Here is a 136386-nt window from a genome sequence, read left to right as displayed (position 1 = left end):
GGGACTAGTCCGATTTCCATTTTGGAGTCAGGAAGAAATGTTTTCCCCCTCTGAGGCAAATTGAAGAGCCTTCAGATGGGGTTTTTTGTCAATTAGGTGTGAGCGCTGCGCTTAGTCCAATTGAGAAATCTTTTAGCTGCACCAAAGTGTTTTTATGCGGATCCACACAAGGTCCGCAAAATTGTAGAAATAAAGTAATTCGGTTTGGTGCGCTGAGTGGATATTATGTCCCAACTTATCTGAATAAAAATAAAGGATGTATATAGTGCATTACAGTTTGCTTTAAGATGGTATCTACTAATCGGATCTACTCACAAGGTTTCGATGTAAGGATTGCAACGAAAATCTCTGATTCTGGTCAGATAATGCAGTCAGTCCTCAGAGTGTACCTGTAACAAACAGCTGCACTAGTGTAATAAGGCCGGAATTCTCAGGAAGTGCTCCGAGAGCAATTGTACTCACCGAATGGCAGGTAGGGGAAAGCGTTTCTATGGAGGGAGAGAGCCTTCTTCTCCTACGGATGGTGTTCGTCAATTTAGACGATCGTTAGGCAGAACCGCTTCGCAGACTCGCGCTGGCAGTCCAGAGATCGTGCACTCCAAGGCCTTGCAGCGTGCGCTGGGACGCCGACGTTTATTTCGGTGTGCTGCTAACGGATCTCTCCACGGCTCTATTTGATCTTCCACTTAATATGCCGGTCTTTTAGTTTTTGGGTGTAAAGATCAATTCTACTAGGGATTGATTTATGAGATAATTTATTTATTTGTTTAGTAAAAGCCCAACGCGTTTCGTATAACATATACTTCCTCTGGGGCAGACGCCATGTTTTTTTCCATTACTTAAATAGCCTTGGTTGCTCATTCGTTTCGATATTTGCATAATTAATTGCACAAACTAATTAACATTAAATACATTTTAAAACGTTTTGAATAAATTATACACAATATTAATATTAGTAAAAATATTTATTTCTACTAATCTTTTAAAAAACTTTTTAGATCAATGTCTATATTAAGACCGTGTGGTGCTAGTGCTTTTAGTTTATGTATCCAGAGAGTCTCTTCTCTTGAAATTACATTAACTATGTCACTCCCGCGCCAATGTATTTTTTTCAAAATTATACCAGTAAATTGCAGTATAGAGGGATCGGAATTATGATATGTTTTAAAGTGTGCCGATACACTGTATGTCATTAGCCCTTTTTTAATATTATTCATATGTTCTCCTATTCGTGTTTTCAATTTTCTATTTGTTCTTCCAACATATTGCAAGTTACAGGGGCATTGTAACATATACTGTATATAACATTGTTGCTATTGCATGTTATTATGTCCTTAATGGCAAATTCTACATTAGTCACATTTGATTTAAAAGTAGTAACTTTTCTTTTATTAGTTTTGCTTGTTTTGCATCCTTTGCATGTTTTACAAGGAAAGAATCCATTTGTTATTCCGGTTTTGAAAGGGTCTAACGTTTGTTTCTGTTCTTTAAATGGTAAGCAACTGGGTACTAGCATTTGTTCGATTGTACGTGGTTTTTTATAAATTAGGCGAAGACGAAGTATGTGCCAGTGTTTTCGTATTATTGATTCCAGTTCCTTGTTGGAGTTATTGTATGTCGTGATAAATTGAATAAAATAAAATTGTTATCAGATGAGATTTGTTTTTTCTTTTGTTTGTTTTCCAACAGTTCATTTCTATTTTTCTTGTCACACCGTGCCTTAGCATTTTTTATTATGTTTTCTTGATACCCTTTTTCTTTGAATTGTTTGTTCAAAGTGAGGCTTTCTCTTTCATAGTCTATTGACTTACTGCAGTTCCTCTTTATCCTATTGAATTGACTTTATGGTATGTTGTCTAACCATTTTTTATGGTGACAACTAGTACGTAGAATAAAGCCATTGCAATCAGTTGGTTTTCGATATAGGCTTGTCTCTAATTTTCCATTTTCTACAAAAATTGTTAAATCTAAAAAATTGACATTCATGGTGCTATAATTACTGGTGAATTTAATATTTGAGTTATTAATATTTACATTTTCCAGAAATGAATGTAGATCGTTCTCCGTGCCTTTCCAAATGAACAAGCAGTCATCGATATAGCGTTTCCATGTGATTAATCCGTTGTTTTTATTTAATTGTGATGTGATATTATTTTTTTCCCACAACCCCATAAATAAATTAGCGTAACTAGGAGCGAAACACGTTCCCATCACTGTCCCTTTTATTTGAAGGTAATAGTTGTCCTCAAACTAGAAATAATTCTTTGTGAGTATAAATTCGATACTTTTTAATAAGAATTCTTTTTGGTCATTTTTCAAATATATATCTTCATTTAAATAGTATTTGACAGCTTGGATTCCTAATTGATGATCTATAATTGTATATAGTGAAGTCACATCACAAGTCCCCATGATATATTCTTTCTCCCAAGGGGTGTTATTTATGAATTGAATTGTATCGAAATTAATTAATGGTGTTAACGAAATTAAAAGACAACTCTCTGACCAAGAAACTTACAAGAAATTAAAGGGCAACCCGATTATCGAATATAAGAAGGAAATCGTGTGCCTTTTAGAAAAAGCAAACAAAGAAGGAATTTTATCAAAAAATGAATTTGAATATCTAAAAATAACTCACCCTAAAACTCCAGTGATCTATATCCTACCGAAAATACATAAAGATGAAGAAAACCCTCCTGGACGTCCAATTATATCAGGTTGTGGTTCACTGTCCTCAAATTTATCAGAGTACATAGACATATTCCTACAGAAATATGTAACACATTTACCCTCATATTTGAAAGACACTATCGATACAATTAAATTCATAAATAACACCCCTTGGGAGGAAGAATATATCATGGGGACTTGTGATGTGACTTCACTATATACAATTATAGATCATCAATTAGGAATCCAAGCTGTCAAATACTATTTAGATGAAGATATTTCTTTGAAAAATGACCAAAAAGAATTCTTAATAAAAAGTATCGAATTTATACTCACAAAGAATTATTTCTGGTTTGAGGACAACTATTACCTTCAAATAAAAGGGACAGCAATGGGAACGCGTTTCGCTCCTAGTTACACTAATTTATTTATGGGGTTGTGGGAAAAAAAATAATATCACACCACAATTAAATAAAAACAACAGATTAATCACATGGAAATGCTATATTGATGACTGCTTGTTCATTTGGAAAGGCACGGAGAACGATCTACATTCATTTCTGGAAAATGTAAATATTAATAACTCAAATAATAAATTCACCAGTAATTATAGCACCACGAATGTCAATTTTTTAGATTTAACCATTTTTGTAGAAAATGGAAAATTAGAGAAAAGCCTATATCGAAAACCAACTGATTGCAATGGCTTTATTCTACGTACTAGTTGTCACCATAAAAAATGGTTAGACAACATACCATACAATCAATTCAATAGGATAAAGAGGAACTGCAGTAAGTCAATAGACTACGAAAGAGAAAGCCTCACTTTGACCAAACAATTCAAAGAAAAAGGGTATCAAGAAAACATAATGAAAAATGCTAAGGCACGGTGTGACAAGAAAAATAGAAATGAACTGTTGGAAAACAAACAAAAGAAAAAAACAAATCTCATCTGATAACAATTTTATTCAATTTATCACGACATACAATAACTCCAACAAGGAACTGGAATCAATAATACGAAAACACTGGCACATACTTCGTAAGGATAAGGATCTTCTGGAACACCTATCTGTAAATCCACGCATAATTTATAAAAAACCACATACAATCAAACAAATGCTAGTACCCAGTTGCTTACCATTTAAAGAACAGAAACAAACGTTAGACCCTTTCAAAACTGGAATAACAGATGGATTCTTTCCTTGTAAAACATGCAAAGGATGCAAAACGAGCAAAACTAATAAAAGAAAAGTTACTAATTTTAAATCCAATGTGACTAATGTAGAATTTGCCATTAAGGACACAATAAGGTGCAATAGCAACAATGTTATATATATGTTACAATGCCCCTGTAACTTGCAATATGTAGGAAGAACAAATAGAAAATTGAAAACACGAATAGGAGAACATATGAATAGTATTAAAAAAGGGCTAATGACACACAGTGTATCGGCACACTTTAAAACATATCATAATTCCGATCCCTCTCTACAGCGATTTACTGGTATAATTTTGAAAAAAATACATTGGTGCGGGAGTGACATAGTTAATGTAATTTCAAGAGAAGAGACTCTCTGGATACATAAACTAAAAGCACTAGCACCACACGGTCTTAATATAGACATTGATCTAAAATGTTTTTTAAAAGATTAGTAGAAATAAATATTTTTACTAATATTAATATTGTGTATAATTTATTCAAAACGTTTTAAAATGTATTTAATGTTTATTAGTTTGTGCAATTAATTATGCAAATGTTGAAACGAATGAGCAACCAAGGCTATTTAAGTAATGGAAAAAAACATGGCGTCTGCCCCTGAGGAAGTATATGTTATACGAAATGCGTTGGGCTTTTACTAAACAAATAAGGAGAGATCCCATAGCAGCACACTGAAAGAAACTTTGGCGTCCCAGCGCACGCTGCAGGGCCTTGGAGCGCACGATCTTTGGACTGCCAGCGCGAGTCTGCGAATCGGTTCTGCCTAACGATCGCCGAAATTGACGAACACCATCCGTAGGAGAAGAAGGCTCTCTCCCTCCATAGAAACACTTTCCCCTACCTGCCATTCGGTGAGTACAATCGCTCTCGGAGCACTTCCTGAGAATTCTGGCCATATTACACTAGTGCAGCTGTTTGTTACAGGTACACTCTGAGGATTGACTGCATTATCTGACCAGAATCAGAGATTTTCGTTGCAATCCTTACATCGAAACCTTGTGAGTAGATCCAATTAGCAGATACCATCTTAAAGAAAACTGTAATGCACTATATACATCCTTTATTTTTATTCAGATAAGTTGGGACCTAATATCCACTCAGCGCACCAAACCGAATTACTTTAGATGGGGTTTTTTGCCTTCCTCTGGATCAACTGGCAGTTAGGCTTGTTAAAAAAAGTTAAAAGGTTGAACTTGATGGGCGTGTGTCTTTTTTCAACCTAACTTACTATGTTACTATGTAACTACCTGTCAGGAGCGCCGGGCGGCGTGTCCTTCCCCGGCGCTGAAGAATCCAAGATAACGGCGCCCATCAGTCCCATGTGGGTACCGGCACCAGCGTAGGGACGCCAGCATCAAAACGCAGGCGTTGACGAGGCTCGGCAATCCCATTTTGGACAAGTGTTGGAGGCGATCCTGGAGAAGTTGTCCATTCTTACGCCAGTAACACCAACGCCAGTTCCAGTCGCTGCAGTCGTGGCTCCACGTTATTCCACTGCTAGTCCACATATTCCGGCAACTCCTCTCTACAGTGGAGATACCCAAGCATGTCGTGGTTTTGTGAACCAGTGCCAGATCCAGTTTGTGCTGCAACCCACACAATTCGAGTCCATACAAGCCAAGGTGGGATTTGTAATTACTCGTCTGGCTGGGAAAGCGCTCGAATGGGCATCTCTGCACTGGTAGAAGGAGTCTCCTCTAATTGAAGATGCTAAAGCTTTCCTCCAGGAGTTCCGGACTGTGTTTGATGCTCCTGGTTGGGTGACGACCGCTTCATCTCGGCTGTTTCAGATTCTCCAGTGGAGTCTCAGAGTTGATGAATATGCTATTGAATTCCGTACGCTTGCTGCAGAGACTAGTTGGAACAACGAAACCTACCATGCTGCCTTCTACAATGGGCTCTCTCTCCGCCTTAAAGATGATCTGGTCTCCCGTGAATTGCCTACACTGCTGGAAGATCTCATTGCTTTGGCTGTCAAGGTGGACACTCGGCAAAGAGAGCATCAGGTGGATAAGGACTGTATCAAGAGATTCCAACCTACATTGGCTCCCCGCTTCCAAAGACCCCTGTTGCCTCCGTCACCCCAGCAGCCTTCTGTTATTCCTCCGGAGGAACCCATGCAGATCGGAAGGGCACATCTCTCCGAGCAGGAAAAACTCCGGAGGCGTTTGGCAGGACTATATCTGTATTGTGGTGGTCAGTCTCATAACTCCTGCCCTGTGAAGCCAAAGGGTCCTCTTCTTCAAGGTAAACCTGGGAAGACATATGTGGGGGGCATTACTCCAAAATCCCAAGAGGACTCTCACAGGTTTCTTCTACCGTTACAGATTCGTCTGGCCACTAAGACGATTGTTGACTCTGCTTTCCTTGATTCTGGGGCTGCTCTTTTTGCCAAGTATATGGATGTTCCTCTGTATCCATTGTCTACTCCCCTACGGCTTACAGCGATTGATGACAGGCCACTAACGGCAAAGATAATTTCCTTGACGACACGGGAATTGCCTGTGCAGGTCGGGACTTCTGTTCCTGTCGTCTTGGGTCTACCCTGGCTTCGCTTACATAACCCCTCCATTGATTGGTCATCCTGACAGATCTCTTGTTGGAGTCCATTCTGTCAAGAGCATTGTCTTCCCGCTAACCGGGTGACTGTCTCTTCGACAGGTCTGAAAGCCCTGCCATCCTTCTACAAGGAATTCTCCGATGTCTTCTGTAAAAAATCTGCAGAAATCCTTCCTCATCATCGTCATCATTGATCTCCTCCCTGGAACCATGCCTCCCAGGGGTCGCACCTATTCTCTCTGTCCTGCGGAAACCTCCGCCATGAAAGACTATATCCAGGAAAATCTCCAGCGGGGGTTTATTCATCCTTCTACCTCTCCGGCAGGGGCTGGCTTCTTCTTCATGGAGAAAAAGGACAGTGGTCTGCGCCCCTGCATAGATTACCGTGGACTTAACAAGATTACAGTTAAGAACCGATACTCTTTGCCTCTGATCACTGAACTATTTGACCAACTAAAAGGGGCTAAGATCTTCACTAAGTTGGATCCACGCAGGGCATACAACCCAATCTGCATTCGTGAAGGGGATGAAAGGAAGATGGCATTCAATACTCTGGATGGGCACTATGAAAACCTTGTGATGCCCTTTGGCCTTTGCAATGCCCCTTCCGTCTTCCAGGAATTTGTGAACGACATTTTTCGGGGATCTCTTAGGGAGATTTGTGGTTGTGTACCTTGATGACATCCTAATCTTCTCCAAGGACTTGGAAAGTCATCGCTCACAGGAAAAAGAGGTACTCTCTCGGTTGAGGAAGAACTCCCTCCCAAGTTTGAGAAATGTGTCTTTGAAGTGGCCAAGATCCCTTTCCTCGGTTATATCATTTCTCCAGAGGGTTTTGAGATGGATCCTGCCAAGGTCTCCGCGATCCAGGAGTGGCCTCTGCCTTTGAGCACCAAGGCAATCCAAAGATTCATTGGATTTGCGAACTACTACCAACAGTTCATCAAAGGGTTCTCCTCCCGCATAGCCCCCATCCTTTCTCTTATCCGAAAAGAGGGTAAACCTAACTCATGGCCTCGCTCTGCTATTGAAGCATTCCAGTCTCTGAAGGATGCTTTTACCTGACCCTGTGTTACCCTTCTTCATTGAGGTGGACGCTTCTGAGGTTGGAGCCGGTGCTATCCTTTCCCAAAGACATCCGGCTGATGGGAAATTACATCCATGTGCATATTTCTCCAAGAAATTCTCTCTGGCAGAGCAAAATTATGACGTTGGGAATCGTGAACTCTTGGCAGTAAAGCTAGCTCTCGAAGAGTGGCGCCATCTACTTGAAGGGTAATTGATTCTAGTCACTATCTACACCGACCACAAGAACCTAGAATTTATCCAAACCTTGAAAAGACTGAACCCTCGACAGGCAAGATGGGCCCTCTTCTTCTCTCGATTTAACTTTGTCTTGACCTATTGTCCGGGATCCAAGAATCGGAAAGCGATGCACTGTCCCGAAGTTTCACTGCAGTAGATCGTCTCCCTGAAAGGCAAGAACCAATTATTCCTCCTGCCAAGATTATTGCTTCCCTTTTTCCTCAGTTTGCCGAGCAAATCCTGTTGGTTCAGTCTTCTGCACCTTCCCATCCTACAACAGATTTATTGTTCCAAGCAAGCTGGACATCCTGGTCCTGAAAAGACTCTTGAGCTGTTTCGACGCCTAGTCTGGTGGCCGACTATCGTCAAAGACTTTGTTGCTGCCTGTACTATTTGTGCCACTTCCAAGGCTAGCCATACTCGCCCTAGCGGGTTATTACAACCTCTACCCATCCCCTCTCGTCCATGGACTCACTTAGCTTCATTGTAGAGCTTCCACCCTTGAGAGGGAACATGGTGATCTGGGTAGTCATTGACTGATTCAGCAAAATGGCACATTTCATCCCTTTACGAAAACTTCCCTGAGCGGTGGAACTATCCCAGCTCTTCATCCAATTTATTTTCCTGTTGCATGGCTTCCCAGCTGAGATAGTCTCTGACAGGGGATCTCAATTCACAGCTACGTTTTGGCATTCCATATGTAAAGACTTGGGTATCACTCTCCAGTTTTCTTCCGCCTACCATCCCCAGACCAATGGGGCAGCGGAGCGGGTGAACCAAGCATTTGAGCAATTTCCCTGTTTCCCTCTGTAAAGATGATTGGTCTGATCTCCTCCCGTGGGTGGAATTTGCTTATAACAATGCATGCCACACTTCCACACTTCCACTGGAAGGTCTCCGTTTATGACTGTGTAACATCCTCAAGCCTTCCCTCAAGACTTTGTCTTGTCTAACATTCCTGTTGCAGATGATCAGGCAGTCTGCTATTTGGGCTGCGACCAAATTGAGTGCTCTTGTGCATAAGACTTTTGCCGATCGGAGACGTAGATCCTCTCCTCCATACAAGGTTGGTGACAAGGTGTGGTTATCCACAAGGAACATTCGCTTAAGAGTGCCTACTCCCAAGTTGGGTCCAAAATTTGTTGGTCCATTCTCTATTGTGGAGATCTGTGGACAGCCAACAAGAGTATGAGGTGGAAAAGATCTTAGACTCCAGACTCTCCGGGGGTTCTCTCCAGTTCCTTATTAGTTGGAAGGGCTTTGGTCCTGAAGAATGCTCTTGGGAGAAACACTCTGATGTACATGCCCTTCAACTGGTAAGGGAATTCTACAATCGTTTTCTCCAGAAACCAAGGCTTGGTGGTCCATTGGCCCCCCGTGGGGGAGGGGGTACTGTCAGGAGTACGTCCTTCCCCGGCACCAAAGAATCTAAGATGGTGGTGCCCAACAGTCCCACATGGATAGCGGCGCTGTTGTACCTAACTGAGCAGTGTTGTGGAGTGAGGTAATGCGTAGGAATCTGGGCAGTTTAATGGGGAATATAACCGGAATCTTTGAAAAGCATGCAGCCCAACATGTGAAAAATGTAAAGAGGACAAAAATTGTCCCCATGGCTTCATTCTTTACTATTACCTCATCTCCTTGTTGCTGAATTAAACCCCATGTAACCAGGTCTGGACTGAGATTCAAACTAGGCCCTGGCACTTCAGGTACACAGAGTCCCAAACAGGCGCAACCCTAAAGCCACACAGCAGCCCAAACAGCCCCCAACCAGCCCAACATATAGTGATGAAACAGCACTAGAGGGAACAGGTAGAGCAGTTTCTTTTACAACAATAGTTATGTTGATTATGCAAAGTACATTACCTTAGAGCAGTGATCCCCAACCCATAGCACGCAAGCAACATGTTGCTCGTATTCCCTTTTGATGTTGCTCGCGAAGATGCTGCCGTCTCGCCATACAGGCAGCTGGGGGCTGTACATTGTGTGAGTCAGCCAATCATAAGTGTCTCCTGGGTCAACTCGCAGGAACTTAAACACTAGGAAGATGGTCTGGATGCATTAACAGCAGCTCGTTAGGAAAAGAGTTTTATGTCCGAAATTCTTCGCATCTTTCTGTAAGTATCTATGACCTTTTCTCCCCCTTACTATTGGCAGTCCCAGCCGATCCCTTCTCCTCAAGCCTAATCCGGCACTGTGCAAGCAATATGAGCACTCCCTTCTTTCCAGCCCCATACTGGAACTGTTTTACCCAGTAGATCCCTACTCACTAGCCCTGTGTAATAGCAAGCATTTTTAACAAGAGTGTGTACCAGCGAGATTCCTTCTTCCTGGCCCACCATAAGAAGCGTGTATCACATTTTCACTTTTAGTGCAATCCTTTCTCCCTAGCCCTCATAGTCTTACATAAAGTAAATTGCCAGCGTGTTCCCCCGATCAGTTCTTCTGGGAGCCTCCTGTCAAATCGATCAGTTAGTTATAACAGCGTTATCTTTTCTCTCTGTCTCGTTCCTGCGCCTCCTACTCACTGCCTGCTCACAGAAGGACTAATCGTGAACACGCTGATTACTTTGCACCAGTTTCAGTGCTGCCCAGTCTCCTTTGTGCCACCTACTCATCCACTTGAATCACTGTACCTGTAGAATTTATTTCCAAGAAGTTCAACATCTTACATTTCTTTTTTTCCCTTGTTCCATGATCCTCTGTTCCCATTTTTCATGTGCCACAATCTCCTCTACCTTTTTGCTCCTGCCAGTCTCTCTCCTCCATATACCCTTGGTGCTTCTGTGGCATTCTGTGTCTCGTCTGTAACCTCAATGTTCCAGTGTGCCATTTTGTTTCCCATCTGTACCTTCAATGCTCCAGTGTGCCATTCTTTCTTCCCTCAGGCTTCCATATGCCCTCTGTTTAGTTGTCACCTGTACAGGAGCTTTGATGACGCATAACATTAGGTAGTTTGTTGTGTTTGCTTGGACTGAAGTGTGTGAATATACTGTACTACTGTTAGGTGTTATTAGGTGTTGCTAGTAACTGTTGTGTATGTTATGTTGGCCCTGTTAGGTACGGTACACTATTAGTAATTTTGGGTATTTTCAGGTTTGCTATACTGGTAATTGCTGGGTATAATTTTATTCACATCACTGGATTTGCTATATTTCACACTGGTGTCACTAACAGGGGTTCTTGTCACTAACAGAGGTTGTTGTAAATTGGAACACTTTTACTTTAATAAAACCTTTTGTTTTAAATGTTTTATGCATTTTTTTCTAAGAAAATGGCTGCACCTCCTTTACACAAGAAAAGACGTAGAGTGTGGGAAGAGGAGTATGGTTATAACAAATGCAGAAAAGGCAAATGTGCTAAATCAGTTTTTTTCTTCAGTGTCAGAGTTCCCAGGCTCACTTCATTGCTGCACTGATAGCTCAGCTCTAGCTCTAGTCAGTGGCTGACTACGGATATGATTCATAAAGCTTTCATAAAAATGAATGTAAACAAGGCACCAGGCCCAGATAGTATACACCCCCTGGTTCTAAGAGAGCTTAGTCCTGTTTTAGACTAGCCCTAATTTCTGGTACCTACAGTATGTATTGGAAAAAAGCTGATGTCATTCCAATGTTTAAAAAGAGATTGTGATCTCAGCCTGGCAATTATAAGATAGTAAGTTTGACATCTGTGGTGGGCAAATTATTTGAAGGCTTATTAATGGTTCACATCCAAAATTCTGTTCTAGTGAATGGCATTATAGGCAGCAATCAGCATGGCTTTATGAAGAATAGGTCATGTCAAACAAATTTGATTGCTTTTTATGATGAGGTAAGTAAGATGTTGGACAGTAGGGGAGCAGGTGATCTTTTTGGATTTTGTCAAAGCGTTTAATACTGTGCCCCACAAACGACTGCTTTCTAAACTAAGGTATGTTGGCTTAATTAAGTCATTTGCACATGGATAGGAAACTGACTACAGGATCAGGTACAAAGGGGTGGTTGTTATTGGTACATTCTCTGATTGGATTAAGGTTCTTAGTGGGGTCTTCAAGGCTCTGTATTGGGTCCACTTTTATTTAACTTGTTCATTAATGACTATGGGGAGGGTATTGTAAGTAATGTATCAGTGTTTGCAGATGACACAAAAGTACCCAGCCCACTTAATTCAATTCAGGATGCGGCATCCTTGCAACAGGATCTTGACAAACTGGCAATCTGGGCAGTGGCAAATGAGATTGAATGTTGATAAATGTGCTAAATCAGTTATTTTCTTCAGTGTATACAGTAGAGGAGTTATGTACCTGGGATGTAAAAATATCCAAGCCACTTATACCCTTAATGGGACTGCACTAGGCAATTCCATAATGGAATAGGACTGGAATAGGACCTTGGAGTCCTTGTAGATAATACACTTGGCTGTAGCAAGCAATGCCAGTCAGCAGCATCAAGGGCAAATAAGGTCTTGAGCTGTATTAAAAGGGGCATTGATTCAAGGCAGGAAGGGTTCATTCTTCCACTGTATAGAGCACTGGTCTCCAATGGTCAATGTCATGCCAGGGCCACCTTGCACTGGCGTTTTAAAAGTTAATACTGTAATTACTCAGTCTCAGGCTCACACAGAGACCCTTTATTGTATATCTCACCAGGGGGCTGTGGAAAGGTGACATCCATATCTGTCATCTGAGACGGTCTGGAGCCACACCATTTGGGCAAGGAAGCTGGGCCAGTCTGTTCTTTGATCGGCTGATCAAAGAACAGAGCTGTGGACCTAGAGCAGCAGGGGGGGGGGTAGCTAGTAGAAAATTATGGATTATAGGAAAGTATCCATATCTCCTGTGTCATAGGATTCACAACCTCATAACTTACATATTGGTTATGAGGAGGTCCCATGCTTCCAAACAATACCAAACAGGGCTAGCCTATACCCACCTGTTAAGAGGGCTGGTTCCTGGGGGACTGGAAAGTGGGAACCTATTAGTGTTTGGTATTGTTCTTCTTGCCCACATATGGATCACAGCCTGCCCATGTTTTTATTATAGTATTGGGTACTGGCAAGTACCCATATTATATTAAGGGATATTGGGGAATATTGCCTGAGAGTAGCAAACCCCCTGCAGGGGGTCGTAAATGACATGTTCCTGGGCACTCCTACCTCATGCATAAGGTAATGAGGGGAGTGTCCCAGCAGGAAATAAAAAGGTGACATTCCCAATATCACATTGTCATACAAGGAGGCTCCATTTTTTCAGTGGATTGTATGTCCAGCTTCCAACTCGTGCCTCAGAGGAAATACACTGACAACTTCAAAACTTGGTAAAGTAAGGGTTTTCTTTGTGTTTTTACTCCCTTTTATTTTATTCACTGTATTTGCAAATATGTGTCATCTTTGTAATATCATTTTTATATATATATACATATGCACTGTTTCTTTTAAACATTAAATATCATTGAATACGTTAGTCCTTGTGCTCTAAACGAACTCATTGCCCCTATGAATGCTTGTGCCTACGTGTATGAACTCTTCGTATGTGTGGAAAGGGAAAGTTGCCTATTTGTATGTTGGATAACTAGTACGGTTAGCAGGGAAGTGTGTTTGAATGTAGATTAACCCTTTGGCTGCTGGAGTGCTTGTTAGACTAGTAGGATCTTACCCTGAGTAACTACCATACGAGAGAGTGTTTGATGTATTGTGTAGTGTGAGTTATTACCTGTTATAGAGGGCAGGGGAATAGTCACATTAGGTTTCTATCGCCTGTTAATGATAGATGGTGGCAGCGAATGAACTTTGTGGGTGTTGGTGTGTTTTTGGGGTGTCTGATGTTAGTCTAACCTGTGTGTAAGGTGATTGAGAGACTGATTGTAACCCATTGTAGCCAAACCCAAGAATTAAGTGTGGTTGAGTGAGGCGGTTTTGTGACAGTCAAACATTACATTATTGAATTAGAGAGGGTACAGAAAAGGGCAACTAAGCTGGCAAAAGTTATGGAAATCTTAGTTGGTCTATCCAGCTGACGCAAGGTCACCCATTCAGTTTAGAAGAAAGGAGGTTCCGCCTAAATATTCAAAAGGGGTTGATGAAAATTGTGCCCTGAATACGTGCTTGAGTAAAATATTTGTATAACGGAATGTGGTGGGGGGTATTTTTGAGCCAGTTCCTGATATGTGGGGAATTCTTAGTATATAATAAGGTCTCCAAGATATTTCCTATATGGGGCCAAAATATAATTCCTTGGAAGTGCCTAAAGTGAATTAGGTGGGAGTTGCCCCGTAAAGGAAGTTTGAGGGAGAGCAATGGAGGAGAGTTGCCCAGGAGTTTTAAGGTTGATTGCCACACTTTGTGTGGAGTGAGCAGAGCGGAGGGGACCAGTGTCATTGGTGTGGCGATATAAAAAGTTGTGGAACCTGGCTATTAATTTGAATATCAACCACTGTAAGAGCCAATCCATACAATTTTTGTTGTATGGATCTGGAAGGAAGAACCAGTTCAAGTAATTCAGCTGTGATGCTAAGTGAATCCATAGTCCTGAGAAGTGGGCAAAGTTATCCATGGTTTGAAGTAAGTTGATTAATGACTCATGAGGGGCTGCTAAGTATATCAATAGGTCGTCAGCGAAAAGTGATACTTTTTCTCTAGTAGTGCCAGAAGCTAAGCCTTTAAGTTGGTCAGCCTCTCTAATCAATATGGCTAGGGGTTCAATAGCCAAGAGGGATGGGGAAAGGGGACAATCATGTCTTGTACCTCTAGTCAGTGGGAAGGAAGGGAATGCAAATACATTAACCCTGACAAATGCCCTTGGGCTTTTGTACAATAGCTGGACCCAAGATATAGTAACATAATTACAGTACATAGTTAAATTGGGTTGAAAAAAGACAAAATCCATCAAGTCCAAACCCTCCAAATGAAAACCCAGCATCCATACACACACCCCTCCCTACTTTCACACAAATTATATATACCCATACCTATACTAACATTTTGCTTTAGTAGCCACAGAATGACACTGCCCAGAATTAGACAACTTATCTACAAAAACCCCTAGATCATTCTCATTTAAGGAAACTCCAAACACACTGCCATTTAGTGTATAACTTGCATTTATATTATTTTTGCCAAAGTGCATAACCTTGCATTTATCAACATTGAACCTCATTTTCCAGTTTGCTGCCCAGTTTTCCAACTTAGACAAATCACTCTGCAAAGTGGCAGCATCCTGCATGGAACCTATAGTTCTGCACAATTTAGTATCATCTGCAAAAATAGAAACAGTACTTTCAATGCCCACCTCCAGGTCATTAATAAGTTAAAAAAACGAGGGACCTAGTACAGAGCCCTGTGGTACTCCACTAACAACACTGGTCCAATTAGAAAATGTTCCATTTACCACCACACTTTGTAGTCTATCTTTTAGCCAGTTCTCTATCCAGGTACAATTACTATGTTCCAGGCCAACATTCCTTAATTTAACCAGTAACCTTTTGTGTGGCACTGTATCAAATGCTTTAGCAAAGTCTAAGTAAATCACATACACTCCCAGAATCGAGGTCCCTGCTTACCTTCTCATAAAAAGAAATTAAGTTAGTCTGGCAAGATCTATTATGCATAAAACCATGCTGGCATACACTCATAGTATTATGATTTGCTATAAAGTCCAGTATCTTATCCTTTAATAACCCTTCAAAAAGCTTTCATACTACAGACTAACTGGCCTATAATTTTGAGGCTGAGAACGGGATCCTTTTTTGAAAAGAGGCACCAAATTAGCAATTCACCAGTCTCTTAGTACTATGCCAGACTTAAATGAATCCTGAAAAATTAAGTAAAGAGGTTTGGCAATCACAGAGCTAAGCTTGCTAAGTACCCTGGGATGAATACCATCTGGCCCCGGACCTTTGTTTATCTTAACATGTTCTAGTCTCTTTTGAATTTCCTCATGTGTGAACCATGCATCATTAGTTGTATTACTAGAATTGGGACTATTAAGAAGGAAACCTTCAATAACTGGTTCCTCATTTGTGTAGACAGACGGAAAATATGAATTCAGAATATGCGCTTTTAATTTGTTTTCATCAACCAGCTGACCCCCCTGTTCTGTCCTCACTACGTGTTACCCTGGGGTAGTGTGTAGCTTGACATGCAGCTAAACTCCTTCCTTCATTAACCCACTGACACAGGTTATTGAGCTTCAGTTTATTAACAAAGGGCAAGGTATAAAACTAGAGAAAATAGAAAAAGACAGTGCTTAGTAAGCTGTACAATATAATATATTTAAATGCATAAACACTGTGTAGCATATGTTAACTAAAAGGGGAGAGAGGCATCTGCATATAATATAAGACCTAGATACCTAGAGAAACATATACTGTATAGCAGGGCCATGAGGTAGCTGCATATAAACAGAGATAAACTTGCATATAAATGCACAAAACAAGTAAATAGATAGGCTTGGGCTATAAACAATACCTACCAACGATGCTACCATGATGGATGGGGTAGGATTGCTGCGGATAGTGATGAGCTAGCTGTGTACACTATGAAGATGGCAGCTACAGTGATCATTTCCTGGTATTACACAGGATCACATGGTAGGAGTATGGTGGCCTAAGAAAGACATTTCTATAGAAAAGGCATAACCATACAAATGAATGACAAGTTGATGCAATTCAAACTATAAAACAATGCTGGGGGCATAACACTCCCCGTCTGATACTGTAAGATATTATCCATTGTCAAGTTCTCTGGAAGAGAGTGGTAACACCAGTCCAGAATTTGGTCTGAGGTAAAGTTCGGTCTCATGCTGCCTTGTGAACTTGGCAGCCACTTTTGAAAGTCTATTCGGACCAACAAGTGGACAAAGCTTCCACAGGACACTGTCTTTGGAGACAAGTTGTTTGCCTTGGATGTGCTCAAGCTCTTTAGAAGATGTTTCCTGCTGTACATTGAGAACAATGGCTGGTGCTTGCTTAAGCTCATTTGGTGTCTTTGGACAGTAGTGCCAACCTTTGTAGTTGTTGGAGGTTGGAAGGAAATGTTTCTTAAAGAACTTTGCTATGTGAAGCAGACTGTCTGTGAAGAATTCAGCCTCATGATGAGGTCAGCCATTTCCACTGCTAAAACAGCTGCACAAAGTTCTAGTCTGGGTATAGTGTGTTCTGGCTGTGGAGCTAGTCTTGCTTTGCCCATAACAAATCCTATATGGCACTGACCTTGGGCACAGTCTTAAGGTGGCCATACACGGGCCGATAAAAGCTGCCGACAGACCGAGTCGGCAGCTTATTGGCCCGTGTATGGGGGCCCCCGACGGGCTTCCCCGATCGAGATCTGGCCGAAAGTCGGCCAGATCTCGATCGGATGGGATTAAAAATCCCGTCGGATCGCGGCCGCATCTGTTCGTTGATGCGGTCCCGCGATCCGACCGCCCGTTTGGCGAACGCTAGGATCCGATCGTTGGGCCCTAGGGCCCACGATCGGATCAGCCCGATATTGCCCACCTCAAGGTGGGCATATCGGAGGGAGATCCGCTCGTTTGGCGACATCGCCAAACGAGCGGATCTATCCGTGTATGGCCACCTTTAAGGTAAGCCACAGCAGCTATTGCTTTGGTTGACGCATCACAGAATACACAGAGTTTCCTTTCTTTAATTCCTGCAGGAGGAGTAGAAGAGTATTGCCTTGGAATGTGTATGATAGACAGTGTCTCTAAAGAGTCTCTCGATTCTATCCACACTTGTTCTTTTTCTGATGGAAGCGGTGAATCCCAGTGACAAGATTCTGTTGTTAAGTCCTGGAGTAGAGCTTTGCCTTGAATGGTCACTGGAGCTGCAAACCCTAGAGGGCCATACAAACTATTTACTATAGAAAGTACTCCTCTGTGTGTGAAGGGTTTCTCATCCTTGTTCACTTGAAATGTAAACGTGTCAAATTTTAAGTCCTAGTTTAGGCCAAGGCTGCGTTGGACAGGTAAGGTGTCTGTTCCCAAATCTAAGTCTTTGAAGTCACTAGCATTATCTTGGAATGGGAAGGCTTTCATTACCTGTATGTTGTTAGATACTATTTTGTGAAGTCTGAGGTTGGAGCAGGCCAGCATGTCTTTTGTTCTCTTAAGTAAACTGATTGCTGTGTCCTCAGAGGGTGATAATTTGAGACCATCATCTACATAAAAGTCTCTCTCTACAAAATGTCTGACATCTTTGCCATAGTCTACTTCTCCTTCTTGGGCAGACAGTCTGAGTCCATATATTGCTACTGCAGGGGAAGGACTGTTTGCAAACACATGATCTTTCATGCGGTACTCTAAGGTACCTGTGGCTGGTTCATTGTCTTTGAACCAGAAGAATCTCAAGAAGTTCCTATGGTCTACTCTCACAAGAAAGCTATGGAACATTTTGCTGGATGTCTGCTATGAAAGCAACAGAGTCTCTACAAAAGCGTATGAGTACTCCCAAGAGTTTGTTGTTGAGTTCTGGACCTGTTAAAAGTACATTGTTTAGGGAGACTCCATTGTATTTGGAACTGGAGTCAAACACGACTCTGATCTGACCTGGCTTCTTTGGGTTGTATACCCCAAAGATTGGCAAGTACCAGCATTCTTCTTTCTTTTCAATACTGGGAGCTACGTCTGCATGTCCATTCTCAAATATCATTCTCATGAATGTAAAGAAGTGCTCTCTCATCTCTGGTTTCTTTTGGAGAGTGCGTGTGAGAGAAATGAAACGTTTGAGTGCCTCTTCCATATTATTAGGAAGAGAATGTCTTTGTGGTTTGAAGGGAAGAGGAGCTACCCAGCTGTTGACATTGTCTTTACACATACTTTGCTCCATGATCTCTAGGAAGGTTTTGTCTTCAATGGATAAAGCCAGCTGGTTGTCATCTTTGGATCTCTGTAAGACATTGCAGCCTAAGTGATCCTCATCCTCACTGCAAGGGTAGCTGTTACAACAAGGGTTTCCTAAGAAGTTGGTTAGCTGTGAGTTATTCTCAGTTTCTTTGACCAGAAAACGATTTGGACATGATTGGAAGAGAGAAGGGTGACCATTCTCTAGTGTGTTTGTATACAAAGTGTTGATGCTAGTTGGTCTGTGTACACCTCCCAGGCAAACTTCTCCTATGATGACCCATCCAAGGTCTAGCTTCTGTGCGTAGGGCGCATTGGGAGGCCCATTTATCTGGTCCCTTGCTTTGTGGACTTGTAGGATATCTCTTCCAAGAAGAAGCATTTTCTGGGCCTTGGGGTCGAGTTCTGGGATCAAATGCATTAAACGTTTCAGGTGCACATGATGCTTAGTCACATCTGGTGTAGGAATTTCGGATCTGTTATCAGGAATCCGATTGCATTTGGTTATAGTTGGCATGGGCAAGTGTATTTGTCCATCTATGGACTCTTACAGATGCTTTTCTCCCTGCTGTCTCAATAACTTCTGCACAAGTTTTGAGGGAGTATGGGGTGCTTGGGCCCTTGATATTGAATACATCAAAGAAGGCTGGACATGCTAGAGATCTGTTGCTCTGATCATCCATAATTGCATAAAGCTTGATGGCTTTATCCCTTTGGCCTGTCGGGTACGCTCTGACTAAGCAAATCTTGGAGCAGGATCTGCCACAGATTGCTCCTTTACAGATTTCTGTACATTGGGAAGTGACTTCTGGTATGGATGTAACAGTGTCAACTTGCTCCCCGCCATGCTCGCTAACACCCTTGGCATAAGATACAGTTCATGGGGCTGGCCCAGGGTGTAAAGCTGTGTTGTGGTGTGTGCTGTCACATTCTGTGCATTTTACACTGACCTTACAGTCCTTGGCAAGATGATCTGTAGATGAGCAGCACTTGTAGCAGATGTTGTTTTCTTTTAAGAAGGCTTTGCAGTCCACTATGGACTTTTCTCTGAAGCCTCTGCATTTCAGAAGGGGGTGAGGTTTCTGGTGTAGTGGACACTGCCTACCAGGGTCTTTGTTCTTTGTCTACCCATGGGAGATGTCAGCTGATCTGTAGGAAGAAGCTGGAGAGAAAACATTAGTTTTGTGAACTGTTACTGCAGTTTTGCGAGGGTTAGGTGCTGCAGGGGTGGAATGTGGCAGAGTGAAATCAAAACTGGGGTAATTTCTCATCTTAGCTTGTTGGTATACAAAGTCCATGAATACAGTGAAAGGCGGAAATGGGACATTGTGCACTTCTTTGAACTTTGACCCATGTGCCATCCACCGTTCTTGTAAATTGTAGGGCAACTTTTGCACTATAGGGTTAACACCTCTGGCTGTGTCAAGGAATGCAAGCCCTGGTAAGTCCCCTTCGGCTTTGGCTACCTGTAGTTCCATTAACAAGTCACTTAGTTCCCTAAGTTTTTGGTAACCTTTATTAGATATTTTAGGGAAGTCATCAATTCTTTTGAAAAGTGCATTTTCTACAACCTCTGCTGAGCCATAGCACTCGTTAAGTCTGTGCCAGATCATTCTGAGACCAGTCTCTGGGTGATTTATGTTGATTGAGGTGGTAAAATTGAAATATGCTTTACTAGTAAAAGAACAACATAACAGCTGCAGTGTGATTTGGCGATGTCTGCAAATGTCTCTAAAGGATTTAATTAGCCCCTGATGAAGTATCACTGGATACGAAACGCGTTGGGCCTGTAACTATTCCATGTGAATAAATTGAATTTCTAATAAGGCAAAAACGTGCCCTGAATTCTATTTTCTAAGTATTGCACTTGGACAAACAAATCCTTTAGAGACATTTGCAGACATCGCCAAATCACACTGCAACCGGATCGCCAAACCACGTGGGAGAGAACGCCGACTTTGGCATTTGGGAGAAAAGCCTGACCGCTACCAGAGAAAAACTAACCTTTCCTGTCAGCGTAGGAGCACCAACTTTAAAGCAGCCGGCTTGAAGGGATCTGCTACCAGCTGCATCCACACTGACATTAAATTACACGCTAATCTTACAGCGATACCAGGTAAGCGCATTATCGGCGAAATCTCCAAAACGTACTGTGAGGTATTACACTATTCTGCACTCTTAACCTAATAGGCACACAAACGACGGCAACAGATCCGTCGTACTTTTATTTTCTGCGATACGATCTCTTTCTAAATGTGAGTAGAACTGCCATTCAACAGCAGCCTTGCATACAAAGGATAATACACCATAGAGGCTTTGTCTATTCTTGTTCCTATAGGATTCCCCCGTGTATCTTCAGCGCACCTCCATCACCCCTATGAACTTTTTTTGAAACGTGGATAAGTGGATCCATTAACTGAATATTGGTGCAGCTCATCCCCCCTGTCACATTTGGACTAAGCGCAGTTTTTACCTCATTATTAATTGTATTACTGTCAAGGTACACAATCACCTCTAGAGCCTCTGCTTCTGCTATGGCCGCTGCAGCTTCCTTCTCTATGGTGAGCTTTTCTAGAAATGCTTCAAGGCGTGTGCTCTTTGTCCTTGCCTCAGCTTCAAGTCGTTCACTTTCTACTTTCTTTTCTGCTTCTGAGCATTCTCTCTCTGCTTTTAATAGTGCTCTCTTTACCTTTGTTTCTGCTTCTAGGCTTTCTCACTCTATTTTTGCCTCCATTTCCCTCTCTACAAAGGCGGCACGGGCCTTTGCTGCTTCTGCTTTTGCGTGGGTAATGGCGGCAGCATTAGTAACAGATGAGCGTTGAGAGGAGCCTGAAACCTAGGATCTGGTCACTAACGAGGGTGTCCGTTTCTGGGACATTATTACTGCTGGGTAATTGACTTGATAGCAGTGTCTGTATCCGGATCACTATGATATGCTATTGTCTGCACTTGCAGCGTAATTGGATTAATCACCTGTGTGGCAATGCTGTTTTACTGCGCATGCAGTGAGTTATAGTTCAATCTGCCTCTGAGGCAGCCGTTGTTTCACTGCTCATGCAGTAAACTGCAGATCCAGCTGCTGGATAGCCGTTGTTTTACTGCGGTGCAGTAAAGCTATAGATCCAGCTGTTTAATAGCCGTTGTTTTACTGCACATGCAGTAAAGCTGTAGATCCGCCTTTTGGATAGCCGTTCTTTTACTGTTCTGTCCTCACTATGTGTTACCCTGGGGTAGTGTGTAGCTTGACATGCAGCTAAACTCCTTCCTTCATTAACCCACTGACACAGGTTATTGAGCTTCAGTTTATTAACAAAGGGCAAGGTGTAAAACTACAGAAGATAGAAAATGACAGTGCTTAGTAAGCTGTACAATATAACATAATATATTTAAATGCATAAACACCGTGTAGCATATGTTAACTAAAAGGGGAGAGAGGCATCTGCATATAATATAAGACCTAGATACCTAGGGAGAAACATATACTGTATAGCAGGGCCATGAGGTACACAAAACAAGTAAATAACTGTCCGCCTTTATACATAGGCATGGGCTATAAACAATACCTACCAACGATGATACCACAATGCTGGATGAGGTAGGATTGCTGCGGATAGTGACGAGCTAGCTGTGTACACTTTGAAGATGGCAGCTACAGTGATCATTTCCTGGTATTACACAGGATCACATGGTAGGGGTATGGTGGCCTAAGAAAGACATCTCTATAGAAAAGGAATAACCATACAAATGAATGACAAGCTGATGCAATTCAAACTATAAAACAATGCTGGGGGCATAACACCTCCTCTGAAACTAAAGGTCCCACTCCTTCCTGCTTAATTCTTTTAATATTAACATTTTTAAAAAATAATTTTGGATTCTTTTTACTGCTTGCTGCAATATCATTTTCTATATCAATTTTAGCTTGCCTTATAGCTTCTTTGCATGATTTATTGGCCTCCTTGTACCTTATAAATGATTTGGCTGTCCCAGCTAACTTGAAAGCCTTAAAGCTTTGCAACGTCGTTCCTTGCTTACAAGGGGAATATACTGACATGTATATTTATTAAGCAGCATTTTAAAGACTTCCCATTTTTGTTCCATGTTTAACCCTGTGAAAAGCATTTCCCACTTAATATGTTGCAGAGATGCCCTTATACTGTCAAAGTTTGCACATCTGAAATTTAGTTTTTTAGTTACTCCCTTATAGAATTGCTTCTGCAACAAAATCTCAAAGGAGACCATGTTATGATCACTATTCCCCAAATGTTCACCCACATAAATGTTAGAGATGAGTTCAGTATTATTAGTTATTACATCTCTCTCCGAGGCCAAAGCATTTGAGGAACCCCCACAAGTAGTCTCATTCAATAGAGTCAAAGGCTTTTGCTAAATCTAGAGATGCTATAACCCTTTATAAATAGTCTTCTAAAATTTACATTTGTAGAACGTCCATGCATAAAGCCAGTTTGAAACATACAAAAAGGAAAAAAAATGATCAACACACATTCCCTGATCCCATTTCACAAATGAATTTAGTATCTAAGCTAATGCATGTATTTTGCAAAACAAGGGTTTTCAGTTACATAATTATGATCATAAAATTGTTAAGCCACCATACCACATCAAGGCAAACCCCATATGGTGGTCCTAACTGTTTCCTCCTGTGAAATTGGTTTATCAAGCTGTGCTTTCAGCTCTGGAGGTAGTTTGGGAATATGAATTGCATCAAGGTATTCCGCTAATTGTTAACCTTAGAAGCATAAAGCCTATTAAAATACCTAGCATATTCTTCTGCTATATCCTTTTGGTCAGTATATTCTATGCCTTCGTCTATAATGAGTCAGGCCACTGCTGTTGAAGTAGATTTGGCCTAGGTATGCAAGTAATTTACCATCTTTGTTTCCCTGCTCTAGCCATTTGGCTATTTCGTGATTTATCTGGAAAGTGGCGAACATGATGTTATTGGTCGCATGAAATTCAAATATTTAAAGGACTCTGTGTAGTTTTCATTGCCCAATGTAAAGGTCTATTCATTACTTCCTGGGTGCAATTATCTGTATTTCTGCTTGTGTATAACCCTGCCTGTTCTTGATCAAGTCCTGTCTGCTGCCTGTCTTTGACCCCTGCCGGTGTTTTGACTATTCTCTTGGGTCCTGTTAAGTCTCTGGTAGTTTGACCTGGCCTATGACCCGCTTCTGACTACTGTTTTGTACTGCGCTGCCTGTTTGGTATATTGACCCGGCTTGTGACCTTGATTATGCTACCGTCTCCTGTTATTGCACTGCTCTGCTCATCTGGTATATTAACCTGGCCTGTAACCCCGACTACGCTCCTTGTTCTCCATTTCTGTATAACATGTGGTTCCCTTGCCTGCCCAGAACTCTCCTTCTGGTCCTCTCATATTAAGAATAAATATAAGAAGAAAAATTTATGCACTTCCCGTAACAAAATATATGTATATCACCAAGTAGTTTGTTTAGTAACAGTCTCTCTTTTTAAGTTCTCACTTGTCTCACATGAACGGGGTTAAAGAAGAGATACGTCTCTCAGCTGAAGACGCGAACACCGTCCTCTCTATTCTGCCACTGATGTAGGTTAGAGAAAACCTCTGATTGGTTGTGAGTGATAATCCCTGTACAAGCAATGGTAGATAGCTGAACTCACTAAATATTTCCAGATAGGGTGCCAGTTGTATGTGAAAATCCAGTGAGAAAAATACAATGGTGATGCTTTGGTAATTTATTGATTTACCTAGAGCAAAACATATGCAGGAACTTAGGGTAATGCTGGAGAATATTAGAGGTCAAAATGAAATGCTCTCACCAGGTATGATGTCTGTAGCAGAAAGGAAGTACACAGGGCCTGGGACAGGATGTGATGTCACAAAGGGAGGAGAGCAAAGCAATGGAAATTAATATAATACATTCAGAGACACATAATAAGAATGACCACAGGGTGGCAGCATTAGATAACAGTAATAATAAGATAATGCAGTTACAGCCAATTACAATTAAATGAAAGAAATAAAAGCTGGAACAGCACACTCCCCATCTGAAATCCTAGGATTTCACTATATATGGAAACATAAATGTCCATGAAATGTTCAATCAAATACTGGAACCTGAAAGACAAAGCAAACAAAGAAAGCACTTAAACTGAAAATGATGGACAGGAACAGTCCAAATGTCTGGAGTTTTCTGGTTCCTAGGAATAGTCCGGAGATGGACGACTGAATGGAAGAAAAGTTCCTCAAGTAAATGAGTCATTACTCAATGGGTAAGAGAAGAACAATCTCGGATGCAGGCCTGATGAAGGACTTGGGATCGCCTTGTTTTGCGATGGTCACTTCCACCTTGCGAACCTTTCCGTCTTCACTGGTGAAGATTTTTGAGATGAGACCCATGGGCCAGGAATTTCTTTCCACCTTCTGGTCTTTCATGAGAACAAGATCTCCTATTTGTAAGTTTGGCTTGACCTGTTGCCACTTCCTACGTGCTTGAAGAAGAGTTAAGTACTCCTTTTTCCACCTGCTCCAGAAACAGTTGGTCAGATGTTGAATGTGTTTCCACTGTTTCAGATATAGGTTACCAGAAGAAGACTCTTCAGGTGGATTAGGAACAGATCCAAACTTCTGAGTGAGAAGAGTTGCTGGAGTGAGAATGGCAGGGGATTCTGGATTCTTTCATGATAATGTCGTACAAGAGGTCTTGAGTAGACAATAGCAGATACCTCAGCTAGGAAGGTAGTCAAAGTCTCATGGGTGAGCCTTGAGAAGTTTGAGTTCATAAGCATACAGTCCAATATTCTGTGGATGATGCCTATCATTCTTTCCCATGAACCGCCCATATGAGAGGCATGAGGGGGGTTTAAGATCCATGAACAACCATTATTGGCTAAGTAGTCTTGAACTGGATTAAAGTCAATTTGCAACTCTCTGCAGGCACCTATGAAGTTGGTTCTGCAGTCAGATCTTATTTGCTTTACTGGTCCTCTGATGGTGAGGAATCGTCTTAAAGCATTGATGAAGCTTGAAGCGTCCATGGATTCTATTACTTCAATATGTATAGCGCGTACACTTAAGCACGTAAACAACACTGTCCATCGTTTGCTTTCTGCATGACTTCCTCTGGTCCTATGTGCAGTGACTGTCCATGGCCCGAAGACATCCAGACCAACATAAGTAAACAGTGGTTCGGTGCTTGTCCTATCAACCGGCAAATCAGACATTTGTTGATGTAGCAGTTTCCCTCTTGCTTTACGACATTTAATGCAATGGTGAATTATATTCACCATTGCGATCTGTCTTTTTGCTCCCACTATCCAAAGACCTGCGGCTCTTAAAGCGCCCTCAGTGAAATGTCGGCCTTGATGCTGGATTCTTTCATGATAATGTCGTATCAGCAGTGTAGTAAAATGGTGATTGGCAGGAATTCATTTCTGAAATCTCTAACTTAGCCTTGTTTAGGCGACCACCAACTCTCAGCATGCCATGATCATCAATTACTGGTTTCAAGTTGACAATGGGGCTGCTTTTTGGTACATCTTGTATACATTTCAATTCCATTTTAAAGGCACTCTGCTGTACATTACGTATCACAAGCAATTCACTTAGAACAATATCTTCTGCTGTGAGAGGTTTATGGCACATGTGCCAGCTGCAACATCCAGTGTTATGTTTCTCCGCGAGAAAACAATGAACAATATGGACTAACCTTGCAATAGTGTGAACGAGTCTTGACCATCTGGAGAAGCGTTCAAAGCGATGACAGCCCAAGCCAGTCCTCTTTTCAGACTTGGTGACAAGGGTACTAACTTTAGGCTGAATTTCTGGATCTTCATGAGGGTCTTGGAGACTGAGGACGTATTGAGTAGGAGTTTCTTCATTCTGGTTCAGTGGAAACTCTGGACCTGTTAACCAAGAAGAATTTGCAGAGACTCTACCAGATGCCGGTCTGGTGGCGCAATCTGCGGGATTGAGATGAGATGGAACATAGTGCCACTGTTCAGGTTTAGAGGACCTTCTAATCCTTTCAATGCGGTTACTGACATAGACATAGAAGCGTTTTGACTGGTTGTATATGTAACCCAGGACAACCTTACTGTCTGTGTAAAATTGAATGTCATCCACATAAATATCCAGCTCACACTGTTTCAGGAATCATGATGGAATCAAACCCTGGTCTTTGGACAATCCTGCATTATACTGATGAGCCACTGGGGAATCCTAGTGCTTATACTGGACACTGCCCTGAACAGACTTACTATATTCTTGCAACACGCTTACCTTATCTTGCCTCATTAACAACATGTGTTGTCAGTCAAGCAATCAAGGCCCTTTATAAGCCTGTACCATCAAACTTCCTGTTGCTTGATCATCTGAGCTCCTGAGCCCATTCTACCTGTGTTTATTCTGATTCCTGATCCCTGGTTCCTGTGTTCCCTGCCTCGCTCCGTGTTCGCCTTCCTGTGTTCCTCGCTCCTACCTTCCTGTTCTCACCTGGTTCCCGACTCCTACTACTCTGGATTCCCTTGGTTCTGACCTCCGGCCTGTTTCTCAACCTTGCTCGTCTGCTGCCTGCCATTTGACCTCAGCCTGCCTTTTGGACTTCGCCTGCCTGCCGCCAGCCCTGACCATTTTGTTTGTTTCTGGACTTGCCTCTCTCCATTGCCAGCCTCATTCCAGGCCTGTATTTTTCAACTTCTGTGTGTTTGATTATTTTCTCATTTTGTTATTAAATAATTCCTTTTTGCCTTACTATGGCTTCTACTAATTATCCATCTATTCAGGGGTATTACTATGCAAATAGGCTCCAGCCCGGTGGTCACTCACCTATGGCCAGACCTGACAGTATGATCAAGCCTTACAATAAGGAGCCTGCTGTTAACCCCCCTAAGTCACCTGAACAGGATGAACTGCAACTCTCTGCTCACTGGCTCTCATCTGTTAAAAAGTATGAAGGGGAAGAGGGAACTTTTTCTGACTTTCTACTCACATGTAAGAAATTTGCCTCCGTTCCTTTTGTTAAGCAAACCCCCAATTCTATGAAGAGCAGACTAATTATATTATTCCTCTTAGGGGGTAAAGCTCAGGAGTGGGCAGAGGCTTGTATAGACAAAGAGGCTCACTTTTTGGAAGATGCCTGTACTTCTCTTTCCTTTTTAAAAACAACTTTCACAGGGGATTTATGGCCAGTCTCTTCTGACATTTTTTCCCTCCTCTTCAAGTTCTGCTGAAGTTCAAGGTTTTGTTAAACCATTTCAACTTACCCCTCCAGTACTAAGATATTCCCAACTTGTGGGCCCCAAAAGTACCATTCAGCCTGTTGCCATACCCTTGATGAGAGTGATGAAGAGGAAAGCTATTGGGAGGATATTTATGATGAGAGTGACTGTGCAGATAATGTCTGTGATGATAACGAGTGGGAAGATATGGATTCTGATGATGATGAAATTCCAACAGCATTTACCACTAAATTCAAGGGTCGATCGGTCTTCCAGTATCAGCCTGCCTTTCACTCTCTACCTATTTCCCAGTCTGTTCCTATGCCTGTTGCTCATCCTAAATCAGCCTCTCTGGATCTCAGGCCTGAACCTCAGTTTATTTATTTTTCTAATTTATCCGTGTCGGCTTCCCAGCCAGTCCTTGCTCCTGTACCGGCTTCCCAGCCAGTCCTTGCTCCTGTGCTGGCTTCCCAGCCAGTCCTTGCTCCTGTGCCGGCTCCCCGAAAGCTGCCTGTGCCGGTTACCATGCCAATGCTTCAGTTTCCAGCCGCCGTGCCAGCAGTCCAGCCGGACCCAGCTTCGGTGCCAGCAGTCCAGCCGGTTGCAGCTCCTGTGCCAGTGGTCCTGTCTGCAGCTCCTGTGGCAGTGGTCCCGTCTGCAGCTCCTGTGGCAGTGGTCCCGTCTGCAGCTCCTGTGCCAGTGGTCCTGTCTGCAGCTCCTGTGCCAGTGGTCCCATCTGCAGCTCCTGTGCCAGTGGTCCCGTCTGCAGCTCCTGTGCCAGTGGTCCCGTCTGCAGCTCCTGTGCCAGTGGTCCCGTCTGCAGCTCCTGTGCCAGCAGCCTTGCCGCTTCCAGCCTCTGTGCCAGCAGCCTTGCCGCTTCCAGCCTCTGTGCCAGCAGCCTTGCCGCTTCCAGCCTCTGTGCCAGCAGCCTTGCCGCTTCCAACCACTGGTCCGCCACCTGTAATGGGTGCCTCTGCTGGTCCACCACCTGTAATGGGTGCCTCTGCTGGTCCGCCACCTGCAATGGGTGCCTCTGCTGTTCCGCCACCTGCAATGGGTGCCTCTGCTGGTCCGCCACCTGTAATGGGTGCCAATGCTGGTCTGCCACCTGTAATGGGTGCCTTGGCTGGTTCTTCTGCTCTGCTGGCTGACTTTGGCGATCCACTTGATTTGGCTCCCGACCCTGGCGACTCCTCTGATCTGGCTCCTGACCCTGGCGACTCCTCTGATCTGGCTCCTGACCCTGGCGACTCCTCTGATCTGGCTCCTGACCCTGGCGACTCCGTTTTTGCACCTGACCCTGGAGATTCCTCATTTCTAGCTCCTACTTTACTTGGGTTCATTTATTGCCAATGGTTTCAAGCATATTTAAGTATTTTCATTTTGTACTATATCTTCCTGTTCATATTTTGCATCTATGCAATGCCATTGGTTCAAATTTATTTTTAATTGATGTGGTTTTAATTGTGGATGATGATGATGTTAACCTGAGAGGTTTCAGTGCTTGTTTGGACAATCTAGTTATAACATTACTGCAGAACTCTTCTAAAAGAAACTTTCTCATAGAACTCATGTACCCACCTGACCCTGGGATCGCCCAGAGGTCGATCCTTAAGGTGGGGGTAATGTCAGGAATCATGATGGAATCAAACCCTGGTCTTTGTATTTGGACAATCCTGCATTATACTGATGAGCCACTGGGGAATCCTAGTGCTTATACTGGACACTGCCCTGAACAGACTTACTATATTCTTGCAACACGCTTACCTTATCTTGCCTCATTAACAACATGTGTTGTCAGTCAAGCAATCAAGGCCCTTTATAAGCCTGTACCATCAAACTTCCTGTTGCTTGATCATCTGAGCTCCTGAGCCCATTCTACCTGTGTTTATTCTGATTCCTGCCTGATCCCTGGTTCCTGTGTTCCCTGCCTCGCTCCGTGTTCGCCTTCCTGTGTTCCTCGCTCCTACCTTCCTGTTCTCACCTGGTTCCCGACTCCTACTACTCTGGATTCCCTTGGTTCTGACCTCCGGCCTGTTTCTCAACCTTGCTCGTCTGCTGCCTGCCATTTGACCTCAGCCTGCCTTTTGGACTTCGCCTGCCTGCCGCCAGCCCTGACCATTTTGTTTGTTTCTGGACTTGCCTCTCTCCATTGCCAGCCTCATTCCAGGCCTGTATTTTTCAACTTCTGTGTGTTTGATTATTTTCTCATTTTGTTATTAAATAATTCCTTTTTGCCTTATTATGGCTTCTACTAATTATCCATCCATTCAGGGGTATTACTTTGCAAATAGGCTCCAGCCCGGTGGTCACTCACCAGTGGCCAGACCTGACACACTGTATAAAGTCAGCAATCTCTACAGCTAGCACAGTCCCACAAAGTTCGAGTCTAGGAATGGTGTGCTCAGGTTTTGGAGCTAATTTTGCCTTTCCAAACAGAAATCCAACATGCGCTTGATTGCGATAGTCTATTACCTTTAAATAAGGAACGGCTGCGATGGCTTCAGTTGGCGCATCTGAAAAGATGTGGATTTCTTTCCTCTGAGTTGTAGAAAGGGATGTTGGAGTGTAGTATGTGAATCCTGTCTAGTGCATGCAAGCATTCTTTCCACAACTCCCATTTTTGTTGTTTGTCAGAGGGCAGTGGAGCATCCCAGTCTGAAATGTACTCTGAGAACTGTCTTAACATGAATTTGCCTTGTACAGTCAAATCTAGAATCCCAGGGGATCATATAGGCTGTTCACCACTGAGAGAACTCCCCGTTTAATAAATGGTTTATCTGCACAGTTAACTTGAAATCCAAGGGAGTCATTTGATAAATCCCACCTCAGGCCCAGACTTCTCTGTATGGGTGGATTGTCTATCCCTAGATTCAAGTCTCTGAATTCTGTGGCATGATCACTGGGCTGGAAGGCTTTCATTACTGCAGCACAGTTAGAGGCTATTTTATGTAACCTTAGACAAGACTTTGAGTGGTTAGATGCATCTTTGAAGAATCCATTATTTTAATAAACTCTTTGTCTTCCATGGACAAGGCCAATGTGTTGTCCTCTGGTGTTGTACAAAACACTGTTTTTCCTTTGTTGTCATAGAGGGTAGGAACGATATCTGGTGCCTTTAGAAGGTTAGAAAGCTTTTCCTTTACCTCATAATGGTGAACACATGGCTTAAAGTGAGATGTGCGACCATTTTTGAGCACAAAGGTTTTGACTTGAGATGGTTTGTGGCTCTTATCTATACATACATCGCCCATGATTACCCAGCCTAGATCAAGTCTCTGTGCATATGGGGCGTTGTTAGTACCATTGCATTGTTGCACCTTGTGGACCCTCAGAATGTCTCTCCCAAGCAAAAGTAGGATGTCAGCATTCATGTCCATAGGAGGAATCTCACTAGCTAGATGTTTCAAGTGGGAATGATGGTATGCAGCTTCTGGAGTAGGAATTTCATCTCTTTCATCGGGTATCTGGTCGCATTCAATTAACGTTGGCAAGGGTATGTGAACGTTCCCTTTAATGGAGGAGATAAGGTATCCAGTGGCTCTTCTGCCATAAGTCTCTACACAACCAGAACAAGTGTTGAGGGTGTATGGTGTTGCTTCTCCCGTTATGCCGAAGATCTCAAAGAATTTAGGTTTTGCCAGAGACCTATTGCTTTGTTCGTCTATAATGGCGTACATTCTGGTGGCCTTTTCAGATTTTCCTTCTGGGTAGACATTGACCAAGCACACCTTTGCACAGCACTTGGAACCTGCCTCTTTGCCACATATCTCCATACAGGAAGAGGAGACAGTCGTTGTAGCTAGCTCTCGAGCCAGTGGCTCCCCGCCATAAAGTGCGACGGCATTGGTAGCAGCTTGAGATGGTGCGTTGTCTGAAGGCAGGGTAGGATGCATTGCTGTAACGTGCTTGTCACTGCTGCATTCTGCACACCTGATAATAACTTTACAGTCTTTTGCCATATGATTTGATGAGGCACAACACTTGTAACACATTCCAAGCTCTTTGAGTGTCTCTCTGCGTTCTTGCAAAGACTTTGCCTTGAGCCCACAACATTCCTTTAAAGGATGAGGTCTTTTATAGATAGGGCACATGTTGTTTGGGTCCTTTTCTTTAAGGAAGGGGTTGTCCTTCCAAGTAGTGCAGGCCGCAACAAGTGGGACATTTGTTTTCCTAACGGATATTGTTCCCCTTAAGTCTCTATGTTTACTTGTGGTGTTGTCATACCTTGAACATGAGGATGAAGCAGGTAGGGTGGATTCAGTGAAGTCAAAGCTGGGGTCGTTCTTCTTCTGAGCCTGGTCACTGATGAATCTGGTAAAATAAGAGAGAGAGAGGGAAAAGACACATCGTGTTCTCTCTTGTATCTGGAGCCCTGTTCTGCCCATTTCTCTTGCATGCCATGTGGTAGTTTCAACACAATTGGATTGACGCCATGGGCAGTATCAAGGTAACTCAGTCCTGGCAGATGCGGGTCCATTTTTGCCAATTCTAGTTCTCTTAGCAGGTCGCTCAGATCCTGGAGCTTGCGATTGTCCTTGCCAGTTATCTTTGGGAAGGCTTGAAGTCTCCTGAATAAGGCATTTTCTATAGCTTCTGAACTGCCATAGGTCTGTTCAAGTCTCTCCCATGCTGCAGCGAGGCCTTCCTCTGAGTGGCCTGCATGGACTGCTCTTAATGTCTTTACACGTTCTGCAGATTCTGAGCCTAACCATTTGATAAGCAAGTCAAGTTCTTCCTTGGCAGTGAGGTTAAGATCACTGATTACAGCTTCAAAGGTCGATTTCCAGGCCCTGTAGTTTTCGGCACGGTCATCATACTTTGAGAGACTAATGTTAATCAGCTCCCTGCGCATGATGTATCTGGCAAAGTCTGACATGTCTGATCTCCAATTTCCTATTGCTGGGTTGCATTGTGGTCTCTCTGGGGCATGTAGGGGCTCTGGCACATGGGGTTGAGATTGATCAGGACGAAATGATGTGGCATAAGGATTAAGCTGTGGTTTAGTCTCTGGAGCGTTAGCCCGCTTGATGCTAGAAATTACCTTATTACTGGGGTTTGATGATTTCTGGTACTCTGTAGGTTTACCCAGTTGGCGATTTAGAAGTGGAGTTGGTACATGCGATTTAGCGGGAGGAGCAGGCGATGGTTGCCTTAGCACGTATCTGGCAGTGCGGTCGGCTGGGTCTTCCACTTCTCCTGGGATGAAACAGTCTAGGTCGGTACCTTGGCCTAACACTTGCTCCAGGACCTTCAGTTTAGCTAAGGTAGCTGCTTCTTCCCTTTCTGTCTGGAGGATTTTTAGTTGGGCTTCTGCCTCTGCATCTATTTCTGCTCTCTTCTTCGCAATCTCAGCCTCCTTCTTAGCAAAGGAACTTCTTACACTAGCTTCCTCTGCTTCTGCCCGGATCTCTATAAGCTTGTCATGCAACGCCGACCTTCCAGAACGAGAGGTTTTGGAGGATGAAAGGGTATATTTGGTATGTTTACTTGAAGTTGATTGATGGGATCTCACCTCTTGAAAGTGTGCGATGCGGAGTTCTGCCTTGCTTTTAGTGTCTTGTACTATGGCATCCTTCTCTTCAAGGAGATTCTTTCTCTCACTCAGCTCTTCTGAGGCATCATGAAAATTGGAGTCGCTCAGGAAAGTGATGTACTTTGCAGACAGTCGCTGATAGCGGACATAGGCATTAGTTAAGCGATTCAATAGTGTGGTTAACTTTGTTGCGTCGTTGTTATAGCGTAAAAGAGCTGCTATATAGTGTTCAGTTCTCTGCCATAAATCGTTTAAATTGTCACTGAACGCTTCTTTGGTTGCCTCAAAGTTCTCTCTAATCTTTTGTGTTGGCTTGATAACATGTTTAGATCGTACTGCTTGTTCTTCAGTTAACATGGACTCTGCTTCCTGCATATCTGGGTTTTTGGGAGCAGGGTGAGTTTCTGTATGTTCAGTGATTGAGGAATCCACTAAGCCTCTTGTGGACATGTTGTACTGTCTCTTTAAGAAGGGATTTCAGTTTGCTCACTGTGCTTATGAAGCCACGTGCATATAAGATGGCAGACAGCTCTAAGCTTGCTTGCCGACTGTGTATAGACATGCAAAGACTGTAGATTTAAGATTCATTTTGACTATTCTGCCACAGATGTATGTTAGAGAAAATCTCTGATTGGTTGTGAGTGATAATCCCTGTACAAGCAATGGTAGATAGCTGAACTCACTAAATATTTCCAGATAGGGTGCCAGTTGTATGTAAAAATCCAGTGAGGAGAATACAATGGTGATGCTTTGGTAATTTATTGATTTACCTAGAGAAAAACATATGCAGGAACTTAGGGTAATGCTGGAGAATATTAGAGGTCAAAATGAAATGCTCTCACCAGGTATGATGTCTGTAGCAGAAAGGAAGTACATAGGGCCTGGGACAGGATGTGATGTCACAAAGGGAGGAGAGCAAAGTAATGGAAATTAATATAATACATTCAGAGACACATAATAAGAATGACCACAGGGTGGCAGCATTACATAACAGTAATAATAAGATAATGCAGTTACAGCCAATTACAATTAAATGAAAGAAATAAAAGCTGGAACAGCACACTCTCCCTCCAGACTACACAGCACACCTCCACTACACCTCCGAGAATCAAAGTAAGAAAAGAGAAACAAAGTTGCACACTATCTGCAATCGAGCACAAATCCCCTGCTTAGTTTTTACTTATAGGATCTGCTTGAAAACACTCTCATGGATTCTTAACTGCAGTGCGGCTTGGTTACACTTTATCCGGATGCCTCTCGGTCCACCGTCTACCATACACTAATGCACTTCCTGGATGTTTCAGTCACAGCTGTAATAATTTGCTCATTTCAGGCTAGGGGCACACGGCGCGATTTCGCCGCGATTCTGCGCTGGGCGAGTTGTCGCTGCGTTTTTTAAGCCGAAATAGCTTTGCTAACTTTGGCGCTGGCGTCAATGCAAATTGCGGCTGCGGCGAAATCGCTGCGCTAATTCACACGCGGCGATTCTTTTTCTACTGTCGCCCGGAAACGCCCAGCGAGGCAACTTCGGACGACAATAGAAAACGAATCGCCGCGTGTGAATTAGCGCAGCGATATCGCCGCGATTTGCATTGACGCCAGCGCCAAAGTTAGCAAAGCTATTTCGGCTTAAAAAACGCAGCGACAACTCGCTTAGCGCAGAATCGCGGCGAAATCGCGCCGTGTGCCCCTACCCTCAGTCTGCGGGTTTCAGGCTTTGTAGACAAGGAAATCTTTTCCGGCAAAGCAGAGAGAGGGCTCAATGATAAAGTTTAAATTTTATTACAACAAATTTATCCACACTTACTTGTAAAATAGAAGCTCCCAGCCTAATGCTTTTCGTGAGTTATCACTTCATCAGAGGCTAAATTACTTCTCATTTAAAAGTTTCAGTTATCTCCACAGGTTAGGGGAGTTCATTGTCATTGTCTCCACAGGTTAGGGGAGTTCATGAAAAGATTTGTTAAAAACACATGTGAAGTCCATGAAAAAACCTTTGAAAATATGTCGAGGCAATTAATCAAATAGATCCATTAAATAAATTCTTAAATTCTTAAAACCATAAATTAAACATATTGTTTCTTTAAATTTAATCCATACGGCTGTAATATTTTTAGGGATATTATCCACCGAGTTTCTTCCTGAGAGATTATTTGGGCATTATTTCCAGTATCTAACCAGTTACTTATTTTATGTGCAATTCCTATAACTTTTAGACCGCTAGGATCATTATTGTGATATTTAGAAAAGTGTTCAGAGACACTACTGTATGTGTTTTTAAGCCCTTCTTATATTCCTTATATGTTCACCTATACGTATTTTTAATCTCCTGGTGGTCCTAACAACGTATTGCTTATTGCAAGGGCACTCAAGTAAATAGACTACATTAGAGGTGTTGCAAGTTATTAATTGATTTATTTTATATTGCTTATTAGTTTGATTTGATCGAAACTAATGTATTCATCTCTCTTCCTTTTTAAATGTTTTGCAGGCAGAACATTGCATCCATTTATAAAAACCTTTATCGTTACCTACAAATGTCTGTTTATTTGCTCTCATCAAGAAGTTAGGGGCTAAGGATTGTTTAAGCATGCTTAGTCATGTAAAAACGAGGAAGGCGTCTTCTCCTATTATTCCCTGTAACTCTGTATCCATTTGAAGGACATGCCAATGTTTCTTTAATATATTGTTAAGTTGGATCCACCTTTACTGAATTTCGTGATAAATGGTACACTTGGTGAGGCTTTTTTGTTCTTCTTGGTTGCCAATAATTCTGTCCTGTCTATATCATCTATATTTTTTCTTGCATCCTGAATAACCCCCAAACAATAACCCTTCTCAATAAATGCATTCTCCATTATCTCAAAATTTCCCTGATCTCTTGGATCTGAGCAATTTATTTTCAATCTTCCATATTGGCCCCTGGGTATATTATCTAACCACTATCATATGGTATATACCCATTAGTCTGTTTGTTTTTTTATATAGACGTGTTCTTAAACCAGTTGCTTTGGTATATATATTCAAATCTAGAAAGTTAACCGATTTCTTACTGGATTTGTGGGTGAATCTGAGGTTAAGATTATTGGCATTTAAATTATGTATGAATTCCTATAGCGCCGCCATGTGGTCAAATGGGTATCCATGTGTAAAAAACATTTAATAACAGAATCCTCTCAGTACCCAATAAAGAGGTTGGCATAGCTCAGGGCGAACTTACTTCCCATAGCTGTGCCGGTGATCTGCAGATAAAATTCCCCGTTATACCAAAAATCTTCACACCATATCTGGTTTTCTATAAAATTTATAGTGTCTTTGGTATCCTTGATAAAGGAAGGGAGGGAACTCACATATTTTTGTAAAAAATAATTGATATATTTCGACAGGTTACTTGTAAGGTATCCAATCCCCAAAATAATTGGTCTCTAGGATTCTCTAAATTCTCTAAATTAACTGGAATTTTTGGATATTGGATTGTTAAAAAATCTCTCTCGTTATTAACAATACCCTCCGTGTATGCATGGTCTATTGAGGTAAATAGATCTTGTTGCATTTTTACAGTGAGGTTCCCTTTTAATTTCCTATATGGGGGGGCATGGCCTGGCTATGGAGCTGTATGGAGGTCTGATTCTATAGCTCTGCATGAGACACTGGAAAAGCAGCTCACATCACCTGTTAAAAGCTTTATTTAGTGGCAAAATTGCAGGGGAACACTCTTAGAACAACATGGAATACAGGAAAGTCATTTCTAAGAGAAAGAAAGATAGCCCCAGACCAAGGAAGCTGACTGACTGGTTCAGCACTACAGGGCAAGATGGCGACTGCTCTGAGAAGAAGGACCAGCACTATGCAGCATCCCAAGCTCCTTTGCCTCAAAGAAATCCTTTTTCACCATTATATGCCTCACAGAGCCTGAATTCTCCTGATGTGCAGCACAGAGGCAGCGGTGATGACACCCCAACATCACGCAGCCCTGCAAAATCTAAGCTGCGCACAGAGCACCAGGAAGTCCAGGTAGGACAAGATTCACACACACTGACAGCAGCTGCAGCTGATTCAGACCCTCTAACATAGTTTCCCACTTCTGATCAGCCTATCTCCCAGAACTTTTTCAAGGAGTTTATGCTCTCCTTTAGAAGCGCTCTTCACAGTGACATAAAACTACTATCAGATCATGTGGCCCAGTTCGATACTGAAAAAATTCAAGAGTTAACTAATATTGAGCAAAAAATGGCTGACGTAACAATTGCGCATAACGAACTGGTAGACACACACGAGGAGTTGCAGGATGATGTTAAATGGTTAAAGGAGAAAATAGTTGACGCGGAAGATCGCAACCGACGTAATAATGTAGAAATCAGAGGGATCCCAGAATCGGTTTCAACAGATGGTCTGAAGTTGTATGTGAGGGACATTATTAAACCAACACTACCCAGTGTGGCAGACAACGAGCTGGTTATAGATCGGGCACACAGGCTGCTGAAACCCAGCTTCCTTCCTGAGAGAGTGCTTAGAGATGTCATCATCAGGCTACACTTCTACCATGTTAAGGAGGCATTCCTGGCAGCAACTAGAAGAGGCCAAAAACTGCCTGATCCTTATCAAGATTTAACACTATACTCGGATTTGTCACAGATGACCTTACAAGCTAGGAGAGAGTTTGGTCCAGTTACTGCAACCCTGAGGAACAACAAAATCCCTTATAGATGGGGCTTTCCCACCAAATTGTTGATCAGCAAACAAGGAACACTTTTTGCTTTAAAGAATGTAAAGGAGGGACTTGACCTATTGTCCCAATGGAACATGCAGATTGTGAACCCAAGAGAAGGGAGACTTGCACTAACCACTCTTAATCAGCAGCAGATGGACTGGTCTCATGATAGGCCTGAGAGTGAAAAATCCTCTGAAGCGTCAGGAGGACGTTAAAATGTAAAATCCAGTGTTTCATTCCACAAACTTTTTCTCCCGTAAGACTTCTCCCCTCAGGGTACCACTGTTCCTTTCCCTGAGGAGAACTGTCCTGATACATACTGTAGTCCACTGCAGTGGACCTGGCCTAACAGGCCTACGGTAACTAACTTTGGCTGAACTTTTTTTTTCTTTTTCTTTCAGTGATGGCATCAAAATCCTGATGTCACTGCTTTCACTGATATTCTTTCTGTTTTTGTTTATTTTATTTTTATTAACATCTTTCTTCCATAACAGGATTAAAAAACATGGTATCTGATATATATAGAGACTGTAAGTGATGGATCTCACTATAGCAGAGTTGGTTTGATTGTTATATATATGACTTATTGCAGGTTTGATATGACTGATGACACAAGAATTTAAGGTCTTGTCCAAAAATGTGAGAGGGCTAAATTCGCATAGGAAACGCTATCTCCTACAAAAATTGGTTAAAGATGAGAAGGTGGATATAGTATGTCTCCAAGAAACACATCTGAATGATAGAGGAGCTTCTATATTTAAGTTACATCAATTCTCTAACGTTTTCCATTCTACATTACCAGAGAAAAAGAAGTGTGGTGTATGCATAGCTGTAAGGGATTCACTAGGTTTTGAGGTGACAGACACATTTAGTTGTAAAGGTGGTAGATTGGTGGTTGTCTCAGGTAAAATCAACTCCCAAGAATATACGATAGCGAATATCTACTCCCCTAATGAACACCAAACAAGTTTATTAAATAAAAAAATTGAGAACATTTTCTACTATTTCAAAAGGCTATCTAATTATAACAGGGGATTTGAATGCAGTGACAGATCCGTCTGATCACTGTACCACCAAACGTAAAAAAACCCCAGCCACTATTCAATCTGCTTTAGCCAACTTTGAACTATATGATGTTTGGAGGTGCCTGCACCCAAAAGACAAACAGTATACTTTTTATTCATCTATTCACCGTTCTTTTACTAGAATAGATTACATTTTAGCTGATAAATTTTTCCTGCTACTTATATCAGATATCACAATAGGTACTAGAATATGGTCTGACCATTCCCCAATAATAGCTAAGATCCAAATACAGGGCTCCCCTCCTATTAATAACATTTGGAGAATGAATAAGTTAATTTTACAATCTGAACAATCTCCCCCACCCCCCTAATTAAAAAGAATTTAGAGGAGTACTTTAAAATTAATGATACAAAAGATGTCTCCAGAGCCACTTTATGGAATGCCCATAAGGCATACATGTGGGGCATTTTTATGAAGCATAGTGCAATTTTAAAAAAAGAAGTTCCGAGGAAAAATAGATATTTTGCTTAAGGAAATAAAATCCCTGGAGCAGGCAATATTTACTGATAAGAAAGTAGATCTTATCCCCAAAGGCAGGCAAAGCAACGGCTCAGAAAATTAAAGGCCGGAGAATAAGTCAGAGGATCATAAAAATTAAACATCCCACCTCAGGTACAATAGTTCACCATCCGAATGATATAGTCAATGCTCTGGCATCATACTTAGGGATGTAGCGAACTGTTCGCCCGCGAACTAGTTCGCGCGAACTTCGACCGTTCGCGTCCGCCGAATGTTTGGGAATGTTCGCAGTTTGAGTTCGCGTTCGACCATTCGACCATTCGAATTCCTTCGACCGCTAAAAATCGAACGATTTCCATTCGTTCGAACGATTGTAAGCATTCGATCCAATGAAAAGCATTCGATCGAATGGCTTTGATCGTTCGATTCGAATGAAAATCCTTCGATCGAACGATTAAAATCCTTCGATCGTTCGAAATGAACGATTTTAGCGGTGTTCGAAGTTCGCGAACTGTTCGCGAACGTTCGCATTTTTTGCCGGTGTTCGCGAACACCAAATCGGCAGTTCGCTACATCCCTAATCATACTACGAAAATCTTTATAATTTAGGTAAAGACCCCAAAACACATATCCCCTCCCAACAAGAAATTAATCATTATCTTGACAGTGTGAGCCTTCCTAAACTCTCAGAATTCGAGCAAAAACAGATTAATGTTCCATTCTATCAGCAGTAAGTTGAGATTGCAATAAAATCCCTCAAAAAGGATAGGGCACCGGGAGTTGACAGTTTCATAAACAATTATTATAAGTAATATATTAACATCTTATCTAAACCTCTTGTTGATATGTTCAATGAAATAGCAACTCTCAGTGTTTTTCTTAAGGAATCTCTCTCGGCAGTTATAACAACTATTCCAAAAGAGGGTAAAGACCCAACTGATCCTGGAGGCTACAGGCCAATTTCCTTGCTAAACACTGATCTGAAAATTTATGCTCGAATAATAGCAAACATGTTGGCCGCCTTGATTCCACAATTAATACAATCTGATCAAGTTGGTTTTGTCAAGGGTAGGGTAACAAACGATGGAACAAGAAAGGTACTTGCCTTGCTGCACAAGATTAGGCTCTGCCAGACGCCTACCCTCTTTGTCTCTTTAGACGCGGAGAAGGCGTTCGACCGAGTCAACTGGAATTATATGTCAAATGTTTTGACAAAATTCGGTTGTGTGGGTTATATCCAAAAAGCCATTCTGGCCTTATACTCTCAACCTTCAGCAAGAGTTTTGTCCTCAGGCACACTCTCCTCTTCCTTTGATATCACTAATGGCACTCGTCAAGGGTGTCCATTATCCCCATTAATTTTTATATTGTCTTTAGAACCCTTGGCACAGAAAATTAGAGACAATAGAAATATACATGGAATACAGTTGGATAGCTCTGAAACAAAATTGGGTCTCTACGAAGATGATATCCTATTGTATTTGCAAAATCCCACAGTATCATTGCCTAGTCTAAATATTGAACTCAAAGAATTTTCAAAAAATTCCTATTATACGTTAAATGAAAGCAAAACGGTGGTTATGCCTTGTAATGTTCGTCCAGAAATAGTACAAAATCTTAAGGGTTCCTGTTCATACTCCTGGACTGCCAAATCTATTAAATATTTAGGTATATATCTCACCCCATCCATACCCCAATTATACAAAGAAAATTTTGAACCCTGGATAATTAAACTTAAAACTCGGTTAGAAGCCCTATCAAAATTAGAATTTTCCTGGTTTGGCAGATCAGCTGCATTCAAAATGATACTACCCCAATTACTATATTTGTTTAGAAACCTACCAATAAAAGTCCCCAAAAAGTTCTTTACTACCATACAGAGAATGATCAATAAATTTGTCTTGATGAACAAGTTTTCAAGATTCTCAAACAAAATTTTAACCACTCATACATCTGATTTGGGTTTGGGAGTTCCAGATATAGAAAAATAAGGCCTCAATACTTGAGCAATCTAGAGCAATCTGGATTAATGATTTTTCAAAGCAGTTGGTAAGCATTGAACAAGAACAACTCCCTGTCAAAGCCTATGGATCATTTTTAGAATCCAGATTGAACTGGAAAATACAACAAAATATCTCAAATCCCATTACAGCTAATACCTTAGGAATCTGGAAAGAAATGATTAAACTTTGTAGCGGTGATCCACTAGCAATCTCTAACCCCATTCCTTTGATTAACTTATCTAATGCTTTCAAAAATGTATCACTAGACAATTGGATAGATCAGGGTATAAAAACAATTGATGACTTATTAGTAGGATTAGAAATAACACCTTTTGAAGAACTTGTATCTTTATATAACATTCCTGAATCTAATAAACCTAAATATCTCAGAATACACAATTTTTTAACAAAACATCCGTCTAACCCTATATCTCTTACACCCCAAATTAATAGATTACTCAATCCCCAGGTCAGTAATACTAAAGGAACCACAATATTGTATAGAGCATTGTTAAATCTGAAAGATGATACCCCTAAATGGCAGCTCAGGAGATGGCAGGAGTTCTTGCAGGTTGATATTGATCAGGAAGACTGGGAATTAGCACTCAAATCATTAAAGAAAACAACACATTGTGTTTCCCACCATGAAAATTTCATTAAAATAACCTGGCAATGGTACATGACACCTGAAAAAAATAGCCAAATTTGATAATAAAACATCCCCATTATGTTGGAGGAACTGTAATCAAGTGGGTTCTTTGATGCACATTTTCTGGCTCTGCCCAAGGATACAAAAAATTTGGGAAGAATTGGAAAAATTCCTTGGACAATTACCCGTGTCACTTACTCAGATACCCCCAGGTATGGCTTTGTTGCATCTAAAGACTATGGACTTGCCCCCTAGGGAGAGACTGATTTATAACCACATATTCATTGTTACTAGAATGCTTATTGTTGAAAATTGGAAATCTTCTTTTATACCAACAATTGAAGAAATTCTTAAAGTGGATTTTAATCTTGAAGCTGAAAGATCTTGGGCTATTAGATGGTGATCTTCAGGCTTTTCAAAAAAGGGCAAGTCTATGGCCTTCGATTTATCTGGAGTCTAAGCTATCAGATGTTTAAATATATTGTATACTCACCTCTCGCTAATAATTTTTGACTCGCTGACTCTGCTGGAGTGTAAAATAACAGTAACATCTTCAGATATCATAACCATGTTAATGACAGCATGTCCCGTTGGACCCTTTTCTTTTGTTAAGTTTTGTTGTTTTGTGGAAAGAAGACTCCTATTGGAAGATTTTATTTTATTTAGACATATCTGTAGTTTCCTGATATGACCCATATTACATTTTCACCAATAAAACCCTCAAAATTGGACTACAATATAGGTAAAATGTGGATGCGACTCCCAGGAACTGAGCAGGGTGGGTTTTAGGTGGCGAAGTAGGCAGTCAAAGTATTTTTAAAAGAGACAGTACTTCGACTATCGAATGGGCGAATAGTCGCAGCGTTTTTGCGCTCGATCTATTCAAATCATTCTACTCAGTCGAATTTACGCCGATTCGATAGTCGAGGAGCACAAAAAACTTCTCGAAATTCAAGTATTTTTCCCTCTATTCCTTCACTCGAACTTAGTGAATGGGCCCCTCAGTGTTGAAGAACCTGAGGAGCCTTCTACTTCACTTCTCTTCTCTAAAAAGAAGAAACCTGTGTTTCCTATCCATAAGGAAGTAAAGGATTTAATACAACTGGAGTGGAATAAAGTTTCCAAGAGAGCTCCAGTGGAAAAAAGAATTGAGAAATTATATCCTTTTACTGATGAGATGCTGGAAATTCGGGATACTCCTCCCTCTGTGGATGCTCCTGTTGCCAGGCTGTCAAAAAAGACTGCATTACCAACTGATGATGTGTCAGCCCTTAAAGGGATACTGTCATATGAAAAAACATTTTTTTCAAAATGAATCGGTTAATAGTGCTGCTCCAGCAGAATTTTGCGCTGAAATCCATTTCTCAAAAGAGCAAACAGGTTTTTTTTATATTCAATTTTGAAATCTGACATGGGGCTAGACATTTTGTCAATTTCCCAGCTGCCCCAAGTCATGTGACTTGTGCGCTGATAAACTTCAATCACTCTTTACTGCTGTACTGCAAGTTGGAGTGATATCACCCCCTCCATTCCCCCCCCCAGCAGCCAAACAAAAGAACAATGGGAAGGTAACCAGATAGCAGCTCCCTAACACAAGATAACAGCTGCCTGGTAGATATAAGAACAACACTCAATAGTAAAAACCCATGTCCCACTGAGACACATTCAGTTACATTGAGAAGGAAAAACAGCAGCCTGCCAGAAAGCATTTCTCTCCTAAAGTGCAGGCACAAGTCACATGACCAGGGGCAGCTGGGAAATTGACAAAATGTCTAGCCCCATGTCAGATTTCAACAGAGCCAGAGAAGTTTTGGGAAAGTTTGGCTGGTTAATAAACGAAGCAAAGAGTCAAGTTTCTCCTTCACAAAGAATGATCTACTTAGGGGCCCAAATAGATACTCGTTTGGGACTCCTTTCTCTTCCCCAGGAGAAGATACACCACATCTCCTTCAAAGTGACAAATTTTCTGAAGAGACCAGAAGTCCCAGCCAGAGTCTGGATCTTTCTCAGATTCCATCCACCATATTAGAGCTCAAGCCCATATATCAAGCCCTTCTTGCATTCAAGGATCTCCTCTCAGCGTCTGCAGTCCAGATCAGGTCAGACAATGCCTCAGCGGTTGCATATCTTAGGGGCCAAGGAGGAACTCAGGAGTTCGGCCCTGTTCAGGGAGACACTACCGATAATGGAATGGGCACAGAAGCATTTATTGAACATTACGGCTCTCTACATTCTGGGTCCCCAGAATTTCCAGGCAGATTTCCTGAGCAGGCACTTATTATCCAAGGGGGAGTGGGGACTGAATCCCAAGGTTTTTCACCAGATAACAATGATCTGAGGTTGCCCAGAGATAGATTTGATGGCCACAGAAACCAATGGCAAAGTTCCAGTCTTTTTTTCCAGGATTCCCTCTCCATATGCAGGAGCAGTGGATGCATTCTCTCAGAATTGGGAAGGTCTATTTGCCTATGTTTTTCCCCCAATTCCAATGATCCTGAGGGTTCTTCACAAAATATTGTGTTCCCAGATGGAGGTGATTGCCATAGTACCCAACTGGCCCAGGAGGCCTTGGTACCCGCTTCTGAAACGTCTTGCAGTTACAGAACCACTGGATATATCCCACATTCCAGATCTTCTAGTCCAGGGAACATGGACACATCCCAGTCCACAAGTCTTCAGCCTGATGGCATTGAGGTTGAAAGGAGGGTTTTGAAACAGTAGGGATGTTCTGAATCAGTAATCAATACACTTATCAAAGCTAGAAAAACAAGTACTCAGGCCAAATACCATAAAATATGGGATTGTTTTTCTTCCTGGGCAGCACAGAGGGATGTCAATCCACTTTCTCCGTCTGTGGCAGAGATCCTGGAATTTCTTGATTGTGGGCTTCAGAAAGGCCTTAGTTTAAGTACCCTTAGGGGTCAAATCTCAGGTTTATCTGCAGTTTTGGAGAAGAAGTGGTCAAGAGAACCCCTGATAGAACGTTTTTTTCAAGATGTTCTTCGAATACGGCCACCAATCAAGGCTATTTGCCCAATGTTGGACCTTCCTCTTGTTTTAAAGTCTCTTTCTATGGGTCCCTTTGAGCCCCTGGAACAAATTTCTGTATGGCTTTTAACACTCAAGGTTTTTTTCCTGGTGGCACTAACCTCAGCCAGGCGAATCAGCGAGCTTCATGCCCTTTCTAGTGATCCTCCCTATTTAGCGTTTCATGAGAAGAAAGTCATTTTGAGGCCTGTTCTGGAGTTCTTACCTAAAGTTATCTCAAAATTTCATGTTAATGAGCCAATTGTTGGAGGTCAAATGGATCTCTTTAATTTGGATGTTAAGAGAGCTCTGGAGATCTACATTAGAAGGACCAAAGATTTCAGAAAATCTAGAAGATTGTTTATCATTCCAGCCGGGAAAAAAAAAGGTGACGCAGCAGCTAAACCTACTCAGAGTTCATGGGTTGTAAAAACCATATAGAGAGCTTACAAGGAACATGGCAAACCACCGCCTATGGGAGTTAAGGCTCACTCGCAGTATTTCGGCCTCCTGGGCAGCAGAGGCGGGAGTTTCAACAGAGACCATCTGTAGGGCTGCAACTTGGGCAACCCCCAATACATTCATTAGACACTATAAATTGGATGTGATTTCTTCTTCTCAAGCCCAGTTCGGGCATTCAGTTATTAGTTCTGCTATCTCCTTGAATTAAAGTTTTTTTGTTCAGCATATTTGCCCAGCCCTTATTTTATTATAGTGCTTGGGTATTCACCCATTCGTGTTTTCTCATGTTTGACGGAGGATGGCCAGGAAAGGAGAAAATTCCTACCATACTTACCGAAATTTTCTTTTCCTGGTCATCCTCTACGTCAACATGGCCTCCCTATTTCTGGCTTAATAAAAGACTGATTGGGGCCTGGGATGGGGAGGGCTTTATAGATGTTAATTAATTAATTATCCTTCTGTCCAGGTTAAGGGTCATGGAAATAACCCATTCGTGTTTTCTCATGTTGACGCAGAGGATGACCAGGAAAAGAAAATTTCGGTAACTATGGTAGGAATTTTTTCAACCTCACTTACTATGTTACTATTTAGTGGCCGTTTGGGCTTCTGTGCATTTGAAATCCCAGGGCCTATTTTGAATATCGCCTAGTCCAGGTCTGATTAAAAAAATGTATCTAGCAGCAGCGGGGCACATTCGCTTGTTTAGAACCTTTCGCCTTGCACCTCTCGTTTTAAGACCTGGCGGCATCTGAGTAGCTGAGGGCTCCTCCCAAGGCCAAAGGCGGCTTCTACAGGCAGAAGCATGAGCCGAGACAAGGGTGCTTGCGGTGCCTCTTCCTGGTTTAAAGACGCTGTCGTGATGACGTCATCGCGCCTTGGCTCAAAAATAAAAATGTACTTAATGCGACATTTTTAATTTTCACACTGCCCGTTATAGGAGTTTATTCCTGGTGCTATTGGAGCTTTGTGCTATTCTGTTTTGAACCTGTTTGATTCCTGTTGTGACCCCTGCCTGGCTTTTGACTATTCTGACCTCTGGATCCTGACCCTTGCCTGTATACCTCTTCTGCTAAATCAGTTCTGATTGATCTTCCGGTTTGAGCCTTGCCTGCCTGACTTCTCTCATTCTCTGCCTGCCTCGACCCAGCCTGTCTTGACTATGATTCTGTCATACACCTTGTACCACGACCTTTTGCCCAAAATACTTTGCTTACAGTTGTGCCCCTCAGGGTCTTGGAAAAGATTAAAATGTATCCAAGTAAACAACAACACATTGGCCTAACAGATTGCGTAAAATGTAATTGACGAGCTCCTGGAAAACCGCGTGCGCATTGCAGAGCCCAAAAGCCATTACCAGATACTCGTAGTGCCTGTCACGAGTGTTGAAAGCAGTCTTCCACTCATCGTCTTCTCAGCTCCGAATCAAATTGTATGCCCCCTGGAGATCCAACTTTGTGAAGAGACGGGCTCCTTTAAGTTGGTCAAACACTTCTGAGATAAGAGGAAGAGGATAGCGATTTCTAATAGTTATTTTATTTAAGCCCCGGTAATCAATGCAGGGTCTTAGACTGCCATCTTTTTTTGAACGAAGAAGAACCCTGCTGCAGGAGGTTATGAAGAGGGACGAATGAACCCTCTTTGGAGGTTTTCCTGGATGTACTCCTTCATATCTTTGGTTTCTGAGGACAGAGTGGATAAGTACGTCCCCAAGGGGGCATTGTACCAGGAGTTCAAGGAGTTCAATGGGGCAGTCATATGACCAGTGAGGAGAAAGACTCTCTGCTGACTTTTTGCTTAAGACATCAGAGAAGTCTTGATAAGCAGGAGGAAGAGAAGGAAGATTAATGGCAACAGAAGACAATTTCAAGAGGGCATTAGTGGGAATACAGTTCTGCTGGCAAAAGGAACTTCAACGTGAAATCTGAGTTGCAGACCAATCAATGACTTATGGGTTATGGAGACGCAGCCAGGGCACCGGGGTGGAAGGGCAATCAATGAGAAGAAATTAAAGTCTTTCAGTATGAAGAGTGCCCATCTTGAAGTAATTCCCATCAAACAATACAATGCTCGCACTGTCAAATCTAGGTCACACCTTGTCTCACTCTCATTATTACTGTTACTTGCAGCTGGGGACATCTCCCCAAACCCTGGTCCAACTCACTCATTTGTACCCTCACTTATTCCTACTCTCAGGCATTCAACAAGGTCTTTTCCAGTCTCTCAGACTTTACGCACTTCTAATCTTGCAAACCTAATTCACATAAAGCCAGCACCCTCCCTGCCTTTCTCATGTGCCCTCTGGAATGCACGGTCAATCTGCAATAAACTAACAGCAGTCCATGACCTCTTTATATCTAAATCCCTTCACCTTCTTGCAATCACTGAAACATGGCTCTCCCCCTCAGACACTGCTTCACCTGCTGCCTCTGCTATGGAGGCTTCTCACTTAGTCACACTCCTAGACCAGATGGCCGTCATGGCGGTGGGGTGTGATTTCTTCTCTCCCCCAAATGTAGGTTTCAAAATCTAACTACACCGACTTCTCTCTCCTTCACTCGTTCACAGCATAAGTTTGTTTTCTCCAATCTCTCTGCGTGTTGCTGTCATATATCGCCCCCCTGGTCCCTACTCCACCTTCTTGGATCACTTTGCTGCCTGGCTTCCATACTTTCTCTCCAGTGAGACACCTGCTCTCATTTTAGGGGACTTCAACATCCCCATTGACAACTCTGCTTCTGCTGCCATCTCTAAACTTCTCTCTCTAACAGCTTCATTTGGTCTCTCTCAGAGGACTGACTCACCTACCCACATCGAGGGTCATGCTCTTGAACTTATATTCTGCCACTCATGCTGCCCGTCCTACTTAATTAACTCTCCCTACCCTCTGTCTGACCATCATCTACTCTCCTTTCAGATACTGCTTTCATATGCACCTTCACAACCATCTCTCTCTACCCACACATACAGAAACCTTAATGCCTTTGAACCACAACAATTATCAACAGTAACAGCACAATCCATATCTCATATCAATACTCTCTCCTGTCCCAATATGGCAGCTTCTCTCTACAACGATGACCTTTCAACAGCACTTGACTCCCTTGCACCTTCTACCACCCGTAACAGCCGGCCAGCTAAACCCCAACCCTGGCACACTAGTGTAACACGGTACCTCAGAAGATGTAGTAGATCAGCTGAGCGACGGTGGAGAAAGTCACAAACTGATCCTGACTTCATCCACTTCAAATCCATGCTCTCCTGCTATAACCGAGCTTTATCATTAGCCAAAGAACAATACTTCTCTTATCTAATATCTACTATGTCCTCCAAACCACAGCAGCTGTTAACTCACTCCTTTGCCCCCCTCCACCTATTAATGTTACCGCCCAAGACCTTGCTCATTTCTTTAATGAAAAAATCGATCTCATTAGGCTGAGCATACCGTCCGACAACAATCTCAGAACAACATGCAGTCCACTCACATCTACTTTGCACTCCTTCACCCCTGCAACTCTAGATGAAGTTAGCAAACTTCTAGCCTGCTCAAAACCCACCACCTGCTCCCTTGACCCCATACCCTCTCGCCTTCTCCACCCAATCTCTGATACACTCTCTCCTGCACTTACTCACCTATTTAATCTTTCAGTCTCTACTGGTACCTTTCCATCATTATACAAACAAGCACTAATCACTCCTATCCTCAAAAAACCTTCCCTTGATCCCAGCTCTCCCACTAACTATCGACCGGTCTCCCTTCTTCCATTCGCATCCAAATTACTAGAAAGGCTTGTTTACAAACGACTGATCCAGCATCTCACTCACAACTCCCTCCTCGACCCCTTGCAATCTGGCTTCCGCCCATCACACTCGACTGAAACTGCACTCACCAAAGTAACCAATTATCTTCTATTGGCAAAGTCTAAAGGTCATTATTCCATTCTAATCCTTCTAGATCTCTCTGCAGCCTTTGACACAGTTGACCACACACTCCTCCTTGACATTCTACACTCATCTGGCATTCGGGACACTGCTCTTTCATGGTTTACATCTTATCTGTCTGACCGTTCCTTTAAAGTTTCCTTCTCTAACTCTACTTCTACTACTTTCCCACTCTCTGTTGGAGTTCCTCAAGGCTCTGTTCTTGGCCCCCTGCTGTTCTCGCTCTACACAACTTCACTAGGAAAACTTATTCAGTCATTTGGACTTCTGTATCACCTTTATGCTGATGACACCCAACTCTACTTGTCTACTCCTGATCTTTCTAATTCTGTCCTTTCCCAAGTCACAGACTGTGTCTCTGCTGTCTCCTCCTGGATGTCACAGCGCCACCTGAAACTGAACCTTTCTAAAACAGAACTCATTATATTTCCTCCAAGATCTTCCCCTGTCCCTCAGATATCACTCACCGTAAACAACACCATCTTTTATTCCACCACACAGGCACGCTGCCTAGGAGTTATCTTAGACTCTCATCTGTCTTTTTCACCACACATTCAAATACTTGCAAAATCTTGCCGTATTCAACTGCGCAACATTGCTCGAATACGACCCTATCTCGGTTCAGAATCAACTAAAACACTGATTCAGTCTCTCATCATCTCCCGCCTTGATTACTGCAACTTACTCCTCACAGGTATCCCAACAAGTCACCTTTCAAAACTCCAATCTGTTCTAAACGTGGCTGCTAGACTCATTCATCTAGCTCGCCGCTCAACATCAGCTGCTCCCATATGCATGTCCCTTCACTGGCTCCCAATCTCTTCTAGAATCAAATTCAAATTACTTACACTCACATTCAAGGCCCTTAATAATGTAACCCCTCCCTATATTTCATCTCTAATCTCCTTCACAAAACCTATGCTCTCAGGGCCAGATTTACCCTCCTTGCCCCCCTAGGCCCAGCTACTGTGCTGCCCCCCCCCTGCGCATTTTCTGGATGTGAATCTTTTTCCAATCAGGACATTTATGCAAAAGTGGATCAGATGGATCAACTAGCAGTTAGGCTTGTTTGAGATATATATATATATATTCTCTATATATAGACACCTTTTTATACATAGATGCAGAGAGAAATGTGTCCCTTGTTTTGAAAAGTTTGTCAATTGTGCTCCAGTGGGCAGCCACAGCATCAGTTAAATATTTAATATAAAATAAAAAAGTCAAATCTTGGCAGCAGCATAATCTTTGTAGTTCCTATTTCTCAGCAGACATTATCCCTTATAATACATGAGTGATACTCAGACTTCCCTGTATAACTCAGCCTGCAGCCTTGTGCCTTTATATGGTCACAGAACCCCTCAGTGACTTCTAATATCCTTATCATTTACAGTAGGGGGTACATTATCCCTTATAATACATGAGTGATACTCAGAGTTCACTGTATAACTCAGCCTGTAGCCTTGTGCCTTTATATGGTCACAGAACAACCCCTCAGTGACTTCTAATATCCTTATCATTTACAGTAGGGGGTACATTATCTCTTATTATACAGTAATTCTCAGAGTACCCTGTTTCCAGTTGAAAAGATAATTTACAAATAGAACAAACTGTGTCTGATGTTGCACTTGGTACTGCAGCGCAGCTGTTCTTATAAGAAGCAGTTTCTGGCCGTATCTGCTGCTGCACAAGTCTGTATGTCAGATAACAGAAAACCAATATGTTCTGCTGAACCCTGCAGCTAAGATGCAAGTCAATCACATTTTGTAAACAAGGTATAAGTGTGAGGAAGGAAACCTTATTCTGTAATAGGTTGAAACGAAAAAGGTCCCTTATGTCGCACTCTTGTAAATTTCTTCTTAATGAAATATAATAATCATTAATTAATTAAATAAATAGAGTAAATGGATTTAAATTAATTGAGGTTTTTAATTTCACCACACAATATATATAAAGTCATGTACAAAATTCATTTATCAAATTTCATATGTAGCCATTCATTTATAGCATTAAATTCATATTATTAGTTTGTATAAAAATATTTATTTCATCTTGATTATCGTAGCAGTAACTTAAAGCATAAAAAGTTCTATATTAAAAATAGACTAATTGTGTAATAGAACTGAAATGGTTTTCATTTTGTAGGAAGCAGGAAAGGGACATAAAAACATTTGTAACAGGTTTAGATCACTTGTGATTCTGCACCTCCAGCAAATCTGCAAGTTGACTATGACATATTTCTCTACATGGCCGATATACAGCAGATCTGCAGGGGAAATGTTAAATGTACATACCAGCTAAGGAACAGATCAGCTTGCTGGGACACACGCAGCACGGCAGAGGCAGCAGCAGCACGAGCACAGAGAGGAGTGGGAGGGGGCCGAGCCACAGCGGGAGATGGGCTGGAGGAGCGGTCCTAAAGCCAGCCGGATCTATCAGGAGCAGCCGACTTACACAAGATGTTAGGGGGCGCCTTCTTGCCGCCCCTAACATCTTGCCGCCCTAGGCCCTTGCCTAGGGGGCCTTTCCCTAAATCCGGGCCTGTATGCTCTGCTTCTGATCTTCGCCACACTTCTCCTCTGATCACTTCTGCCCATTCTCGTCTACAAGACTTCTCTCGGGCTTCTGCTTTTCTCTGGAACTCTCTGCCACAAGCTGTCAGACTTCTTTCCAAACTTTCAAGCGCTCCTTAAAGACCCATCTGTTTAAAGAGGCTTATTCGATGTACCTTAATTAATCATTGCTGTATCAAAAATGACAAAGTGTTTATATAATCCTAATGTCTCAATTGTACCCTAACCTTTTAGTTTGTAAACTCTAATCTCTAGGTCCTTCTAATCCTATTGTACTCTGTAATCGTTGTTTGTTATCCACCATTTATTCCCTGTTTGCTATAACTGCAGTAAAGCACTGCGTATCTTGACAGCGCTATATAAATAAATGATGATGATGATTCCAGAGAAGACTTGAGAGAAATGAGAGCAGAGGATAGTGGTCTGTCATCGATTGCCAGGACTTGAAGGGGTTCAGACAAACATTGCAGAGGTATGGCATGATGTTCTGCGAATGCTCGATCCAGGAAGTTCCCAGCCGCGCTGGAATCGAGGAATGGATGATCTTAGAAGAAAGTTAGATCTAAACAGGAAGAAGGAATCTGTAAGTAGAGTTATGGAGAAGAGGATCAATCCCACCAAAGAAAGTCTCCCCTAACCTACCTAGGCGTTGGAGTTTCCCTGTTTCACAGGACAATTATCGGAAAAATGGGCTTTGCCCCAGCAGTACAGACATAGACCAGCTGCATGTCTCTGCAATTTCTCCTGTTCAAAGAGCCGAGCACCTCCGATGGGTTTTTTGGAGGTCGTCGGAAGAAGGAGAAGACGTAGAAGAAGAGGATGAGCTAGGAAGAAAGGGTTTCTGAAAACGAGGAGCCAGTGTGGGTTGAAACCTCTTACGTCTGTCTTTTTCTCCCTGGTGTTCTCTCAGTCGAGTGTCCACCTTAATGGCCAGTGTGATCAAGTCTTCCAACTGAGTAGGCAGATCACGGGTGACCAGGTCGTCTTTAAGGCGGTACAGAGCCCATGGTAGAAAGCAGCATGATAGGCCTCATTGTTCCAGCCTGTCTCAGCAGCCAGCATGCGAAACTCAATAGCATTATCATTAGCGCTGCGACTCCCTTGACAGATCTGAATAAGCCATGAGGAAGCAGATGCAACCCAGCCAGGAGCGTCGAAAATGGTGTGAAAAGCCAGGAGGAAGGCCTTGGCATCCATTATCAAGGGGTATTCCTTTTCCCACAGAGGAGATGCCCATTCAAGTGCCTTCCCTTCCAAATGGGTGATGACAAATTCCACCTTGGCTTGTTTGGACACAAACTGCAATGGCTGCAGTGCGAAATGGATCTGGCATTGGTTACTAAAGCCTCAGTAAACCTGTGGGTCTCCGCTGTAAAGAGGAGGAGCCGGAATGCAGGGTTCCGAAGCTTGGACTGGAGCAGCTGAAGGTGGAGATACTGCTGGAACTGGCGCCTGAGTGGTTGGTACGAGCATGGATAGCTTGTCCAGTATGGCTTCCAAGCTTGGCCGTTTGTGACTGTTGGGCCTCATAGGCCTCCAAGAGGGAGGCTAGCCCGCAAAAGGCCCTGCCAAAGCCAGGTTGGGCTTCCTCAAAAGGGTCCATATAATATACTGTAAGGAGGAAACACCAGTCCAACACAGTTCAAGGTATCCCACAAGGGTGAGGCATTTCAGAAAATGTTTTTTATGTTTAATTAAAAAATCTAAGACGGATCAAATCGGAAAAGGGAACTAGACAACCCTACAAAAGCAGCAAGTTAACAATTTACTATTATTTAATGTTTTCTCAACATTTAAGTTTAAAGTTTAATGATCTAGTTTCTCAGTCTAGCAGCTCAGTGATCTAGGAGCATTCTGAACTGTTACAATTTGCTACATTTAGTTGATACAAATAGTTAATACGTTTCTCAGCAGTATTTGTGGAATATTAGCAACTATTGTATCAATTCTTACAGCTGAGTTTAATGAAACTCAGGGATTCTACTTAGCAGGGCTAAAGATAAATGTATCAACTAAATGTATAAATTTAAAACAGTTAAAGAGTCGTCAATGTCCCCCAGAGCTGCTTTAGAAGGGGAAAACTGGACTTTACACCTCAATATTAGTAAAACAGGCACAAATAGAAAATAGAAGTATTTATTTCTGGTGAACAATCTGAAATCAACTGAACTGGAAAAAGTGTTTGAAAAAAAAAAAGTGTTATGCCTTTAATACACTTTTCCATTGAAATACTAGTGAGTTTGTAAGTATTTCCTTTCACAGCTTGAAGGTAACGGTATAACTTCAGTGTTTAAATGTTCCAGATGAAGTCATTATGCCTTGATAACTAAAGGATTTAGCAGGCTAGGCTGAGCTTGGAGCAGAGGCAGTATCGTATTCCATCCCCTCACATGATAAGGGGCTGACTTGTCTGCTGGCTATGTCACACACATCAAGCAGCTACCATTGCATGGTGGGAAGACCCTTAGGAGAGCTTTGGAACAATTTATCTTTTTTTCTCTTCTGTTCTACCCTTGGAAAAAATGGATTTAAAGTTCTTTCAGCTTGTCCAGAAATTATTCCTGTCCTCTGGGAAATGTACAGAAGAATTGGATGAGTTCAGCAGCTTATTACCCGAGGTAACTCTTGGATCCTATATACTGTATCTGCCCGTTCAGCACTGTGGGATGGATGTTGTGAGTTTACATATTATATGTATATTAAAGGGCCAGATGTAACAATTTAGGCAAGTTAAAAGGTAACTCATTCCATTTATGAAAAATATTATTGGAGCCATGTAGTGACACCAAGGGCAATATTTGTTTCATGCCAAGAACCTACTAGATAAAAAAAGTTTACTTTTAAGGATAGTGGCAGACGGGATGTTTGCCACACAAAATTAATCTCCTCTAGTGCAGATGACAAGACTTACGAAATTTCATTGTTCCATGATTAATGTATATCACTGGTGGTAAAACATATGCATAGTTACCTGAAGTTGCTTTGCACAGCATATGTTTTACCATCCAGATATCAATGTTGGACATTTTTTTGGCTTCGCTGGAAAAGATAAAATATGGGCAACAAAACATCTGAGGTCAGGCAAGGACAATTAACTGATGGGTCTGCAGATAACACAATTATGAGGTGGGGGTTACTGTATACATAATTTTATGAGCTGAGCTTATAGAGGTGAGGTTACCAGTGTGCAGCAGACAGTGAAAAAACAATGTCCGTTCTAACAACATGACTGCAAACAGATTCGGACTGGGCCAGCAGGACACCGTGGAAAAAACCCAGTGAGCCCCAGGGCTCATGGACTCCCCAATTCAAGCCCGATCCCCCTGTACTCTGGAAATCCATCACGCCATATCTTACCCTCCCCCCCATCAGTGATTGGTAAAAGAGATGCAGGGGGTGCCAGTGGGAGGGTCTGTACAGACATTGTAAAGTGGGCCCTTAAGGTTGAAGCCATGTGGACCCTAGCCACCCCAGTCCGACTGACTGCAAATGAAAAGTTTCATAACCTATAGCTAGCAATCAGCAACCTACTTTTATTATCTACTCTGATTATTTAAATGCTTTTAGAATAATGAAGCAAATGACTAGTTGCTAATTGATCTTACAATAAAATAGTAAAATAGTAAATAGTAAGTAAGGGTGGTTCAACTATAAGTTAACTTTAAGTATGTCATAGAATGGCCAATTCTAAGCAACTTTACAATTGGTCTTCATTATTTTTTATATCGTTTTTTAAATGATTTGCCATTTTCTGCATACTCTTCCTAGTTTTCAAATAGGGATCACTGACCCCATCTAAAAAAACAAATGCTACTTTTGCTACTTTTTATTACTCATCTTTCTATTCAGACCCTCTCCTAGTCATATTCCAGTCTCTTATTTAAATCAGTGCATGGATGCTAGGGTAATTAAGAACCTAGCAACCAGATTGCTGAAATTACAAACTGGAGAGTGCTGAATAAAAAGCTAAATAACTCAAAAAACACAAATAATAAAAAATGAAAGCTAATTGCAAATGATCTCAGAATATCCCTCTCTATATCATACTAAAAGTTAACGCAAAGGTGAACAACCCCTTTAAAGAATGATTGTAAATGAAGAACAGACTAGCATTCTACAGTTTTGACAGTTTGGCTGCTGGAGACCACTGCATCAATAGAGTTTATGAATGAGATTAAACTTGTTCTGATTAGGAGCAGAATGGTAGTGCCTGTCCATATAAATAAACAAGAATATGCATAAAATTATGGTTCCCTGAATAGAATAAGCCATGTCCTTATATTATAATAAATAACATGAATGTAAAACTGTAAATCAATTGGGCTTATTTGCTAACTGTAGGAAAATTTGCCCCAGTAAAGTCACTCACGGCAAACAATCAAGGATTTGTTTTTATTATTTTGCCTCTAGTAGATATTAAAACATATTACAGACAGCGTGCTTCAGATGCATTGGATGCATCAAATGTGCTCACTGATCCGAAATACTGTAAACAGTATTGCCTCTGGCCAGCATATGGCAGTGTTGAATCTCTCCATTCTCCCTTAGGTGGTGTTTCAGTGCGAGTATGCATGTGATGATGTATGATGTGATGCAACAGTGTTTGATCCTGAAATCTATTAATCATATTTATACCTAAATAACTGAAAATATCAATGTCATATCTGTTCTTAACTCAGTTCCTATTCAGTAACTTAGTAACATAGTAAGTTAGGTTGGGAAAAAGACACACGACCATCAAGTTCAACCTTTTAAACCTATATATAACCTGCCTAACTGCTAGTTGATTCAGAGGAAGGCAAAAAAAAAAACATTTGAAGCCTCTACAATTTACCTTAGAGGTGGAAATATTCCTTCATGACTCCAAGATGGCAATCGAACTAGTCCCTGGATAAATTTGAGCTATCTTCCATAACCCTGCATTCCCTCCCTTGCTAAAAAGCCATCCAACCCCTTCTTAGAGCTATCTAATGGATCAGCCTGTATGACTGATTCAGGGAGAGAATTCCACATCTGCTGTCAGCTGTCATGGTAAAAAAAAAACCTTTTGAATATTTAGACCTTGCGTCAGCTGGAAAAACCTACTTTTAAATAAGGGATTAGAGAGATTATTATATGATCCCCATATATATTTATACATAGTTATTTTATCACCCCTTAAAGGAACAGTAACGTCAAAAAATAAGTTTTAAAGTAATGAAAATATAATGCAGTGTTGCTCTGCACTGGTACAACTGCTGTGTTTGCTTAAGAAACATTACTATTGTTTATATAAATAAGCTGCTGGGTAGCAATGGGGGCAGAAAAGGCTCAAGTTACACAGCAGATGGCAGATAAGCTCTGTCTGTCTAATGGTGTTATCTGTCATCCATTCGTTAATCTGTGCCATATAGCCGTTTTTCAATTTCCGCCATTGCTACACACCAGCTTGTTTATATGAACTATAGTAGTGTTTCTGAAGCAAACACATCAGTTTTACTAGTGCAGGGCAACACTACATGATATTTTCATTAATTTAAAACACTTAAATCTTTTGGTGTTACTGTTCCTTTAAGAGCCTCTTCTCCAGTGTGAACAACCCTAACTTGGCCAGTCTATCCTCATAGCTGGAAGGAACTGGAAGATAACAACAGTGATTGCTGCTCCTGCCATGAGGCAAGGTGAGAACCTTGCCTCAGATGGCATGAGTCAAATTTCCATTTTTTTAACATGGAAATTCAGCCCTGCTAGTGGAGCAAGTGCAATAGAGCTCACAACACTAGCGATGAGGCCCCTCCTGGACCTGTTCCAATGCGAAAAGTTGAAAGAGTGGAGTGGGAGGGGTGGGACAGGAGGGGCCATTTTTGTAACTCGGAAATTCGGCCCTACTGGTGGAGCAAGTGCAATAGAGCTCACTACACTAGTGATGAAGCCCCTCCTGGACCCGTTCTGACTCGAATAGTTGAAAGAATAGAGTAGAAGGGTGGCAGCATCTAGGCTTCTGCCTCAGGCAGCCCCTGAAGCTCCGCTAATAATAGGAAGCATCAAACTGGGCTGACGCACGATTTTATAGACAAATCTAAACTGGCCAACCATTGCTTCATGCGAGCAGCCTATTTAATAATTCTGAATCAGAATATGGTGTGATTACAGTGAATGTGAGCATACACTGTACCTCCTAACATTTGAAAAAGAGGGACAGAAAAATCTGCCACACTATGTGCAGTAAATTTTTTGACAAATCCCATTTTATGGCCACCCACTAATTACCATGTTCAGTTTACAAAATTAGAAACTCAGGACTAAATAAAAATCCAGAACAGAGGGCTGAGCTGTAAAAATCATGACTGTCCTTCAGAAAATGGGACAGTTTGGCGGTATGTGTTAGTGAAAAGTAGTGTTCACGCTTAAAGCAATATAAGAACATATGCTATACAGATTGGCCAGTATTTAATTAGTCAAAGCTTTCTGCTAGTTTGTGATTGATGGTTCAAAAGGATCGGAAAGGTGGCAACCCTAACTGTAGGGCTCATTTACAATGTCCCAAGCAGTTTGCAAGTGCAAAAAAAGACACAATCTTCCATTTATTTATTTAGTGGGGGAACTACCAGGGAAGCAGGGGTGTAAATGGACCAGGGCTTACACCCCCTCAGGGCTGCAAATCGTGCACCACTGTAGCCGCTAAGAAAATCACTATGGAGGGGGGGGGCCAGCTGCACGGCTCACACCCGGACCTGTCCGTACCTAGTTACGTTACTGTATTTTTCGCACTTTGCCCACTGCATAGGGAACAGGCCAAAGAGCTGCAGGCCTATGCAGTCTGTTTTGGAGCACAGAGACCTGCAGCTGCCTTCGCTAATACAGTACAGACTGCGTTAGTCAGCGCTCTATTGGACAGGGTGGCACATAGAAGTCCTCTGCTACCATCCGAATCATTCTTGGACAGGGCTAAGATTTATTGAGAGCTGCAATTTTTCCAGTGCGGAGTGTTTTGGAGAAAGGATTGAACCTGCTTGTTTCTGTGTGTGTGAAATTGTGAGTCTGCTTGCATTTGCAAAGAGAATGCACATCAGCATTGAATTGAAAGTCTGAGGCCCACTGGGGTTGCTGCGTCAAGGGCCACCACACTGAATCTGAAGCCCCCTCCGCCAGCCCCATCCCCCCTGTGTGTACTTTTTTTTTTCTTGTAAACACCACACTATCAGGGTCAGTAGGGGAGGTCAGGGGCAGAGCAGGGAGAGGGTCTCCCAGTGTTCCGTTGCCCAGTTTGACATTGAGGCAGATGTTATTGTGTGTATAGGGTTGCCCCCTTTTCTGGAAAAAAATACCGGGCTTCCTATATATTTATCTTTTTTTCCTATCAATAACATTGGGATCAACCATACATTTTACTGGCCAGGTGGCAAACCTATATGTGTACTGTATTTCATATAGACTAAGGACTGCAGAAGATAGATATGCAGAGGAAGACCAGGAGAGTATGTTTTAGTGCGGTGTGCCACACGTGTTGCATCAAAACTTTTCCTGTGTCCCACCCACTCTCATAAAAATCCAGGACCAGGGGTAAAAATTCCTCCTGGCCACCCCCTGGTTCTGAACCCTATGATATAGACCAGTGCTGTCCAACTTCTGTGTAACTGAGGGCAGAAATGTTTCTGGCTTACACGGTGGAGGACCGATAATGGAAGCCTGTGTTGACCACTCCCGGTTTTTAAACCACACCAACTTTAAACTACACCCATGTAACCACAAGACCATATCCACATTAATTGTAGTAGCACACCAAAAAACCAAATGGTCGGTGCTCACTGCAGCGATTTCACTTATCACTCATATGTGAAAAGAGTTGTCATATTAAGACATACCCTTGAATTCATATGCCTCCTCATCCCCTGTGGTTAACACAGCACCCCAGCACATGATTAAACACCTTAGGGGTCCCTAACAATAATTTATTTTCAAATGCTAATAAACCACCAGAACAAATACCAGGCTTATGTTCCACAGGCAAAGAATGTCATACACAGGCAGAGGATTAGTCTGAATTTGAGGTTTAAAGAATGCAGGGGCCAGCTAATCTCTGTAGAGATACCATTTAAAGTTTACACATGGTAAGCAGACACAGCGGGTAGGTGGGGGGCCACACAAGTATTTCAGCACACCAAGGGTTAATCAGCATACAGACAGACTAGCATTTCCATTCAGCATGCAGAGGGTTAAGGCTCAAAGGTATACACTTTCAGGATAGGTTCGTTTAGAGCACAGTGCAATTAATAAAAAGATGTTTACAAAAAGAGACATACATTCAAGAATATAATTACTAACAGTTTATAAAATAAAAGGGGAAACATGGAAAACCTATACTTAGCTTCAAAGGTATAGAATTCCCCATCCTGGAGGCATGGGGAAACAAATATGATAATTTCCAATTGTAATTGGTCCTCCTAAGCAAATTAAATTCTTAGTCAGAAGAGCTGACTATTTATCAGTGATTTCAGGGGCATCAGGTAACTGCACACTCCCCCTCCCTCAGGAATGCAAGGGGGCATGACCAGCCCCATGCCAGATACATTTGATATACAGGTAAATTTGCCGTACCGTGTTAGCCAGTAAAAATGTTACAGGGCAACCCTTTTGAAATAAAAAAAATAGAAAAAGTGGTATAAAGGTGATACCTTTATTGGCTAACTAATATAATCATAGCAAGCTTTCAGAACATTTTAGTTCCTTTTTAAAGCTGAATGCAATGAAGCTGTGGTGTTCTCTGGTATATATACAACATTCAGCTCATAGGTCAAATGACCAACCAACTTGTACTATGAGCTATTTCCCATAACCCTGTATTCCCTCACTTGCTAAAAAGCTATCCAACCCCTTTTTAAAGCTATCTAATGTATCAGCCTGTACAACTGATTCAGGGAGAGAATTCCACATCTTCACAGCTTCACTGTAAAAAACCCCTCCTGAATATTTAGGCGGAACCTCATGTTTTCGAATCGGAATGGGTGACCTCGTGTCAGCTGGAAAGACCTACTGGTAAATAAAGCATTAGAGAGATTATTATATGATCCCCTTATATATTTATACATAGTTATCATATCACCCCTTAAGTGCCTCTTCTCCAGCATGAACATCCCCAATTTGGCCAGTCTTTCCTCATAGCTAAGATTTTCAATACCTTTTACCAGCTTAGTTGCCCTTCTCTGTACCCTCTCTAATACAATAATGACCTGTTTGAGTGATGGAGACCAAAACTGTACGGCATATTCTAGATGGGGCCTTACAAGTGCTCTATACAGTGGAAGAATGACCCCCTCCTCCCTTGACTCTATGCTCCTTTTAATACAGCTCAAGACCTTATTTGCCCTTGATGCTGCCGACTGGCATTGCTTGCTACAGCCAAGTTTATCATCTACAAGGACTCCAAGGTCCTTTTCCATAATGGATTTGCCTAGTGCAGTCCCATTAAGGGTATACGTGGCTTGGATATTTTTACATCCCAGGTGCATGACCTTACATTTATCAACATTGAATCTCATTTGCCACTTAGCTGCCCAGATTGCCAGTTTGTCAAGATCATGTTGCAAGGATGCCACATCCTGGATGGAATTAATTGGGCTGGATAATTTTGTGTCATCTGCAAACACTGATACATTACTTACAACACCCTCCCCTAAGTCATTAATGAACAAGTTAAATAAAAGTGGACCCAATACGGAGCCCTGGGGGCAGGGCCGGACTGGGGGTAAAAAGCAGCCCGGGCAAAAAAAATCAAAGCAGCCCACATGTAAAGATGCAATGGTCTGACTTCCACACATCCACTCATATATTGGGGTAAAACTGAAAAATGTATGCGCATAAAGAGCTGCCTTAGGGGTTGTTCACCTTCAATTAAATTTTTAGTATGATGTAGAAAGAGGGACATTCTGAGACCATTTGTAATTGGTTTTCATTTTTTATTATTTGTGGTTTTTGAGTTATTTAGCTTTTTATTCAGCAGCTCTCCAGTTTGTAATTTCAGCCGTCTGGTTCCTAGGGACAGAGTGACTGAGAGTGCAGAGAGAAACAGAGAGAGGGACAGAGTGACAGAGAGTGCAGAGAGAGACAGAGAGAGGGGAAGATAGAGGGACAGAGTGACGGAGAGAGACAGAGTGACAGAGAGAGAGGGACAGAGTGACAGAGAGAGAGGAAGAGAGAGGGACAGAGTGACAGTGAGAGACAGAGAGAGGGGGGAAGAGAGAGGGACAGAGTGACAGAGAGAGAGACAGAGTGACAGGGAGAGGGGAAGAGAGAGGGACAGCGTGACAGAGAGAGGGGAAGAGAGAGGGACAGAGTGACAGGGAGAGGGACAGAGTGACAGAGAGAGAGACAGAGTGACAGGGAGAGGGGAAGAGAGAGGGACAGAGTGACAGAGAGAAAGACAAAGAGAGGGACAGAGTGACAGAGAGAGGGGAAGATAGAGGGACAGAGTGACAGAGAGAGACAGAGAGGGGGGAAGAGAGAGGGACAGAGTGACAGAGAGAGAGAGAGAGAGAGAAAGACAGAGAGAGGGGAAGATAGAGGGACAGAGTTACAGAGAGAGGGGAAGAGAGAGGGACAGAGTGACAGATAGAGACAGAGAGAGGGGAAGAGAGAGGTACAGAGTGACAGAGAGAGGGGAAGAGAGAGGGACAGAGTGACAGAGAGAGAGACAGAGTGACAGGGAGAGGGGAAGAGAGAGGGACAGAGAGCGACAGGGAGAGGGGAAGAGAGAGGGGCAGAGTGACAGAGACTGCATAGAGATTAGAGAGAGTGACAAAGACTCACAGAACAGAAAGTGATCCGGTCTTCAGCTTCAGCGATGTCCACGATCTTAATCTTAATAGCATCACAGCTGGGCCCCCCTTTAAGGCTAAATCCTGCTGGGCCTGGGACGACTGACCCCCCCCTTTGCCCCCCTGATGGCCTACACACAGCACGGCAGCACGGCAGCACGATAACAGGAGTGGGAGGGGCGGAGCCACAGTGGCAGAGAGGATGGAGGAGCGGTCCTAGAGCCCGCCGGATTCTTTGAAAGGAACTTTCTAATACAGCGATTAGACCAGGAGCGGCCCACTTATAGAAAGCAGCCCCTCGGGAATTTGCCCGAACTGAGAGATTGCCAGTCCGGGCCTGCCTGGGGGACCCCACTAAGAACCTTACTCCAAGTAGAGAATGTCCCATTAACAACCACCCTCTGTACCCGATCCTGTAGCCAGTTTCCTATCCACGTGCAGCCCGGGCAAAAAAAATCAAAGCAGCCCACATGTAAAGACGCAATGGTCTGACTTCCACACATCCACTCATATATTGGGGTAAAACTGAAAAATGTATGCGCATAAAGAGCTGCCTTAGGGGTTGTTCACCTTCAATTTAATTTTTAGTATGATGTAGAGTGGGACATTCTGAGACCATTTGCAATTGGTTTTCATTTTTTATTATTTGTGGTTTTTGAGTTATTTAGCTTTTTATTCAGCAGCTCTCCAGTTTGTAATTTCAGCTGTCTGGTTCCTAGGGACAGAGTGACTGAGAGTGCAGAGAGAAACAGAGAGAGGGACAGAGTGACAGAGAGTGCAGAGAGAGACAGAGAGAGGGGAAGATAGAGGGACAGAGTGATGGAGAGAGACAGAGTGACAGAGAGAGAGGGACAGAGTGACAGAGAGAGAGGAAGAGAGAGGGACAGAGTGACAGCGAGAGACAGAGAGAGGGGAAGAGAGAGGGACAGAGTGACAGAGAGAGAGACAGAGTGACAGGGAGAGGGGAAGAGAGACGGACAGAGTGACAGAGACAGAGAGAGGGGAAGAGAGAGGGACAGAGTGACAGGGAGAGGGACAGAGTGACAGAGAGAGAGACAGAGTGACAGGGAGAGGGGAAGAGAGAGGGACAGAGTGACAGAGAGAGAGACAGAGAGAGGGACAGAGTGACAGAGAGAGGGGAAGATAGAGGGACAGAGTGACAGAGAGAGACAGAGAGGGGGGAAGAGAGAGGGACAGAGTGACAGAGAGAGAGAGAGAGAAAGACAGAGAGAGGGGAAGATAGAGGGACAGAGTTTCAGAGAGAGGGGAAGAGAGAGGGACAGAGTGACAGAGAGAGACAGAGAGAGGGGAAGAGAGAGGGACAGAGTGACAGAGAGAGACAGAGAGAGGGAAAGAGAGAGGGACAGAGTGACAGAGAGAGAGACAGAGTGACAGGGAGAGGGGAAGAGAGAGGGGAAGAGAGAGGGGCAGAGTGACAGAGACTGCATAGAGATTAGAGAGAGTGACAAAGACTCACAGAACAGAAAGTGATCCGGTCTTCAGCTTCAGCGATGTCCACGATCTTAATCTTAATAGCATCACAGCTGGGCCCCCCTTTAAGGCTAAATCCTGCTGGGCCTGGGACGACTGACCCCCCCCTTTGCCCCCCTGATGGCCTACACACAGCACGGCAGCACGATAACAGGAGTGGGAGGGGCGGAGCCACAGTGGCAGAGAGGATGGAGGAGCGGTCCTAGAGCCCGCCGGATTCTTTGAAAGGAACTTTCTAATACAGCGATTAGACCAGGAGCGGCCCACTTATAGAAAGTATACAGCAGCCCCTCGGGAATTTGCCCGAACTGAGAGATTGCCAGTCCGGGCCTGCCTGGGGGACCCCACTAAGAACCTTACTCCAAGTAGAGAATGTCCCATTAACAACCACCCTCTGTACCCGATCCTGTAGCCAGTTTCCTATCCACGTGCAAACGACTTCATTAAGCCTAACAGACCTTAGTTTAGAAAGCAGTCGTTTGTGGGGTACAGTATCAAACGCTTTGACAAAATCCAAATAGATCACATCTACTGCCCCCCCACTGTCCAGAATCTTACTTACCACATCATAAAATGCAATCAAATTCGTCTGACATGACCTATCCTTCATATAGCCATGCTGATTGTTGCTCATAATGCCATTCATTAGGACAAAATGAATGGCACAGTCTCTAGTGAACAATTGGTCCTACAGACATTTAAGATGAAATGGCTATGTGTTTTGGTGGAGTTGCATAATTATGACATAGATTGAGTACTTGATAGCATAGTTTAGGCATTCACGACCAAGCTGCATAGTGAGGTCTATGTGTACTTGTTAATGTCTAAAGTTGCAGACTGTGTCCACAATATGTTTAGGCATATCAACTCAATTAGTAACATTATGTTTGTTACATGGTTACATTTTCTAAGGAATCTTGATGGTAATTTTGTCTATATTTATTGCAACATTTTCGAATAGATACATTTGAATGAGAAAAGTGTTTTTAAACTTTACATGATTTTTCTAAGTCTTCTTATCTGATGTTTTAAAAGATGTATTTTTAGGCACTAGAGGCTGCACATATGGATATAGGCCAAGATATAATTGTCACTGAATAGGTGTGAGATGAGTATTATCACCTCTATTTATTTATTTATTACATACAAATGATCCACGTATACGTATGTGATGTCGTAATGAGGGATTGACCTTGATTGGTTGAAGGGGTTATTTAATGATGTGCTACACTTCCTGTCATTATACTGACGACGACTCCAGGTGAGCCGAAACGTGTTAATACACCATGCTTTCATGACCTGTTGTGTGTGTGTGTGTGTGTGTGTGTGTGTGTGTGTGTGTATATATATATATATATATATATATATATATATATATATATATATATATATAGTGGATAATGTACCCCCTACTGTAATTTATAAAGATATTATGTTACCGAGGAGTTATGTGACCATATAAAAGCACGAGGCCGCAGGCCGAGTGCTTTTATACAGGTCACATAACTCCGAGGTGACTATTAATATCTTTATAAATTTTAAGTGGGGGGTACATTATCTATTATAATCTACAGTTTCTGGGTTCAGTTTTACTTTTTTTGAAGTGTCTCTACAAGTTGATTTTTATCTTTAACTGCAGCTCTTTTAGGTACCTGTATTTTATTCTTGCTTTCTAAATGGCACACGTCTCCTGCAGCTGCCTCCCTGGTCTCGCTCTTTTCCTCACAGGATTCCTCTACATTTTCACTCCCCCTCCCGTCCACTATCTAAAGAATCGCTCCCCCTCTGTGTCACATCATTTTCTTTTACCGGTCATGCAGGGAAGGAGGGGGAGCGAGTGGACGGGAGGCAGAGCGAAACTTTGTAGTGTAAGGGAGGCAGAGCGAGATTTAGGCAGTGTAAGGGAGGCGGAGCGAGACTTCAGACACTGGACGGGAGGGGGAGTGAAAATGGAGCCGAATCCTGTGAGGAAAGCGACACCAGGGAGGCAGCTGCAGGGAGACTTGTGACAGGAGTGAGAGATGCGATGAAGGAAAGAGAAGCCCTTCATCGCATAAAACGGGTAAATCCATTGTGGGAAGTGATTAGATGGGGAGCCCCGAAAGCTATAGCGGTGGGAAGCAAGGCAGCAGCTGCGAGTGCTGTCTCTTTAAGCTTATAATCGGCGCGTTCTGACGCATGAACGCGCCGTTTATAAGGATATAATTTACAGTCTGGTCCCATAGGGAAATGACCAGACTGTAGATTATATATATATATATATATATATATATATATATATATATATATATATATATATATATATATATATCTTATATTAATGCTGGGGCCCTCTAGTGTTGCATACATTTATCTTTATAGTGATCATGTGGCTCCAGAGTTTTCTTGTTGTTTGCTTAGCAGCCCCTGGATATTCACTGTATGGTCACCAAAGGTTTGTTGTAGCCACAGAAACATTTTTGACAATGACTATATTAGATAATTAATGTATGTGATAGCAAAGACTTACTGAGATATATTTGTGTATTTAGGCACAGTTTTTCCATGTGGGATAATACTTGCTTTTGAGACCCCATTGCTCAGTTTTACACTATATGATATATGACTAATGTTGTTCACAGAATATTCAAACAATGTGATGTGGATTCGCACACCCTCCTTTCCAGTAGATATAGATGAGCCTGGTGCGCACGGGTGGAGGCTCGGCAACTTCCTAATGTAATTCTGTGGAAAAATCCTTGCGGCACTCAGGCCTGCGTGAAAACTAAATTTTTTATTAAAGCGGAGTGCAATGCAATGTTTCGGGAGTAACCCCCTTTGTCAAGCATCAAAGGGGGTTACACCCGAAATGTTGCATTGCACTTCGGTTTAATAAAAGATTGAAGTTTTCACGCAGACCGAGTGCCGCAAGGTTTTTTCCACAGTTCACAGAATATTTCCAAATAAAGACTAAATGACTTCTGTGCTTTTGACCCTATGCTTTCTTTTCCTTCAAAGAATAAGTTAACCTTTTTTTTCTGTCCCTAAAATTAAACAGCCCCCTAAAATAACATACCTTAGTCCCTGCATTGAGTTTGATGTAGATTCTGAATAATTAGTTGGTGTCCAGCTCATTTACCCTACTAACCCTAGTGTGAAGCCCCACCCCCATGTCTCTCTGAGCTCTCTTTATCTCTTTGAATATTGGAGAGACGTCTGCTGCACGTGCACGTGGGATCAGAAAAGCAGGAGCCAGCGTGCACCAGCAGTTCATTTTTTCTAAGCTCTTTCTGGTTCATTCATCGAGGAGAGCTCTCTAACTACTGCACTGTAAAATGCCAGCCCCCAAATTCAGAACATGTTTAAGATCGTTATTGTTCACAAGTTATTCCACAGCAGTAATTTGCTTGCTGAACAGGTTAGAATTCCATTCAGGCAGTCCCAGATCTTTGGAATGTGCCTTGCATTGAGCTGTAAGGAGCTTTTAACTATATATATATATAGATAGATAGAGATATATATATATATATATATATATATATATATATATATATATATATATATATATATATACCCTCTTTCATCTGGAGGAGTGGTTCTTTCCTGTGCCGGATGGTTTCTGCTCATGCAGTTCGGCAGCATAGTGATCATGAAAAGAAGCTGTGCTTGGTTACTGTTCTCAATTTATTCCCTTAAGTAGTAAATGTAGAAGCTCTAAGAATCACCCTGTGTGGCTTAATATAGAAGTTGATAGGAATGAAGAGAAGGGTATTTAAAAACGACAAGTCTGTTGGGACAGAAGCTGCATTTAATGAATATAAACACTATAATAAATGTTGTAAATCAGCAATCCGGGAGGCAAAGAAAGAAAATAAAGAGTGCGTTGCTGCGGAGGCTAAGACTAACCCCAAAAAGTTTTTTAAATATATTAATAGTAAAAAAATGCAGGTTGAGAGTGTTACTCCATTAAACAATGGTACCAGTATGGGTGTAACAGATACAGAAAAGGCAAATGTGCTAAATTAGTTATTTTCTTCAGTGTATACAATAGAGGAGTCTGAGCTCCCAGGTTCACTTCACAGCTGCACTGATGGCTCAGTTCAATCTAGTCAGTGGCTGACTCAGGATATGATCCATAAAGCTTTAATAAAAATTAATGTAAACAAGACTCCAGGGCCTGGTGGCATACACCCTGAGTTCTAAGAGAGCTTAGTTCAGTTTTAGACCAGCCCCTATTTCTGGTTTTCTCAGATTCGCTTTCATCTCATATGGTACCCAGGGCCGGAACTAGGGGTAGGCAGAGTAGGCACGTGCCTAGGGCGCAAAGCTGGGGGGGCGCCAGGCACGCGCCTTCTCTGTTTCTCCTACCCCCTAGTCTGGCAGATGTATGGCGGCGTGTGTGCTTCTCCGGTTCTTTTGTGTATGCGCACATTTGGTTTTTCGCGCATGCGCACATTTGGTTTTTTCGCACATGCGCACATTTGGTTTTTCATGCATGCGCACATTTGGTTTTTCGCGCATGCGCACCTGAGGGCATTTTGCCTGGCCAGGCTGCCTAGGGCGCCTGGTCGGGTTGGCCCGGCCCTGATGGTACCTATGGATTGGAGAAAAGCTGTTGTCATTCCAATATTTAAAAAGTGATTACAATCTCAGTCTGGCAATCATAGGGCAGTAAATTTGACATCTGTGGTGGGGAAATTGTTTGAAGGCTTGTTAAGAGATCACATTCAAAATTTTGTCCTAGTGAATAGCATCATGAGCAGCAATCAGCATGGCTTTATGAAGGATAGGTCATGTCAGACATATTTGATTGCTTTTTATGATGAGGTAAGTAGTATGCTGAACAGTGGGGGGCAGTAGATGTGCTCTATTTGGATTTTGCCAAAGCATTTGATACCGTGCCCCACAAAGGACTGCTTTATAAACTAAGGACTGTTGGTCTGAATGAAGTCGTTTGCACATGGATAGGAAACTGGCTACAGGATCAGGTACAGAGGGTGGTTGATAATGGTACATTCTCTACTTCGAGTAAGGTTCTTAGTGGGGTCCCTCAGGGCTCGGTATTGGGTCCACTTTTATTTAACTTGTTTATTAATGACTTAGTGGAGGGTATTGTAAGTAATGCATCAGTGTTTGCAGATGACACAAAATTATCCAGCCCAATAAATTTCATCCAGGATGTGGCATCTTTGCAACTGGATCTTGACAAACTGGCAATCTGGGCAGCAAAGTGGCAAATGAGATTCAATGCTGATAAATGCAAAGGCATGCACCTGGGATGTAAAAATACCCAAGCCACTTATACCCTTAATGGGACTGCACTAGGCAAATCCATTATGGAAAAGGACCTTGGAGTCCTTGTAGATGATAAACTTGGCTGTAGCAAGCAATGCCAGTCCGCAACATCAAGGGTAAATAAGGTCTTTAGCTGTATAAAAAGGGGTAGGAAGCAGTCATTCTTCAACTTTATAGAGAATTGGTAAGGCCACATCTAGAATATGCCATACAGTTTTGGTCTCCATCACTCAAACAAGACATTATTGTAGAGAAGGTATAGAGAAGGGCAACTAAGCTAACTAAGTTATGGAAACTCTATGAAGAAAGACTGGGGTTTTTTTTTGCCTTTCTCTGAATCAATTGGTAGTTAGGCAGGTTAAAAGGTTGAACTTGATGGACGTGTGTCTTTTTTCAACCTATCTTACTTTGTTACAAATCTTCCATTGTATTTAAAAGGGAAAGTATATGTTAAGTGTGATTTTTATTTCTCTTTAAACACTTATTGGTGCATGTTATTCTGTGTTATTCTGTGCAGACAACAAGGTTTCCCTGTATGTTTATGTCAATCAACTCATTCAAAGGCATAATGACTCAAATTAGCTCCTTATTTTCAAAATTCAAATCCAATTACATAGCTGTGTTCATGTTCTTTCACGCTGCAAGAAAAGCCAACCATAGCATATATTGCTTCCCAAATAGCTGAAGTTCAGCCAAAAACGTTGTAAAATGTAAGAAGTGGTTTAAAGATATTTGTAAAAGCAAGATCTGTCTGTCCCTTTCTATCCATGTACTGCTGGTTCTGACTGGTAGCTGAAGGCTGTTGATTAACAGATATAGAGGTGAGCTGACTTTGTTTCAAGAACTGACCACATCCAAGAAATGAAACCAGAAAACAGAAAAGGTTAAAGAAATAATATAAAGCACATATATACATTTGTAATGAAAGTATATTAGAATCTTGTTTAGAATTTTCTTTCATTATGCAAAAAGTGGGGATTGGACATCTCCTTTAATGTCTTTAATAAAGTAAGGGGTTTAATCTAAAATATGTGACATGATACCTTTTGTCTTCTTAGGTTTATACTGCATCTAATGAAAAAGACAACAATAAAGACTATGGTGCCTTCCAAAGTGACATAAACAGTTGCGATAATGAAAAGCACAGCAATTGGGTATCTGAATTATCACCACCAAAAGCATTTAGGAGCTGCCTAAAAATCCATGATCCTGATATACTGCTATCATTCGTCAAGTATTTAATGTTCTTTTCCAACTTTGTTTTTTCCTTACTGGGCTTCACCTTGTTTGGCTTTGGAGTCTGGGGGCTAGTAGATAAGCAGTCCTTGATAAGTGATAGGATTGGTTATTTAGGTACTGATCCCATGCTCTCTTTTATCATGGTCAGCCTAATTGTGATTTTCCTGTCTGTGTCTGGTTGCCTGGGCTTTATCAGGGAGAACACCTACCTCCTGAGATTTTTCTCTCTGGGTATTAGCATTCTGATGGTAACAGAGATTCTTTCAGCCATAATCATCTTTGCCTTCAAAGACCAGATCATCCAATCTGCGAAAAGCTCTATGCTGGTAGCTCTCAGCAGGTACCATGATGATTCAGACTTAAAATTCATTATGGATGAACTACAGCTTGGCATGGAATGTTGTGGTGTACAGTCCTACACAGACTGGGCAGTCAGCTTGTAAGTACCCACAAGTTAACATCATATTTCAAGCTTTGGAACAGGTCTGTAAGAGTGAATATTTAATTTATACAAGACTATGAGGGTGCTTAACAACAGCAAGTGTAGTGTGCAGATTGCAATTTTGAATGCAATTTTCCAAGTTTTTACCTAGAATTCAGTGTTTTCCCCTTACTTCCAATGTAATTGTGGTCAAAAGAGGGCTTTAATTGCTCAAACTTTCAAAGGATGAAAAGGCGGCACTCCGGTAAGATAAAAAGGTGGTTTTATTCCAACAGGTCACTGACCAACACCCAGATTAAAAAAGGTGCTGGTCTATGGCATTTCACAGTATCATCTCTGGCACTTGCTTGAATTTACAGATAGCCCAGGCTTGGACTGGCAAACCGCTTGGCCAACCACCATGTTCCCCCAAGCTAATAAAACTGGTTTTAAGACAATGAATCCAACATTTCCAGCCATTTGGTAGAAATTATACAAAGAATTTGCTAAGACATATAGGGGCAAATTCACTAAGAATCGAAGTTGCGCCAGGCGCAACTTCGCCGCTCTTCGCCGCACTTCGCCAGGCGAATTTTCGCCAGCGCTCCGCAAATTCACTAAAATGCGAAGTTGCGCACAGGGGTAGCGTAAGTTTGCGAAGTTGCGCTAGCGTTGATTTGCTATATAAAGCGAAGTTGCGCTAGCGAAGCTAATTTGCATACAGCGCGAAATTCAAATTTCAATGGAGGAACACGTATCTGCACTACAAATGCCTAGAAAACCTTCAAATCTGCAAATAAAAATTTTATTTTGCCCTACACATGTGCCCACTGTCTAGGTAAGTTGCCATGAGTCAGGAAAAGTAGGGGGGAGGAAAGGGAGCCCCAAAAAAATTTCGATCTTTTTCAGCCTATCAGCCATCATGTAGAAAACACGCCAGCGTTTTTTGGGACTTAGAAAAAATTTTGACTTTTTTTTAAACAATCCCTATCTACTCTATTGCGCTTCGCCAGGTCTGAGGTGGCGAAGGACGTCTAGCGTAAAAGGTAGCGTTCGCTACACTGCACAAATTAGTGAATTTGCGTAGTTTCGTCGCTAGCGAAAATTCGCCTGGTGTAAGGTTGCGAAGTAACACTAGCGAAACTACGCCAGCGTTCGTTAGTGAATTTGCGCAGTAGCGAAAATGCCGAACGATAGCGAAAAAACACTAGCGTTCGGCGCTTCGCGCCTTAGTGAATTTGCCCCATAGTCTTCTAATTTCCAGGAGACATCAGTGCAGTGGGCTACAGATTGTGCCTTGCAGGGCCATAGAGTAGGGATTGGAATTGGGGATAAATTACCAGTCAGTGCCACAACAAGACCCTCCAAGGTCTTGCTCAAAGTGTAGGAAGTGTAGGAAATGTCATCTAGGCCCCAATGCCACTATTAAGTATGAAAGCTGATCTGGGGCAATTAGATCATCATGCCAACACATTGTTTTTGATATCATCATAATGGCATCTAAAAATTTTTACGTGTATTGAAAATCTAATGTTCCCTTTTTTCCCTCCACAGGTATTTTAACTGCAGTTCCCCAGGAATTTATGCCTGTGGGGTTCCCTATTCCTGCTGCATTGATCCTTTTGAAGATGGAACTGTTATTAACTCCCAGTGTGGAGTAGGAGCAATGAGGATGAGGGAGAATATGGCTGGAAGCGTAATCTTTCTGGGTGGGTGTATGCCGCAGATGATTCTCTGGCTGCAACTCAAGTTCTGGGATATGGCAGCAATTTTCTTTTTAGTTATGACTGTTCAGCTTGTTTGCGTTGTGTGTGCCCAAAGGATGCTTGGAGAGATAATGTTTGTAAAACGTATATGGAAGGAAAAAGTATTTCAAGTCCAGCAGAACAGAGACCCTAATATTCCTTCTATAGAACAGCAGCCTTAGAAATCCTGGAGGATTCTAAATGCGGTGTTAAGTCATGCTATATTAGAAACAATCTTAGAGGGGAAAAAGGTTGCCCTTAATCTGTATTTATGTCAGTTACTAATACAGGTATGGGATCCGTTATCCGGAAAGCCGTTATCCAGAAAGTACCAAATTACGGAAAGACCGTCTCCCATAGACTCCATTATAATCAAATAATCCAAATTTTTAAAAACGATTTCCCTTTTCTCTGTTATAATAAAAGAGTACTTTGTACTTGATCCAAACTAAGATATAATTAATCCTTATTGGAAGCAAAACCAGCCTATTGGGTTTATTTAATGTTGACATGATTTTCCAGTAGTCTTAAAGTGTGAAGATCCAAATTATGGAAAGACCCGTTATCCGGAAAGCCCCAGGTCCCGAGCATTCTGGATAATAGGTCCCATACCTGTATAATACAATTTTCTTTTTTCTGTTCTGTATTATTTAAAGTGTGAACTAAAGTGCATAATAATCTGTTGATATTTACTTTGGAGTAAATGATTTACCACTTGTGATAAACAAAATTTTTCACCAGGTTTCACCGCAGAAAAGTTGTCCAAAGAATCTTATGGATAAAAAAAAAAGCGTGCTTCAAAAATAATTTTTTCGCCCATAGACTTCAATGCATTTGGCAAATTTTTCACAGTTTCTTGAATTTTCAGCGGTCAGATTCACAAATCCCTGTTAGCCACCAGTTAAAATGCTCTAAGCACATTCCACAAATATCTCACCAATCAGTTAAAATGATGGCAATGAACAGAGTCGATACTGTCAAAGCAACAAATATTTCGTTTTTTTTCCCTTTCTTAGCATTCCCATCAGATTAATTGGCTCCTGATCTAAAACTGCTTATAATGTGCATAAGGTACCTTAGAATGTAAGCTCCACTGGGTCAGACACTGATGATGTGAATAATGAACAGTCTCTGTAAAATGCACTCATATCCTGAAAATTTAGAAATAATTTTATATAATGTGTGGGACACATTTTTCTGTTGTAAATCATAAATAGCTCCCACAAGCAGACCCAGTGGTACAGGGATTCACATGAGCACAGCCTTGTTAAATAATGTACATTCCCTAATAAGGGTAAGGGCAGACGGGCAGATTCGGGGAGATTTAGTAGCTGAATCTGACCCTACCCTAACGGTCACTAAGGGGCTTATTTACTAAACTCCGAATGCAGAAATCACGAAAATGTTGTGCTTTTTTTTATATAAAATTGGAATTACGAATTTTTTGGAATTTGTTAAACCCCCAGGATGGAAAAGTCAGAATCAGAAAATCCGGCATCTCAGACCTGTCGAGGTTGCATATAAGTCATTGGGAGAAGTCCCAATGATTTTTTGATGTGCGCTGGGTTTCATGCAATACCCCGAGTTTTCGGCGTTTTCAGGCAAAGTTCTTCGGGTCGAAAAATTAAAAAAAATCGGATGAAAAAAACAAAAAAATCGTGAAAATCTGATTTTTCAAGATATTTCCTGCAAAAATTTTTTTGCTAAAGTGTATTAATAAATAAGCCGAAAATAATTGTGCGGATTTGGTCGGTGTTTTTTTCAGAAAATATTATGATAAATTCGGTCTTTGTTAAATAACCTATCTATAAATCTAATTGTTTTGTAAGTAGGAGCTACAGTGTGCAAGGTGGATTTCACTCTGCTTTGTGTTGCCCTAATGTAATTGCAAAACAACTGGCCTGTGTGGGTGTTCTGTGAAGGCACCCTTCCCTCTTCAGTACGAAAATAGATCTTTTTTTGGCCATTGGGGAAGGCAAAGTGCCAAACAAGGCTTAATACACAGTAGTCACTTGGGATCCAGCAGCAGACAAACAGAAGTGCAAATATTCTTTTAGTATATTTGTTGCAACTTTTAATCATCATGACAATTTGCCTTATTAGGGGTTTGCACTATTACAGAAAAATATAGAAATAAAAAAACAGATTGCATACTGCCTTAGAACAACCCATAGTAATGGAGGGCACATACACAGCAATCCACCAACTGCCTGGGTGCCAAATGGTAGTTCAGCACAAAGATGGAGTGCTCTACCTCATGCGATGAATCCTTTCGGATCAGGTGCTTTAAGCAGTATTTGATCCAACCTGCAACTGGTCAGAGAATCAATTGCAAAAGTCCAATATACTGCAGCACACTGCAAATTGTATAATATTCAAAAGTGTACTTTATTGGCTCAAATGTGAACCACATGTCTGCTCACATTTGAGCCAATAAAGTACACTTTTGAATATTATACAATTTGCAGTGTGCTGCAGTATATTGGACTTTTGCAAATGGTAGTTCAACAAGCACATCTACAGCAAAAACTCAGCACTCACAGGACTTACTTAAAAATCCTTTTTATTATGAAAAATCAAATGTCACATATTCAGATGATAAGGGTCTGAATAAGTGACCGAAACATTTTGCCCAATTTTTAAGCAAGCCCTGTGAGTGAGTGCTGAGTTTTCACTGTGGAATATATGGATATTTATATTATTTATAGTTTATTTTATTTTTCTCAGACCTGACAGGTCTCCCACCTTATCCTGTCAGTCTGATATAGAGGTCTGACTTGATTAAAGAAATAAACAGACATTCTCTCATGTAACCGCGTGATTATTAAACCCTTCCGTTTATATCACATCTGATAAATGAAATGGTCCCAGTCATTTGTATCACTGTGTTTATTTTCAAAACACTTTTGTTGCCACAGGATTTAAACTCACACATTATCCTTTATCTTATAAAACAGTTGTGCAGTGCAAGGATTACTTGTACAGATTACAAAAGATTTATATGGGGAGGAGAGAAAGGGCTGAGACACTGGGGGGGGGAACATATACAAAGATTAGCTTTATTTGTGATTTGGACACGAAGGATTAGTACAGCATGGAATTGATAGATTAATGGGCACTGCACAAACTAAATATAGATTAATTTATAATGGACAACTAATAATCTGCATAAAAGCTTTTGACAATAAACTAGATAGGAAATTATATTGGATTGGTTTATTGCCAGGTAGGAATATGTGAGTGTAAGGTTTTGGCCTTGTGCAGATTGAAGTTTTTACCCAACTGGATCAGGGGTGCTGCATGCTACCACATTTATGCTTAGACTTGTTTTTCTCTCATAGTACAATATTAACTGTGCAATTTCAGCAGCCAGAACCAAATTGCACTCAGTTAAAACAAAAAATGTTGATGAGGCATTAGGGGTCAGCACTGGGACATGCAAGAAGCAGCCCTGGAGCCACCAGTGTGTGCGTTAAGGGGAATATTATTATAGTTCTAGGGGCATTTGTTCAGAATACAATCTTTCATAACAAATAGTGTTTTTAAAGCAGCAATCAAAATGTAATTTGGGCCAATGATCTCACAACCCCCCATTTCCTCTGCCTCTGCTTTTTTCAGTATGGAAGTAGAGACAAATATAGTATGATCACAGACATTTTTGGAAGGGTCAGTAAAAATGAATATTACATTAAACCAGGATTTGAGTTAAAGCAAAGAAAATGAATAGAGAAAAGTCAGAATTAGAGATGTTAGGAAGAGGGAGAAGCTGGCTAAAACAGTAGATAAGAAGAGATACTGTGGGTTGCCCATTTTGCAGGATTACAGGGCTGATACTAATTTAGAAGGAAAGAAATTACAAAGTTTACATAACCTCTGTTCTTCTACAAAAACTCACATTGTGACAACCATGTAAGTGGAATTGCGTAAGGTCATTGCACACATGTACAAAAGAGAACAGCTGGGATGTGGTCATGCATCTGTGCCAGGACAGAAAGATGATTGCACAGATCTCAAAGCAGAGAGCTGGATGCTTTAGACTTACACATGCTTTCTCCCTGCAGAACAGGGCTTGTGTAGGGACATATACAAGAATGTCTAGATAATGCCATACTGGGCCAGCTCGTGCAGCTCCAGGTGGTTGAAGGCTTCCCAAGGGCAAATAACAGTGATGTCTGCAATAAAAACCACAAATGTTTTATTATTTTGTTTGCTTTCCAGGTGCATAACTCTTAAACTGGCCGTACACCTACTGTATACCTACTCTATGACACCCATTTTATAACAAATATTTGTTATATATCACATGTACATTATATATGTTTACTCACACACACAAAATATCCAATGTCAGATATCCACCCTGGATGCCTTTGGTGTGATATCCATTAATACTGAGTGCATAAACAACTAAAGCTGCATTTATTTAAATAATTAATGCTTGACAATGAAGAATTGCAATAGCCTGCATTTTCTAAATGATAATCACTCTACTCACAATAGCACCCAGAATAGGGAACTGGGAACATTTTGAAAATGTATTCAAATTTTGCAATAATTTTAAACAAAATTTTTGGGGTATAATTTAAATTAGAGAATGTCTTTTGGTTAATTTAAAGGATACATTACCTGTTCCCAGGCCCTCCATCCCTGGGATATCATCTCCAAATCTGCAAGTTAGAAAAGGCAAAAGTTAGCTGCAGCAGTAGTTGAAGCAAATATTGGATTGAAATGATTAAATTGCCTCTTGTGCCATAAACCTAATAACTAATGTGATCACCTCACCCATGTTAATTTGTAAACACCTAGGGGTGTATATGTATAACCCAAAGCTGTAGGTGTTTGTAAGAAGTAGGTAGGTAGGTTGGTATTTATGCTTTATCTGTAACTCAGACCTGTCTGTGTTTGTAGCCAGCCATATATGCATAACACTAGAGCTGTGGATGTTTTCAGGAAGTAGATAGCTATAAGTGTATAACCCAGATCTGTGGGTTATTGTAGGAAGTAGGTAAACATACATGTTTATTTCATTCAAGCAACAAACAGGATTAAAAAGATTGCTGGTTTATTGCAACAGGCTGTATGACAACCACACCCAACGCATTTCAGGAATGACTCCCTTAATCATAGGCCTGGCTGGAGCCTATAATTAAGGGAATTCTTCAAGAAACGCGTTAGGTGTGGTCAGTGTCGAAAAACCTTAGACCAGGGCCCACCAATTAATCTTAGAAAAGGGGCCCACTCTCAGTACTATTATTCTTCCTCTCCTCACTCAAACTCTATTCTCCTAGTCTCTTTTCTTTACATACTATAATCTATTATTCCATCTATTTAGTCTCTTTGTTCTCATAGAAATAGGGAATGGCCATGAAATAGGCCAAATGTTTAGCAGCATGAGGGCCCACTGACACCTTGGCCCACCAGGACTTTTCCTGGTATCCCGGTGGGCCAGTCCGACACTGGGTGTGGTTGTCTTACAGGCTGTTACAATAATAGAGCCCTGGGTATTTGTAAAGAGTTCTTATGTTATGTATATATGCTACCTATACTATGTGGGTTATGAAGGCATGGGCTTGCTCTTACCCCTGCACTCCTTTCTTGGGAGGTTTGCTTTTAAACTGCCTGGTCTGGCGCTGTTTGAACTTTGGGGGTCCTTTCCTAGGCGTGGCAGGTCCCCCTGTCACACGGGTAGCTGATTTTATTTCAGGCTTGGCTGGCTCCAAATTCATGGTAAACGTGGAGGTTATCAGCAACTGGACTCAAATGGTAAGTCTATAAATTTCTGCAAACACCACCTGAATGGAGAGCTATGCTAGCCACCTGCAAGAAACAAATGAATGAAAGAAATAGTATATTGGTCTTTAAGGATATGACCACCTTCAATAATTATTTTGCACACATACACCAAAAAATGTAAATAAAGCTTAATATTAAATTATGCTCTACTCCAAACTACAAAGTATTATACCGTGCAATCATTAAATGGTGAAAGCACAACCAGGACTACACAGATACTGTGCTGAAAATATTGTTCTTGATTTAAACTGATAAAGGGCAACTATGATAAGTTAAGATGTGGTCCTTGTCCTGTGTTCACCATTTGATGTTTCCATATTGTAGTCTAAGCAATGAGGAGCCAGAAGCCACATTATAGGGTACTGGGCAGTTGTAACAGTTGGGTAAAATGGTAAGTTTTACTGTTAAAGAAGGCAACATTCTTAGAAAGTTTTGAATTTGTCTTAATTTGTTATAGTTTTTTTAATTATTTGCCTTCTAGTTCTTTTCAGTTTTTAAATCGGGTCACTGACCTCTGTGAGGCTACAGACTTTATTGTTACTTTTAGTTGCTTATAATTCTAATTAGGCATTCTCCTATTCATATTCCAATCTCTCACTGATTCCAATCTCTCACAACACTCCCCTCTAGGATTTTACCCAGGGAGTCCCCCCCCCTGGCACCAGGGATACCACTATTGCCTTTACAATATATTGGTATGGGGCAGGGAGGCAAATGGCTGCAGTTTAGCCAGAATCGCTCCCTTGTTATTTTTGGGTCTAGATCAGATGACCTACAATGGGGGGCGTATCTCCTTATTCCCGGACTTCTCGGCTAATGTCCAGAAACAGTGTGCGTCCTTCCCAGGAGTAAAGAGGAGGCTCAGAATGGTGGGACTCAATTACTCCATGCTCTTTCCTGCAAAGCTCACTTCTTCATGTCACCAACCGAAGCTGACATGTGGCTGGACATCCATAAAGCCCAGAGAACACCAAGAAACAGCCCAGACAGGCAGTAATGGGTGCCCGACAACAAGTGAGTATGCCATTATAACAGAGCACATATAGAGACTGCCTGGGAGTAGAATACTGTCCACTACTCATCATGGGCACTAGGCTCGCTGGGACCCTGTACTTCACATCATCCAGTCCAGGTCCGGACTGAGAATTAAAATAGGCCCTGGCATTTCAGGTATACAGAGGCCCAATCAGCCCACATAGAGGCCCAAACAGCCCCCACCAGCCCACTAAATATTGACTTTCAATGGGACCTTACAGCAGCCCCTCTGGCATTTGCCAGAACCCACAGATTGCCAGTCCGGGCCTGATCCAGTCCTTAGATAGAGACTCAGGGGCAACACCAGTCCTTCCTTGAGATCCAAACATGAGACTCAAAGCCCATGCGCGAAAGCATTGATCAAATACTTAATGGAACACGTTTATTATCCTCCACTTACATAGACATTGCATGATGTTGGGCAATAGAAAGTAGGGAGTTGTCACAACACTCCCCTCTAGGATTTTACCCAGGGAGTCCCCCCCCCCGGCACCAGGGATACCACTATTGCCTTTACAATATATTGGTATGGGGCAGGAAGGCAAATGGCTGCAGTTTAACCAGAATCACTCCCTTGTTGTTTTGGGGTCTAGGCCCACCCATGTTGGGGGGATGGGCAGGTGGGTTAGGGCTTTTGTGGGACACTTTTTGTATGTTTCCTTGTTAAATGGTTCATTCAGCTCTGCAAACAAAGTCTGTTGCTCTAGCACATGTAGAAGGTACCTCAGACCACCACCACGGTCAAATCGCTGCCGGGGCACACCCCCAAAGAGACCCCAACCTGCCAAATGTATGAACAATCAATCACATTAGTCTCCTGGAATGTCAGGGGATTGAACTGTAAGTTTAAAAGTGCGCAAGTCTTTGATTATAATAAAAAATATAAACCAGCAGTTCTCCTTAACCCACGTAGTGGATCAAAAGCTCTTATCACTAATAGGCCCATTCTTACTATGTACCTTTCTCCACCCATATTGGTTAGGAAAGGAATTCCCTTCGAGTTTTGTGGCATTTGAACTTAAAGTACTTCCATGGGAGGTACATAGTGTTACATTGTAAAGAAGCCAATCAACTTCTCGTGCAGGCCAACATATACTGTCCCCCACCTTTCAGTTGCACTTATGAAACGTGTATACATAGCTCTCACTTTCTTTCCAACTGCTACAATATGCTTACTTGGAGATAATAATGCCACACTCAAAGCTGGCCTAGACAGGTTAAGCCAGACAACGGTGCAGGGACAGGTGCTAAAGCGCTGGACCGACGATCTAAATCTCATAGAAATATGGTGCTGGAAAAACCCAGACAACCGACAATACTCATGCCACTCTTCTAGTCATAGCTCCCTTTCCCATATTGATCTTGCACTAACTTCAGCCGACTTTCCAGAGCTTTCTCCGATCACTCCTCTCTGGTCATTACTATTTCTACAGAGGACAACAGAGGGAGGGCTAGCTGGTGTTTATGCCCCATGTGGTTAGCCAATACACAGGTTAGAGATTGCTCCGAAGAGGAGTATGCAGTCTACTGGGACACTAATGAAGGTAGTGCCCCACCAGATTAACCGTGGGAGGCCTCTAAAGTAGTAGCTAGAGGAGTCCTAATTAGGGAAATTGTGACAGCAAGGAAGAAAGCAAAATCTGAAGTGGAGGAAGCAGAGGAGAAGTTTAGCGAGGCAGAGGTAAGCCATATTCAATAGCCCGATGAGGACACACACCTGAACTTTGGTCGGGCACAAAGGTCACTTGAACTAGCTCAAACAGCACTGACTACGAACAAACTCTTATACACAGATCAAAAGATGCTTCTGGCAAGGTTGGCCTCAACAAGGGACTCGCAAACTTTGAAAGCATGGGTTAGGGATGCCAAAGGGGACCTGCCCATCACACATGAAGGAATTATTCATGCCTTCAGTGACTTCTACACAGATCTATACAGTACAAGGGTCACATCTACGCACGACCAATTATCTGAATTAGTTGGGGCTATCCCCTTCCCCCGACTCTTAAAAAAGGAAGCAGATTATCTAGATCAACACATAACGGCCCAGGAGGTGGTAGAGGCAATAGCTGCTCTCCCAACAAATAAGACTTCCAGTATTGACGGGTTCCCTGCGGCCTGGTACAACCTGCAGGACAATCTTCTAATCCATCATCTTCATCAGACATTAACTTATGCCATTGAGCAAGGCTCTCTCATAGTGTTGATTGAAAGACCCAGGGCTCTGCGACTCGAACAGTCCCATATCACTCATCAACACGGATGTTAAAATATTTGCAAAAATATTGGCCACAAGGCCACAAGATAGTGCCATCTATCATTCATGCAGATCAAACCGGCTTCATGACAGCCAAATCTAATGCTAATAACCTTAGGAGAGTTTACACCCACCTCCAAACCAAACACATAAATGGGGGATTATTGTTTCATTGGATGCCACTAAGGCATTCAACTCAGTAGAGTGGCTATTTTTTGGGAAGTAATGCAACAGTTTGGTTTTGGGCCGAAATTCCTTAGCTGGGTCCAGCTGCTATACTTACAGTCTACCACACACATAAGGGTCAATGGAGCTTTATCCCCCCATTCCCACTCACTAGGGGAACCAGCCAGGGCTGCCTCCTCTCCCCACAACTATTTGCACTGGCCATTGAGCCCCTGGCACTTACCATCTGCCAAAACCCAGGAGTTGTTGGACTCAAATATGGTCAGACAGAAGAAAAACTGGCCCTATACGCAGGTGACCTACTGTTATTTTTAGAGAACCCCTATGAGTCCTTACAGGCGGCCCTCTCGGACATTGAGAGGTTTGGGAAGTTCTCTGGATTGATAATAAATAAGTCCAAATCAGTGATACACCCAAAAGGTCCTATTCCGGCCCCACCCCCCACTGCTCGGAATCTACAATGGGTCTCTAAATTTAGGTACTTTGGCATAATTATCTCAACTGACACCTCTGAATACATTACAGACAACCTGGAACCCACTATTGTGCAATTTAAAACAGCATCTACAGTATGGTTTAATCTGTTTAAAATTATATACCTTCCATAGTTTTAGAATAAGTTGCACAACTCCCCAATTTGGATTCCCGAAAGTACATTCTGCAAAATAAACTCACTCCTTACATTCCTCTGGGCTAATAAATCCCCCCCCCCCCGTTTTGCATGCTGCTCTCTTACAGCTCCGGTTACTAAAGGAGGTCTTGGCCTACCTCAACTACTCTACTATTATCTGGCCAGTCAGTTGCACCATATACACAGCTGGTTCCACAGAAACGTGGATGACTCAGCCCTTGTATTACTAGCCAATAGGCGTGGGTCACTAGAAGCTATTCAGAACCTCAGCAAGAGTTTAGTCAGCACTCATACCTCCAGAAATCCTTTCATTTGGTGCAAGTCTCACAGTTTCCACCACCAACTGATTTTCGAATCCTTTGTATCACAGACAGCACCATCCTTGAATGTATTTTCTTAAAACGCCTTTATTGAGACATAGGCTCTTGACCCAGATAAAACACAAAGTTTCAGACCTTTTTTTCAAGCCACTTAAACCGCACCTGTGCACAATTATTTATACATTGTAAGTGACCCCTAGTGGTATTTGTGTTTTAACACATCTCATATACAATCAGCGACAATTATAATCAAGTTAACAATGTTGCAAAACAATGTGTATTTTGTTTATCTTAATAAAATGTCCTGTTTTGTCATAGTGTCCATTTTTTTGCCTGTGAAAAAAAGGCTTACCGTACTTGACTAAAAGAGCCCTTTCTGTTGTGGATAAAACGACATACAAGTAAGGGCTCTAACAGACGAGCGATTTTACATGCGCTCCCCTGCGTTGCGCTTTCTTCTGCTCAGCCGCAGGGGAGTACAGGAGAAGACACACTGAATTATTGTCAATGGGGCTTTACTCACACAGACGCATGTAACCGCCAAACGCAGCTTGGGACACCTGCGTTCGGCGCATACATGCGTCTGTGTGAGTACAGCCCCATTAACAATAATTCAGTGTGTCTACTCCTGGCTCCCCTGCGGCTGAACAGAAGAAAGCGCAACGCAGGGGAGCGCAGGTAAAACCACTCTGTCTGTAGGAGCCCTAACGATAGTCAGCCAGCTCAGCAAAATAGTCAGACAGATCAGCAGGAGAGCAGGGGGCTAGGCTTAAGGAACTTTCAGAAAACATTAAAAATCATGAAAAGTCTGTATATTTTTTAATTGATGTATATTACAAAGTTGCTTGAAATTATGTTTACTTTTTCAAAAAGCTTAAGTTATCTTATTGTGCAGTTCCCCATTCAACTAAATAATCTGAATTTTAGATTATCTCTGTCTATGTCATACTAAAAGTTAAATAAAAGATGAACTACCCATTAATGTCCTAGTAAACAGCAAAATATTCAACTCTGTATAACATTTATGAATGTGGTTATCACCACCTCTGAAGTCACGTATATTAGTTCCATCATTTGTTCTGTGATAAATCGTCAGCCTGAGGACCACAGACTTGCCATGTACTATAAATAAAGAATTTCATAAAGAATTTGCTACTTCAACATGGTCCAATAGGATGCTTCTTCAGTCACGGTTTAGCAAATGTAATTGCAATTGGTCTTCAATTCTTTTTTTGTGTATGTTAGTTTTTTAGGTTCTTGTCCGGCAGATGGCAGAAAAGTAAAGCAAATAATTATAAATCTATAAGAAATAATGGAGACCAATTGAAAAGTTGCTAGGAATAGAACGTTCTATAACATACTAACTTACCTTTAATAACGTAAAGGTGAACTGCCCCTTTTAAAAGGTCCAGTTAAAATTATATTCTTCCTTGTTTTCCCTAGCTTTAATGCTGGTGTTATTCGTTGGCATAAGAATTTGTAACTGCCTATGTGGCCATAAAATGCCTTTTATTTGCACACTGTGATAATCCTTTTCCAAGAAGCGGTCAAAGTCAATACTCAATAGCCTAGCTGTGTTGGGCTAATCTATAACAAATAGCAATAGAAAATAGTAAGCATAAGGAACAATTTTAGGCCTTCAAGTTTCCTAAAATGTGCACAGATACAACAGATAAAAATATACCAAAGTGAGCATTCCCTGTTCTAACCACTACTCTGCAAGAAAAACTTTTTAGTGACTCAATAAGGGGTTTATGGTAGAGTCAAGACAACAGGGATGTCATCTTGTAGTGCTTTGATTGCATACCTTTGTGTAAACTTCAAAAGGTGTCAAAACTGAGATCAACTGGCCCCTGCATTGTTCGCATCTGTAATCCCTCTGTATTGTTCACACCTGTTAAACCCTACATTGATCACTCTTCAGACTCAGTGCCCACATTTTTTACCTGTTTGCATCTCAGACAGACTGTAAGAGCAGCACTGTCATTGTATCACTAAACATAGTACAGTATGTACTGTTCATCTTAGAGTGGGTCAGATAGGTTTCTCTGTCTCCTACCTTGCTCTGCCTGTGCCTGTGTATGCCACACTTTGCCTGCACTGCTCTACCTGTACCATATTCTTTGTTGCCTGTCTGTACCATGCTCAGTTTACCCTACTCTGCCTGTGTATGCTGTTATGTTTTGGTAGCCGAGGATAAGTAGAGTACAGGTATGGGACCTATTATCCAGAATGCTTGGGACCTAGGGCTTTCTGAATAACGAATCTTTCTGTAATTTGGATCTTCATATCTTAAATCTAATAGAAAATTATGAAAACATTAAATAAGCCGAATAGTCTGGTTCTGCTTCCAATAAGGATTAATTATATCTTAGTTTGGATTAAGTACAAGCTACTGTTCTGTTATTACAGAGAAAAAGGAAATAATTTTTAAACATTTGGATTATTTAAATAAAATTTAATCTAAGGGAGATGGGCATTCCGTAATTCTGAACTTTCTGGATATTGGGTTTCCGAATAACATATCCCATACATGTATAACAAATTGGCAACGAGATGTCTCTTCTACCTCTGCAGCAGCCTGCAGCTTTTATTCCAAACCCTGGTGAGCCTACCATACCTTTTACTGCTTGGATCCATATGTTTGAAAATTACATTATCGCTGCTGGCCAAGGGGAGATTTCTGCTGCTAGAAAGCATGCTTTACTTATTCACTGCCTGGAAACAGAGGGACAGCGTGTATTCTATACATTAACAATACCTGATGAGACTTATGAAACTGCAGTTACTGCTATAAAGAACTTTTTCATGCCAAGAGTAGATGTGGTTGCTGAAAGATATAAATTCCGCCAACGTGAACAACATAATGGTGATTCCACTGAACAATTTGTAGCAGCTTTGGGTGAGCTGGTTGTTACCTGTGAGTTTGGGAACCTAACAGATGAAATGCTAAGAGACGAAATAGTGGAAAAAACAAACTCACCTCGCATTAGAGAGAGACTGCTCTTAGAGCAAGATTTAACCCTTGCAAAGGCTATTACAGTTGCTAGCCAAATTGAAACAGCAGTGGCAGAGGCTAAAACTCTCAGTCAGGGAACTGCTGGGAATGTACAGATTGTGAAGTCAACACTGTGGTCTGAAATTGCATTTGTTTCTTATATAACAGCTACAGTAATAACAATTCTGTCTACAGTCTTCAGCAGAGAAGGTAATCCAAAGGAGTTAATATCAGACAACGGACCACAGTTTGTCTCATTTGAGTTTGAATCCTTTGTGAGAGAGAGGAATATTGTGCATATGAAATCTTCAGTGTATTACCCACAAGCAAATGGAGAAATAGAGCGATTCAACAGAAGTCTGAAAGAAGCACTACAGACAGTAAATCTTACTGGGAAATCTTGGAAAGTATTTACAACAGAGTTCCTACATAACAACAGAGCAACGTGCAATGCAACAACCCAATTATCTCCAGCTGAATTATTACATGGCAGACATATGCGCACTAAGTTGCATGTTGCAGACATCAAATTTCCACAAAACACTGTGCCTACAAAATCATCTACTGGTGACATTGTGAAACGTCAACAAGCCAAATGCAAGGCTTATAATGACAGAAAATGTGGTGTCAGAGAAGTATACTTTCAGCTTTGATCTTTAGTCAGTAATAAGAAACCAGGAATACTGAAACAAGGACAATCTAAATTTACTACACCACTTGAAGTGAGATGCCAGCGAGGACCATACACATATGAACTGTCTGATGGATGCATATGGAATGCAAGTCATCTTGCTCCTGTTAGATATTACTTTGGAGAAGCTCCATTTGATGAAGGACATTTTCCTACTCCTGATGTCAACTGCAATAGGCCTAAAGAAAGTGAACCTATAAGGCGTACTGAGAGAATCAGAAAACTACCTGCATGGACCAAGGACTTTGTGATGTAAAGAATGTATAATCTTGTTTTAAAATGCATACTGTTTAATTGTGGCTGTTTATTATAGTTTTCCAAATGCTTTCCTACTATAGGGGGAATATGTGGTGTTTATACAAATGGCCTGTAGATGTCACTGTGCTCAAGACTTATACTGTGCATACTTTCTATACAGCTTGTGGTGTTTTGCTTCCTGTTGTGTAATGCTGCATGAGCCTACTAATAAAGCACTGTTATACTGTACTCATCCTCGGCTACCAAAACATAACATAAGCCATATTCCTGCTCTACATTGCCTGTGTATGCCATATTCCGACTGCTCTACTCTGCCTGTGTGTGCGCCATACTCATAAAGAATTTGCTGCTTCAACATGGTCCAATAGGATGCAGACAGTGTTTAGCAAATGTAGATAGAAGGTAGAAATACCTTCATCCCGCCAATTGTATATATATGTATACAGGGCTGCACTGTTTGACCAGGGAGTCTCAAGTACTAAACCTGGCCATTCAAGATATGTTATATCTTATGGGCAGCCCCCCATAAGCCCCTTTGAGTTAACACAATTACACTTTGCTACAATTTCATTAATTTCTATTTTCACTATTGTAATGACCCATTTTTGCAGTTGTGAAGCCTCTTGAGGAGCTGCTAATCTCTGCTGACCTGGCCATTCATTTAGCTCAGGTATGATCCTCTTAGCCCAAGGGCATGAAAGGCAATCACAAGAGTGTAATAAGCACTTAGCATTATATCACAGCAAGAAATCCATGTTCTCTTGTATGCTCCAGGAAGTGCAGATAAAGAATATCCCACTAAATCCATCGTTGTCTCTAAATATATGCCTTTAGATCATGAACAAACAAAAAGTTTTTTTTGTGTTGTCACAAAGGTGCTGTTCTTTTATTGTAAAACATTAAAATATTACTAGAGGCAAGGAACATGTCAGTTCACATATCTGAAAGGATGAAGGATGCATTATGCAAATGAAAGGATATTAGATGAATATTATTTATATCATTAATATTAGATTAATGGTATAATGAACATTTGCAAAATTCATGAAAGATGCTATAAATATATAGATCCTATTATTATATTATCACCCTGTAAATTATAGTTCTATTTTCTCTTCTGTATTCTCCTTGATAAAACTGGTCTGAGTTCCTTGATCACCCTGTGAGCAGGGCATACAGGGGAGTAAAAGAGGAAAGCAGGCTCTTATAACTTCCAGGCATGTGCTATATTGTCCCCAACATTTTGATGGAAGGCCTCAGAAACATAGAACTTTCATCTGAGACAGACAAGCATTCTTCTCATGTGCTAAAGCATTTTGCCCTGGCCAATACAGTGCATCAGCCAATAACATTTGGAAACCTGCCCGATTAACAAACCATTGGATATCCATGGTACCTAGATAGCTATAAGGATGGTCCAGGCAGCGTACATGTACTGAAAATTTCAAAACTCTCCTACTATTTCATTGGTACATTTATAGCCAACTTAAGTACGGCACTGTGCCTCTTTTCTTAAAGGGGATGTAAAAGAAACAAAATACTCAAGTCCAGTTAGCAAATCAGTACACTTTCTGTAAATAATCGATCATTCACAGCTCATTCAACTTTCCTCTCCTGTCCTTCTGGAAGCTGCACGCGAAGAACCTTTGACAGTCAGTGGGCCTGCTGGCCAGAGTTGCTCTGCAGGCCAGAGTTGCTTTTCATTTCGAAGTACAGGGGCTATTATTTATGTGTTTATTTATGACTGAGGCTAATCTTGAAGAGAAACAATCCCCACACTGCTTCTTTGCCCTTCTAAGCGCATTGTTGATACTTTCTCACTACTCAGGCCAGCCAGGGCCACTCCTGCCTTGAGGCAAGGTGAGAATCTTGCCTCAGGCGGAACAGATCGGCCAGTTACCAGGGGCGGTAAAAAGCCGCCTCTGGTAACTTTAAGAGCCAGATTTGTTTTTGGAAATTCAGCTCTTCTAGTGCAGCAAGCACAATAGCGTTTGCTGAACTAGCAATGTGCCCCCCCCCCACCCAACGCTACAAGTTAGAAGCCTGGAGCGGGAGGACATCAGGGCCAACAGCCCCTGAAACACGCCTGAGGCCAGCCAGCCATGAAAGGATCTTAGCACAGCTTCCAGCAGGAGAGGATGGTAAATAAGCTGCAGAAGATCAATTATTTTATAGAAAGGTTAGTGATTTGCTAACTGAAGTATATTGAAAAGATGCTTTTTAGGTGAAAAAGCAGTAGATGTATTCTTTATTTGCCTTTACATCCCCTTTAATGTCAGGTGCATTTTCTTGACAAATATGAAAAAAATTGCTATGAAAGCAATTGCCTTTTAGCTAGCACCCAACAGCCTTTGGCTCGTGTTAGTATGCTGGGTGTTGTGATTCACTAACAATTCAATTGCTGCAGTTTGGTCCTGTTGCCATTTTGCTCGGTTGTAACTGCTGTTTCCCAGTAAGATGTTGATGCATGTTTTTGGGCCAGAGTGGTTGCCCCTATTTGCAGCTAATAAAAAATACTGGCCGAGTAACAAGCAGTTTGACTCTTAATTTAACTCTTATTATGATATAAATATTGCTTTACAACAATATGCAATTGGTCTTCAATTCTTTTTTTGTGTGCGCTCGTATTTTAGGTTCTTGTCCGGCAGATCGCAGATTATCGCAAATAATTCTAAATCTATAAGAAATAATGGAGACCAATTGCAAAATTGCTAGGAATAGAACATTCTATAAAATACTAACTTACCTTTAATAACTTAAAGGTGAACTACCCCTTTAAAAAGTCCAGTTAAAATTATATTCTTCCTTGTTTTCCCTAGCTTTAATGCTGGTGTTACTCGTTTACATAAGAATTTGTAATTGCCTATGTGGCCATAAAATGCCTTGTATTTGCACACTGTGATAATTCTTTTCCAAGAAGCGTCAACGTCAATAGCCTAGCTGTGGAGGGCTAATCTATAACAGCAATAGAAAATAGCAAGCATAAGGAACAATTTTAGGCCTTCAAGTTTCCTAAAATGTGCACAGATACAACAGATAAAAATACACCAAAGTGAGCATTCCCTGTTCTAACCACTACTCTACAAGAAAAACTTTAAAGTGACTCAATTAGGGGTTTATGGTAGAGTCAAGATTCACAACAGGGATGTCATTGTGTAGGGCTTTGATTGCATACCTTTGTGTAAGCTTCAAAAGGTGTCAGAACTGAGATCAACTGACCCTGCAGATAGGTTTCTCTGATTCCTACCATACTCTGCCTGTCCTACTCTACCTGTGTATGCCACACTCTGCCTGCACTACTCTACCTGTGCCATATTCTTTGCTGCCTGTGTGTACCATACCGAGTTTGCCCTATTACCTGTGTATCCCAGCCTGCCTGCCTACATTGCCTGTGTATGCCATATTCTGCCTGCCCTACTCTGCCTGCTTGTGCCATATTCTGCCTGCCCTACATTGCCTGTGCGCATTTCTGGTCTAAACACTCACACTTCCTCAAAATCAAGTGAGAGGAAGTGGCGAGTGTTTAAATAAGAAACGAGTTAAGTCCAAGCACACCCACTGCACAATATCTGTACCACATACGTGTTTCAAATAAAGCCGCTTTCATAAAACCATATTGGTCCTCCTTGGAAGTCTGGGAAAAAGCGCCAGTGAATGCGGCAACTTTTCTTGCAGAGTTAAAACAGGGTGCTTAGCAAGTTTTATTTGTATTATAGCAGGATTTATCCAGGATTAAGCCCTTTTCAGCAGGATTCCACGGGGCAAATTCCCTAACCGCCGAAAATTCACCAGTGACGGCTTTGCAGCCATTGCAACACTTCACCAGGGGTAAACACAACGCTAATTCACTAAAGTGCGAAGTGGCGCCGAACACTGACGAATTCTCGCTATCGTTACTTCGGCAATCAAAGTGAAGGTGCACTAGCGTTGCCTAATTTGCATACGGCGGGAAATGATAAAGTTACATGGACGTATATTTTGCAGCAAATACATTACATTACACAAGTCCAGGGAACCTTAATAAATAAAATAGAGTTGTTATAATGCCGTACACATGAGCACTGTATAGTTTATGTTCCATATGTTAGAAAATGGAGGGGGGAACCCGGTTACCCAAAAAAGTTTTTAACGGACCTTTGCAGGCTATCACTCTGAAAAAAGGAAAAGACGCCAGCGTTTTTTGGGACTTGGTAAATTTTTCCACTAAAAATTGAGGAAGTCCTATGCACTCCAATGCACTTCACCTGGTCTGAGCTGGCGAAGGCAAGTCTGGCGAATGAGGCAACGTTCAGTAAAATCAGCATCTTAGTGAATTTGTGGAGTTCATTCGCCACATCGAAAATTCGCCTGGCATTAGAGTGCGAAGCAACACTAGCGTCTATCTCCATCGCTAGCGAAGTGATGCATCCGTTAGGAAAACGGCAAAGTCCCTGCGAGCGGTAACGTTAGCAAACTGATGCTAGCTTAGGGAATCTGCCCCCAAGTTCCAGACCAAATCCAAATCCTTACAGGGCAAGTCAACCCCAAAATAAAAATTTGCCTCATAAAATAAAACATAATTATAAGCATCTTCCCAATATACTGTACATTAATTAAAAAAATGTCAGTGCTTTATTTATTTGTAAAAACTAGCTATTGAAAGCAGTCACTCCAGCCTTTATATGTTATATTTTTGGCTAACTAACTATATTAGAAACATTTTTTTTTTGCACAGCCTAATAATAATTAGTTAGCCAACAATATAATGTATAAAAGCTGGAGTGACTGGATGTCTAACATAATAGAACAGAACACTACTTCCTGCTTTTCAGCTCTCTTACTCCGAGTTAGTAAGCGACTTGAAAGTGGCCACATGGGACATAACTGTTCATTGAGTTTGCAATTGATCCTTAGCATGCAACTCAGATTCAAAAGCAACCAGTTATGACCCATGTGGCCCCCCTCAAGTCATGGATTGGTTACTGCCTGGTAACCAATCAGTGGAAACCAAGAAAGAAGTGTTCTGGCTATTATGTTACACATCCAGTCAATACAGCCTTTATACATTATATTTTTATATATAATAATACATAGAATATATTTATTACATATAATAAATATGTATACACACTTTATACATTTTTGACTATATTAGAAACATTTTTTATTTTGCACAGCCTTATTTACCAACAGTTTTTATTTTTATACTGAATAATTCCTTTGCAGTGTTAAAACCTTTCAGAGGGTAACTTAAAGGGACACTATAAATTTTTAATGGTAAGAATAGGCATACATTAACAAAAATTCAAATTGTTGATGGGCGGACAGGGCTAACCTAGGCAGCAGCCAACCTAGCTATCTCCCATCTGAATTCTTCAGACATCTACTTTTAGGACTGAGTTAGACCTTCGATCCTTTAGAACATTTGACTCTACTGTGTCATAATTACAATATGTGAATTGACAAAGCTGAAAAAAAAAAAAGCTAAGTTTCAGTGATATGTTATTTTCTAAAAAAAAAAAAAGTTATAGGCTGGATTAACCCTTTCCACACTACTGGTTACCTTTTGATCTATGCCACCTAAACAAACACACAACACAAGTTAAGCAGCCAACCAGAAATGTAAAATCAGCACCACTGGCACTATGGTCACACATTCTACAATCACAGGAAAAAAATAACAGTGGTAGATTTCCACTTTTTTTTTTTCTAACATTTTGGAGGCCACAAAACCATCTTTATCATTTAAGGTACCCTCTAATCTCATAAAGCACCAAACTATCAATTTTGACTTCTAACCTATCAATTTGGAGCATGTAATTAATATTTTTGTAAACACCCATTCCCTCCCTAATATGCCAGGTTATTAAACGGTTGTTTTAGTTCACATGATTTGCCATGGATGTGGGTAATCTTTACATGGCTGCACAGTTGACAGCAGTACAAGCGACTGTCTAGGATATGATAGGATTAAATGGTGTTTGCTGATGCAGCAGAATAATTTTACTTCAAGCTGCTTATATAGAACACAAATCCCTCAACCTGGCCCCTTCTGGATATTTATTTGCAACAGAGGGGCAGAGCATACAACAAACCTTGTGTCTAATACACAGCAGACCTTTGGCTGATCTTTAAATTTAAATCTTATACTGAGTTTAATTTCTGAGAAGTCTACACATAGATTTAGAATATGTTCAGTGCAAACCAACCATGTATTTGCCAAGAGTTTGGGCGGTGGTTTTACTTGCAAAATGTGAATTTAAAAAGTATAAGTATAATTGGTTGGCAATGTTGAGGCATTATAGCCCTTATTTAAGGAAGGGAGGCAGCAAATGTTGTGCATGCTGGTTATAGTGCATTTCTCTCTGAAAATCTGAGTAAAATGGGTTGTTGCAGACATTGTTCAAAAGAGCAGTATGCTTTGATTAAAAAAGTTGATCAGAGAGAGGAAGACATAAAGAAGTGCAGAAAAAGATAGGCTGCTCAGCTAAAATGATCTTAAGTGCTTTAAAATGGCAAAACCTGAAAGTATACAGAAAACTACTTTTCAAATGAAAAGAAGAATAGCCAAAATGGCAAAGACTCGGCCAATGATCAGCTCCAGGAAAAACAAACAAGGTTTAAAGATACCTGTGAGTACTGTTATAATTAGGAGGCATCTATGTGAAGCCAATCTATTGGCAAAAAAACCCACTGTTTAAGAAAATACGGGCTGAAGACATTACAATTTGCCAAAGAACACAATGACTGGCAGAAAGAGAAATGGTGCAACATTTTGTGGACTGATAAAATAAAGATTGTTGGGTATAGGGGCCCCAAACACACAAACCCCAAAACACAGAATTTAAGCTACAGTACACTGTGAAGCATGATGGAGCAAGCATCATGATATGGGGACGTTTCTGATACTATGGTGTTGGGCCTATTTATCACATACCAGGGATCATGGATCAGTTTCAATAAATGAAAATACTTGAAGAGATCATGTTGCCTTATGCAAGAGGAAATGCCCCTGAAATGGGAGTTTCAACAAGACAACAACCTCAAGCACACCATTAAAAGAGCAACATTCTGGTTCCAGACCAACAAGATTGACGTTATGGAGTGGCAAGCCCATTCCAATAGAAAACATGTGGGGTGATTTGAGGCAAAACCAAGTAATGCAGAAGAACTGTAGAATTTAACAGATGCCAGAAGTTGGTCTACTCCATGCAACACAGATGTGCAGTAGTTCTAAGACACAGTGGTTATACAAGTAAATATTAGTTCAGTAATTCAAAGGAAAGCAAAATCTTGACACATTTTTCAGATTATAAAGTGAAAGTTTGAATTTGTAAAGAAGAATGCAAACACTGCTATTGTTTTCCACCAGCCTAATATTACATTTTCTTAACTTTCTGTAAAGAAAAAACACACATTTGATACATTTTTATTCATGTTTTAATTTGGAATAGAGTGCACAGTGTTCCCAATGCATTTAGGTGCATGGAAATAAAAGCTACTGCGCTGCAGCGCAAGTCTAGTCAACATAGATGTAGAAAACTTCATAGATATAACTGAATGGGCCATCTATGTTCTAAATTACCTTATGGACAGTCATGACCAAATGTAATTGTACAGTTTACAACTGTTATACACAAAAATGTTTGTGCTTCCTTCCATTGGTTGTATCCTTATAGCACTGAATTATTAGTTTCAATGCACATAAAATCCCTTAATGTACACATGCTTTGCAACATTAAAACATGTAACGTTAGCAAGAAGCTAGATCGCAACCCCCTAGTGTCACACTTTGCATGAATATGGTTATTAGCATACAGATATTGTACTACTAAACATTCTTGTAGGCCCAATAACTTTTTATTTCCATAAGAATGTGAATACCTAAATGTTACATCTCACAAATACGAATACATACAAGAGAAGCAAGAAAGCAGTTTAGATAAAAGTAGAGCTTTAAACCCTCCTCCTTCTTAAAAATCTGACGATCTTGAAAAGCACAAAAACTACCAGCTGCATTTGAACAAGTATTACTCTTTTAATCATGATGAGGTAATGCATTTTTAAATGACATGTGTTTATCTTATTAAAATCTCAGTCCTGCTTTAATTTGTATAACTTACCCTATGAAAAGAGATTTCACATGTCCTCTCACAGTTATGCGAGCTGAGCAGAAGTACCCTACTTCATATGGCCTTTCTTGGGATAGCTGATCCTTTGCATCTCTGAGCCTCTGGATTTATTAGGTTCAGGGTTAATAGGATTACAGTTCTCATTCTCAATCAGTAATCTGATATTCCATTGGTGGGGGCATAGATAGTACATCCCATCTGTACTTATATTTACTTACATATTTATTGCATGCAACACTTTTTAATTCCTTTTCCCTGAAATCCCTTTTCCTCAAAACAGGGTTTACATTTCAACACAAATATATGCACAATATACTATTTTTAATAAAAAAAAAAAAAGGTAGGTCCTATTAAAATAGTGAACAAGACAAAGTTAAATCAGTTGATGCAAATCTCTTCAATGCTAATTCACTAGATAGATATATCATCTCAACATTCACTGGGCTTTGCATATATTAGAGGCGACTTATAGAAGTATTGTACGCTACAAATTAAATTTCAAGCTTCCAAGCTCACACTGATATTAGACACCAATTTACTCCTGTAACACTGACAGCTTCATTAAAACTTTTCCTTGACCATTCTGAAACGTATTTCCATCCTTATGAACATTTTAAGGTTCTCATCGTCTATATTCTTTTCCATAACCTGAAGTGCCTTTTCACATCCATTTTTGTACAGCTCCAAAAGTTCCTCTGCATATGCAATCCAAACACAGTTGTGACAACCACTCATACAACAGTGTGTTGGAGGTGGTGGTAATGGGGAATTTTCAGGATGTTGTGAGTCTTCTAAGAAATTATCTACTCTCTGCTGTGCTGCGTGATTTGAGTTGTTTGTAGTCTCTTCACCTGTTGATGTGTTTAAAAATCGCCTTACATTTGTACCTCTCCCCAGTAAAGACAAAAGAGATGGTGATAAGACAATGTATGGGAGCTTCCTCAGCATAGCAGGTGTCATCTGTAAGATAGAACTATATTTATATTAGATGTAATACACACATATATGCTTTCATGATTTGAAGTTATTGCTCATATATACAAGTGTAAAAAAATTCCCAATTGTGCAAATGGATATTAGAAGCCCTTGACAATGTGCTGTAAGTACTTTGTAATTGGTTTACTACTTCTCTTATTAACATTGGAATTCCATAGCAAATGGATTAACATTTCCAATTTATAAATAATCTATGGCAATGACATACATCCGAGGCCTATCTAAATAGGACCACAACATTATGGTGTATCAATACTAACTATATAACAGAGAAACTAAAATCACATGACTTAAAGGGGTGGTTTACCTTTAAGTACATTTTTAGTATGTTGTAGAAATAGCAAATCTAAGCAACTTTTTGACTGTTCATTATGTTTTATAGTTTTTATTCAAAAACTATAAAACATACTGAAGAACAATGGAACAATTTGCCTTCTTCTGACTCTTTCCAGCTTTCAAATGAGGTCACTGAAAATTTCTAAATTCGATATGAAGTCATCACCCCTGTGTTGGAGAGGGTGTAACCAGACGGGTACCATTGGTCATATTCTTTGGGATTGCCCTAAACTTAAAGAGCTTAGAGATGATATTGAGGCCTTCCTCAAACAGCTCCCTATGTCACTTCAATCCATCCCATCCAGTATGGCACTATTACATTTGGGAACCAGGGATTTGCCACCTCAGGAGAGACTGATTTTCAATCATATTTTTATAGTAACCAGGAATCAATTAGCTGCAAATTGGAAATCCTCAATTATTCCAACAATTGGAGAAATTCTTAGAATAGTGGAGTCAAATCTTTTAGCAGAGAAATCCTGGTCAATCAGATGCGGCAGTTTGAAGTCTTTCCTGGGGAGGGCTAGTCTTTGGCCTACTGTGTATAAAAAATCGAAACTCATGGAGTTTTGAGATGATCAAACCCTCTCACAAAAATAAAAATAGGATTATTTGACCTCTCCAAGATCAGTCCTGGACATTCTGAACAACATGTGTAAGTTTATATCTCAGTGCTCTGGAAGATTTTATGGGACAACAGTGTAAAATAGATTAGATTAATTAGTTGGTTATATTAGCAATTTAGTTTAATGTTTAATAATACACACATCCTATTATTATGGATATTGGAGTTTATATGCATATATTGGAACTAATTAATGTGGTAACAATAGAAAAGTGATTGTACAACAAAACACCTTGCCAATCCTGGAATAATTTATAATTTATAATGTTTATTTTGCATGAATAGATTACAAGATAAGGAAAAAACGGTTTCAAGATCAAAACTAGAGTTCCTTTGTTTTATAAAAGAGTTTACTAAATCTTAAACTTCTTAACTTCTTATCCTTCATAGTCACTATTAAAGTGGAATACTCTGACTTTTAAGAGTAAATTTAAAGAAAATTAAAGAGAAACAACAGCTGATTATTCCTAAATTGAAATTTGATGGGAATAGAAGTTTTGAAATGTTTTATTTTGATTCCTGTAAAAGGTAAATTTTTGCAATTTTGTATCGTTTATCCTCTTTTTTATTTTGTCATATCATTATTATTATAAATTTCCCATACTTATTTGCCATTTAATGCCTGCTTAGATATATGTTTAAAAAGAAAAAACTCCAATAAAAATTATTGAAAACCAAATGAGGTCACTGATCCCATCTAAAAACAAATGCACTGTAATGCTACAAACCGTAGCAACCAGATTCCTAAAATTGTAAATTGGAGAGTTTCTGAATAAAAATCTAAATTGCTCAAGAACCACAAATAATAAAAAAATCAAAACTACAAGGATGATGGACGTTTGGCGCTCTTTAAATCCTAATCTAAGAGACTATTCATATTACTCAACAGTCCATCATTTGTTTTCAAGAATTGATTAATTTTTTATTCCACAAGATCAATTACCGGTGGTTCCGAGAGCATACATAGGCCCTATTACATGGTCAGATCACGCCCCCCCAATTTTTGTACAGTAGTTTTTAGCAAACACCCAGGGTAGAACATGGCAGTGGAAAAAAAATGAATCATTACTGGAGGAGACGGTAAACAACATACAAAGTGCTATAGATTTTTATTAAGGACAATGAAGCAAAAGGTCCTAATGAGTTAATAGTGTGGGAAGCCAATAAATGTGTTAGATGCGAGAGGAGAGATTATAAAACTGGCAGCGCAAAAAAAGAAGGAAAGAAAGCAAAGATATGATATGCTATATGCAGTATTAATAACATTAGAACAAACTCATAAGAGAAATCCAACAGATACAAATATGTGGCAAATCTCTTTAATCAGAAGCCAAATTAAGGACTTGCTAAACACATATACAAAGCAAGCCATTTGGTATCAAACATATTATGAACATGGTAATAAATGTGGTTGTATGTTGGCAACTTCCTTGAAACACAGACAAAGAAGAAATTTCGTTTCGCTGAAGTAAAGAATGATAAAGGGGATATAGTTACAAACACAAAAGAAATAGCAGTGGCATTTCGGGACTATTATCAGAAATTATATAATCTAAGTAAACATGTTTCAACAGACCTATAACAGACCGAGATGATGAAACAATATTTTTCCAATTCAGTAAAACCATAACTATCAAGAGCATTTAGATATACTGGAAAACCCTATTACTATGCAAGAACTGGGAAAAGCATTGAGAACTACTGCAACTTATAAAGCTCCAGGACCAGATGGATTTACCTGTTCATATTATAAAAAATTTGTCTTCACTTTGCTTCCATACTATACTAAAGCATTAAATAGATTAAGCGACGCACCAAGCGACTATGGCTCATATAGCTCGGATACATAAAAAGGGAAAAGATTCTATGTACGTAAAGGGATACAGACCCATATCATTATTAAATGTGGATATAAAACTCTTTGCAAAGGTGCTGGCAAATCGATTAAAGCCAATTATAACACAGGTGATACAAACCGATCAAGTGGGCCTCACACCAAAAAGAGAGGCTCGGGACAATACGCTTATACAGTCTTCTACATTTTTGTAAAAAAAAAAAAAAAAGTGCCATTGGCCTTACTAACAATTGACGCTGAGAAGGCATTTTACAGAGTGGACTGGAACCTTATCTTTTATAGCCTATATTGGATTCGCATGGGACCTAATTCTATTCTATATGTTAAGAATCTGTGCATTAATCCACAAGCATGTCTACAGATAAATGGCACACTATCAGATACCTTCAATATAAAAAATGGTACAAGACAAGGATGTCCACTTTCCCCGCTCCTGTTTGTCATTACTTTAGAACCATTTCTTCAAAAAGTGAGAAACAACATCAATATTTCAGGAGTAAAGGTGGAGAACTGTCAACATAAAGTGGCTGCATATGCAGATTATATGCTTATTTTCTTAACAGATCCTATTTTATCAAGATCTTATTTTGTGGAAGAACTTGGTACCTTTAATAAAATTAGTAACTTGAAAATCAACTACCAGAAATATAGTATATTGAATATCTCACTAAAGGAGGCCCAAATGCTACAAATTAGAAATTCTTTCCCATTTGTTGTAGAAAACCAATGCTTTACACATCTGGGGATTAAAGTATACTCCAATATGAGTGACTGTATAAAGAACAATATAAATCCACTTGTGAAGGAAGTACAAAAAGACTTGAAAAAATGGGATGAACCAGGATTTTCCTGGTTTGGCAGAATCCATATAATTAAGATGGACATTCTTCCACAATTTTTGAACTTATTTAAGACCTTACCGATGATTATATTATATTATATATATTTGATACAACCTAAGGAAAAAGGGGGCTTGGATTGCCAGATCTATAGAATTATCATGTAGCAGCAGTTCTACAGAGGATGTTTGATATCTTCTTTTCGGCAGATTTGAAACTATGGATGAAGATAGAACAGCACTGTTCCCCTAGATCCACTCGCGAAAGAGAGGGTCACGTTACAGTCAAGGAGAGAGAGACAATAAATCCGCCAACCGGTGATCCAGGGACTCCACTCTGGCAGCGGCAAGCATACAATCTAGCAAATGATTTGTGTCCCAACACGGACTCCACTGGAGAATGCCGACATGGAAACCAAGATTTATTAAAACTTGCATGACTATTGATAAATTATTAAAATTTGAACAGCGGTCAGGGGAATGTGTTTGCTCGACGCGTTTCCTGACGACTAGGTCACTTCATCAGAAGCATGGGCGCCACCTGTTGGTCTTCCAAATAAATACCAAACACCATTAAGAACATAATAAACACCTTTTTAAAAATCACGATGCGTAGATCTAAACCCAAAGATATGGGAGAATGACATATAGTATAAATATAAATAGATACATAGTTAATCAGTTGCATTCAAATCAAAAACTACGTTACTTATGGTTGAAAAAGCACAAGCACTCCGGAAAGATAAGGAAAGCATAAAGGTCAAATGTAATATAATAGACACAATGTTTAAAGCTAAATTAATTAATACTAGACCAAATCAAAACTATAAATACACAAAAAAATATATAGATATAAATAATGTAATGCAGTTATAAACCGTCCAAAATTCAAATATATTGAATTAAATATCCTTATATTGAGACAGCATGACACAATACAAGTCCTAAGGTAATATACCAGAGACAAAGTATTAAATGATATAATCTCACAACTTGTCTAGAAAGCGGAATATGATCATTAAGGTGACAAAAAACATCATACCCAATCAGAACATGACAAATAGTTGATCTACAATCATAACCATAAATGAGCAAACTAACGGTCTATAAAGAAGTTCAGTTCCCAGTCTCTGTTGAGACCATTGGGTGTGACCGTATTAAGTTTGTATATCCAGAAGGCTTCCTTCCTAAGTAGAGGCAATTCATTGTTTCACTTCCGTGTATCCATTACTACCCTGTCTATAATTTGGGCATGTACACATAATTTGATTGCATGACATTCCATTAGGTGTTTCGCAATGGCGGAATTCAAGTCATTAAGTGATACACAGTTCAAATGTTCCGACAATCGTTTTCTAAAAGATCTGATAGTTTTTCCAACGTACTGTAACCCGCAGTTACAAGTAATTAGGTAAACAATATTACTCGTGCCGCAATTGGGGTAAAAATGTATCTTATAACGCCTGGAATTGTTATTGCCTTTGAAGTCTTTAGATGGTCTCATGTAGCGCCACAACGTAGCCACCACATGTAGCGCATGGGCCACAACATTGCCACCACATCTGTAGCAACCCTTGATATCCAGCCAATGAGTTGGTCTGGATGTATCACACTCCATGAAAAAACTCAGGGATAAAATCAATCACAAATTGGGTCCCCTCTTAAAGGCAAAATTGGGTTGCGATGGCAGTTTTTCAACTTGGGATCCTGACCCAAAATCTTCCAATATTTTTGCACCACTTTACATAGATATACACTGTCCCGTCAAAAGGTAGTTATAATCCGGACGACAATCATTAGTGCTTTTATACTCCTGATTTCTACAAAATCGATTGCGTAAATATTTCTTTTTAGGGGCCAGAAGATACTTACGACTAGTGCCCACTGCTGTGTCATAGGCATTTTTGAAAAAATCATACCCACGTTGTATAAATCTGTCCCATAAGAACATAGCTTGATTGTTAAAAGACTCCCAAGTAGTACAGATCCTACGTAAATGCAGAAATTGGCCCACTGGGACACCACGCAACATTGGTGGGATGACAACTAGCCACATGTAATAAGGTATTATGGATGATGGGTTTACGTTATAAATCTGTAATAACCTCATTTCCTTCAATAATGAACTTAAAGGACATATTTTTTGAATCAATTTCACTAGTAAAGGAAATGCCCCATTGGGTATTATTGCAGTCCCCTAGATTTACTCCTATGGTTACTAAAACATAATTGGCAACAGGAATTGAAGCTTGGTCCAGTTCTCGCGGGGATTATCAAAATATGGGATGTGGTAAAATACAAAAAACATCTCTTAAGCCTAAAGTCAAGGCTTACGGCCATTCTTTATAATCTGGACTTTGAACTGGGTTTTGCCCTGAAAATTAAAAAAAAAACGGTTGAAAGGGGGATCCTTTTTGCATATCAATTTATGATGGACAGAAAATTTAAGATATCAAAGGATATTTTACCCATGGATTCAATGACTGGATTGGCTAGGTTAGGTCTGATGGAAATACAACATTTTTTGTGCACGACTAGAATAATAGATATAAAAGGCCCCTCCGATACACCATATGAATGATTGTTTATGCAACAAGATAGAACGATGCGAGAAATTTCACAAATGTACAGAAGGCTGGTGAAAGAAAAGAATCACCATATAGACAGACATCACCAGAAATGGGAACAGGAATTGGGAGTAACTATAACAGAATCTGAGTGGAATCGTATAAACTAACGCTCTTCTAGAGTTACTTCATGTTGTAAACTCCAGGAAAACAATTTTAAGATACTTTCACACTGGTATAGAGTCCCTACTGCTTTGGTAAAGATGTTTGAGAATGTGACAGGTAATTGTTGGGATGAGATGCAATCAATTAAATGGTAACCTAACCCATATTTTTTGGCAATGTCCTAGGATAAGACCATATTGGCTGGAGATTCAACATTTGTTAACCAAATTTACAGATATGTAGATTGTAGACTCAGCAGTTTTTTTTCTTCTATATGAAAACAAAATGACTACATCTCAATATAAAAAAATCTATGGTTTCCATTATGATCAATGCAGCTAAGTTATTAATACCAAAATATTGGAAATCTCCAAATGTCCCAACGACTAAAGAATGGTTACTCAAAATACAAGAATTGTATACGTTCGAGAAGTTTAAAAGCAATAAACTGGAACAAATTCAACAAATTCAGTTTAAAAATGGCAATCCTGGCTCCTCTTCATAGATTCTAGTGAATATCGAGAATTAGTTACTTCCAGACAGAGTAAATAAATAAAGTAGAGATGGGAGTATAAGAATAATGTCATTCCATGGTCCTATCTGATATCTTGTATAAAAAAAAAAAAGTTTATTTTTTCTTTTTCTCCTTTTCTTTATATGGACATGTTATATTCTCTATATGAAGCTGTATAAGAAAATAAACAGCAAGATCTAAGATGGCTATATGTTTTTTTGGAAAATTATAAAGAATTGTAAAAAAAGAAAAAAAAATCAAAACAAGTTGCAAATTGTCTCTGAATAGCTCTCTCTACATCATAGTAAATGTTAACTAAAAGGTAACCAACACCTTAAATATAAACAGTTACTCAATACAAATAATGAAAGCTCCATTGTCTAAACAGTAGGAGTAGCATCATTCAATAAGGAGGTAAATCAGTCTCGGTATGGTTATCATGACTCTCCACTTGATTATCTTTAGCATCTGAACAAATTACAGCCATGTAAATCACATTTAGGGACACTGGTGCTGGGCAATTGTGCCACAAACGAAGTTCTGTAAAAATGGACACAGGAGTCATGTACATAATCAGTTGGCTATTTGTCATGAAAATTGTACTGCAGGTAAAATAATAAAAGGGTTGATAAGTGTTAGTCAACTGGATCTAATTTGTCCTACCATATTTACCATGCTTAATGGGCACAATAATTAGTTTGATTGGATGTGAGAACTGAACTTAAAATAACTGGGGGTGCCAATATGTTAGGCAGTAGAGGGAAAGTTGAACTTTGGTGAAAGCTGGGGAAGAAAGCTGGCTCACTCTACTGCACTTGCACTAGGAGGAAAGAAGACAGACGATAAAGAAGACTGGGGAGGATCAGCTTCTACAAAAGCAGAAGGTGCAGTTTTCTGTCAACAGGAACACTGGTCTGGGGTATCAGGTCAACAATTATAATCACTGGAAGGTGACTAACATTTGGCAATGCCCAGTGATTTTAGATTACTGCGTTTAAATAACTATGGAGTATCATAACTAGAAGTTTCTGGTAATCACAGTAAAATCATTTTAAGACCCCCCTAAACTTCAAAGGAACAGTAACATCAAAAAATTATTCTGCCCTGCACTGGTAAAACTGCAGTGTTTGCTTCAGGAACACTACTGTTGTTTATATAAATAAGCTGCTGTGCAGCAATGGGGCAGCCATTCAAAGGCGAAAAGGCTACAGTTACACAACAGATAAGCACTGTATAACATAATGTTATCTGTTATCTACTATTTAACCTGAGCCATATAGCCTTTTTTCAATTTCCGACATTGCTACACAGCAGCTTGTTTATATGGACTATAGTTGTGTTTCTGAAGCAAACAGATCAGTTTTACCAGAGCAGGGCAACAGCACATGATATTTTGATTACTTTAAAACACTTTAATTTTTTGGTGTTGCTATTCTGTTAAAACACTGAATACATTGTTCATAAACATGTATTAAAACTACTTATCAGTGAGTGCAATACTAGGCCACCAGTGAGGTGGAAGCTATGGGGGCCCCACACACTCCAATTCGACAGTGGTTAAGCATGGGGGGTAAAATGTTTGCAAGACACTAGCAAGCCTAAAAAATATTAGATGCAGTTGAATAGTTTTAAAAACAAAAAACATGGACAACCCTAGAAATGTTTGTCCCAACTGATATAAACTGCACTTCAGGAAATAAGGGGCTGCTCATAATGGTGCAAAATACACAAAGGCCTAAATATAATTCAGAGGGCCCAGCATGGCTTTAAGTAAATCGAATAATAGGGTCCCCCTAAAACGAATTTGTTCTACCTCTCCTTTTGCTGTTGACACACGAGGCTTTTTTTTTCTCCAACATTTCTAGTGTGTGTATCTGATTTAGCTGTGTGAGAGCCGGAAGGGACAATATACCGAGTTCTGGTACTATCAGGTAAATAGGCGTATTCTGCATGACATAATATTTGATGTTTATAACAGGCTATAACAAGAAACCCGACACCCGGTGCGCTCCCTCAGCTGCCATTACCCCCCCCCCCCACTCTAGTACGTTTCTCTAATACTTTTGAAACTTCATCCGAAAATATTTACAGCGCTACACTGATTATTCCAGGTAATTACTTAATAGCTCAGGTTGCCCTTATCCAAAATTAAGAGAGATTGGAGAGACCGACAAAAAACAAACCGAAACTAGCAAAAAAGTAGCCAAAAGCCATTTTAAAAGTAGCCCAATTCGTAAACTGAAAAATCTTAATAAAATACAGTAATACCATTTCTTGGAGTGATGTCACGCTGGCTGGATTACATGTATATCTATATCAGACTTTTGACTGGGCTATTTCTCTGCCCCAGCCCTTGGCTTTCCCCTTGGAGATGTCACTGCAGTGTACCTTTAAATTTTCAATTAGTCATTTTTTATACTTTTTGAATCGCCTTTTTCTTTCCAGCACTAAAATAGGCATTGCTGATCCCATCTACAAAACAAATGCTCTGTAAGGCTACAAATGTATTGCTATTGCTATTTTTTATTACTCTTCTTTCTATTCAGACCTCTCCTATTCATATTCCAGTCTCTTATCCTAGCAACCATGCATTGATATGAATAACTTGGATCCTAGCAACTCGATAGCTGATATTGCAAACAGGAGAGCTGCTGAATAAAAAGCTAAATAACCCAAAAACCACAAATAATAAAAATCAATTGTCTCAGAATATCTCTATCTACATCATACTAACAGCAGTGAACAACTGCTGGAAGAGAAGACTGCTGCTGCTGAACCAGCAGTGCAGAGACATAAACTGCTTTCAAATACAACTGAATTTACAAACAACGTTGAAACCATTAAAACATCACAATCAAGCATCCAGTGCTCAGTCACATTTTCTTTCAGTTTGTGGTTCATCCCAGTTTAGCCTCGTTCACTGTGGCGGCATATTAAAGTCGCATATAATCATAAAATACTAAGCAAAATAGATTTATTTATTTGTCCACACATCCAGCATGTGATAGTAGCCTAAAAAAAACAACGTTCTCCCTGGAGCCCTCACCTCTCCAACAATCTTGGACTTGTTGTACCGAATACGTAACACTTTCCTGCGTCACCACAAGCAGATTTTTTTCCCCTGGGCTGTCACGTGGTGCTATGCCGCTAAACGCTCATCTCCGTATCGCGCGCGCGCACACAGAAAATGACCGACACTGGCGCCGGGTCCCATAAGCACCGCCTCTCTGAGCCTCACGCCGCCGCAGTGCGCAAGGGATGACGAAACAATGTGTGGGACGGAAGTAGAGGCTTCTAATCCACGTGAGTTTACGGAGTAAAGGAAACATGGGGAATGATCGTAAGAGGAAAGGTTCGGTGCCACCTGCATCACGGTCAGATCAGCGGCTGAGGTTGGTGGAGGCAAACAGCTTCTTTTGATCTTCGTTGTATAGAGTCCGAGAAACTTCCAATGGTAATATAAGCGCTTATCTATATAGAACAGCGTCTTCAAGGACGATGGACACTTCTTTTCATAGTTTCCTACCACGTACTGTGTCTCTGAGAAAATACCCGTGATCTACTCCATGTGGTAGTTGGCCTACTGTCCAAATGATTGTATTCTCCTTTTATATACCGCCATTAGGGAGCTGAGCGCTGTAATTGGATAAAGATTGGCCCAACAATAGAATTTCATCATCTACCTTAATGCCATCAAATAATGATAGCGGATATAATTATTTTATGATTGGTTGTCACTGTCATCATTCTGAATGCTTCAGTTGGTTTAAAGGCAAAAATAAATTTTTATTTTTTTTTACCAACCGCCCAACATTATACTCTAGTTAAAAAATATGTACCCTTTTGTTACTTGCTCTGACTGCTGTGGTACAAAACTTTAGACTGCTGCCGGCTGCACTGCAGGGATGCATTGTGCAAGGTTATGTTTTATTTGTATAGCGTATACGTGTATAATGTAGGTTGAATTAAAGGGGTGGTTCACCTCAGTAAAAAATTCATACAGTCCTTTCTGGGCAGAGGACAACCATTTTACTAATTTACATCCATTATCTAAAATCCGTGGTTGCTGAGAAAACTGACATACAAAATCTGATTCGGCTGTATTAAAACCTTCTCAGACTGTCTTTTTTTATACGTAACGTAATAGATCTTGCCAGACTAACTTAATTTCTTTTTATGAGAAGGTGAGCGGGGACCTCGATTCTGGGATGGCAGTGGATGTGATTTTACTTAGACTTTGCTAAAGCATTTGATACAGTGCCACACGGAAGGTTAATGGTTAAATTAAAGGACAATGAAAGCCAAATGTAACCCACTGTCCCCCTGAATAGTTCTGCTATGATAAAGGAAGATTGCTAGGTTTTCAGCTCACCAATTTGTAGAATGAAGTGGGTAGTGATATATCATATTTTCAGTCCATGTTCCTTAATGCCGCCGCCATCTTGAATATGGTATTCCTGCTTCAGTTCCCTCGCTAGTGCACGTGCGAAAATAAGGCCGGCCCAACCCCCTCACCGTAGAGTGTAAATGTGTCCTTTGAGGCAAAAAATAAATAATTCTTGCCCCTCGCTGCGCAGCGCTTGCACAATGTTGATTTCCAGTGGCTCTCTGCTGAATGAATGAAGGAGTGGTGTGATTGAGAATATATATAAATATGACGATTTGATTCTCATTGGCTGGGGGGGGGGGTTGTATTAAGGTCAGGATTGATGTGCATGCAAATGTAACAATGAAGAAGGGAGGAAAGCTTCAAATTTTAAGCATGCTCAGAGACCAAATTTCTCCTGTTGCGATTCAAGGCTGCCACGGCTAAAAACCCATCTGAAGCCTCTCCAATTTGCCTCAGATGGGGAAAAATTCCTTCCTAACTCCAAAATGGCAATCAAACTAGTCCCTGGATCAACTTGTACAATGAGCTATCTCCCATAACCCTGTATTCCCTCACTTGCTAAAAAGCAATCCAACCCTTTCTTAAAGCTATCTAATGTATCAGCCTGTACAACTGACTCAGGGAGAGAATTCCACATCTTCACAGCTCTCACTTGCGAATATTTAGGCGGAACCTCTTTTCTTCTAATCGGAATGGGTGACCTTGTGTCAGCTGTAAAGACCTACTGGTAAATAAAGCATTAGAGAGATTATTATACGATCCCCTTATATATTTATACATAGTTATCATATCACCCCTTAAGCGCCTCTTCTCCAGCGTGTACATCCCCAATTTGGCCAGTCTTTCCTCAGAGCTAAGATTTTCCATACCTTTTACCAGCTTATTTGCCCTTCTCTGTACCCTCTCTAATACAATAATGTCCTGTTTGAGTGACGGAGACCAAAACTGTACGGCATATTCTAGTATTCTTACAAGTGCTCTATAAAGTGGAAGAATGACCCCCTCCTCCCGTGATTCTATGCACTTTTAATACAGCTCAAGACCTTATTTGCCCTTGATGCTGCTGATTGGCATTGCTTGCTACAGCCAAGTTTATCATCTACAAGGACTCCAAGGTCCTTTTCCATAATGGATTTGCCTAGTGCAGCCCCATTAAGGGTATAAGTGGCTTGGATATTCTTACATCTCAGGTGCATTACTTTACATTTATCAACATTGAATCTCATTTGCCACTTAGCTGCCCAGATTGCCAGTTTGTCAAGCTCGTGTTGCAAGGATGCCACATCCTGGATGGAATTAATTGGGCTGGATAGTTTTGTGTCTTCTGCAAACATGAATATATTACTTACAATACCCTCCCCTAAGTCATTAATGAACAAGTTACATTAAAGTGGACCCAATACCGAGCCCTGAGGGACCCCACTAAGAGGCTTACTCCATGTAGAGAATGTACCATTAACAACCACCCTCTGTACCCGATCCTGTAGCCAGTTTCCTATCCATGTGCAAACAACTTCATTAAGCCCAACAAACCTTAGTTTAGAAAGCAGACGTGTGTGGGGCACAGTATCAATCGCTTTGGCAAAATCCAAATAGATCACATCTACTGCCCCCCCACTGTCCAGCATCTTACTTACCTCATCATAAAAAGCAATCAAATTTGTCTGACATGACCTATCCTTCATAAAGCCATGCTGATTGCTGCTCATAATGCCATTGACTAGGACAACATTTTGAATGTGATCCCTTAACAAGCCTTCAAATTATTTGCCCAACACAGATGTCAAACTTACTGACCTATAATTGCCAGGCTGAGATCGTAATCCCTTTTTAAATATTGGAATAACATCAGCTTTTCTCCAATCCATGGGCACCATACCAGATGAAAGTGAATCTGAGAAAATCAGAAATAGGGGCTGGTCTAAAACTGAACTAAGCTCTCTTAGAACCCACGGTGTATGCCTTCAGGCCCTGGAGCCTTGTTTACATTAATTTCTATTAAAGCTTTATGAATCATATCCTGAGTCAGCCACTGACCAGATTGAGCTGAGCCATTAGTACAGCTATAAAGTGAGCCTTGGATTTACAACATTTATTATAGTGTTTATATTCATTAAATGCAGCTTCTGTCCCAACAGATTTGTAGTTTTTAAATGCCTTTCTCTTCTTTCCTATTAACTTCTTTAATACTGTATTAAGCCACATAGGATGATTCTTAGAGCTTCTACATTTACTCCTTAAGGGAATAAATTGAGAACAGTAATGATTTAATATAATTTTAAATGACAACCATTTCTGTTCTGTGTTTTTAGCTGAAAACCTAATGCCCCAATCAATGCTCTGTAGGGCAGCCCTCAAGGCACTAAAATTAGCTTTTCCAAAATTCATGGTTTTTGTTTTCCCAGTATATATTTGTTTTTTGCACCAGACATTAAATGATATAACAGTATGGTCACTATTACCCATGGTTCAATGACTTGCACATTTGCTATAAGTTCTGGGTCATTGGAGATCACTAGATCCAGAATAGCATTTTTTCTTGTAGGCTCCTCAACAACCTGTGCCATAAAATTGTCATGCAACAAGTTTATAAACTTGTTCCCATTAACTGATCTGGCAGTACTGTTGCTCCATTCAATATCTGGGTAATTAAAATCCCCCATTATCATTACTTTACCCAAACTAGCAGCCTTTTCTATTTGCATCAGGAGCTTAGCCTCCTCCTCATCACATACATTAGGGGGTCTATAGCATACACCTACAATTAATTTGCTGGACTCTTTACAATTGGTGAAAAACTCCATCCATAATAATTCTGCCCCCTCATTTTCTTTCATAATATCCTTCTTTATATAAGCTTTTAAATCCTGCCTAACAAACCGACACACCCCTCCTCCTTTTCTATTGCCTCTGTCCCTCCAAAACAAAGTATAGCCACTGATATTAACTGCCCAGTCATGCGACTCATTCAGCCATGTTTCGGCCACACCAATCACATCATATTGCACCTCCAGCTCTCCCATTTTACCAGTCAGACTCCTTACATTTAATACTGGTACCATAGAGAACTGGCTAAAAGATAGATTACAAAGAGTAGTGGTAAATGGAACATTTTCTAATTGGAAAATTGTTGTTAGTGAAGTACCGCAAGGGCTCTGTACTGAGAAGGATTTAGGGTTTTTTGTAGATAAAAAGTTGTCTAATTCTGGGCAGTGTCATTCTGTGGCCACTAAAGCAAATAAAGTACTGTCTTGCATAAAAAAGGGCATCAACTCAAGGGATGAAAACATAATTATGCCACTTTATAGGTCCCTGGTAAGGCCACACCTGGAGTATGCAATGTAGTTTTGGACTCCAGTCCTTAAGAGGGATGTAAATGTAGGAGTGCAGAGACGTTTAACTAAACTTGTTAGAGGGATGAAAGACTTAAATTATGATGGTCTTAAGAAAAGTGTGTGAAAGGTGTGAGCTGAGCACAGTTTGATTACACTAAATATAATAATAGCATTTTATATCAAAGGTGAATCACCCCTTTAAAAGATAAGTAAACCTTAAAAAAATGTAAAGTTGTTCAGGGTGCTTTTCTGAGCTTTTTTCAGTTTCATTGCTATTTAAGAGCTCTCTAGTTATTTTTTAAAAAAAACCAAAAGCCTCGGCTGCCCTTTCCCATATGCTTCCTGAACAGACAACTCCATAGAACTCTGTTTTCCTACTGATGTTATATCGCTTTGACTATCTTTGACTGTACCGTTACAGGAAATCACCAGCAGGTGGCACTTATGTTACAAAATTAATTATATTGGCAAGTACTAAAAGCCTAAATATCTCTGAAATTGAAAAATAAATAATGTAAAAAGCACCCTAAATAATGTTCCCTTTTTATGGCTTACTTATCCTTTAACCTAAAATTATTGCTTATAAAGGTAATTCTACCAGCTGTTAAGTAAAATCTAATATACTTAAGTTTTTATATATGGCTTCTTGATGTTGGTAATAACGGATTGCACCTGTTGATTAAACAATAAAAAATTAGTACTAGAAAAATTATACCACATGTTTGCATTATTTTACTTAAAGGGGACATATAGCATACATTTTCACAATGCTTTAAACCATTTCAAATAATGTAAAATAGAAGAGTGTTTTTATTTCAATACCTTTTGCATCAAAAAACGCCTGTATTAGCTTGAAAACTGTTCTCAGCCCTCCCCCTTTGAAACTTCCTGTCTCAGACTCTTCAGTATCTGAACTGCAGCCGACGGCTCTTTCTGTATAAGCTATAGAGCAACAGCCAATGAGGGAGGAGTGGGCGTGTCTGTGATGTCTCTCTCAGTCCTTCCCTGCAGACTTCTGTTAACCCTTACTGCTGGTTTTCCCTTCCCTGCTCCTTTCTCTCCCTCTCTGTCCTATTTATGTAACCCCCTCTCTGCCCTGTTTGTTTTCCTCCCCCTCCCTTCACTGCTTGTTCCTTTCTCTTGCCCTGCAATAATTGTGGAAAAGAAAGAAAAGCAAATTTCTGTATAAATAAAACATAATCTGCTGCTAAATGTATTTTATTATTTTCTGGGGGCAATGAGCAGTATGAGCAGTTAGTGTAAGTACCATAGTCATTTTCTACCCAGTATTATGTTGTATACAACCAGCAATCAACGTCTTTTTGGGGTTTCCTTTGTAACTCCCTGCATCTGTTATTATATGTTATACAATTCCATCAGCTGCATTTATTCCCTTGCAACTCCCTGCACCTCATTATAAATTGTTCCATAACAACTGCATTTCCCCTTGCAACTCCCTGCACCCGATCAAAAATGATCCCAGAACAGCTGCGATTATTCCCTTGCAACTCCCTGCACCTCTCTATAAATTGTTCCATAACAGCTGTATTTCCTCTTGTAACTCCCTGCATTTCCCCTTGCAACTCCCTGCATCTGATAAACAATTATCCCACAGCAGCTGTATTTATTCCCTTGCAACTCCCTGCACCTCCCTATAAATTGTTCCATAACAGCTGCACTTCCCCTTGCAACTCCCTGCACCTCCCTATAAATTGTTCCATAACATCTGCATTTCCCCTTGCAACTCCCTGCACCTCCCTATAAATTGTTCCATAACAGCAGCACTTCCCCTTGCAACTCCCTGCACCTCCCTATAAATTGTTACACAACAGCTGCATTTCCCCTTGCAACTCCCTGCACCTGATCATAAACTGTTCCACAACAGCTGTATTTCCTCTTATAACTCCCTGCACCTGGTCATAAATTGTTCCAAAACAGCTGCATTTAACCTTGCAACTCCCTGCACCTGGTCATAAATTGTTCCTAAACAGCTGCATTTTACCTTGCAACTCCCTGCACCTGATCATAAATTGTTCCAGAATAGCTGCATTTCCCCTTGCAACTCCCTGCACCTGGTCATAAATTGTTCCAGAACAGCTGCATTTACTCCCTTGCAACTCCCTGCACCTGATCATATATGAATATGAAGGAAAACAAAGCTACAGCTGCTGTTCTGCAATATCATAACAGTGAATACTAATGGACACTGTTTGTATAAGTGATATAATGTAATAGAGGCAGGGAGTTGCACAGTGTATAACAATATATTATGGACTATAGATTATGTCCAGAGACATGTGTGACTGATGCCTATTTGCTGTGGAACACAGGACAATACTGTTGTACTTTAAATAAAAGAAAATACTATTACGGTACATTATATTACAGTTTATATTAACCTTCACATATATTGATTAATGTTGAGCATTTCAGGGATGTTGTTATAAGTGAATGATCACGCAGCAGCATAAGACAGTTATGTGCAGGCTGGACACACAGGACAGAGGGTGGGAGGGGAGGGGTTTGGCTGCTACAGCTCAGGAGTTAAGCCTGTCAGTCAGTGCTGTGACCACTTCCTGTGAGAGAATGAACAGACACTCCCACTCTTCATTTCAGCCTAGCTTCTGACCTGAGAGGTTCCCTCTGCAGCTCTGATATGACAGTTCTAGGAGGTAAAATGCTTTCAAAACGTTTTTCTTTCTGCATCATTACATGTTTTGAGGAAGGATGTGCAATATATCTGAATATGAAGGTTATATGAAATGTCCCCTTTAAGACTTAATTAAGACTAGATGATTGTATCCTTATATGTAAAACTTCAGGGTTTACATTATATCACTTGCACAGTGTTTTCACTGGCAAATTAGTTGGGTTATATAGTAACATTTGAATAAAGTCAACTTATATTAGAATAACGCCTTGAATCTACATGTTTATTATTCTCTCTGTTTTGGTGGTTTGGTTTTTCCCATGCTGGCGTGGCCCTCCATACATAGTCACATGACTTACACTCACATGCTCAAAACTTATACATGTTTATGCAATGGCAGTTCCCTTTACTTTTTTCCCCTGTGATCATGTCCTGTAATCAAATAGAAAGGCAAACTGATGGAAAAATGCATATGAATTCCTGACATACCACAAATATTAGACTTCATGGTAAGCAAAGATGGTTTGTTATGGTGATAACAGACAGGGGCTGGGTGAATGGATTGTGCAACCCCTTCATCTGTATGTTAGTGATCTGTGGGCCTGGCTGAAACCTGTGGATTTGTGCCGACTTCCACATAATATTAGCAGGCTGTTTGTGGTTGCGGCCTGAACTTTTACATGTGTCAATCCCAAGACCTCACTGTGCCTCGCGTCCACCTCCAGGCTATCCTTTTAATAAATATATGCCTGCTCCCTGCTCCCTGCTCCATCCATGATGTCACAGCTGGTTGGGTAAGGCACAGGCTTATAAATATGTAGGCTCACCAGCTGCTGGTAACACGTGCGGGTTAGGGTCGGGTGAAGGTTGACAAAAAGTCAACCCACACATCACTACTGTATGTCCAACATGCGTCCTTTCAATCGTGGTGAACTAAAGTTTCCTGCATCCCACCGATAGCTGAAAATTGTCAGAGAGTTGACGTTTGCCATCTGGTGGGCCACAGACTGGCCGTATTAACCTTTGGATAAAGTCTGCAGCTCATGTTTCCATATATATTAGTGTCTTTTATACATACACTTTTATGTCTTCTCAATAAAGGACTAATACAGCTTTATTTGCATCTGTACTATGAATAGTTAAATCATTGGAATGTATGTATAACTTTAATTGTAAAACAGCTGTTAAGGAGCTGCAGCAAGATACAATATATAAAAATACACACAGGGAGGACAAGTCACAACAATACAACGAATATGCTTAGTACACAGAACTTATATAAGGACATTTGAGCTTAAAGGGATACTGTCATGGGAAAAAAAAATTTTTTCAAAATGAATCGGTTAATAGTGCTGCTCCAGCAAGAATTCTGCACTGAAATCCATTTCTCAAAAGAGCAAACAGATTTTTTTATATTCAATTTTAGACATTTTGTCAATTTCCCAGCTGCCCCCAGTCATGTGACTTGTGCCTGCACTTTAGGAGAGAAATGCTTTCTGGCAGGCTGCTGTTTTTCCTTCTCAATGTAACTGAATGTGTCTCGTGGGACATGGGTTTTTACTATTGAGTGTTGTTCTTAGATCTAACAGGCAGCTGTTATCTTGTGTTAGGAAACTGTTATCTGGTTACCTTCCCATTGTTCTTTTGTTTGGCTGCTGGGGGAAAAAAGGGAGGCGGTTGATATCACTCTAACTTGCAGTACAGCAGTAAAGAGTGATTGAAGTTTATCAGAGCACAAGTCACATGACTTGGGGCAGCTGGGAAATTGACAAAATGTCTAGTCCCATGTCAGATTTCAAAATTGAATATAAAAAAATCTGTTTGCTCTTTTGAGAAACAGATTTCTGCTGGAGGAGCACTATTAACTGATTCATTTTGACAAATTTTTTTCCCATGACAGTATCCCTTTAAGTGCTATTTGGTAAAAGACACAGTAGGAAAGAGGTCCCTGCACGTAACAGCTTACAGTCTAAGTGGATGGGTGGCTAACATACAGGCACAAATTGGAGGGTAAAAAGTGCACAAGTTAAAGGCTTTGTCCAATAGGTACCAGGACTAGACTAATGTTCTAGTGCTCTGAAAGTTAGACTCTCTTATTTTTTCTTGAAGACACTGAAATAGTGCTCCTAGGGATGGAATTCCAGAGGTAAGAGCAAGATAGAAATGTCTATAGGTGGAAAGTGGACTAGAAAGACTAGAGCTGGCAGTGGATGTGGATGGAGTGAAAAGACGCTGGCTTTGAGAGGAGTGGAGGAGATGGCCAGGAATGTACAGTGAGACAAGAGAAGAAATGTACTGAGGAGCAGAGGAGTGACGGGCTTTGAATATTAACAGAAGGATTTTGTATGCTATCCTTTGCTTAACAGGCAGCCATGCTAAGGATTTTAATTGGGGTTGAACAGGTTCCCTCTTAGGAGAGAGCAGGAGAATACTAGTAGCAGAGTTTACAGATTTATTGGAGGGGAGAGAGATGGTATCTTAAGACTGGTTAGAATGAGAATAGTCTAAACGGGATAGGAAATGGAACTATCTATTCTCCGATTTTGCAGACCGAATGGCAAATAGAGGCAGTTGACTTTATAACATCATGATTGTTATATAAGGCACATATTGTGATTTTAACAGGCAGTGCAGGTGCAGGACTAGTTTACGTGTTTCCTTCACTAATGTGTCAGCACTTCCTCAGAAAAATATATTTAAATAATGTTACAACTCAAACCCAGTTACAATTTAAAGGTAAAGTATCCATTTTAAAAACCTCAAAGATGCAATATCCATGTTTCAATGCTATTATCTTTAATCTTTTAAAGATAATAGCATTGAAACACGGACACTGTACAGAATTTCGTCTGAGAGTTCATCAAAGAAAGGGGATAGTGGGCCCAACTGCAGTGTGGCTGCAGAAGGGCATGGGTATTGACAGCAGCAGACAGAAAAGAGTTGTAGGCAATTACTAGTGAATCTGGACCAGAGAAAGCACTGAAGGAGGAGAAGCTAGAACTGAGAGAATTAGATAGAACAGTTAGGTGTTAAGATCAAGATCAACCATGTAGGTGTTAAGAAAAAAAATCAAAGTCTGGGAGAAATGTATTAGAGGATTTAGCAGCACACCAATACAGAATGCCTACTCCTTCCTCATGGCCAGTAGGGCATGAGGGTATGAGAATAGGAGAGACCGCCATGAGAGAGCACTGCCTTAAAGGGATCCTGTCATCGGAAAACATGTTTTTTTCAAAATGCATTAGTTAATAGTGCTACTCCAGCAGAATTCTGTACTGAAATCCATTTCTCAAAAGGCCTAACAGATTTTTTTATATTCAATTTTGAAATCTGACATGGGGCTAGACATTTTGTCAATTTCCCAGCTACCCCTGGTCTTGTGACTTGTGCCTGCACTTTAGGAGAGAAATGCTTTCTGGCAGGGTGCTGTTTTTCCTTCTCAATGTAACTGAAGGAGTTTCAGTGGGACATGGGGTTTTTACTATTGAGTATTGTTTTTAGATCTACCAGGGAGCTGTTATCTTGTGTTAGGGAGCTATTATCTGGTTACCTTCCCATTGTTCTTTTGTTTGGCTGCTGGGGGGGGGAGGGGGTGGGAGCTGGGAAATTGACAATATGTCTAGCCCCATGTCCAATTTCAAAATTGAATATAAAAAAATCTGTTTGCTCTTTTGAGAAATGGATTTCTGTGCAGAATTCTGCAGGAGCAGCACTATTAACTGGTTCATTTTGGAAAAAAAAATTTTTTCCCATGACGTTTGCTGCAGAGACTTACATTTCATTTCATGTTAATTTGCTAACATCTCTAGTAGTACTTAATAATAGAATATTCATTCTCTATACTATTATTTTTGTGTTCAGCCATGAGAAGAAAAAAAAGATAAATTCCAAGCCTATTGACCAGCATATGGAAGAAATTCCATATAAGCTTCGTGAGATAATGAAACTTAGAATGGAAATGGACAACCCCAAGAAAAAGAGAAAGCGCAAGCCAGGTAGGTTTAATTTCAGGAGACAGAACCTTTGTGCACTGGTTATATATTGATTAAGGCCCTCTTTTGATCTTGTTCCTCAGTAAGGCAAGGAATGCTAAATTCAGAGCTTCAAACAGACATCCCTGTACCAAAGTTTAAAAGGAGAAAACAGGAGTCTGTGGGAGCCTACCTGAACCGCATGAACCAAGAGACCCAACATGTTATATTCCTCAGCAAGAACCAGTTAGATCGTCATCCTGAAATGGAAGAGGAGGTGGTGGGGGAAGCAAAAGAGGCATGTGTTAAGAAAGAGAAATCCCAGAAGAAGAAAGAGTAAGTATGGTATCCAAACCTGAATATAGGATTCAGTGTTGATTTAGGATCTGTGATGGCAAGCAGGGGCAGAAGAACATGGTTTATTTGCTAGGTGTTTAAAAGTCAAATGCAGTTTTGTTATATGCCATGTTAAAGGTCACAAAGCAGAAAAACATTGATTTGTGAGTGTGTATGCAAGCCTTTTGATACAAAAAAACATATAGCAACAAAGCTTAAAGGGGGCTTGTTCACTTGTTCAACTTTTAGTATGATATAGAAAGTGTTATTCTGCGACAATTTGCAATTGTTTTTCATTTTGTATTTGTGGTTTTTGAGTTAACTTTTTATTCAGCAGATCTGGTCCAAATTATCCTAGTAACCATGAAGTTACATTAAAGGAGAACTAAAGCTTAACTAAAGAAGTAGACTAGACATTTTGTGTTTTTGGCATTTGTACCAGCCCATGGCAACCACAGCCCTTTAGCAGAGATGATTTGTGCCTCCAAATATGTCCCTGTAGCTCCCCATCTACTTTTCTGCTGATTCACTGCACATTACTGATCTTATGGACCACCTCAAAATATACAGTACACATAGAATATAAATGTCACAATATAAGGCTGATTAGTACAGATAATTACTACATGGCAGCACAGCAACATCATTTAATAATCAGCTTTGTATTATCAGCTTATATTACAGGCCAACCTACTTTTCTGATTGATGATTTGGGACAACCCCTAAATTTAACTTATCAACAGCTGCTCAGACCCCAGTGAGCATGCGAGTGTCGCAGACATTTTTCAGGAAGGTGACCACCTGTAACAAGTTTGAAGTCCTGGATCATTGCTGCTATTGAGAAGCTGGTTCAGTATATAAAATATGGCATTTTTAGCCATATTCATTTTTAAGGGTTAGTTCTCCCTTAAAGGTGGCCCATCCTTTTAAAGGGCCAAGATTATTTTGCTTGATTATATAGTCAGTTTTAATTCCTTTAAATGTTACAATGGAAATCTTTAATTTATAAAGGGGTTGTTCACCTTTAAATTAACTTTTAGTATGGTATAGAGAGTGATATTCTGAGACAATTTGCAATTGGTTTTAATTTTTTATTATTTGTGGTTTTTGAGTTATTTAGCTTTTTATTCTGCAGCTTGTAGTTACAGCAATCTGGTTGCTAGGGTCCAAATTAAATATTCGGTAGAGAGTAAAGAATGACCCAAAAGTTGCACCACCTAATTTATTATTCCATAAATCCGATGAACAAAAAAGGTAAAACTTAACCTTTATTGGTATGTTTTAAAATGACCCAAGGGTGAAAAATCAAAATGATTAAAATTACAATAAGGAGGAGCACATTGTTTGCTGGATTATGTAGTCTGCCCCAGATGCTTAACAATTGATCGTGTTCAAAACTGATAGGATCATATAAGAAGCATCATAATGGGAATTAACTACATTAGGTTCTGTGAGTTATAGCAAAAGGCCATAGTGGTGGCACTCAATTCCCCAAAGGGTTAATTCACTGATGAGTGCAAAATAATACAGGATGCGATTGTTTATCAAATTGAAACGAATCCTGGGCATCATTCGTATAAGCCCAGAGCAATTTCCGAAACAACCCTCATGAGACAGGAAATGTATGGTTCAAGAACCTGCCTATAGAGATTCAGTTGTCGGAGCTGCTTGCTATCAATGTTAACCACTATGGTGCCATTCAGCCCCCCACCCTTGACGCACCCCCAGAGGTGCTGTGTGGTCAGCGGTGAGATATGTTGCAGAAAAAGTAACTGAAATTGCAGGAAATGGACTCCCTGCCTAATTGAGCTAAAAAAAAAAAGTAACCAGCGCCTATTTTTCACTGCTCTATCAATCTCAGAATTAACCCTGGACATACATAATATAAACTGTTCATTCTGTGAGAATTCTGAAATCTGCTGTTCAAGTTCACTGATCTTGACCGTCAAGTCTTTGACATTGCGGTTCTCGTATTCACAGGCTAAAGACAAAAGTTGCATAGAGCATTTGTGTAGTACATCTTCCCACCTCTTTTTGAATGTCTCATCATTAACTACAAATGTTGGAAGGATTTTAATTTGCAAAGGAAGGAAGGATTTTAATGTTATTTTCTATGCATTTGTTGTTTGTAGACACTGTCCACCAGACTTTGGAAAGTTTGACCTGTTGCTGTTGATAATTTCTTAGCAACCCCTTCCAATTTCCCTCCTCCCCTGGGTTGCCAGCAGTGGCTGTATTTTGAACTGAAAATATATCGGAAAACTGTGATGACCATTTATCAAAACGAGATTGTAGTGTGGGAATTGAATTAGCCATAATGAGAGATCAAGTGAGTCGGTGTGTGCTACTCCGAGATACTCCAATGGAGGAGAAAAATCATATAATAATGTAAAGAGAGTGGAGTATAAAGCACCTTCCACCGATCAGGAAACAACGTAAATGGTGTGCAGGGTCAAGGATTAATGATAAATATTCGGCTGCCTAATTGAGCTAAAAAAAAAAAAAAAAATACCAAGAAAAGGTTGTTTTACCTTTTTTTTTTTCATGGGATTTATGGAATAATAAATGGGGTGGTGCAACTTTTGGGTCATTCTTAACTCTACCAAATATTTGCCTAATTGTTTTAGATTTTTATGATTTTATGCTTTCTTTGTTATTTGCATTGTTGTTTTTTCTAGCGTCGTTTGCACTTTGATCATTTGGAGTACAAAATTTTTTTAGCAATTTTGGATTCGTCAGAATGTGTACTTTACAAAAATATATGGTTTAGGTGGGTCTTTCTGCTGTTAAGAAGGGCACATAATATTCAGTCCAGGGTCTATTTTCACAGAATGACCCTTTTTTATTTTTATTTGGGGTCCGCACATGCCAGCTGCTTTGGTATATCTATGCATATTGGGCATCAAACTGTTCAGTAGACCCTTGGCGTCAATATTTAGGGTGTTTTACAATTGTATGTACGAAATTAGGTGAGATAAATGCAGCCAATTGCAATATTTTTAGACAATTTTCAGAAATGTCATAAAAACCGCTGCCTTAAGGTTGCATAGCAGTATGGTAGTTTGGCGTAGAAAGACAAAATTACCTATTTTGGATTCATCAGAATGTGTACTTTCTAAAAGTATATGGTTTTGGTGTGTATTTGTGCTGTTAGTAGGGTCTTGTGGCTCAATACGCAGTCACGGGTCATTCTTCACGGAAGGCAAAACGACAGCGGAGTAAATTCAAATACACTCATTTTATTTGGGGTCCGCACATGCCAGCTGCTTTGGTATATCTATGGATATTGGGCATAAAACTGTTCAGTAGACCCTTGGCATCAATATTTAGGGTGTTTTACAACTGTATGTACGTAATTGGGTGAGATAAATGCGGCCAATTGCAATATTTTTAGACAATTTTTAGAAATGTCCTAAAAACCACTGCCATTAGTGTTGTTTTGCAGTATGGTAGTTTGGAGTAAAAAGACAGTTACCCATTTTAGATTCGTCAGAATGTGTACTTAACAAAAATATATGGTTTTCGGGGGTGAACATACATATTTGTACTTTTGCCCCTTAAAAATGCTGTAAATGTGTTGATTTTCCAGTGTCTTCGTTCTGGGGCCCCTACACGCCACATACTTAGGTGTACCTATGTATATTGGGCATCAAACTGCTCAGCGGACTCTGGGCTTTCAGATTTAGGGTGTTTTATCTTGGTATGTAATAATATTTAGGAGATACAATGCTGTAGACTGGACACTTTAAGGTCATTTTTCAAAAATGTAACACATTTTTATAAAAACTGCTAATTTTCGGAAAGAATTGCAACTTGGTAATTTTGAGTACAAATATATATTTACCCATTTTTAACTCGTTAGAATCTGTTCTTTCCAATAATGCTTAGTTTTTTAGGGTAAGCCTACTGTTAGTGGCATGTTTGGCCTTGAAATCAGATGTATGCAGTTTTGTGGATCAGTGCTGTGGAAATTTGGTAGTTTGCTGCTTCTAGTTTTTGATCTATAGAAGTGAGAAATCTCCATAAAACGATATATATTTGGTAATGGCGTGTTCGGGAGACACAGAACTTTCCAAATCTGCTTTATACATCAATATCTTGTTTTCCTGGGTAAACTAAAAGACCCCCCCAGGAAAGGCCCCTAAAGTGAAAGAGCACAAAATGTTCAAAAATGGTCTGGCAATAAAAGTACCAACTTGGCCAAATTAGCTGGCAGTGAAGGGATTAAGCAAAAGTATGTCTAAGGAGCGAACAGTTATTATATTTGCCAATGTGCTGTGTTTACAGCCTAACCTTGTTTGGATAGTATAAAAGGGGGCAGATTTATCAAAATGTAAATTTAGAACTCCCCACGATAAAACTCACTTTCTATTTATTGCTAAATACGACAATAAAAATCCCATAGGGTTGAATAGAATGTAGGTGAGTTTTTCAGTGGTGAGTTCTAATTGCACATTTTGATAAATATGCCCCTAGGTGTCTACTAAGTTTTTAGGTAGAAATCAGGTAGAAGTCAATGGCAGATGGTCTCCACAATTGGAGCATGTTCTTTGCCTTCATGATTCCCAGCCATTTCTGTCTGTTTGCGTTGTGGTTTTCGTCCGATAAATTCGAGTTGTTGAGGCAACGGTTTGAAAAAGTTGTTTTCTGGACAACAATTTGAAAATTTTTTTTTCCCTGCAGCAACTTTTTCAATCCGATTTATTGGTAAATTAAGGGGATTCGGGTTTTGGAGTTTGGGCGAATTTTTTTTTTATTATAGTGAGAAAAGGTCAAGTTTTGGTAAATACCCCCCTAAATCTTCAGTACTTGACAGCTATGGATTATTGCTTTATTTAGCGTATGCATAAATGAACAATAGATGGAAATCTTCAGCATTCTGCAAGGGTAACTCTCCTGTTTCTGTTAGGAGAGTAGAAGTTGACTTTGCCCCTGTGTTCTTCATCAGAAGGAGCATTATAAGACTCCCAGACTACGGGACTGGCCCACCAAGGGATGGGGGGCCTAACCTGAAGCCACTTGCAGGACATATTATTATTTACGGTCTTAGATATCACTAGAACTATAGGAGAGTGACTGTACTTTTGTTCAGAGCAAAGAGGGGCCAGAACCAAAAAAGTCTGAGCAAAGGGGCGCCTGAACCAAAAAAAGTCTGAAGACCTGTGTCCTAGGGCATGGCAGTATTTTAAAGGATAACTGCTGGCCCTCAGTGTTTGCATGATTAGTTAGTTCTGCTGAAAGCAAACTGCAAAGTGTTAGAGCTGAATTGTACTTCTGCCTAGCTTTGGGACTTTGCAGGTGCCTGTATGCACATAGTTACATAGTTACATAGTTAAATTGGGTTGAAAAAAGACAAAGTCCATCAAGTTCAACCCCTCCAAATGAAAACCCAGCATCCATACACACACCCCTCCCTATTTTTAATTAAATTCTATATACCCATACCTATACTAACTATAGAGCTTAGTATCAGAATAGCCTTTGATATTATGTCTGTCCAAAAAATCATCCAAGCCATTCTTAAAGGCATTAACTGAATCAGCCATCACAACATCACCCGGCAGTGCATTCCACAACCTCACTGTCCTGACTGTGAAGAACCCCCTACGTTGCTTCAAATGAAAGTTCTTTTCTTCTAGTCTAAAGGGGTGGCCTCTGGTACGGTGATCCACTTTATGGGTAAAAAGGTCCCCTGCCATTTGTCCATAATGTCCTCTAATGTACTTGTAAAGTGTAATCATGTCCCCTCGCAAGCGCCTTTTTTCCAGAGAAAACAACCCCAACCTTGACAGTCTACCCTCATAATTTGTCTTCCATCCCTCTAACCAATTTAGTTGCACGCCTCTGCACTCTCTCCAGCTCATTTATATCCCTCTTAAGGACCGGAGTCCAAAACTGCACTGCATACTCCAGATGAGGCATTACCAGGGACCTATAAAGAGGCATAATTATGTTTTCATCCCTTGAATTAATGCCCTTTTTTATGCAAGACAGAACTTTATTTGCTTTAGTAGCCACAGAATGACACTGCCCAGAATTAGACAACTTATCTACAAAGACCCCTAGATCCTTCTCATTTAAGGAAACTCCCAACACACTGCCATTTAGTGTATAACTTGCATTTATATTATTTTTGCCAAAGTGCATAACCTTGCATTTATCAACATTGAACCTCATTTTCCAGTTTGCTGCCCAGTTTTCCAGTTTAGACAAATCACTCTGCAAAGTGGTAGCATCCTGCATGGAACCTATAGTTCTGCACAATTTAGTATCATCTGCAAAAATAGAAACAGTACTTACAATGCCCACCTCCAGGTCATTAATAAACAAGTTGAAAAGCAAGGGACCTAGTACAGAGCCCTGCGGTACTCCACTAACAACACTGGTCCAATTAGAAAATGTTCCATTTACCACCACTCTTTGTAGTTTATCTTTTAGCCAGTTCTCTATCCAGGTACAAATACTATGTTCCAGGCCAACATTCCTTAATTTAACCAATAACCTTTTGTGTGGCACTGTATCAAATGCTTTAGCAAAGTCTAAGTAAATCACATCCACTGCCATCCCAGAATCGAGGTCTCTACTTACATTCTCATAAAAAGAAATTCAGTTGGTCTGGCAAGACCTATTACGCATAAAACCATGCTGGCACAAACTCATAGTATTATGATTTGCTGTGAAGTCCAGTATCTTATCCTTTATTAACCCTTCGAAAAGCTTTCCTACCACTGAAGTCAGACTAACTGGCCTATAGTTTTGAGGCTGAGAACGGGATCCTTTTTTGAATAGAGGCACCACATTAGCAATTCGCCAGTCTCTCGGCACTATGCCAGATCTCAATGAATCCTGAAAAATTAAGTAAAGAGGTTTGGCAATCACAGAGCTAAGCTCGCTAATTACCCTGGGATGAATACCGTCTGGCCCTGGACCTTTGTTAATCTTAACATGTTCGTCTCTTTTGAATTTCATCATGTGTGAACCATGCATCATTAGTTGTATTACTAGAATTGGGACTGTTAAGATGGAAACCTTCACTTACTGGTTCCTCATTTGTGTAGACAGATGAAAAATACGAGTTCAGAATCTGCGCTTTTATTTTGTTTTCATCAACCAGCTGACCCCCCTCTGATAGTAAGGGTCCCACCCCTTCCTGCTTCATTTTTTTACTATTAACATATTTAAAAAATAATTTTGGATTTTTTTTACTGCTTGCTGCAATATCCTTTTCTATAGCAATTTTAGCTTGCCTTATAGCTTCTTTGCATGATTTATTGGCCTCCTTGTACCTTATAAATGTTTCGGCTGTACCAGCTAACTTGAAAGCCTTAAAAGCACGTCTATTCTTACCCACCTCAACAACAACGCTTCTATTGAACCAAAAAGGTTTTGCAACGACGTTCCTTGCTTACAAGTGGAATATACTGACGAGTATATTTATCAAGCAGCATTTTAAAGACTTCCCATTTTTGTTCTGTGTTTAACCCTGTGAAAAGCATTTCCCACTTAATATATTGCAGAGATGCCCTTATACTGTCAAAGTTTGCACGTCTGAAATTGAGTGTTTTAGTTACTCCCTTATAGAATTGCTTCTGCAACAGAATCTCAAAGGAGACCATGTTATGATCACTATTCCCTAAATGCTCACCCACACAAATGTTAGAGATGAGTTCAGTATTGTTAGTTATTACAAGGTCCAAAAGAGAGTTATTCCTAGTAGGTTCTTGAACGAGCTGGAATAAAAAGTTGTCATTCAGCATATTTACAAACCTACTAGCTTTTTCTGTCTTGGCAACCCCATTACCCCAGTCAATGTCTGGATAATTGAAGTCACCCATAGCAACAACTTGACCCAGCTGTGAAGCCGCTTGTATCTGCAAGAGTAGCTGGGCTTCATACTCGACACTTATACCAGGTGGTTTATAGCATACACCAATGATAATTCTTTTTGTTACCTTTTTCCCAGTCAAAATCTCTACCCAGAGTGATTCTACACCCTCACCAGTGCCAGCTATTGTGATTTCTTTAGCGCATGGCTTTACATACAAACACACTCCTCCACCCTTTTTAATCCCTCTGTCCCTCCTAAAAAGGGTGTAACCCCCTTTTTAATCCCTCTGTCCCTCCTAAAAAGGGTGTAACCATTTAAATTCACAATCCAGTCACATGTTTCATCCCACCAGGTCTCAGTGATACCAATTATATCATAATTTTTAGAGCATGCAATTAATTCTAGGTCTCCCATTTTACCTGACAAACTCCGTGCATTTGCCAGCATACAGCGGAGGTTACTACTTTTACTTTTGAAATTTGCATTACTTAGTGAAGAATTATACATTAAGATAGTATTATTCTGTTTTCCTTGTAACAGAGGGATCTCCTTAGCTGGTAAACTGTATGCCCCCCTCACTCCTCCCCCATGACCCCTTACTAACCCCACTGCCCCGTCTACCCTAGCTTCCCCATAATTCGTTATCTCACCCCCCCCCTTGCCTAGTTTAAACACTCCTCCAACCTCTTAGCCATTCTTTCCCCTAGCACCGCGGACCCCCTTCCATTGACTGTATAGGTTGTACCCCAACGAAAAATCAGCCCAGTGCTCTAGGAACCCAAAGCCTTCCTTCCTGCACCAAGACTTGAGCCACGCATTTAGCTCCCTAAACTCCCGCTGTTTTCCTAAACTTGCACGTGGCACAGGCAAAATTTCAGAAAAGATGACATTGGAAGACCTTTCCTTGATCTTAGAGCCTAGATCCCTGAAATCATTCTTTAAGGTCTTCCATCTACCATTTATTTTGTCATTAGTACCGATATGCACTAAGACAGCTGGGTCATGCCCAGCCCCACCCAACAATTTGTCTATCCGATCAACCACATGCCGAACCCTGGCACCAGGTAGACAGCAAACTGTTCGGTTGTAGCGATCCGGACGACAAATTACCCTATCCACTTTCCTAATAATTGAGTCCCCTACAACCACAATCTGCTTAGGCCTGACTCTACTCTCCTCCCCACCACTACTAGAGAAACTGGTCTCCCGGCTGTTAGAGAGATCAGCCCCATCTAGAATTGCCAATCCAGAGTTCATACTCCCATCATCTTCACACAATCTGGCAAATTTGTTGCGATGTATAATCTCCGGATCAGCCTCCATTTTCCTTTTGCCCACCTTAGATTTTCTAACTGTCACCCAGCTAGCTGCCTCAATATCCTGCTGCTGTTCTGTTCCCCCCAAACTATCTGACCCCGCTAGGTCCTGCTCAGTGAGCAAAAGACTCCTTTCAAGATTGTCAATCGACCGCAGTGTTGCAATTTGTTGCTCTAGTGCTCTAACTTGAGCCTCCAAAGTGGCAATTTGCTCACAACCACCACAGAGGTAAGCATTTTGGATCTCTTGTTCCAAATCTGCATACATATGGCAGACTGTGCACTGAGTCAGACCTTCAATCTTGCTAGCACTCATTATCCCAGTTACAGATCAAAACAGGAAAAAATAAAAACAAATATATAAATTTAAAAAAAAATTAGGGTTTAGAACAAACTTTTGACCTAGTTTGAACCTCCTTTCGTTTTCAACTCCGATGTTTATAACTCCACTTACAGATCCCCCACTTAACGAACAAACACTTAAGAGAAGCTAACACTAGAGCAAGCTCCACTGGAGTGCCAGGGGTTCTATTTATACAGTCTGTTCAGGTGCAACTAATCAAACCCCACCCCCTCAAATGGAGGGAAAACTAACTGCAAAGTAAAACAGGTTGTGACAAACTTGCTGTAAGCACACTAGCACACCAAACTTTGTTGTTTAGCACACAAGACAGAAAAAAAAAACCTTTAAAAAATAAAACCACAGTAGTTAAATATACACCTTAATATAAAATAGCAGTTAATAAATACTTATCCTTTTCAGTTGATTTGTTTGCTTTAAGTTGCTTTAAACCAGTCAGCAGCCTGATTCAAACAGCACATGTCATTTTGGGCATCACTGTATCTATATTGTAATGTAACTGCCATGATAACCACCATACAGAGTATGAGACATGTTTGTAGTAAATAGGGATGGGCGAATTTGACCTGTTTCGTTTTGGAAAAAAATTGCCGCCAGTGAAATGTCGCCGACGCCCATTAAAGTCTATGGGCATCAAAAATGTTGTCGTGTGGCGAATGTTTTTTTTTTTTTTTGCACCACGCCATACAAGGCTATGGGAGTCATTTCTGCGGCGAAACAAGGAGAAAAAAATTCACCCATCCCTAGTAGTAAATGAAATGTCGGAGAAACCATATGTTTTCTCTTTAAAGTACAGAGTGATCAAAAGAGAAATTTTATTTATTTAAGATTACTGGTTTATCCCATTCCAGCAGGGTCTGCATTGGTGGAAATAATTGTGACTCACAGGAGAATATATGCGTCATATTTCAGCATATAACCCATTTTGTCTATGAATGTTTTATGCAGGTTTGACAGGAGAAGGTTAGATAAAGTACTGAAGAAAAAGGAGGAAAAGAAAGAAATTCTCGTGGAAAAGAATAAATTTAAAGGTATTCAAAATTGTAAGAGACTTTGTGCTTTGTTTCTCAGCCCATCCATGCACACAAGGAGATTGTTAAATGGTTTTTTCCTTCTAAGCAGATATATTTCCAAGCAAACCTATACCTGTGAGGCACGACTAACTTTTGTAAGATGGGAGTGCTGGTATCCTTTTGGTGTGTGTGTGTGTGTGTATACATTTTTTTTATTATTATTTTTCTCTGATGCCTAGGGCAGACTGTTTATCCTAAGATGTGTGTGTGTGTATATATACTTTTTTTTTTTTATTATTTTTCTCTGATGCCTAGGGCAGACTGTTTATCCTAAGATAAAATCCAAACTGCCAGTGCTTCCCATCAGTGTAAGTTGGGGCTCATTATCTGACCTAGCAACAGAAGTCTACAGGTGTCTACACCTGCATTATCCACTCTTCTTCAAAGTATTTTTGTAGTTAAAGGAACAGTAACACCAAAAACTTAAAGTGTTTTAAAGTAATGAAAATATAATTTACTGTTGCCCTGCACTTGTAAAACTAATCTGTTTGCTTTAGAAAAACTACTATAGTTTATATAAACAAGCTGCAGTGTAGCAATAGTGGAAATTGAAAAAAAGGCTATATGGCACAGGTTAAATAGTGGATAACCGATAACACTATTATGTTCTACATAGCTTATCTGCTGTGTAACCTGAGCATTTTCTCCTTTGAATGGCTGCCCCCATTGCTACACAGCAGCTGATTTATATAAACAATAGTTGTGTTTCTGAAGCAAACACAGCAGTTTTACCAGTGCAGAGCAACACTGCATTCTATTTTAATTACTTTGAAACACTTACATTATTTTTATGTTAATGTTCCTTTAACTACAAAAATACTTTGAATAAGAGTGAATGATGCAGGTTGCCTAACCATTTTTACTTTTCTTTTATAGATAAAGTACAGTTTGGTGAGGTTGCCATGGAACCACCAACATTTACATCCAAACCCAGGAAGAGCAGGGGTCAGACCAAGGTAATAAACCGTTTTATAATGGTAATTAATAACCTGCTTATTAGGTTAAATGCAACTTAAAGTGGGCATACATTGTCTAATAAAACATTTGCCCTTCTTTATTATTTAAATTTTATTTCCCTGCATTGTGAAATTTTAGATTGCTTTTGAGTTGCTAGGGTCAATGAACCTTAAAAAGTAAGGGTAAGTCTAAAAGTGCAAGCAATACCAAACCACATGCACAGATACATCATTCCAGGGTAGATAACCATCACAAATAACAGTAAGGCAAAGAACATCGTTCTATAATTAAGGTGACCTTACAACAAGATGCTTTCTGGCATGTGCCTCTTGCATCAGTCTTAATAGTGTTTTTACCAATGGTAAATAAAGAGACAAAAATGTGTTTGTACAATACTGCATTTCATTTGAATGAATGAACAAAGAATTTGCCTAGCTGCATTCACCTCCTGTGCAGGCAGGGAATGGGTTAAACATCATGGGTATTCTACTTTTTACTGTAAAGCAGAGTGCCTGGTGATGCCTGATCGTACACAAACATTGTATTGCCAATATTATTTGTCTCTTATGTTTAAGCCAGGAGAGAAGCAGCTTCTTCTCAAGAAACTTCTAGAGGAAGAAAGCAGGCAAACCAACCCTGCTGTAATGTCACTGGCAAGGAAGAGACTGATTGATGAAGAACGTGCACGGGTTATACAGGCTTACAGACAGCTGAAGAAGCACAAGATTCAACCAGGCAAAGAGATTAGTTTCCCAAAATCCTAACCCCTGTTTATCCACATTGTTTGATCATAAATACATGGACTCTACTGTTGAAAGAACTCCGCTCTTAGAAGGCAGCAGTTTTTTTGCACAGCATATAAGGCTAAAGGGTCAAGCTATCTGAGATCAGCATGGTTAAGCAGTGTAAGAACACAACACAACAAAATACTTATGCAAGGCAGAACTGTGAGTCAAGTGTTGAGAGATACCATCTGCTCCCAAAGCAGGTTCCTAACACATTGCCAGAAGGAGCAAACTATTCTGAGAATTATACACACTATGCAAGCTGATACATTGGCTTGCATCAGTTTTATTTGGCAAAAAAAATCAAAGCTATTTATCCAGGTTACTTTGTGATCCAGACACATATAAGCCAGTGGAAGCAAGCAGAGAATTCATAATGTTTGTGGGACATGTTGACCTAGAAAAAAAACTTTGTATATTGCATTTATAATTCATATTGCCTTGAAATGTAATAAATTAACATTGGTACAATTACATCAGATTCTGATCAGCTAAACCAATTGCTTTAAAGGGATTCTGTCATGATTTTTATAATGTATTTTTTATTTCCAAATTACACTGTTTACACTGCAAATAATTGACTACCATGTCAAATTTCATTCCTAATCCAACAAGTGTATTTTTTGTAATATTGGTGTGTAGGCAGCATCTCAGGTCATTTTGCCTGGTCATGTGCTTTCAGAAAGAGCCAACACTTTAGGATGGAACTGCTTTCTGCCAGGCTGTTGTTTCTCCTACTCAATGTAACTGAATGTGTTGCAGTGGAACCAGGATTTTACTATTGAGTGCTGTTCTGATACCTACCAGGGAGCTGTTATCTGGTTACCTTCCCATTGTTCTGCTGATAGGCTGCTGGAGAGGAAGGGAGAGGGGTAATATCGCTCTAACTTGCAGTAAAGAGTGACTGAAGTTTATTAGAGCACAAGTCACATAACTGGGGGCAGCTGGGAAACGGACAGTATGTCTATCCCTATGTCAGATTTCTAAATTAAATATAAAAATGATTTCAGTGCAGAATTATACTAGAGCAGCACTATTGACTGATTCATTTTTTCCCATGACAGTATCCCTTTAAAGGAAAACTATACCCCCCAAACAATGTAGGTCTCTATTAAAAGATACTGAGTAAAACAGCTCATGTGTAAAACCCTGCTTCATGTAAATGAACCATTATCATAATAATATACTTTTTTAGTAGTATGTGCCATTGGGTAATCATAAATAGAAAATTGCCATTTTAAAAAATAAGGGCCGCCCCCTGAGATCGTAAGATTCACTGTGCACACATACAAACCACATGTAAGGTCACATGAGCCAATTAACAGACAGAGTTCTGCCTTTTGTTCCTCAATTCTTCCTGTTACAGTTAGTGTTGTAGTATTTCTGGTCAGGTGATCTCTGAGGCAGCACAGATAGAGTCACGAAATGGTGGCTCAAGGCAAGAGATGTAAAAGGGCAATATTTATGTAAATATATATTCCAGTTTGGTAAGATTCTTTAATATGTCATTCAATTTGATATAAACTATCTGTTGCTTAAGTATTCATTTTGGGGGTATAGTTTTCCTTTAAGATTCCACACATCCAGATCATCAAGCAATGTGGTCTGAAATGTAATGAACTGTGTGGGTAAAAAAAAACTTTGTATAAGATCAAAACTATGCCATTGTTGATAAATATATGATAACGGTTCATATATTGTGCTTTGTAGAAATTTTGGTTGGTTTAGTAGCACTTCCTCTATACTACCAGTATGTTAACCGTGTATATTGTGCTTGTTCAAGAAATCATGCAATCCAGGCATTAATAGAATGTGCCATCACAACCTGACTGCCCCCTTCACAGGGAAAAAACTATTTTTGCTCATTCAAATAAATGTTGAATTTTTCAAATCTAAAAGGATGGCCTCTGGTTCTTTTATATGTAAAATACGACTCTCCGGTATTGTTCTGTAATGTCTTCTAATGCACTTATAGTAGTTATATGCCCTCGCAGGTGCCTTGATAATATTTCCTCATAGTTTAATCTTTTCATTGCTTTTCCCAGTTTAGTTGTAAGTCACTATAGATCAGTAGGAAACGTTACACCTTTTATTACATTTCCCCGTTTACATTTTACTATTTGAGTGGAAAAATAGGTAAGATGGAAGCACAAGGTAAGAAAGATCCCTAGAACGGTGATGTTTTTTCCGAATGGGAGCACCAGCTTGGAGAAAAAGTGTAGTGGTTTAAAATACTGGTGGAAATACCCATATTGGCAACACAATGTATTATTCTTTTCTTGTAATTTAACTAGTCCCAGTTCGCTTTTTGGGTGCTCACGCTAACCCATTTCTATTTATTTTCTGTTTGGATTTTCTTCTGCTGTAGTTGCTGCAGAATTAATACTGAGGCTGCAATGGAGACACCTTGCCTAATAGCTGTTGCCAGTATTGGTAAAATACTTGGACGATAACAGGAACGATTTCCTCCCACTTTGCCTGCATCTCTTAAAATCCGCAAATAGCTGTTGCCAGTACTGGTAAAATACTTGGACGATAACAGGAAGGATTTCCTCCCACTTTGCCTGCATCTCTTAAAATCCACAAACACCACCTATGCTTGCTGTATGTACAGAGATGGTAGTGATGGGCTTCATTGCCGCAGTCCTTGTCAGAAAGTGGCACATTACTCACTTCACCTAAGCCAGTCAGGTTTTGATTGACAGGTCAGATATAGTGATGTCTGGACAATATATTCAACCTAACTGTCTTGAAAATACCTCAAAGTTGTATGAAGACAGACAGATTGCGGAGAGTGGGATAGTGAATATTAGCTTGGACCAGAGGGCCTCCTTAGAGCAGAGACCCACTCTTATTAGTTTCTTATTTCCCTGAGGTGACTTTTATTGAAAATAGATCTCCTTTTCACATTTATTAACACTTTCCTGAAAAATGTTTATTGAATTGACATATTTAGCAAAGCAGATCAGTTTGTCATTTCATTAGAGTTGAATTAACTGGTTTGAGTATTCATTTACATTCCGTTAAAGGTCATATTTGTAGACAAAGCAGTGGTTGTGGGGGCCCAGGATACCATACCTTGTCAAGTTTAAAAAAAAAATTTAAATTAAATGCATTACAATTATTTTACCACCAATATGGGTTCATACAGTTTAGTTACCAAGTTCAAGTCACTGTTTTATTATTACAAAGAAAAAAAATTATTTGGTTTCCAGATAGGAGATCCCATAACATGTCTTGTTTTGCAAGGCCCTAAAATGTAATTTCTGTGTGGCCCAGAAACATGGAATTATTTCTATGAATTTGCTTCTTATCAATGTTATTGGGTGCAGCATGCAGCACTAAACTCCCTCTACTGATTTGACAAATGAATGAGAATTCTTGGTCTCCGTGGAACATTGAACTCACAGGGGAATGACTCTTAGGGGGCAGATTTGTTAACATTCAAATTATATTAAATTCAAATAAATTAGTTTTCCCTACCAGGCTTTTTTTGACCAAACAAATTGCTTCACACAGGAGGCATGAGGAGGAGGCGGAAGGAGAATGCCTGTCCAGCCCTGAAGAGGTGGTGTGGCAAGGGTCACTGGGTCCCACATAGGGTTGCCACCTGTCCGGTTTTGACCCTGACAGCCAAATTTTTGGGAGGGCTGTCCGGGTCAAAAGTGCCTGCACAGTCTTTCATATTTCAAAGATTCTCAATCGGCAATCACAGTGCCATAGCTCTGACCGAGGGTCATCATCCCCATGCCCCCCACCCAGAGCTGGCGGCAGGGAAAGATGGTAACCCTAGTGTCGCACCATGTGGGATCTCCATGGCCGCAAAGGGCGAGTCAAGGGAAGGAGTTGCTGGGATGAGGAGGGCACAGTAGGGGGGGGGAGGGCAGGGAGGGGGTCCCACAGGGCAGGGAGGGTGGCACACAGCTGTGATGAGGAGGGGTCCAGGGCAGGAAGGAAGGGGCACTAAACTGGGCCCCTTCTTTTCCAGTGACAAGAATGCAGCACTGGTTAATGAAGTACTTTTGCGATGGGTTGTGCTGTTTGGGAGTCAGTCTCCATACATAACTGCTGCAAGGTGCCAACAAATATGGCAGCAGGTAGCAGACAAGATTAACACTGTAAGCGTCTGAGGCAGAGATCAGCAGACTGTGTACAAGTGCTTCGGTGACCTGAAGAGATGGATTAGGGCAAACTTAGCCACGAGGAGAGCAAAAGCCCAGAAGCCTGCACTCAGGCTGAAAGGCAGGCAAAGAGGTCTGTCAAGGGTTGGAAGGTGAATACCACGACACAGAGTAAGTACACTTTGTAAAAAAAAAAAAATATCTTGGCCCTTTTTTTCCCACATCCCTATCATTTGGATAAATCTGGAATTTCACATTTAGCATTTCACTCCTTTTGGAAAATATTGCTCCTGTTTTGCACTTGAGGAGTTTCTTGCACTTTTCTTTACAGGATTGCTGTTTGTTTAAGTACTAGTTATTTACGTGTAGCTGTAACATCTACAAAATGGCAAGCATTTCTTTATGATCCATTTCTCAACTATAGCACAAATGTTTAGAAACTGCATTAACTTCAATCTGCAAAAGTGAAGTGTCAAGCAACACATGTAGAGCCTAGACCTTGTATTTAGTTAGAGCAGCTGTATTGTCATATACTACATTATCTCCTGTTAAGTTTAACCATTCCATCTCCCTTGCTCTGCCATTATATTTAAGTTAGTATTTGGAATGAGAAATTAAATAGCTTTGTAGTCTTGGGGGGGGGGGGTTACTACACAAGACTACTAGCCAAATATACTTGCAATTCTTCCATATGATTGTTTTTTAATACCTTTTTACTTTATTTATGCACAATTGCAGCCCTGCCCACAATGATCACGGCATGTGTCAGACAGGGACCAGGACCGGGATGAGGCTGCTCAGCAACCCCAGGAAGAGGGGTGAGGCTGATGATGGTGATGAAGCCCTGGAAGCTTCAATGTTAATGAGAAGCTGTAACTTTTCAAATGAATGATTTCTTAGAATTGTTCCTTATTTTAATTTCATTAATGCCCTTAAAACAATCAAGTCTTTTTTTCAAAAAAAATATACACCATATTTCTCCAAGCTACAGATTGTTGTTAATTTCCACTCCAATGTTGTCATGTTTTGGCCACCTCCCCAAATTTGTAAACGCACACCACAATCTAACTTTGAATATTAGCATTGCCAACTTCATTTACAACCATTTGTTTGTTATGGGTTATACACATGTCTGCAGTTAGGGAGAAACAAAGGATGAAGGACAATGACTGGGTGGGAAATCAAGGGCTTGTGGATGCAATGTTGACTGCCATGCAGCCAGTCTTTTGCCAGCAGCACTGCAAGGATCTTTGGATGAGATGATGAATGGCTCAAATGGATGGTCACTTGTGTGATATCAATTTGACCATCCATCGTGGATCCCAAGACCTGGTGGCAGTGTTGGCAGCCTTGCCAACTAGAGGGCTCTGCTGAGGGTCAAGTCCCTGGTCCTTCTGGTGCTCCTCCTCCACCCCCTGATGCTGCTCAACAGCGAAGGGGAAGGGGGTGTGGAAGGGGACAAGCTCCTGTCCAAGGGGACAAGTAAAAGCGTCCTTAGCTCCAGTCTTAGCTCACATTCCAACCTACAGTGACCTCTTTGCCTATTTTCTCCTGGCCATAAACTTTGCCCTAATAATGCTTCAGGTATGATTTTGTCTGCTTCTCTTCCCAAACAACATGTACCATTGTTTATAACATTCTGCATTCTCGTCACTGAGGGGTGCCATTATAACATCTATTGGTGCCCTTTCCAATAACATCTGGAAAAGCACGTAAACACATCTAAAAGTGAATTTGCTTTAATATAAATAAATAAATATATATATATATATATAAGTCCTTCGTGGTCCGCACTCCTCTGAAATCCAAAAAGGCACCCAGGTGCTACTCATATAAGCATATGTATATAAGTCCGAGAAGCATGAGTGCACACTGGGTTTTGGTTACA

The 136386-nt window shown here is 40.6% G+C and overlaps 3 protein-coding genes across 8 annotated transcripts; 2 read left to right on the top strand and 1 right to left on the bottom strand.

Moving 5' to 3' along the window:
- Positions 1–54474: 54474 nt before the first annotated feature.
- On the top strand, positions 54475–73578 carry tspan10.S (tetraspanin 10 S homeolog). The gene is given in 4 exon segments (XM_018238339.2): positions 54475–54854; positions 70853–71472; positions 73009–73301; positions 73304–73578. Coding segments are annotated over 4 exon segments (1059 nt in total). The 5' UTR covers positions 54475–54758; the 3' UTR covers positions 73354–73578.
- A 2492-nt stretch (positions 73579–76070) lies between these two features.
- pde6g.S (phosphodiesterase 6G S homeolog) lies at positions 76071–106572 on the bottom strand. 2 transcript variants are annotated; one of them, XM_041577767.1, is made up of 4 exons: positions 106422–106572; positions 78780–79016; positions 77826–77866; positions 76071–77371 (listed from the first exon to the last, which is right to left on the bottom strand). In XM_041577767.1, exons 2-4 carry the CDS (start codon positions 78923–78925, stop codon positions 77295–77297), a joined length of 264 nt encoding a protein of 87 aa, XP_041433701.1. In that variant the 5' UTR covers positions 78926–79016; positions 106422–106572; the 3' UTR covers positions 76071–77294.
- Positions 106573–106590: 18 nt separating this feature from the next.
- Positions 106591–130951, top strand: LOC108702709 (coiled-coil domain-containing protein 137). Of its 5 annotated transcripts, none has more exons than XM_041578755.1 (6): positions 106591–106767; positions 117612–117745; positions 117826–118057; positions 128511–128605; positions 129512–129591; positions 130168–130951. In XM_041578755.1, the coding sequence occupies exons 1-6, from the start codon at positions 106703–106705 to the stop codon at positions 130354–130356; spliced, it is 795 nt and encodes a 264-aa protein (XP_041434689.1). In that variant the 5' UTR covers positions 106591–106702; the 3' UTR covers positions 130357–130951. The 5 variants fall into 5 exon arrangements, with proteins under 5 accessions (XP_041434689.1, XP_018093825.1, XP_041434692.1 ...); XM_018238336.2 differs by having other exon boundaries at positions 106596–106767; positions 128511–128593; XM_041578758.1 differs by having other exon boundaries at positions 106601–106678.
- The last annotated feature ends 5435 nt before the right edge of the window (positions 130952–136386 follow it).

Source organism: Xenopus laevis, chromosome 9_10S (assembly GCF_017654675.1).
Source record: "Xenopus laevis strain J_2021 chromosome 9_10S, Xenopus_laevis_v10.1, whole genome shotgun sequence".
In the NCBI taxonomy this organism is placed as follows: Eukaryota; Metazoa; Chordata; class Amphibia; order Anura; family Pipidae; genus Xenopus; species Xenopus laevis.
Note: the sequence above shows the minus strand (reverse complement) of the source record. Positions and strands in the feature narration are given on the sequence as shown.

Bases quoted from the DNA above. Each gene is read 5' to 3' on its own strand.
- LOC108702709 (XM_041578755.1), top strand. From the start codon at position 106,703: ATGGGGAATGATCGTAAGAGGAAAGGTTCGGTGCCACCTGCATCACGG. The intron at 106,768-117,611 runs GTTGGTGGAGGC...TTTTGTGTTCAG, and splicing joins CGGTCAGATCAGCGGCTGAG to CCATGAGAAGAAAAAAAAGA. The intron at 129,592-130,167 runs GTAATAAACCGT...CTTATGTTTAAG, and splicing joins AGAGCAGGGGTCAGACCAAG to CCAGGAGAGAAGCAGCTTCT.
- pde6g.S (XM_041577767.1), bottom strand. From the start codon at position 78,925: ATGAATTTGGAGCCAGCCAAGCCTGAAATAAAATCAGCTACCCGTGTG. The intron at 77,867-78,779 runs GTAAGAGCAAGC...TCTAACTTGCAG, and splicing joins CCCAAGAAAGGAGTGCAGGG to ATTTGGAGATGATATCCCAG. The intron at 77,372-77,825 runs GTAATGTATCCT...TTTTTATTGCAG, and splicing joins GATGGAGGGCCTGGGAACAG to ACATCACTGTTATTTGCCCT.